The sequence below is a fragment of the Syngnathoides biaculeatus genome, chromosome 19, assembly GCF_019802595.1.
Source record: "Syngnathoides biaculeatus isolate LvHL_M chromosome 19, ASM1980259v1, whole genome shotgun sequence".
NCBI lineage: Eukaryota > Metazoa > Chordata > Actinopteri > Syngnathiformes > Syngnathidae > Syngnathoides > Syngnathoides biaculeatus.
The window spans coordinates 8,052,648-8,187,662 of record NC_084658.1 but is presented as its reverse complement, the minus strand read 5'-3'; the positions used below and the strand labels follow the sequence as shown (position 1 = coordinate 8,187,662).

Here is a 135,015-nt window from a genome sequence, read left to right as displayed (position 1 = left end):
TATACCAGCTTTGCTAGACTTTGAAGAAGGTGGTTACACCCCGGAGCATGCCTCAGGTGACTTCGGACAGGATTGTGGCTCCACTAACTCTTCTCAATACCATGAATACTGAGCGATAGATGAGTTGCCATGGCCCATATAAGAGGCAAACCTGGAGACCTGATTTAACACCGTGTGAATTTTTGTTGGGTGAAAGGAGAAAGTGTACTGCAGCAATCCAAATCCATGGTAAGACTTGAATGGTAAATACATCTTCCATCCATCAACTGGTCCTGGTAAAATGATTTGATACAGAATGAATGAAATGTGATCTGAAAAAAATGATTAATGCTAACTTTCCAATCTCACGAATTTTTTGTTAAAAAAATAATATAGCATACATTCAAGAACAAAACTTTTGAAATAAAAAAATACTTCTAAAATGTAAAGTTTTTTTCAATCCTAAAATGGAGGTGTTTGCCTTTCCTAATTCTGCCAACTGAATTCACCACTGATATCAGCTGAGCTCAAGTTTGAGCTGTAGTGCTCTTGTCAGGTAATTCACAGCATTGCAAGTGGAGTCACAGTACAGTAAGACTTAAGCATGCTAAACTGATGCGTCCAGCTATGCAGCCAGTATTTCATTGCAATGCCAGCAGGAAAGGATCTGACATTGTGGCAGGAGGTGACTAACATTAAACTCTGGGATCAGAGAGTTTAACGCGACTGTACCTGACGTTGGAGATACACTAAATTTTACATTCACAATACGTTAAGCAATAAAAATCTGTGATCCAAATTATGCCTCCTCATTCGTCACTATTAATATGCTCGGAATTACTGAGCGAGCACATGATTGGGGAGAGGTTTTTCAGTTTGTCAGTAAAATCTACAAATAGAGGACCCAGCAGCAACGCTAGCGATGGTCTTGGAAGAAACAGAAACTTGCACAAGCGTGGCGGTTGGAGCCAGAAATGAAGATAAACACGAGACAGAGCGCAAAGTGGTGCTGACATGGGATTCCAAGAACGGACTCCACATTAAAGTGGTGCTGAGTTTTGCTCCTCTCTGTACGTTTCATGTTTTATGGCATCAAATTTAAAACTGCCAGTCGATAGCGATTCTTGGAAAATGTCATCATCGTCTGTTTAATTTCACATAGCTATGGCAAGTTTCAATAGTTACTCTCTACTATTCATGAAGTCCCAAGAACTCCACCCAGCACGCCGAGTCTTTTCTTCAATAACATATGGGTGTAAAAGGACAGGCAGGCATCGCTGCTTAGTTCATCTTTGTAAGAAAACGTCAGAAACAAATGAGAACATACCATGTGGCACATCTGCTTTGGTAGTTGTAGCTGCACACTGCTTACTTAGAAACTGTGGAATTTATCTGGTGTTCAATGAGCAAACCCACCATTTGAATTACTTTTATTTACAGTTCAGGACATTTTCCAAGAGTGGGTCCATGGTGTAGTAATGCACTTTTAATTTATTTCTTCTCTTTTTGCATAAAAAGTTCTTTGTGCTTTAGGTGAGCAAAGTAGTGCTCCTGGAACGTATACAGTAGCAGAAGTGGCCTTGTGGAACTAAAATTAAACGAGAAAAAAAAGACTGCATGCAATCATGAGCCCCGGCCAGGGAGTGCTCAGTCCTAAATCAGACCGTGACTTCAGAAGGCATGACCATATCAAAAACTGGAATGCTCTCAATTAAAAAAAAAAAAATGCCCGTTTTAAGGATTTGAGGGCAAAAGAATTTGCAAAAAAACAATGTACAAGAGCATGTATGAATATGGAACTTTTGCTGAGTCGGGGGGGAAACCATGCTTACAACAAAGAAGCAGTGTGTGTTCTGTCGCCACAAGGCCTCCGTGTGCGTTATGCTTGCTTCCAGAAATACCCTACAGGCATAAAATACAAACAACACTGTGAGGAAATATGTGAAAAACATCACTAACATGGGTAAAGACTGCGAAAAAAAATTTGAAAGGACAGAAAGATAAACACAACATCCATCTTAATCCTCTTCAGACACAACTAATAAGAATCACACTGAAAGCTGCTAGGGTACAAGTGCTCGCTAAATACACTCACGAAATTCAAACGGTGTTTGATTGTGTTTGGTGAGCAAAGAAAAAAAGTAGTAACAATGAGAAGAATGAAAGCTCTTTGATTAAGGAGAAGAAAAAGTAATCCACACAAATCTAGATGCACATGAGGAAGCACAATCTGGCAAAGAGCGAAGGAGAGTGTGCGCTAGTGACTAAACACTTGATAGATGGAGAGGTGTCCTGATGTGGGGGAGAATGGATGGTTTGGATATCACAAGGTAGGATCGTGTTTCTGTGTCTGACTCCTTTCAGGAGGCTTGAGGCATCTGCTCGCCGTCCACCACCCAGAAAACTTCACCTCAAATGAGTTACAGTATGTCTGTTGCTGCTTTGTCTACCCGCTGCATCAGATCCAGTGTCAGAGTTTGGTCCATCCATCCGGGTGAACACTGTCTCATGGTCTAAGCCTATAAAACTTGTAAAAATGTTGTAGACTGACAGAGGGGAAAGCATTTTAATTTAGTTGTATTTACTTTCTGTATTTTAAAACTAAGTCGGTTCACCATTTGTCAGAGCTCTAGCATTTTCATGGCTCCTATCCTAGTTAAACAAAATTTATTGTGTAGATCCACTTTAGTTTTGGCCCTTTATCTGATCTGAATTGTCAATTCAGTAGCATCTAAAGGCTTTTGGAGTAGCCTCGGATGTTATGACCTTTCAAACAAATAAGTCAGTTGGATTTGCCCGACTGGACTTCGGCTGTCTTTGGTTTCTACTTCCTCCCTCAGGGGTCGGCCAACACTCAGTTGGACATGCTTCCTTTCTGCTTTTGGTAGATCTGCATTTTGGGGTTTCCTGTGGGTCCGGTGTCCTGCAGACTCTGGCTGGATATCTTGGGCTGTTGAATCTAGCATGATCATACATGGAAGTTTCTTTCTCCCAGTTCTGGTTGTGCTGCATAATCCAGGACAAATGCATCTGCAAACTTGATGAACCTTAGAGTCAGTCGGACTCAGTAGCCAGTGTTGGAGCCAATGTTTCACACTGACTCATCTGGCTGACGGGGGCTTCAAGCATGAACTACACAATCAATCGATTGACCAATTATGCACGTTTTATTACTGCCTATCCCTTTTTTGCCTCAACTTGTCTGATGTTCCACAAAAGGTGCATCACACACGTTGGACAAGATCCTTGAATGAAATAAAATCGAAGTTCAAAGAGGGCTGGTGGAGGTCACGGACAAATGTTCGCATTGACTGAAATAACAGGAAAGAATAAAAGTCCCCAAAAAAAACACACACAGATATCTTCAAGATGTTTAGACCTAAACCATACTACAACAGCATGATAAGGCTTAAAAAATCATTTTACTACAGTACCCTGTGGAGGAGGAGGATAAATGTCTAAACAGTTGCTGTGATTCAAAAACCGAGAATTCTACATAGACTTCGATGCAGTTTTTCAGACAAGTTTAGTACACAGCGAATGTCGGCCAGTTTGTCCAAAAATGAACTCATTCATTAAATACGTTCCATTAAAGCACAAGTGTTGGATGGAGCACCTTTAGATGTAGTCGTACGAATTGGCAAGCACGCGTCGTAATTGCAGTGTAACTACGGAGTGCCAAGCCTATTAGCCGCTAACAGGAGCAGACAGGAAAACTGAGTAACCGCAAAATGAGTGATCTTGGGGACTGGGTAAAGGCCTGCTGACAGAAACTTGGTCTTCAAGCACAGTCCCACCTGAGGCAGGTGGAAATTGAATATTGGATTCAATTTCCTGCGGCTTTTTTTAGCACAGGAAATTGGCTGGGTAACACTGACAGCAGTGGAAGTTACATAAAGAACGCCTGAACAAATGTCTTTAGTTTAATAGAGAGTAATTTTTGCGTTTAAACTCTGACGGGGCTGAGATGGCTTCCCAGTACCTGCTGAAAGAATATATTTGAACCTATTTGCTTCATCACCGCGACATAATCGCATTACGAGAAGTGAACGTCTGCTAACGTTGCAATGAATTCAGATGATCAGAGACAGACAGAGAACAAGTCTGGTTTGAATCTTCAAGCAAGTCTTTCCCTTTTGTCTGTCATTCAGTCGCGGACACCTCTATTGCGGTTCCTGTCAGATTAGCAAGATATTTGTGCTTGATGTGTCTATTTTCGCTGGGACATATCCTGTGGAATGGTATGGTCTGTCTATTAAAACAGATTCCATTGGGGATTTGTGGTGAGACATTGGAGGAAGGAGACGACACACGTTTTAATAATGATGTGCCACTGATGGTAGCCATGTTTGTCTGAATGTGCATGCACATTGCTTTGCAGTAAGGTGAGATGGTTGTTGTATACTCTTGTGGATTTGCCAGTCGCTCCATTTGGCTCACAGTGCTACAGCCTGCCTCGTGTCTCCGTATCAAGTAAAAACTCGAGGAAACGTTGTTCTGGTTGTTTGGAGCAAGGCACCCTATTAATGGCAATAGTAATAACAGACACTCAAGAAACTAATAGGATGATATAATACATTAAGATGACTTGCATACAAATCTGGGCAACCAAAAAAAAAAAATTAGAAGGTTTCTCTGAGATTAAGTTATTGACATTTTAAGTGAGACACATGATGAGAGTTTGAAATCCAAGCTTGGTTTTACTGTGGAGGCATAGTTTTCCAATTCAATTTGACTGAACTCCAAATTGTATGACTGCTAAGCCATTTTATTTTTGGTTTCACTGTCGTTAAAAAAAATCTGCAGTCGTGCGTGCAGCCACCGCGACACGATTCATAAATATTCAGAGCCTTAGTGATTTAAATAAAAGTATCTATCCCTCTATCCATCACCACTAAGTCCCCACTGTTACAAAACAGTGGGGAGAATTAACACAATAACGATATTAAGACACCAAGGAATTGTCTTTGGTTCCTCTCCTTTAAAGGGATAAATTATGTTGCAGGTTCAAGTGCCCGAAGCGATTTAATGCCTTATCTATTTTGCATGAACATGAATGTAGATTGTAAGTTAGACGTCTGATATGGTATGAGTAGGCCTTTGCTGTAGTTTATACTTATAGGTGGGTGTTTTTTTAATGTTTTTTTGTGTCGGTTGGACAGGAGTCGTGTGTAAACATCACATCTGTGTATTTCAATAATGCCAAGCTCTAAGTGATGCTGTACAGCATGTGTGGTTCTATCCAATTTTTGGTGCTCAAGCACCCCTAAATTTAAACTGACACCCTTAAATTTGACAGGTTATTCATTTATTTTTTTATCTTCTCTATGTCCTTTTTTTAAATAGTTGGAAAATTACACAAGAATACAGTACTTGGTTCAAACAATACTGTAACAACAAAATACAAATAAAAATGCCCCAGAAAATACACAAAAGGTCCACTTTCTTTTTAGTACTCACTGTATGTTGCTGGTTTGCACAAGTTAAGAAATTATACTGTTAATGTATGTTGAGGTAATGCTGCATAAAATGTGTTGCCCTTTCACAGAAATTAGCTAGGGTAAAATAGTTTGTGTTATAAATCCATCCTGTTTTACTGTTGCTCAGCATTTAAATACCTCTTCAGATTTGATGGTTACGTCACAGACATTCCCAAAAAGTGTTATGCTACCCTTTTGTAACAATTGCGCTAAAATATACATAACAGTGAAATTTAACTTGCCTTGCTGGGAGCTCGACAGTCTCTGATCTTAGAATCAACCCTCGGATATTTTGTTTGTGCCTTAGTGCGGGGATACTGATGTTTCGGAGGAGACAAAGTCTGATTTTGTGATATCTGATTACATATTTTCTTAATGACAAGCCACATATCTGAATTGTGCAACTTTAGAGCTAAGAAATTTGAATTGTGACAACAGAACCATGCTTACACATTTTGAAATGGTCCATGTTCCAGACACATTTTTTCCACATCTACACCCTATAAGTACATCAGTAAAGACGGGAGTGAACAGCAAATCCACACACTCCACTTAAAGATTAGTTAGGTGCAATTAGGCTGGTGCACAGAAAAAGCCTGAGGATCTCTCTAAAATGGTTTTCTGTGCAGTATAGAAACACGATGCCACCATCATTACTATTATTTTATCTTTTCCCATGCTACGTGCAGTTTTCTTTATGGGGCCGACAAGAACACGAGCCTGAACACGCACAAACCCTGGACATCATTATCCATGTTAAAAATGTTTCCTTGGCCTTTCATAACATCCCAAGCAGCAAATGAAAGCTGTCAGGTTTCCCGAGTCCCAGCAGTCAGGTTTTACCTCAGCATCTGAAGTATACCATCATTCAAACACTTGCACAAAACACACCTGATCCTGAACAAACACAAGTATGCAGGCACTATTACCGTAAAGGGAGAGGTTGAAAATTACAATATTTATTTTCTCTCGGTCCCAATCACTTCAGTGATACATGGATTTTGTCAAAAAAAGACCACCAAAGGAGCAGATACATTAGGAAAAACACACACAAGAACGTAGTTGGGTAAGTTTTTTTCTTTTTGCGTTTAGTAACTTGATTAATTAACCATTTTTTTTCACACAATCAATAACTAACTTCACCAGTCTTTATACAGTATAGTATAAATGATGAGCAAACAATCTGATTTACATCAGGAAGTGGGGGAAGTTGGCTATATATTGCGGAGATTCCCTTGCGAAGACGAGGCCAGACAGACAGACAGAATGTGTTTTCTCCATTATCTCTGTCTGTAAACAAATAAAAATATCAGGTGTGTTCATCCCAGCATTCAGTCTGCCTTGGCGTGGATTGTCAAAGACTCTTGGACCCTAACGGAGAGATGGAATACCTTTGAGAAATCACAGAAAATGTCTCTCAGGTGCTAGATTAAATAAAGATACGGTGAGATTGAGAGCAACAATTCTCATTATTTCCATGAATCATGAACATTAAGTGACCCCTTGTGCCTTATTTTTGACAAAATTTGAAATGCACAATTTACATCACATTCCTATCTGTTTTCCTGTATCGGTTAAAAAGCTTGCAATCTCTGCGGTTGAATTTTTGCATTTTTGATTTTTTTTTTTTTCGTAGATTTTAAATTATTGGGGTCAATAGCGCGAATTGAGCAGGACACATTGGGATGTTTGAAATATAAAGACTCGGAGAAAAACACCACAACAAGAATAAACATTTTAACTTCAATACCTATAAAAATTAGGAGGGAGCATACTAGCATATCTCTGGATTTACCGGTATGTTACAATATATCCACTGTGCACACTGGCCAAAAATCAAGGTCTGATTGTCATATGTGGTAAAAGCAGTGGTCTCTAACTGCCGACCTCCGGGCCATTTGCGGCCTGCTAGATAATATTTTATGGCCCCCTCCTTAATATGAAAGTTTAATGTTAGTGCTGCCTTTGAGTTTTACATGAATGGCTTTTTTTGCAGTGTTGTGTGCAAAGGCAACCAACCATGGTGGCATATATGGCTCTCGGGCACGTGCAAGCAGAGAAATACTTTTCTGAGTGAAAATTACAGCAGCATTGCCATGTAGCATTTTACGACTAGTTTTGTTGTTTTGTTTTGTTGACACAAGCATCTTTGTTTGTCTTTTTTCATTCATTCATTTTCTGAGCCGCTTATTCTCACCAGAGTCGTCGTGGTGCTGGCGCTAATCCCAGGTATCATCGGGCAAGAGATGGGGTACACTCTAAACTGGTTGCCACCCATTCGCAGGGCGCATACAGACAGACAAAAGTGCCCCTCAAAATCACACCTAAGGCCAATTTAGAGTCCCTAATTAATGCATGTATTTGGGGATGTGGGAGGAAACCGGAGTGCCTGGAGAAAACCTACACAGGCACGGGGAGAACATGCAAACTCCACACAAGCGGGATTTGAATCACGGACCTCAGAACTGTGAGGCCACGAGTGCATGTCGCCGAGGCTGCGACCCAGCCTGAGCCGGACGCTGCCTCCAGTGGCACCGAGGTAAATTGTGTTTGAGACCACTGGTCAAAAGGATTGTCATGGACAATTGACCCCTCCGTAGAAATTGCGCAATCCAATCAGAGGCCAGAGATCTGCATAATCTCAGACTCAGATCTCAGACAACGCTGGATGGTCCGGTATAGCTCTGTTGGCGTTTTATCGCGTATTTGGGTTCTTTAACAATAGATATGGTTAAGAGGTGGAGTCACGGACTTTATAATAGTGACGACAGGTATCCTGAAAGGCTAGTTGGTGGAGTTCAATTCGTACCTTTTCCAAAACCGAGGACCCAGTACGAAAAATGTCTTTGATGGATCAAACTTTGTGGAAGAACGCATCATCAACTGAATCCATCTAAAATCAACCGGAACAGAAGACTGACTATGAAAAATGTCTTTGATGGATAAAACTTTGTGGAAGACCGCATGATCAACTGAATCCATCAACCGGAACAGATATGTTTGCACGAAGGTAAGTCCTATATTTGATTTTCAATACATGTCTCATATAAATGATTTAGCAGTTCTTCGCTTGCATAATATAGCTACGTGTGAATGATTGACACACTTGATCTGTGTTGAGCGATATTTTGCGATGATCTGACTGCACAAACGTGTCCCTTTGTTGCCGACTAGGGAGCTACGCTAAACCGGACTATGTTTGCACGAAGGTATGCCCTATATTTGATTTTCAATACATGTCTCATGTAAATGAATTAGCAGTTTTTCGCTTGCATAATATAGCTACGTGTGAATGATTGTCACACTTGATCTGTGTTGAGCGATATTTTGCGATGATCTGACTGCACAAACGTGTCTCTGTTCGGCGGTGAGCTAAGCTAAACCGGACTAGCAGTCCTAAAAGCCTTCGACATGCACCGAGACACCAAGACTGAAGGAAGGATGTTTGAGGACACTAAAGTAGTGGTTGTCGCACTCGGTCGGGACTTACGTAGGTTCGGCACTAATTCAAGAATAATTATTGAGGGGAGCGCGTGACGTTACACAAAGAAAACGAGAGAAACAACTCGTAAATCAAGCCCCACCTTCTTTTCCTTCATACGGCGGTTCACAAACGGCTATACAGATACATATACAGATTCTGCACACAAGTGTGATATGTAACACGAAAATAGGAAACTGTCAATGACGAATTTGTCTTTGGGTTATAATATATTATATTATGTGGGTTCTTGGTCTTCCTCTGATTTTGGAAAGATCTTGCGGTAATATCAATGGTTTCGCCGTCGATATGCATGTAAATACCATTGAAATACCGCTCGCTGAAATACTTGAAGCCCTGCTGTCTGCTTTTCAATGATATTTCACTGTTAGCTAAGAATGCGAGTGAGAAATCAGCCGGAAAATTAGACAGTTTCGCTCTATTCTTTTCTTGCTGCGCCGATATTTTTGCTAATTGTTTGTCTGACGTCAGCGCACATGGGGTGACGTCACTTCAGGAGGCGTGGTTAAGTGCCCTGTACGGAGGGGTCAATTATCGTGTGACTGGCACGACAATCCTTAACATTGCACAATGCAAATATTTATTTGGGTGGTCAACACCAAACCTGGACTAAGCATGAACTCAGTGATCGTAACGTGAAACATAACAAAAGCCAATTCGCTAACAACTGGTTGCTTGGAGTTGGTTGCAAAAGCTGCGTCCCACGTCATTCACCACCGTAAATATGACGAGAACAATAGTTTGCAACCGCAGTTCTACCTACTAGATTAGATAACAGTCAGCTTTGCCTTCTTCTATTTGTTCTTCTAAACCTCACTGTATTTTTGGGCCATCTGTGTGTCCTGTGGCACCAGGATTACAGCACTCAGCACACACACAATGACTACCATCGTTTTGTGTGTTGCACAGTGCTGGTCATCTTGACTGCACTACACAAATAAGAGCAATAAGCACACACTGCGATATTTTTTTTCCCCCCTTGACATGCATGAGCTCTCATATTTTGCAAATCCCTCAAAAAAAAAAACCACTCTATACCCAATGTAGTAGTCTTCAATTCATTTCTATATTAAGCTTGGTGACAGCATTCCTCTGCATCCACATTTATTTTCTGCTGGTTTTAATTTAAAATGTCTGTTGTGATACATTTGCATAGTAGGTTTAACTAAAAGTACATGCTGGTTGAAGAAGATTTTCTTAGTACATACGTATGAAAATGCACTTTTCAAATGGTAGGATGAAAAGTGAAAGAAAGTGATGGAGGATTCTAGTAAAGGTCTGACGAGCAAGCGAGGCACTTTGTAGTAAGCCTATTTTTTTAAATAAAATACAATAAAATAAGGGTTTCCTTTTTTATCCCCTGAATAGAAAATTTCTTGCCACCAAAGCAGGAGAGTGGTTTTCCACAGAATACAAGTGCCAGTCTTATTACATCAAGCTCTGTGGTTTTATTTGAGCATAGTGATGATCTTGTCCCCATTATGTGATTATCCAGCAACTGAATCTGGGATCCTCATTACTTTAAAACTGATTTTCTGGCTTACCCGAGCCTGCCTGAGGTCACCTGGTCCCCTCGGTCGTGAACAGATTGCAACTCCCTATAGAACACCTCCAGAAATGTATTAATAAAAGATTTAAAGAAGCATAGGATACGGCTAATGTATATAGGAAGTGAGGGGGAAGATACAGTACAAGGTAATGTCATTACCATTGGGAGTGCTAATATGCTTCCAAGAGGGGTAAGAAAAAAGATCCCTGTTGGTTCTCTTGGGCTTTCGGGGGTCTTTGTGATGTCAGTTCCTCTCACTTTTGTGCTGGAAAAAGCTAAATAACTTTGTCCATTACAGAAAGCTTATCGACAACAATAATTTCTAAGCGGGAAAGTGACATTGGAGGTCATACAGTTTCAAATAACAGAAAAGGCTGTCGGGGAACCAATGGCTAATCAAGGACTACTCCGAGTTGAAATTTAAGATAAGAATGTTTATGCAACCAAGCGAGAAAAAGAAATTCAGAGGATCTGAGAATGAGCCAAGCAAATAACCATGCGGTAGTGACCATTCTGTGAGCACATTTTATATAGTGGACGGAGAAATAAATCCAGGTTGAGATGAAGGGAAACATGTATGGATCTGTAACATCAGAAACCATGTCCAATACAGAAATAAAAAATACAAAGGGGAAAAGGGAAAGGAAAGACAGGCCTGGGCCAAATTCTCACCACGAAGAAGAGGGCCAACTTGTTTCGTGCTGGGTTGCTCCACGATTCAGTTGATTTGTTTTGCCTGGACTATTCTGGATCCATCGTGTGGAGGCCGTGTGAAGCGGATGGGCTGGCTTGCAGTGGACCACGATGTTTTGTTGTGGCTACAAGTGGACTGGCTCAACCCAGAGTTCCCCATGACCATGGCAATGTTCTACATAAAAATCTTGAGAGAACTGGAAAAAAAAAAAAAATAACTTCCTGCACAGAGCAAGTAACCGCTTTAAATGCCAGGCAGCCCTTCTCCTTTCATGCCCAATCAGTCTGAGAAAATAAGTGCTTTCCAAAGATTTTTTTTTTTGTACATAAAACACACACACAATGAAATACAGTACTTTAAACATGATTCTAATTGCTAGTTGCGCAGATCAACAACCTCTCAGGCTTTCCTGGAGGACAGAAAGATGAACAAATTACAGGGACTAATGTCCCAAAAACAAATTTACAATGCAAAATTTGACCAGTGTGATGATTCATCAGCAATTTTAGCTTACGCACCACATCAAGGGTAGATAGACTGGCTGGGAGATAGACTTGTCAATCTGATGCCTAATTCTATGTGCTGAATTGTACTTCACGAGCATACACTGTTAAAATCTGAATAATTGGTCCTGAAAAATATTTTTCCAGCCACAAAGCCTATCAGGAATAATCCCAGGGTGTAACGTGTGTTTTTGTGTGAGTATTTGGAGAGTATGAGTATGATAATGGAGACTCAACTGGCCATAACATTGGGTGCATCTGTATAATCGAATAACATCCGATAAAAGAGCTCTTTATATTTTTTTTAAAAACATAATATCGCAATTTTAATATTAATCACATTTAATATCTGTTCATTGTAATGTACATGGGAAGAATGGGGTCGAAACAAAAAAACTGAGAAACACCATGACAATAACAGAGAATCATGGTTCGAACATTTCCGGTCAAATTGATTCCCACACATATGCCGAAACAGTTTTGTCAGTCTCCACAGACTGTGGGTGGGACAGATGGGATTTAACATCACCCAGGTGAAGCACACAGAACAGAGGAACAGAGTTCATGACAGAATATCCGATCAGTCTCTGGTCTGTGTGGGAGATCAAGTGAAGAAAAAAAAAAACCTCTATGTTTTGTGCATTGGACTGCACGTTTACCGGCCCGGATTTTCTGCAGCTTCCGCCATCATCGGTGTGCTCTCAAGAACTCAACAGGTGGTGACAATGTATGGCTTGAAACACAGGAAACTTTTCCCTGCTATTACCTCGTCAATTACTGACGTAAGGTAAAATGTCAATTAAAACAGAATATTTTCTATAATTGACTGGTGCAAAAAACAGACTATATATACCCTGAGCTAGTCACAAAACAATCACAGGGCACATAGAGAAGGGCAATTATTTAGATTGCATGAGAACTGAGGATGCACGAGATAGACTTAAATGGAAAAAGATGACACGCTGTGGCGACCCCGAATGGGACAAGCTGAAAGAAGAAGAAGAAGAAGAGAACTGAATCCACGCTGTATGCACAAGAGTGAGGAGAATGAACCATAACATCATAAGGGACACTAGTCATTGTAATATCAATAGTAATACCTCTATTTTGGATTTACATGTCACATGATCTGTATTTGTAAATCAATCAGCACTACACATATACTGTACATTTTTAGACTGCTAAATTAAAGATTGCAAAATATTAACCTCAGTATTTTATTTTGGTGGCATCATCATTGCTAGGAGCATACTTGCAAATGCAAATCACAGTTCCTAAAAAACACTTGAAAATTGGGCATCAGTGTGTACTGACACTAGTTATAGGTATTAGGCCTTATTTTGACTTCAAGTAAGTCCTCCTCGCCAGTAGTTGGCGCAACACTGTGGCAGTTTAACACAAGCTAGAATCATCACGTGTCAGAAAAAAAAACCTTTTGTTCATAATTATCTGTCATTAAAATTTTAATGTACCAAACGTGCCTATGGTATTGGTACTCCCTACTCAAGGTTGAATACTCATAATGGTATCGGTCAGGAAAAAAAAAGTGCTATCAAACATCCTTAATGAAAACAAGGCAAGACTATAATACTATTTTTTTATGACACACTCTATGTAATACATTACATTTGACAAATGATGAACTACGTACTTGAACCCACCGCTGAGAAAGTTAACATTCCAGTCAATGTTGGACAATAAATGACTGGACTGTGGATGAATTCGTTGATATCCAACAAATAAAAGTCATAATTTGTCTCTCAGTCACATATACTGGTCCTTCCATTTTTTTTATACCTACCCCAAAAAAATCCAGTGGAAATTTTATTCGTGAAGTTAAGTGAAAATGCGCAGATCTTCCAATGGCAACAAATCCTTGGCTTTTTGTTCTCTATCAATGTGTCCAATACGGAGACTGCTGGCAGCAGCGTCCTCCAGGCTTCCCTTGAGCCTCCGACAAAACTCCAAAACATCTGGGTAAAGATGCTCGAGATTCTTGAAATTAGGATGGAAAAAAAAGTCACTCTGACACAACTGAAAGATAAAAATACAGATGTACTCAGTATGTGTTCGGGCATGAATGTGATCAAAAAAATATTTTGAAAAATGTATGTGCAGTATACAGTATGCACGTCTAATAGAATATTGATTGTCGTACCATAGCATCTCCATCTCATTAGTTGGTGTCATTGCATACTCAATCCAACAGGAAATGGTCGTGCTTCGATAAAATGGCATAAATCCTTCGTGTTCGGTTAATGCACAAACATGCAGCCAGGAAGTTATTAGCAGATCTGGTGAAATCATTGTCCGATCAAAAGGGATCCATGCGTAGTGTTTCGTGTGAGCGTGGCTCATCTCCTCCGCAGCTGTGCATGGCTGAAACACTCTCCAATTTTAAGTGCTGTGCAGGGGCTGTTAACTTTGATAGAACATGCAGGTCCCGCTTGGAAAAACAATGTCGCTTTAAGGGGGTGACTGTAAGGGCATAGATTATTATACAAGTTTGAGGAGACCGAAGTTGGACTCCGTGGAAGTCGGTACAGTATACCAAAACCCCAACAGTTCATACATTAACTTGGTGATTCTCAACCAGTGTGCTGTTGCTGTGCCATGAGGGATCATCAGGAATGCCACAAAAAATTATCCAGTTTCACTCAATAGGTCTGAAAATGAAGATTTATATAAAAGTAATGTATCTTCGTTTAGTTCTCTATTCCGACAGGTAGAGCGATTAAATGCTACATCGCAGCCATGATGGCACATAAAAACAAAACAATCATTTAAGCTCACAATCTAACCAATGAATAGTTTTCGTCTTCGGTGAAGCACGGGGAGAATGGGGAGGCCCAGGATGAGATTCAAAGCTTAAACCTCCTGATCCGGACTTGCAAACCGCTACTTCACAGTTCTGTCTAGTACAAACACGCCCGTCTTTAAACTTTAGAAGAATGGAAGCCTATTGTCAAATGTCTGTTTTATAATTCGTGGTCCTACTTTACAGAAAGGGAGATTCAAGCCCAGAACCTTTAAATAAGTCAGCTGTGCTATCCGCTGTCAACCCCAGCCCCACCAGACCATTTGTCAAAATGGAAATGATCTTTGCACCTGCACACAGAGCTTCACATCACCATCAAGAAAGACACACAACTCTTAACATGTTTTGTTTGGAAACGCGAGCCCTCGAAGTAATTGCCCGAAAATCACTCCAATCGTAATTGGTGGTCTGGCATTTTACTTTGGTCTCTACTCAATTTCCAGGCTTCAATAAATAGGGCTCAAATTCACGCATAGAAACAAACACACTCTAATTCATCAATCTCTGCCCTCTCCTTTGTATTCATGCTATCATGAGCTCTCTGCGTGTGTGCACCATGATGTATGTATGCAGTCCTGTGACCTCACTCTGATTTGGATCGTGTTTATCCCGAGGGGTGAGTTGGTCATTTCTGGCAGTTGCCGTAATGTTCTAAAGGTTGACGGGTTCTTCTTTCTGACATTACACGTACATCGGCAGGCACACAAAACATACAGATTGGTCTGCTGGTCGTATTCTGCACTTCTACATTGGAAATAAACACTGCTGTGGTTGAATTTTAAACTTCAACTCAAATAAAATGTAGTCGATGCAACATTGTAGATCATAAAGAAAAAAAAACTTTTTCCTGCTTTGGTTTGGTTCGCAGGGCCAATATGACATCGGTTAGCTGCTGACACACAAAGAAAGTAACTCCAAAAACAACACTTCAGTGGAATATTCATGATTCACTATGTATTAATTCACTTTTGCATATTTTGGGGTGGAATCTATCTTCAGTTTTTGCTGAAAAACTCACCGATAAGTTGTTATTGTGTTTAGGCTGACGCTTTGTCTAAGATAAAAGTACGGCCTTTGCTGGCCTAAAAACTATGAGCGGCACGGACTCACATTTAAAACCCAAATTGATTTTTATGAATTTATTTCCAACTGATTTTTCTCTTCAGTTTGTAGCATTTCTCTTGGGTTCCCTGCTATCAATGCTGTATTAAGATTTTTTTTTTTTTGTCCAGTTTTATTTCAGCCTCGGTGTGAGGCCATGTCAAAGTGCTATGGCCCGGGTCTTTAGAATCTATAGTTCTACCAGATTAATCTTAAACTATATTAACAATGAGACTGTTACTTTAATCAATCAGACCTCAAATTTGTCCTCAAAGTGCAGTGGCATTTTGTGATATTATTAGATAAATATTGGTTCTAAACTTCTCCAGATGGTATATGTGGCATAGTTGTGTGCTATTATATATATTTTTTTCATCTATGCATCCTGTTTGTGGTGGAATTAAAAGGTAGATGAAGTTGGGTAAATCCGCACTGAAGGATAGTACAGAAGTATTGTCGCAATCTTTTATGAATGCTAAGCGCAAGGCTGTTGCAGTGTAAAATGAGTTATGGATACCTTTTGCTGGATCCAAAAAGGAATCCCGGTGTACTGCCCAGTATGATAAATGGTCTTTTTCCACTCTGGAAGCTTCCCAATGTCCAGCGATGAACACCTGGGACATTTTACAAGGCCGAAAGGGATCATAAAGGACAAACCTAAAGAAACTCAAGGTTCTGTAAAAAAAATAAAATAAAATAAATCTTCTGCCATTTCAAATTCGGATTAAACAATATAGTCATGGGTCAGTGGGGACCCTTTGCCAGGTGGCAACAATTCACAGTAGTTGCCTGAGTGGAAATCTGATTATTTAAAAATACACTGCTTCCATCTAGTGGTAACGTTTAATAGAGCACGGAGAAGGAGATAGAAAACAATAAAAAAGTTTTTTGTTCGTTTTTTTTTCTCTCCGTTATTAACTGTGACAACCGTATGAATCAATGTTATATTATGAATAAATGCCAACTGTCACAACTAATACTTACCGTGCCTTTGATGTATACTGCATTTTGTTTGTAAATTCTTTGTCCTTTCATACCATAGTCATCCATATAGTACATTTCAAAAGCAACCAAAGTTTGTGGTTATTTCATGACATAAATGTAATTCGCATAATTATTCCAACGTACAATACGTTAAGTGACGACTCAAAATGTCCCGTTACTGTAAATAGTTGTTTAAATGTTTTATATCATTGACTATCATTGAGTCCTTGTATCGTCAGGCACAAAATCATGTCAACAGTAGTGAATCTAAAATAAATGTTTACAATCAGACGGAATGACACATATACAATCACACCCATAAGAATATAATTACACTGTATTAAAGTGTGGTAAAGGGGAATATTAATTTGCGCATAAGCAAACAGCGGACCTCCATTTCAGCAGTCTGTGCATAATTGCAGCGTTTTAAAACTGTGGCCGAGGCCACTGTTCATCAACATGACATTTTTGAAATGGAAATACAAGCTTCAAGGAAAGAGAAAATTAAATATCCCCCCTAATGCCGGCCATTTTTGGGGGTTTCTCCTGTGGAAAAACACATTGTTGAATAATGTCTTCCTCCTGCCTCAACACGCTACTGCCAAAAATGTCACCGCGTCCATTCCTATTAAATGGAAGGCTGCAGCGACAGGGTTGTGTTTTCAGGCGCGTGCCGTGCAGCTTCTCACTAACAGATGTCTGTATGATGATTTACGGGGGAATAGGCTGCTTCACTCAAATCCAGTCTCCCATGGCGAAGGTGGGACTGGATGATGACAAGGAGGAAGAGGCTCAATGATAGAATTTGTTGACGAGGCAAAAAATAAAATAAAGACGGTACAAGCAAGCCCCCCCCCCCACACACAAAAAAAAAGACAATGGAAACAGATAAGGGGAGCAATGTAGAATAGGAATTGGTTATAAACAGATGTGAATTAGTCAGCTACACAAAAAATAAAAGTAGTAATTTTCCGCCATCTTCTAGCAAACCAATTTTAGAGGGCCTCAGTTGGCCTCCCCTGCAATGGTGGGGGAACATTGTAGTTGGAATGGAGGGCAAAGCCTACACTCACCATGGTAATAAAACCTGGACCAGCTATTGGCCCGGCTGCACATGGAGTTGGAGCAAGTCACTCATCAAAATGGGTAATTTCAGCAAGAGAAGAAAATAGTGTGCGTGAGGGATCCTATAATTTTTAATCCTGTGAATATCAAGCATGCCACAGACATTGAATTTAAACAGTTGTGATGTTTAAAACCGGTTCTAATTTGCATTATAAGTCTCCTTCAATGGAGCTAATTTTGTATACATTTTAATGTCATGTCATTATCCAAGCCGCTTATCCTCATAAGGTTGCAAGAAAGCCGGAGCCTATCCCAGCTAGCTTCGGGTGAAAGGCGGACTACACCCTGAACTGGTCGCCAGTCAGTCGCAGGGTAGATAGACACCATCACTGAGCAGGAATCTATGCACCGCACCAAAGGCAAGCGTGTGTACCACTACACCATACATTACCTTACATCACCTAACATTCGAATTATTTAGAAAATATTGTTCATGGAAATTTCCATTCTCTTAGTGGATTAACACGGTCAAACTGAGAACTGCTGCAAAGAAAACTGTAGACGACTCCAGAAAAGAGCATCTTATTCTGTTACACCAGTACTATGCCACAAGTCAAACAAGAAGGGTTGAATAGTTGCATATTCTTTTAATATAAAATGTCACCATTACCCAACAGAATGAGCAATCTATGTACAGCGAGAAATGTTTTCTGGTTTGTGTACAGTTTTGATTACGACTGCAGATATGAAGTGACCCACATTTAACAGTGCAACATGAAAATGGGATTACATCATGTTCCTTTAGTTTTAAAAGTGTGGCTATTACTAAACAGCAGAAATAAAACTTACAAAAATAAATAAGTTAAAAAAAAAATCCCTTCCACCGCCCTTGTGGGGATACTATGTATTTTGTCCTACATCTGAGGCTGTTAAGAAACCTCGGATAATGTCCAGTTAATACAAATCTACTATCAAAAGCAAGCTATTTTAGCACAAAGAATGTAAACAATTTGCAACACGATTTCGTCAAAGTTGAAAATATGAGGTGATATATAAAACACATTGGATTCCCCCCCCCCTCAAATAAATAAGTGAACATAAAACCTGGTTAGACTTTGGAGGGAAAGAAAATATATATATATATATATATATATATATATATATAGGCAAAACCTAAACATTTTATTATTTTCGTCATTAAGCCTATCCCAGTTGACTTTGAACAAACATGCATGTTTTGGGGATTGTGGGAGGAAGTCAGAGTACCAGCAAAGAAAAAATAAAATATGTAAACACGGCCTCTCTGCTTAGAAAACTGGCTGATGACTACATAGTCAGGCACAAAAGTGGTACTTATTAAAATATCATCTTTGTAAGACAACATTCAATTTTGCCTGAAGGAACTGTGTCGATTTCTCTTACAAGCATGAGGTTGATATTCCACATCTTGTGCTGGGTAAAATACATAAGGCATTTGAAGAAAGGGGTCACTTCGGCGATGAAGAAAAGGAAAATTAGCAGTAAACTCTAAATGCAGTCAGGAGTGGCAACAATCCCTGAAAAAAATGGATGGTGGGAAAACAAGGCAAATAAAACTTTGATAACCATAATAGTAAAAGAACAATTGAGATCAAGTTGCTTGAAAAATGTTATTTAAACGTTAAAAAAGAACCTGGAAGGTATTCAAAAATATATTACTTTTTTCATAAAAATTCAACATCGACTGCCTGTTAGGAGAATGTACCAAAAAAGTTTTGAAACAGAAATAATTTCAGAGGCATAAAAATATAATAAGACAGAAAAGCAAAAATTTTGACTTCCCTGTTTCCCTCCCTTTTGCATTTTTTTTAAAGAGATATGCATGTAGTTGTCAAACCAAGAAGAACATGTGACAGTCCCTTTGGTTTCTAATATTCTCATCTTGTACAGACACTCAAGAAAGGCTTCTGGTTGGCGGTGCTGCCGATGCACTGGCGAGGTTGCTGGTACTGTGACGGTCCAGACTCATTCAACATTCTGGTTTGGAACGAAGCACTTCATCTTGCCTCCAAGAATCTAGATAAGTACTCACATCCTGGAAAGACTCCTATATCCTCAATACAAAGTGCAATCCTCTTAGACGTCAATAGATCCAAATAGAGAGTTTACTGGAAGTTGAAATTAGTACAGATTGCACAAATTTCAAGATAGCACAGGAGCCTGCTGTCTTATATTCCCACACTAAATACTTGCTACAGCAGAGATATACCAAAAGCCTTCATGTTTCTTTTTCTTGTTTTAGAGTCCGTGTAGCTCTCAAGAGTGAGTCCAGCTCACTGGAACCCACTGTGTGTCCATCTCCACTCTCTTCAATGCTCCACGCAATTCACCAAAGGCCTCTGAAAGATTATCATTGACTATGACCTTCTCAAATAGATGTCCGTACTGTTTCTCCATTGTCTGGGAAGTTGCCACCATCTCCTGAAAGTCCTCCTCCTGGCGTAGTTGTGAAAACAATGAGCAGATTAAACAAAAGCACAGATCAGTGTATTCTAACAATCGGGGCGAATTTGCACACTTTCCCCCTTCCCAATCAAATTCAGCAAAAATATGATTGTTGAGTGTTGCTAAATGTTTATCATGATGATCCTGTAGTGTATTGTGTGTCCTGAGTGTTTTGTTACTTGGAAAACAGCCAAGACTGACAATTAAAAATGGTAAATATGTTTAATATTTATGATCCCAAATCTTCATGTGTGTTCAACACCAAGTTCAGCCGAGCAACGAACTCCGTGGCTGCGGCATGAAACGGGACGATCGCTAATCAGGAAAATACCTAAAGCTGTGATTGATGACAGTCTTACTTCTGTCCCTCATGTCACACCCCACTATAAAATGTAAATGAAACAAAATCGCTCCTCCATTCTGTCCATGGATACTGCACTCACCGTAAATGGCTTAGCGGATCCCTTATCGTCTTTGCCTGAAATGAGTTTAGCATTCTTTCTTGTCTCCCTCAGTCTCTCGATCGTAGGAGGCTTCACGAAAACTACAAATGGTTTAAACTCTGCCGTCCGCAGGTGCTTTAAAGTCTGCAGGGAAAGAAAAGATATTCAAACTGCATGAAGAAAAGATGGGTAGAATGCAGAAAACTGAGAGGATTTTTGGGTGGACGGTGGGGGACACTCACATGAGGCTGAACGTCCAGTAGGCACACTTTGTTCTTGGAAAGGACTGACCGTATCGAGTCTAAACTTGTCCCATAGTAATTCCCTTTGTACTCACCAAACTCAATGAACCTAAGAGGTGAGACAGAAAGAAGAAAGATAAGTATATCGCTAGAAATATTTCTGTAATAATAAACAGGAATGGCCTTGATTTACTATGGAGATCTAATCCTACAGCAGAGACACAAACTAAATTTGCATGCAAGGCAGAGCAAAATAAGTTGGGAACTACCACTATATACATTTTTTGTTTATTAATTCAATTGTATACATGTTTCGTATATGCTTCCATTGTGCAGTGAGGTCAGCTACAGGTTTTTGTTTACTTGTTGTTGTGAATATCCGTCTCAAAGAGATTTTTCGAGATGAAATGGTATTCTACACCATCATTCTCCAGGTTCTTCTTGGCTCGACTTGTGTCTAAGAGAAACAAAGCGAGACAGAGGGGGTGAGAAAGAGGGTTGATGACCTCAATCTCAGACTCTGACTCACTGTTGGGCAAGAAATCGTGTGACGTAAGCCACTATTAACGTTGCTGGAAGTCTTAGGAAGACTAAAGTCTGGTTGTCCAAGTAATGCCTTGTGTATTACTGTCCAAAACAAGTGCAAACAGACTTTGACTTTCTTGGTTTTGTCTCTGCATGTAATGCAGTTACACAAGTCAGTGTGTAGTCAGGTAACAGATCAATTTTCACTCTTTTAAAGTACAGTTAAGATTTTCAAGCTTTTTTTTTCTCTACACTGTACTTAAAGAGAAGTACAACAGTACAAGCAAAACACATGGATGGGAAGAAAAACAAATTTTCTTCAGTAAATCAGGAGAGTTTGCAATTATTAGTTAATTTGTGACAGTAATTGTTTACTTTGAGATTACAGAAGATGTTTTTAAGTGTTTACTCTTCTACAATAATATTTGGCGAGACAATTGCTATAGTTAAGCAACTGTAGCAACTCCAGTGTAACTGAGTGTAACTACACATACATACATACTACATCTTGAACAATTAAAAAAGCATATCTATCAATTAAACCATTTTAACAATAGTCGATTTTCAACAATATTTGTGCACCTTTTCTGATAAAAATAAAGTAGAATAATTCTAATACCATTTACAAAAGTGCAATATGGTATGAAAATATTTGTTTTGCTTTGGCACAGGAAAGGAAATTTGAACAAAGGGTTTAGGAGCAGGTATGTGTTGTTTCAAAATGTGCCACGAGTCTGATCATCCCACTTCTGGAAGAGGTTTTTAATGAACTCTGAGGAGCAGTATCAACAAACCTAAATTTCAACACTGGCCTCTTGCAATGATTCACAAAATTTGAAATGTTCATATTGTTTATAGAAGAAAAAAAAAAGTCAACTTTACGTGGGATGGTCACACTGAAGTGCTCTGGATCAGAAATCAAAAGTTTCCTCTTCAGCTCATTCAAGCCAACCCCAGTCGGTCCTACAGAAAGGCCCAAAAACATAGATGACCACCTTCTCATGCTCTATCACTAATGATCTTCAATTCAACTAATGCCGTCTATGCCACCACACTACTCACCAACTAGGACAACCAGCCGGTGCTTCGCTCTACTCTGCCTCTGGTATTTAGTGACCTCTTCATAAGTGGGCACGTCAGCTGTGTCATAAATTTCACTCTTCTTACACTCGTACATGGACTTGTTGGTCTTCTTGTCTTTCCTGCTGAGGCGGAAGCTTCTTCTGAACCCAACTGGCATCAACAAAAATGAGATAAAAAAAAAAAAACAATTTTAATTATCTGGCCTACATGTACTAAATAGACATCTGTAAGGTACAGAGAACAAACTCAGTGTCTCCATCCCTATTAATGTGCCAAAACATACAACCACACAGAAGCCTGAAGCTAAGTGGTTTCAATGTTCTGGCCAATGCCTCTATGATTTAATGTCTGATACCACAAATTGTACTAAAAAGCTCAGCTCATGATTGTTATCTTTGGCTTCATCGTGGGTGACCAATACCATCTAAAAGTGGATAAAAGCATGAACAGTGCTTTTTGGAGTATCAAATGAAAACACCTTGGCTTGATAGAATAAACAAATAGTTTGATTGGTCATAAAATTGGATGGTTATAGAGGAAATAGAAATTAGTTGAGGTTCAATTGGGGGAGGAATCTGCTGATGAGAGAAAAGATATTCAGACGTAAGGGAATAATTTCAGGACAGACAGAAATGCATCCTTTGAATGGAATCCATTCATTTTCGACTGTTCCCTTCTGTTCATGGCTACGGTGATTCCAGCTGACTGGGGTCCTGGTAGCCTACACATTGGTTACACATCCACTAACAGTGTGCATATGAACCACACACTGTGAATACTGTATAACTATAGAATACTGCAATTAAATCCATCACTGGTCATCAAAGGTTGAGTTAAGAATTGATTGTATTTGCAGTTTATGATAAACATGAAATCTCTGTTACCTGTGTACTTTCCACTCTCGTCACTGATTTTAGAAAGTGGTTCCTAACCCAAGTTAAGACCTGTGTTTTTTTTGCCACTTTGTGTTATTATACAGCAATTAAGGATAAGGACTGTCTTGTCCCAAAACAATGGTTGCAACATGCTTGGCCCAAAAAAATTCAATCACACCAACCAACCATCCATCTTCCCTTAGAGGTTGTTCGTTGACGCTTCCTCAAAATACGAACAGAAACCACTTAATGCCAACCACATTACTTTCATCAACAATCTTATGATGAGAACAGTATAAAAGTCAATTTGGACAATACATATCCAATAGCGTTGATAATATCAAATTCTAAATTTTGCACATGCACAGGATTTCCACTTTGAGCTTAAAACAGACTAGCTTTAGTGTCTTCTAGAGTAAAAGAATACCATTTAGAAAATTAAAATGGGGAAAGGAGACAAAAATGAACATGGTCTTCGCTGCAACTTTCAAAGTTGAAGGAAAAAAATGAAAAGGAGTACAGGAAGAGAGGAGAAAAGAACAAATCTCTCACCTAGACGGGATCCGCTAATAAAGTCAGCATCCTCTGGTGGTGAGAAAAGGAAAAAAGGAGGGCCCAGAAGAGAGGCATATTACAATGTTGGAAGAGAAGAGTCAGAAGTGACAGAAAAGGGGGACCAGCAATCCAAACTTAACATAGGGTTATTGAAAGAAAAGTGTACACATTCCACTTTCAAGGAATGCACATGACTGCAGCAAGGAAAACCGGGCCGAATATTTTAAATTTATTCATCAAAGTGTATCAGCCACCCCATTTGGAAAAGCAACATTTGAATTTTTCATCTGGTTCCAAGGTTCAAGTCAACACTACCATATCCATGTCCAGTGCCTTGGGGGATCTGACCTGACATGAATACACAAGAGCCAGCAGCTTTGATTGCTTAAAAAAAAACAAAAAAACAATACAACACAATCTTAATTACAAAAGCTAATAATAATACTTGTAATATTTGACTACAGTACATTTTAGTAGATGTTAAAGAGATAGGTTAGCCAATTAGTTTCTGATTTATCTTTAAAACACATTACAATTCAAAGAGAATATGTCTTAGTTAAGTGATGAAAATTGCACAGCGCATGTGAAGGAAATCTCCAGATTACTGTAAGTATAAAGATTTGGCCAAAGTGGCACACAGTGTCATTCAATAAATAACGTCCAGTAAAAAATATATATTCATGAAATATGACAGTTTGCACAACACAAGGGGGAACATTTATGTGATCCAGTCATAGAGACTCTCTCTGTTAATGAATAATACAATGATAAATAATTAGTTCTAGAAATACATATAGGGCAAAGATAACGTGATTTATTTCTTATTGCATAATTATTATCATGGTTAATAATTAAAACCCTATTCAGTGAGAGGTATTAGACTGGTTGTACCTTCAATTTCCTCAACTGTGAGAATGAGTGCAGAAAGCAAAAAAATTAATTGAGTATGTTAGAGAGAAGGATGGATTAAAAAGAAAAAAGATAAGAATTAAGAGGAAAGGAAAACAAGAGGAAAACACCTACCAAACTCTACAGCCACATCATCTTAAAAAAGCAAAACAATCTATTATTAGCCTGTATAAATCGTCATTTCACCAACAAAAAAAAGGTTTATATGACTATCTAATCCCTATATAGTTACTTCTACAAAATGACTTCTATATAATAACAGTATCAGTCTATGCTGCACACACAAGAACAAAGAGACTCACAGTCCAACACGCATGGCAGCAAGAAATGTGAGATGGGAAAAATAAGTGAGTAAATATGAACAAATTTGGTCAGTTGTGTGCACTATTTTGCTGCAACCAGAAACTACTAGTACATTCACACAGACCTCAGTTATGGCAATTGTTTCATTTGTCACTATTCTGCTCTATTCAATACAAATATTGAAACACAAGTTCAGAACATTCATAGCAAGATCATGAAGAATAATTCTGGGGGCACTTCTATGTATACAAAAATCATTTTAAACAAATCTGATGCTTTATATTTTACATAATCACTGAGAAATGTTTCTAAAAAAAAAAAAAAAAGCCCCGAGCACATGAAAGCCCTTTAATTATTTAATGTAACAAAATTGATCATTGTAACTGCATGATGTGTGTGTATGAAACACCAAAAAAATGCATTCCATCTTTCCATGGGTTTTTGTGTTTGCATGAGCCATACGACAACAGTTATTTTCTTTCTCCCAAGTTATACATTTTCTGATCTCTTTTAATAAAAACTTACTCGATCGTCGAATAGAAGACCTCTGGATTGGTTGAATTGCAATAGGAGTTCTCAACGCTAATCTCCTGTAAAATAGACAATCACATGGTCAGATAGGCTTCATAAACAGTTTTTTGCAACAAGAGATGTGAAGAGTTCAGAGCAATGATGGGGGAAATTGGATAAAGCAGTAATGTATTAGTGAAACTTGAAAAAAAAAAAGTATTTCTACTTTGAATGTGATTTTTTTTTTCACATTACGCTCGGCTAGGCCACCTGAGGACACGCTGTTGTGAAATTTTCCAAAGAGTTATCAAAAATAGGTCACTGATCATTTCAGGGCAGAGGTGTGGAGATTTTTTTTTTAAATTATTATTCTCACCTCTCTTGAAACTGTTTGGAGGGGATTAAGCCGGCACGGGGGTTAGCATCCCCTTCATGTTTGGCTTGCCACCAGGTTGCATCATCTTGGCTCATGATCTGAAGAATGGAACCCTTTTTGAAGGCGAGTCCGGCCTCTTTACATGGGATGGCTTTGTCATCTTTTGGGTCATAGTCAAAGAGTGCCTTCACAAACATCTGAACGTTGTAGTACAGATAGCAAGGCAAAGAGGGAACAACAGGAAAAAAAAAATTCAAAGTCTTTCTAAAAAAATATAATATATTTATGTACACAAGGAATAAAGTCATGTATAACAACATAAAAATAATTCGAACGTGAGTCAATTTACAGCAACAACGTCACCATTTATGCCTCACCTTTGGCTCCTTGGTTAATGCGTCCTCCTTGACCCCAGGGACAACTTTAAAGGTAATGGCACCTTGTGACTGGGCCTGAATATGAGGAGAGAAAAGATAGGGACTGTGGGTTATGTAACTAATAGATATCTAATTTGAACACCGCTCTACTTGGAAAACCTACAAGACATAGCGTCACTTTCCAGAGGCATGCAAGCAGTCAAAGCGCCAAGAAAGATTACTTATTGGGAGGCAAGTGTTTAGTTTTAGAATGGATATGGAAGTCACAGATTCCTGGATGAGTTAAAGGAAGTATAATGGCTCACAAATGAGAAGTGCTATTTTGGCAAAGGAAACGGAGAAGTCACAATAAGACAAGTCGTACCAGAATACGAATAATTTCCTCGGGTTTCTTGTCATCCACAGGGATTCCATTGACCTCCTTCAGTTCATCTCCAACATGAATGAGGCCTGTCACACAAAATAAATCCCAGTCCCTACATTGAAACTTGAGTTCATTAACTTATATATATTGTACTTTTCAAATATACAAAATCAGATTTTTTGACATTTACTACTCTCTTGTCTTATTAGCCATACAACTGTTTTAGCAAAATACACTTGACACAGTACACAGTAGTTATCCATATCAACTATTTCCACAACATACACGGGAAAAAATGTTGTTTGTATTAATGTCGATAGCTGATCACAATCCATAAAACCAAACACAGTTTTGAAATGTAACGAAAAAAATAACATTATTTGACAAACCACTTCTGTCTGCTGCCCCTCCTTTCATGATTCGGGCCACAAGGATGGCTCCTGTGAGATCATCTTGTTTTATTGTAGCTCCCTATATAAAGTTAATGAGGAGAATTAACATTTCGCTAACGAACACCATATCACAGCATTTTTGTTACTTCTGTATTATTACGGGTATATTCCAGTCGTCAAAACGGTTCAAGTTGGACTGTTGCAAAAGCCGTACCAATTTTAAAATAATGAGGAAAAATAATAGTACTAATAAGTATCTTACGAGGGGCTCCTTGTTTTTAACTAGTCTGATGATCTTCACAGAATCCTCATCATCGTTGATGTCATCAGGCATTGGAGGTAGTTCGGGTTCATAGCTTTTCTGTGCAACGATATCATGGACTGACAGAAGGCTCTAAACGAGGTGGAGAAATAGCACAGTACAAAGAATTCATCGAAGAGTACATGTGTCTTTATGGAAAAATCCCCTCATCATGCAGATGCTGAAACTGTGTATTAAATGGGGCATTAAGTCAGCCAGTTTAAAACCCCAATTCTTGAAACTTAGATTCATGAAAATTGAGACCGTGCTCGGGATGGACTTTGATTTCAGTATAACTTGTTTTTCAAACAACCAATTCAAATTAGTAGTTTGGAGTATAATACAGGTACATCACGATCATGGACATATTAATGATGCAAATAAATATTTAATTTAAAAAAATCGATGCACGTTTGACATAGTGTGAGTAATAATTTGTAAATTTTTTGTGTTTTGATAACGATAACGATAGGTTTTGATAACGCCAAAGTGTCGTGAGAGGGTAACGTTGCAGCAAGTTGTGGAAGTATATTTCATGTAGTTGTGACAATGGAGTGAAAATTGGGTAAAAGAGAATGTCAAGCTATTGATGGTATAAATCCTCACCTTCAAGTGGGGTTTGGACAAAAGCTTGAGAAGTTCATTCATTTCTGTATTTCCTGATTTCTCTTGAAACTCTTCAGACAACTGTAAATAGAATGTTTCTTAATTTATAGCCATTTGAGAACATAAATTCAACATTCATCTACAGTATTAAATTTTCATTTTGCAGATCTCCCTATAGCTACACTATATTACAATTGTATTTGCTCAACTGGATTGACTCGTATATTAAGTAATATTCCATTGTAAATCCTTATGGTGTAATATGATTTTGGTCAACTCTTTGCAACTAGAACTGCTTCAAGTCTTGTGGGAAGGCTTTCAAGAAGGATTAGGATTGTGTTTATTGCATTGTTTCCCCATTCTTCCAGGAGCATCTTTATGAGGTCACACAGTGATGTTGCACGAGAAGGCCTGGCTCAACGTCCACTCCAAATCAACCCGAAGGTGTCTGATCAGGTTGAGGTCAGGACTCTGGTACAAGCCAGTCAAGTTAATCCGTACAAATTCTCTCATCTATGTCTTTATTGAAATTTCTTTTTGTGCACTGGTATGCAGACTTTTTGGAGAAGGAAGGGGTTGTTAATACAGTGTAGTGTACCTACACAACACACAAGAAAACCTACACAAGAAATAAGTAGAGGAGCTTTTTGGAGAAGCATGGACACACATTTTAAAGGCTTGCACTTGCATATCATGTTACATGCATCCTTTTGTGTTGTGCCTTCTTGCTCGTTGTTCAACCACTTACTTGACTGCACAGACTTGCAGCATTGTTCAAGACGGGAGTAGGTTTGCTCTCTTCATAATGCTGCAGTCGCTCATGGATCTGAAAGATCGTGTTTTTATTAGTCAGTGAGAATGAAAGGGATGAAGAGTGTTTCATGACTAGAAACAACAAGGTTCTACCACAAAGTTCCAAATGGCGGCAATGCACGTCAGGTAAATGGAGTAATACAAATTTTAACGTAACAATTGGCAATGACTTTATTAGGCATAATTTTTTGGCACAACAGAATTATTTTTAAAAACAAGCTCATGGAAACAGCCAAGAGAAAAATCATGATATACTTATTTTGAAATCAAATGATGCATCAATGAGCCTAATGCTCCTGCCAGCAGATATTTTGGCCCATTACCAATGAGAAAACTACTCCAGCTGCCTAGTCCAGACTGAATGTTTCAAGTACTTCCACAAATGTTCAGTCCAATTTAGAACAGACCTCAATCAAAGGCTACTTCAGACTAGTCTAATACAATATTTTGTTTTTATCTATTCTTGGGTGATAGAGATTATTTGGTATATAGCATCGAATCTCAGGCATAGGTGTCAAACTCAAGGACTGGCCAGATATGGACTGTCACATCATTTTATGTGGCCCACGAAAGCAAATCATAAGCGTACATTTCCGTGATTATTGCCCAAAGCTGTGCTTGAATCCAGGTCCTCAGAACTGTGAGGCAGAATTTCACCAGTTTTCCACTGTGCCCCATCAAAAAATCCTATCCCTCAATTTGTTGTGTATTTTATAATATGAATAAGCAAACATTTATATGGTTTTATTGTCATAAAGGCCCTCTGAGATAAATTGTAGCGACACAAATAAGTTTGACACCCCTGATCTACAGGTTATTTAAGAGAGAAACTAAATATTTAATGGGTTGTTTTACCATGAAGAGTGAATGGAGGCTTTTCTCCCCAAACATCCCCTGGAGAAAAGTGCTCTCCTCAGGGTGGGTGGCATGGGTCTTCAGTTTTGAAGGCAATGCTGCTAACAACTCATACAGCCCTATAAATAAGAGGAATTGGGATGAGTCTTATATACACTTGAGCTCCAATGGAACAACAGTAGATTACTACTTTAAACAAATGAACTTTCAATCATTTCAGATCAAGCAAATTTATGTGACATTACAGGCAGCCAAAAAGACATGCATCGGAATAGTTGGTACCTGGTTCGTGGCCCATTCCAGTGGTCAGGGCAGGCATGGCTTCTGCCAATTACCTCCCCTTGGGCTTTCGAAAATGGCAATGAGGCAACAGGATTGTGAGTTCCTCAGCAGCTTTCCCCAAAGACTAACAGCACTTGCGGATAGGTTTTATCCCATGAAAACCTGCAAGAGGAGATTTTAAAGTATAATTACAGGCTGCAATAGCTGCTAACACATTTTAAATGTCTAAAGTGTTTCGTTTGGGTGTTTGAGTCAGGGTTATTGGCTCTTACAACTATTTCCAGCCCTGTAATTGACTGGCAATATGTCCAGGGTCCTCCCCAAGACATCTACACCCTTGGTATTTGTATCATTGGTATTTCTATCAGTGGCTAGGTTATGTTGGCCACATTCTTTACATGCATTCCAAGTTTCCTGTAGTCTTGCCCAATGTGTGTACAAAGATGTACTACTACTATTACTACTCCGCTATACTTCGCTTTATTGAAGTCAGCCAGTGTGACAGCACACAAATGTCGAAACATGTCTAGCAGATGCACAAGGTTAAAAAAGGTGTTTAGGATAAAAGATCTGAGGCGTAAACCCCAAACTAATTAGTGTTTCAGGGAGAAGGCCATGGGCAAGGTCTTTTGCTGTACATAGTACTTTGTAACCTGAATAACAGACAATTGAAGAGGGCTAGGCATGCTCTATCTCGTCTAAAGGTACACTGCACAGCAATATGAGCAGTGTCCCTTTTGTTGTGTAGACAAAAAAATTATTCTATACTGTTCAATATTATAAAAGGTCTTTGTCCATCGGAGAAGCTTTCAAATTCCCAGTGATACTGCAGAGTAAGAACATCTGCAAAATTTGAAAAGGCCGCAAAGGGTCGCAAAATACATACATAAAGAAGCATGGCTCAGTAAAATAAATAAATAAATAAATCTTTGGCAATGTCAGTACGGATTACAGTATACCGTATACGGGCACTTTCTCCACTAATGAGAGATTTTATAAAAGCTCTACCACCATCTAGTGGATTTACTGCAACAGCGCCACTGCGGGGACAGCGGCTTGATAAATCTTGATATCCCCATTGTTACTTTCGAATATTTACATTTTTGCAAACCTTAAAAAAACCATTAGGAGAGGTTGTAATGCCACGAGGATCATATGTAAACATCTGCCGGTTAGCAGAGAATTTTGTGTTTATTCAGCCCACAGGTTAATACAGGTTGGCCAATAAAAAGCACACAGCACTGATAGTGCCAGTCCTACCACCGATATGCCAAATGCTAGAATACACACTATGAAAGTAACAATATTTCCACTAAAAGTCAAGGAAGTGAAAAGGATTGGATGCTTTATCATGCAGTGTCTTTTATTTTGAGGTTTAAAAAGAATGTTACTAATCAAGTGTGAATTTAAAAATTGAACTGAGTATGCCAAAACATCGCAGGTCAATGTAAGGTTGAATGGGCAAAATAGGGAAGAAAAAAGATGGATGGTAATGATGATGTAGAAAAAGGACTGGATCGGGAATTCAGTGGTAGAAGTTAACACCAGATTATCTGGTAACGGTTAGCTAATTATTTGCCAACCATTATTAAACCAAGGCCCCGATTTTACATGAGAAAAAAAAATCTCACGGCACATCACCAAACAAAAATATCACAAAGATTATGAATACTGAATTAGAGATTATGTATTTCCAAGAGTATTGTAACTTAGTCTCTTGCATAAATTGCAGTACGTTTATTGTACCTTCTACCATCTAATGGAAGAGCATTTAAATTTTTTGCCTCTCACTCTATAATCACTGGCATAGACAAAAATATATTATTAATTATAACGGGGAATTCTGGACAAATTAAAATCTCACACAGCAAACTAAGGTTCCCTGGGTTGGGAATCAATGATCTAGCTGCTCAACATCGGTTAGTTTGTGCCAAACTGAAGCTTAAGAGTCGTAAAATAAAATGGCTAAAAGTCAAAATATGGCTAATAGGAAAGGAGTAATGAATATATTTCTATAGGTTGCAGAGCTGCAACATATAGGCTAGCGCCATTGATCCCAGACCCCCATTGTGGGAGGTTCATTATACACCCTGGAAACATTTAAACACATGTAAAGCAGTCAAACTAGTATCACCACAGGCATTGTCAGTTACCAAAGTCAAGGAAGAGTGTACTTCTTTTTTACGTTACAGTAATTAACTTCTTTTCACACGTTACAAACCAAATTAAAGTGCTTTTGTGACGCAAAGCACCTTTACTAAAATAGCTCTTCAGAAGTAAGATTTTCATGTTGGCTGAACACAATAAAATCATCCAAAGTCGAACATAACACACTGTAATGAATAATCAATGGCACACTGGTGTAACGAGTTTCTGTGGTCACAGAAAGAGGTGTGTTGCAATAATGCATTGGAAGATCAATCAGCTCCATTGTGGGAACAAAACCAAGAAAGTTGGGGTGTAACCAGTCATAAACAGATGCTCTCAAATATTAGATTGGGAAAATGCACAAATCCAGATATGATAACAATCGGGAAATCAAAATTGGGAGGCACAAAAGAACACCAACCTGAACACGTCCTTCCTGCAACTGAGACGCAGCTTGACACGCATGTGCGGGCACTCCCACTACACTTTGAGTACATGAAAATAAAATCCTCCCATACAGGAAGCGGCCTGCCCACCAGGTATATCTGCTCACCTGATCAGACCTGAAACTCAAGTCTCTCTTACAAAAGGTCTGGAGAGCCTTCTATTTACTCTCATTAGAATTTCATGATGACCACAAATATAAACTGCTAACTACTAAACAACTAGCGACTTTGTTCATTGGTCATCAATCAAATGTAAGTTTCTGTTGTTTTTCTTTAACAATTTGTGTTGGTAGGGGAAGACTTTTCAGATGAGTTCCCTTAAGCTGGATAACAAAATTTAAATCCAAACAATGACTAAGTTTGTCTGTTAAATATTTGGCAAACACTATGTTTGTGTACATACCCAATGACTAAGTTTGTCTGTTAAATATTTGACAAACACCGTTTGTGCACCTACCCATAGTGTTTAGTATGAAATACCTATCATGGCCACTAGATAACGCTATCACAATACGGAAAGCAGATGAAGCACTTGTACAATGAAAGGTGCTCAGCAGCTTTGTGTACGTGCTTAAAGTATAAACCAATATTTTGAATGGAAATTGTATGAAAATTTGCACATCATGTATAGTATATAAAATCTCAAGTCAAATGATAAAGAGGAAAATGTTATTTGTCACTTTATTGAAAAGGTGGGAAGGATGTACCTGAGGAGGGAAACGCAAACAGTGTGGCAGGCAACCAATGTGCAATTCAAAAAGAAATGTATTTATGATCTGCAGCATCCTTGTTGAACACCTACTCTCCTAGCCCCAATCCTTCTGGATTTCATACAAGAACAGCAGCTCATTGTCTCTCACTGACCCATTAACAAGGAGAGAAGGTCACAGTCAGTGTCAGTCACCACTCACACATTCCTCTCTCAAGCATGTTCATTAGCATGACGGGTAGTAGTCATGAATTAAAACTATTTGCTGCTTTTTTTTTTTAAGAGCTCCACACCAATGATTCCCAACCAAATGTGCCGTGACAGGTCTTCCAGTGAGCCGGGGGAAATTATCAAATTTCACTTAATTGGTCACAATATTATTTATTTACAACAAATAATGTATCTTTGTTCATCTATCTATGGCAGTGTCATATAAAGACAGACAGAACAAAAAATGCTCTTCTATTAGATGGCAGAAACTGTATACTGTAATTAATGTGTATTCATTTTTTGTGGCATTTTTGTTTGGTGGTCTGTGAGATTTTTCAAATGTCAGATATGTGCCTCATCGCAATAAAGGTTGGATATCGCTGGTCTACACGTATACTGGGCATATTCTGACATTAATCTGGGGATAGTGGATTTGTGCAGCAATGCAAGACAGGGAGAGAAGAGCAGGTAGACATAAGCCTCACTAATCTGTAGGTCTATAAAATGTCAGTGTTGCGTGGTAACCTTCATGCCGTCGAGCTATTAATAGAGTGAATTATACTACTTGTGGAATGTACAGGTAGGGGTGGGCTATAATATACTGCACATAAATACATAGAGTGTGTATGTACGGGAGATACATATTGATACACAGGGCTAACTCAAGCCTAATGTACAAGGTCCATGTTTCTGCACACATGTAACAAGAACGTGTGCCTCATACTGTATGTGTGTTAACAGCAAGCCTTTATGGAACTTGGCTCATTAACAGAAGCCAAATCAATAGAGTTGAGAAAATAGAGAGGTGCTACAGGAAAAAAAGCGCAAAGAAAGTAGGAGAGAATTTTAGCTATAATGGCCAGAGAAGTTTTTTCTTCTCAGTATTTGAAAAAATTTATTTCATCATGACGTTATTTTTAATAATTCTCTATATTTTTTCTAGATACTACTTAATTGTCTTTGTCCCACGTGGAATAAATCCACAGTAAAATAAAAATTAATGTTCAACTTTTTCATTCTGCCTCCATTTTACAAGCCACATTCTCTTGTCAGATGACAGTAAATGTTATTCTTTTGAGGTCATACTTGAAATGTTTGGCAGCTTTATCTTGGAATGCTCTGTGGTCCTAAACTAAACCTAAACTCCATCTTAAAGTTTAACCTTACAGATCCCTTCTGATCTCCAGACAGTCTGTGTGGAAGCATTCCAAACTGATGATGATCCTCAATACAACTTTGTTTTCACTCATCCTCCTTTCCAAAACCCAAAGCCATGAAGGGTCTCTGATGAAGAGGTGGGTGTAACCGATGTCTTAAATCAGATTAACGGCATAATACAATAGAAATCTGCAAGAAATAGAGCTACATCTTGCCTCAAAGTAGAACCTTGGAATCCAATTTATTATTTAGGCGTGACAAGTAAATTCCAACCAGGGTGCCAAACTTTTCTAGTGTTTACAAATGAAAAAAGATCATTTTGAAAAAAAAATCAAGAAACATACAAGTACTTGGAACATACTAAAATTGTGGTTTCTGGGTCAGGAACAAATGCCCTCTGCATTCTTAAACCGCCACCACTTTGGTCCCCCGACGTGGATCCTCACGGGAGTTATAAGTCATAATGACCCAGACCTCCCCTTCCAATATACTGGGCTGCAGCAGAGGGCAGCGTACATGTACAGTACAGGGAATAGGGCATACGTGTAGCATACAGTATATGAAGCAATTATACTGTATGTCCATGACAACACACGTCATATTGTTTCAATAAATACACTCATACTCTGATATAACAGTCGGACATGTGTAATGTTAATGGGACATATGAAGACAACCAAGTAATCTATTACTGAATTAGAGAGGTGAAGTGAAATTGAACAGCAATCGAGGTCAGTGTTACTACTTGCAACATCTGGGGGAAATCGGAGTACTCTGACAAGGAAATCAACAATGACTGCATCCGCCGTGAATCGTCAATGAAAATAATGCAATTTTATAAATTATAGAAATATTTATTGGTTTAACAGATACCAGCTAGAAAAGACTCAGGAGTTGGACTCCCGAGTGGTTAGGAAGCTGCACCATTGAGGTCTGCAAAATAATTAGCAATACATTGTGTGGTAACAGACAGAGTAAAATAAACTATTCCGCCTCACCTTTGGTTTGCACAAAAGCCATGATTGTGACATATCACATAAATCTGACAATCGGATAATATCTGATACAATTATGAGCGAGTCCTTCCAAAAATATTCCCCACTGTAAGGGATCCCTGGAACTAAATAAAAGGTTTGATAACACCTAAACAAGAGTAGTTCTTTGTACATGTGGAAGTTGATGTGACGATAGTTTATTGAAATAAATAAAGTAGTTCGGTGAACTGTAACGGTGTTAGATGGTTGCCAAAAAAAAAGAGCTTTCAGTACGACCGACTACATTGTAATGCTATTTATTATATGCATGTGTACTGCATACATGCAGTATTACAAACTTATCTCCAATTATTATTGGCATTCATATTACAAAATGTAATGTCATTTTTACAGGTCCATGTAAACGGATTGTTTGAAAAATTGAATAGAATTGAATAGCACATTTTTGTCACTATCACAGAATTAATAACAATAACGAATGTAGTCATTGTGAAAACCAAAAGGAAAAAAGGTCTTGTTTCTCGGTTGTTGTGTTAATGTACACACAAAGTATTGTCACCCTTCACAACACTGGCATTAAACTCGCAAGATTTATGAGGCAAGCATATTCTTTTATTGTGCTTGGAGTTCATGGTTGTTGAACTTTCAACCTTACTATAACCTAACCCGCATGGAACAGGTCAAAACATGATACAGTATCAGTGAATTACTAAAGCTTCCAGGGGAAATGGGTAGTGAAGAATAAAAAAAACAGGATGAACCAGTGGCATAAAAGGCAGGAAAGGGAACATTTATCTGCCCAATGTCACCAAAAGAAGGCCTCTGTCTTTGCTCATCAATTAACACATTCCACCATCTTTCCATGATGTGGACATGATAAACTGAAAACAAGGTTGTGCACGTGTGTGTGTGTGTGTGTGTGTTGTGTGTGTGTGTGTGTGTGTGTGTGTGTGTGTGTGTCCGTGCATTTGTGTGTCCATAACCCCATTTCCTGGTATCCTTGATCATTTGCATTTACATGGGTTGCTCGGTAATTGAAAACTGGCACAAAGAGGGGGCAGGAAAAACAATGCAGTAATTGTGCATCCCTGAATTAGGCCCCCCCCAAAATTCTAAATTAGTAACATTACCTAAATACCATGAGTCTTTGGGTGAGTCAGGTCAAACAATGAGCTGGAAAGTGTCATCAGGGGACTCAACTGCAAACAGTCACCCACTTAAATTCATCCGATGTTGGTGGAAGCCCATTTGTCTCTATTGTCTCCGTACACTCACATACTTTAGCCAGCCAATTGCAACTCACCTCTCCGTCTGGCTCCATTTTACATTGCTTATTTAAAATAGAACCACTCTTTTCTTCACCACATTTTTACATGTAGGAGGAAAGAATATTGGCATCACAACACATTGAATCATGATCTCTCAAAGTATAGAATGAAAGCTCTCCCTGACATTGATACTTTCCGTAAGTTAAGTATGTGCAGTTCTGCATTGCAAGTCTGACTTTGTCATGTCACTGGAATCAATTCCATACGGCACTTTTGTCCGTGCATCTGTGAACGCTGAGTACCGTATTATTTATTTTTTTCAAAAGCCGACGGTGCGCATTATAATCCGGTGCGCCTTATATATGGATCAATATTGATCCTTTAGTGCAGCTCCATCTAATGGATGCATAACGTAACCCCAGCCTCTATTGTAGCGAGGATTCTATGCACCTTATAATGCGGTGCGCCGTATATATGAAAATAGTTTTAAAATAGGCCATTCATTGAAGGTGCGCCTTATAATGCAGTGCGGCTTATAGTGCAGAAAATATGGCACCTAAAAGAGGAATGGAAACGTGTTGTATTATCTTTTGTTACCCTGTTTGTTATTGTTAAAAACTGAGAAAACAACTTGGCTTGCCCATTTTGAATTTGTTTAAAAAAATACAAAATTACTGTACACATCCAACATACACCGATGACTATGAAATAATGTTCTACATATTCAATGCTAAGTCTGTTTGCATATGCTGTTAGCAGGGGTGTTGCGCATCATCTACTATAGGTTTGTGTATTCCAAAATCGGTGCAAGTTGACTGCACACACAAACAGATGTGAATCCACTTAACTGCTAACCAGGCATCGGCCATACAGAAAAAATTGTGAGGCGTTCCTTTTGCTTGTTGTGGGGGTTGAAAGGCTGGTACAAACCAGGCGTGAGGTTTATCAGAGTACCACAAACAACTTGATAGGCAGAAGGGAGAATGTTTCTAGTCATGTAACCCATTTTTGAAACGCCAAAAAATGTGTGCTTCACCAATTTTCAAATGGAATGTTGCACATGATATACCATGGCTGTAACGTGGTTCCAGCCAGACCTCAGTGATAAGTGTAGTGTATCATCCAATCGTTTTAGAGTTTTGCAACTTCATGTCAAGATGGCGTTGTAATTAGTCCCCATCATTCTCCTGACTCCCTGTCCTCGCTTTGCAATAATCATCCACGTCAGAAATACAGCTTATTTGCTGCCATGGAGGTGAAGATCAGTAACAACAGCGGCGGTCTTATCAATGGACACAAAGCAAACGTTCGCCTCTGTGGCTCAGATTTAGTCAAATTAGCTGTAGCTTGATAGGTTGAGGCCCCGTAGCTCAATGGTTAGAGCACTGGTTTGGTAAACCAGGGGTTGTGGGTTCGTATCCCACTGGGGCCTCCACTCCCAGAGAATGGTTGCGTCAGGAAGGGCATCCGGCCTAAAAAAAAAATTGTGCCAAACATATATAATGCGTTCATCTGAGATGACACGCTGTGGCGACCCCGAAAGGGACAAGCCGAAAGAAACACACACACAGCTGTAGCTTGATAGGTTAATAAGCTTAGGTAGCCTAATATACATGATAGTGTTTAATAGGCATTCTCCTTAGTATCCATGCAGCCTTTGTGAGTTGAAAAAATATTCTATGGTGGAGTTCATTTCATCATGTGAGGTAGAGCAAAAATAAACATATTTTTACACACACTTTACTGTGACCTCATTTGACCCAGACTCTCACTGACAGGAAAATTACTAAGGGTAAGGCAGCACTACCGTGGATACTTGTTTATTTCTGTGAATGACAGTAACACCGAGCCACTGAATACTTCATTACACAACAACTTATTCACGGGTGAAGTTTATGGCAGCAGCTGGCTGCATCACTCTTAACTACAGATACATTTTCCACATTCCATTAAACCCACTTGACCTAAAAGCAACCTTTGGTGGTGATGGAAATGTTTCAAAAGTTCAGCGGTAACACACTGTTTGACCCATAGACACACACAAAAAGTAAAAGGTGAGCACAGCACCTCACCATCACCATTAATGACATTTGTTTGTTTCTACCATAGTCGAAATGTGAGCAAGCCTGCAAATAGTATATTTAATATAGTAATAACAAATGAACCATCACAAACTGTTTTCTGGCAAAAAAAAAATGAAAAATCCAATCTACTGTACTTAAGAGACACGATGATTTACATTTATTTCTGATTTCTCTAAAAAGTAGTGGTCAACCAAGACATAACTAACCTCTGCTAAGGTAGTATGTCTTGCGGGAAAAAAATACCCCTGTGATTTTAGTTATACACTACTCGACACTCCAAAACGGGGCTTGAAAGAGATTGGTCCAAACAAGACGAGACAACAAAGACCTTGTCAAAATAATTTTGCAAGAGCTTTTCGAGTGAGCATGTAAAAAAAAAAAAAAAAAAAAGGAAAATACTGGAACTGTTATGTTCTTGTGGTGGAAAACGCCTTTAAAGTTCTACAGCCTAGTGACATTCCAGGTCAAATATTTTAATTCCAAACCAACTGTTTCTGAATTTTTTTTTAGCATCGGAAACCAACACTTTTTCTTATTCTAAACAGAGTGTCTGGTCCCTAAACATTCACTGTCTGTGACTTACTGTATGCTGGTGTTCAAAGGTCTGTGCAAGTATCATGACAAAAAGGAGATACACCATGAGATACTGCACAGAAAACTGCAATAAAAAATATGAACACTTGGGAATTACTTTAATTTTTCCATAAAATGGTCATACAATTTTAATCTAATCATCTATTCACATTTCCATGTTTTCAGTGTGTGAAGCCAATGTTGAATGTTCAGTGTCCATGTTCTCCCTGTGCCTTGCATAGGTTTCCTCTGGTAACTGTGGCTTCATCCCACATTCAAAACATGCACAGTAGGTTTACTGAAGACTTTCAATGGATGGCTGGATGGACAATTTAATTTGCTCTAATTGCATTCAATGAGAAGCAAAGGATAAGACAAAAGGGGAGGCCGTGAGGTAAATGGTTGACTGTCCATTAAAAGGCGTGTCCAATGTATGCAAATGTTACTACGCACAATACACACAAATGTTCAGTTTCAAATAAAAGTGTATTATTTATATTCATCGCAATGTAAAGCATTTCCAATTTAGCTTTTTGATAAAGGCAGAGAGTATCAACGGAATGGTCAATAGACCACACTACAGAGTCTACACACAGAATGACCGATATTATTGTTTTGCTTTTATAAATGATTTTTTTTTCATTATAATTAATTTGTGATATGGATCCCCCTGGGTCTAAAATAAAATAGTTAATTATAGAATGAAGTAACATTATCAGATGATCTTCATTCATACAAAGGTCAGAGAGCACCACAAGTCTAGACAGTATCAAATGATCAACAGACGAATCAGAGATTTTCCACATCATAACAGGAGATTCAGTGGTGAAGGCCTGCAGACAGTATTAGGTCTAGAAACTAATGTCTGAAACAGTACTAGAGGGTCCTGACAGATGGTCTGCATGTGCTACAAGATGCTCTACAGGAGAGGTATTACACTAATTTTATTTTATTTTATGGGGAGGCAACATTGTAGTTATTGTTAGTTATCACATTTTATTCCTCCGCCCTCGGAGAGTTGTTATGACTATAAACCATATGATTGCCTTATAGGTGGAGGCCCCGAAGCTCAGTGGTTAGAGCACGGGTTTGGTAAACCAGGGGTTGTGGGTTCGTATCCCACTGCTGCCTCTACTCCCTGAGAAGGGTTGCATCAGGAAGGGCATCCGTCGTAAAAATTGTGCCAAACATATATGTGCGTCTCATCTGAGATGACATGCTGTGGCGACCCCGAAAGGGACAAGCCGAAAGAAACCATCCATATGGGTGCCTTATATACAGCTGTGGCGACCCCTAACAGGACAAGCTGAAAGGAAATGAAGAAGACAGCACACAAAAAACTAAGATACTTATTTTACAAGTGGGATTGGTTTAAAAAAATGCTTGAAATATATTGTGATTAAAAGCGAAGATAATTTTGGTGTTTTGGCAAGAAACATGAACGTGATGCAGATGATCTGCTTTCCCAGGCAACATAAAATGATGTGGTGGGCCAGATTAGGCCCCGGGGCCATTTGCTGGACACTTGTAGTAAGCAGGCAATATCGGAAGAGCAAATACCACTACATCTCCAAAAAGTGTCTGAGGTCAGATATTATCGAAATGGTCTTTGACCATTAGAAAGTGTACATGAAGACATGATCTACAGACAGATCACGGAGGAAAGATAGTACTGGAGGGTGTAGAGACAGAATCCATTTCAAAGAAAGACTTAAGGGGTACATAGATAGTAATAAAGTGTCTTCAATTTAAAATGAGACAAAACGTTGTACAGTACTGAATGTGCAAAGACAGTATCAAAGAATCAAAGAGCCTCGATACAGGAGGTGACACAACACAGTAAAAGTGTAAAGAGCAATACAAGACACTCCTTGAGATGCCACACGTACACTATGGAATTTACCCCATGAAGGAGTTTCTGCTGACTGACAAAAAGCAGGCCGCTAATGAAAACCTCCTCAAACAAATGGGCACTGTTTCAAAGGACCCTTGGCCTCCATGAATGAATCATAAAGCTCCAAACATACAGAGATTGTCTCTTTTGTTCTGTTAGCTTGAGCTAAGCTCTATGCTGTAGGCCGATGGACCACGTTTGTTCCATGCATTTCACTTAAAAACATACAAGGTTAACTGCATTATTAATATTTAAATTTGAAACATGCCTCTTCTGACCATAAAATGTGATTCATTTCAGTACAACTTTTCAGAATCAAGCAATTGGATTGACTAAATGAAGAGAATCAATTGGCTTGCACCCACAAATGCTTCAAAAATAATCAAAACAGGATCAAATGGCATTAAGCAAATAACACAACTTTGCCCTTCAGTTAACTACAGTCAATATCTTATCTGGAATGGACATTTTACTGTTACTAAAATTGATTCATAAGGAAGTCACAAAAACATAAGCCAAAATTCAGAGTTTAGGACCAGGTTTCTTTTTTATTCCAGGTTTTTCTAGGCAGTCAGGATCAAAATATCATAGTCTATACTGATTGGAAAATTTGCATTTTACAGAGCGACTGAATGAAATTAGAGACTCTGGTAAAGAGGTAAGAAAAATCGATTCTTTGTTCAGCCTTCCACCTAGATACAGCCAAAGTTTTACAAGAGCGATTATAGAATCCTCACCCAACACACAAAGACTTGAAGGGTTCCTGTGATTTGATCGATAACTAAATATCAGTAATTAGACGTGATTTCATTACCTTGTTTTTTTTTTTCTTCACAGAAGCTTCCAAAAACATATCAATGACAAAAATTAACAAAGTGCCATAGTTCACATTGGACTGCAGCTATTCATAGTAGAGATACTTGTTATTAGCCAAATGGATAACATTTAAATCTGGATTAAAGTTGTTTTAAATACATTAAAAAATTATATCTATGCTACTGATTAGTCTGAGGATACAACACTGATTAGCTATTCCATACCCCACTGATACAAAATATCTTCATTCTTATATTGACAAGCATCAGGCACGACATATTTGCAAAAAATAACGCAAAAAGAATGTTGCCGTATTCTCAGTGAGGCATAGTGAGTACTGAGAGAATCCCTCCACCTCTTTGGGGCTGGCATTGGCATTACTACCAGTGTTGTTCATTCACTGTGACCCCCAGCAAGAACATTACATTAATCTCTCTGTCCCACAGTGGGAGTTAGGCTCACAGTTTCATTGTGGACTCGCATCGGGGATTAGTGATATTGTGGAGTCATACAGTGATTAAGCGGGATGGGTAAATTGAAAGAGATGGATGAACAGACATGAAACACATTTACACAGGGAGATAGTGAATGATGGAATGAATTCACGAAATGTTGATGAATGGGACAGTGTGTGGTTTAACATCATTCTACCACATCCATCTTATGTGTGCTGCTCTCATCATTTAGTAATGATAGTAATCAAAACAATAATGATAATCCATTTTGCTTTGCCTTCCCTGGCAGAATGGAAAAAAGCAATTAGCGAGGTCTAGGTTAGAAATAGAGCTATGATACTGTATTCTTTAACTATCCATCCATCCATTTTCTTACCCGCGTATCTTCACAAGGGTCACGGGAGTGCTGGAGCCTATCCCAGCTATCAACGGGCAGGAGGCAGGGTACACCCGGAACTGGTTGCCAGCCAATCGCAGGGCACATTGAGACAAACAGCCGCCCTCACAATCACACCTAGGGGAAATTTAGAGTGTCCAATTAATGTTGCATGTTTTTTGGGATGTGGGAGGAGAAACCCCACGCAGGCACAGGGAGAAAACGCAAACTCCACACAGGCGGGTCCGGGATCGAACCTGCGACTTCAGAAATGTGAGGCTAACGCTCTCCAGCTGATCCACAGTGCCGCCTATTCTTTAACTAGTATTACTGAATTGACCTGCTGCATATTAGCACAGTATTTAGCTGACATATGTTGCCTAATTTAGATGGAATTAAAACTCGGTCAACTTAATGTATCTGATAACTCAGATGTGTGAAACCCATCAGATGTTGTGAGCCAACTACAAGCTTATATTCTTGAACATAAAGCACATAAAGTGGAGCCTTGTTTCCACAAGGTTAATCACTTTTCAGTATTGATTAGTAAAGGCTGGTCTGGCTTGTGTTTCCACGACACTCTATGCAAGTAAGGAGGATTGTAATTTTATAGCTGCATCAGTCCATCCATTATGAACAAAAGTGTCCCAAACCATTCAATCAACAGACAGACGTGTCATTGTGACTGGTATAAAAACAGCAAAGGGGTACTGACAATCCATGTAAAAGTTTGCAATGGAAATGAAATAAAATGCTTTCTGTACAGCTTGTTGCAAATATGGCTCATGTAGAGAAGCCAAAGCTACCATCTGACGAACCCACATAACAATCTTCATGTAGTCTTTTACCTCACTTCTGTACCTAAACGACTGCATTCCTACAGAAGCTGAAAGCTCGTAGAATTCAACATTCCCACACATTGCTTGGCCAAGTTAGTGACCCTCGAAGCCAGGAATAAAACCTTTGGAATGTGAACAATGTAGGGAGCTTTGGAGACACCTGTAGAGACGGCCAAAACATGAGGCATCATCTGAGCCATTATATGACTGCCTCTCTAAGATTCTGTCTAGTGTTCTACACTAATTTGGATGAGACAACAACACTCCTTCCTGTCAGATATCCAAAACAGCAAACCGAGAGAGAATAGTCGCTCGGACCGTGTAGACTTGACTTGGAAACAGGAGAATGGACTGTTCAAGCCCACCGACCAAAGAATGGAAATGGAAAATGGAAAGCTGGGTGATCCCATATTGCACCATCAGACAAAAGTGTAAAAATGGTGAAAGACAAACCCACATGGATCCCACCTAATTATTACATACGAACTGAAAGTATGTAAATGACTGAGTTGGGATGTGGGGGAGGCTGACCAAGTGCTGAGTTTTCAGCACTTGTGGTTTGGCGTGTCATGCTCCAGTCACTACACTTGACTTGACTGGGCAAAGTTACTTTTTTTAAGGTCTGCATTCCTTCCACAATTTATAGTTGGTCATTGTAGACAAATGTGAGTTAAGTATTATGTTACAATGTAGTGTGCTTGCAGTTTTGGTCACACAGATTAAACCATTCACCTGACTTTAGAATGTAAAACGAGTAATTCCGTATTGAACGATGATATACATAAATGCACAAATGCGTTAAAGGGGAAGTTTGTCTTGTAACCTTACTAATCAATTAACTTGAAATCAATAGAATGATGGCATGAAGGCAAGCATGAAGGGTTATTTCCCCTGTATTCAACATAAAACAACCCCAGCCGCGTCAAATGATTGCATTTAAAAAACGAAACCATGGCGAAATTATTCTCTCATCGACTTTGGTAATTAATAAGATGTTGGGGGGGGGGGGGAAATCATCATACAATGTACAATACTGGTACTTACTTTGTATTTGAGCTCGGAGTCGAATGGGTTCTCGCCAGCCTCGCTATGCGTTTGTCGTCCAACCATTCTTTTGATAATAAATCTTTACAAAGTTTTTAGTTTCTTTTTTCCTTTTTTTTTTTTTTAAGGCGCTTTGGTCCTTCAGAAATCCTTTTCCCCACAACAGTTCAACGCGGGTATCTGCTAAAATTATCTTCCAAAACGTTCTGTCTTGGCAGTGGGACTCGCCAGGGATACAATTATCGTTCGTTTACTGATTTGAAAGCAGATTGTTTATTTAGATACAACGGTCTGTGTTCAAAATGGGAAACACAATGCTGATCTGCGGTCTGCATCGTAAGAACGCAGGCAACGGGGACCGCCATCTGTTCGTTCATTGGCCTGTCTCTTCAAGAGGCGGGTTGTTTACTTAAATTCTTCATTTTCATTGGTGGTCTTGTATTAACCAATCCCAGTGAAGCATTTATGACATATGTTGAATGTCATCACGTTTAAGTGTACATTTTGTTTTCGTGCATCATTCATAAAAATATTTTATAACATGAATATGACCTTATTCGGTTATGCTCATGCAGTATAAAATTACTGCTCCCATGGTCAATTATTTATTTGATGATATTACTTGTGCTCATATGGTAATACGTATAGTGTTGTTTCAGTTTCCTAGGTGTGAAGCCAGTTAGATAGCTCCCCCTAAAGGCCATGTAAAGAAAGGACGACATTATGAGGGGGGAGAATGAAGGTGCAGACAGAAATCCAAAGACGAAGAGGTCTCCTATATCCTGAATATTTTTACATTTTAATACAAATATTCGACGTTTTCCACAATAAATTAATAGATAAATGTCATAACTAGCTAAATAAATGGAATGATTAGCGATATCTATGGACTCTGGCAGCAATAGCAAATATTGGCCACGAGATGGCAGTAGACAACAACTCACTGCCCACCATGAAAACGAAATGAGTTATATCACATGTCTATAAATTGACACCCCGAAATTATTTTAATAATTTAACAATACTTCCGCCGAGGTGGTCAAGGCTCTCATACGTAGAGTTATAAGTTTTTCATAGGGAGTTTGACTCGAGTCTGTGAGTCATGTCGCTTCGAGAGGGGGTGGGACTCTTCCGGGTAGGGTTGCCAGGTTAGGAGATTTGTACTCATTGAACCCTTTCAATTTTTCCAAAATATCAATTGGTTTACTGCAGACAAAAGGGTTTACTGGATTGTTTTGATCGTTTTCAGCAAATTTACATATATGTCTGATTTTTAGAGGAATCCATGTCAAACATCATTAAAAAAAAAATCCCAAACCTTAACATTTATGGACTTAATAGAATAAAAACAAATTGTGAATATTACGTCATACAAATAAAAATAACTTTGGGAATTAGTTTTAATACATAAAAATAGAAGAAAAATAATTTTTATTTTATTTTTGGAACGTGTACGTTTAGCAGTAATGTTGGAAGATATGTTTCTGTAGTTAACAATTTTAAATGTTTTTTGTTCAATTTCTCAGTTAACGTTTCCACTAATTTGTATGCAGAGATGAGTTAGTTGATGTTGTCAACATTTCCACACGGGTGTGGTATTTTTTGTAAATTTAAAATAATTTCTAGACCTCAACAAGTCATTTCATTAAAGGTTTAGATAATCCACTATGATCTGAAAGCCGCCTTTGCACGCGTGTCAATGAAAACACTTTTTTATAATGTTGATTTTAAAAATCGCATTCGTTTTTTGGACTTACGATTTGCACCATCCCCATGGAGAAATTTGGAAATTGTCATTATTTATAGGTGGAGTGACTGTCGCCCCAGAAATAAAGTGAGATTCACGCCCCATGTATCTGCTGGTGAAAGTTCCCGATGTGGCAACCCGACTGGCACCGCACTGCTCCGTTTTTGTCGTGTGACCCGGAGAAACGTCGCTCGGCTGTGCGGGAGATGGACTGAGTGAGGGAGGGCGCTCTTCCCACCACTGCTGTCTATAGCATCGAAATACCTACCAGCTAGCCTCCAATTGACGATTTCAGGTCGCCGTATTCTCAAGAATTTAAAAAAAAAAAAAAAAAAAAAGACAGTTCCGTCATTAGTCTTTCACATCCCAGTCCAAACACAATAACACGGCATTGATGGTAATGTATGCGAGGAAACAACCGAGACTCGGCGATGGGTAAACATATTTTCCCATTACTTCTTCATATTTGCCTTTCGCCTATAGCTACGCTTGACAATCCGCCATTTTTTTTATTATTTTTTTTTTTTTACTGAAACCAAAATAAGTGTGGAAAGTTGCGCGTTGACTTTGATCCATTTCCCCAACGTCGACACTTAAGGATTCTACTCACGTCTTGTTTGTTTCTTATTGCAGGTGCGACCGAAGAGATTCTCAGCCCTATCAGGTACTTGGAAGCTAGATGTAGCTTGCTAGCACCAAATCAGATTAAAATGGAAACTCCGGTTGAGGCTTCTGGGCAGCTCAACAGGCCCCACTCAGTGCGGAAAACTCAAAAGTATATATTTGTTTCAAATTGCCCTCCAACATTACTCTCTAGAGACTGCCAACCGATAAACATAGTGTAAAACGAATGTAATAATCGGATACCGTCGTTGAGGGGAAGATTCAAGCGAATTTTACAGTTGTTCGTGCTATTAGCGCGTTACTGTTAGCTCGCTTGCTAGCCAGTCTGATTAGGGCCTGACCGTAATTTTGAATCCAGCAAACGATTTGAAACGTTCAAATCACAATTCACGTGGGAATAAACCTTAAATTGCGAGTGGCACCATTGAAACCTAGCATTAGTTTAAACCAAACTCGTGCACCGAATTATTTTTGTCCTGTGACGTTATCAAGATGTATAATAGAATACAACATTGAACATAAATAATTTGTCTTTACAGGATTAGCCAGGCATATCTTAAGTATTGAATTTAAAAACCAAAAAATCACTAACCTGGGCTACTGAGAAAATTGAGGCATGTAAATGTAATGATGTGTTCGGTGTTTGTTTTATTCCAGACTCTCAAATATTCATCCAAGAGCCATCCAGGAGGGGATAACCGTCATGAAAAGATGCGAGACCACACAGATGTCACTCCTCCCTGCAAAGTGCTTCGGAGGTCTGACAGCCCAGAAAACAAACACAGTGACAGCACAGGGCACACCAAAGCAAAGGCTGCCCATGCACAAAGGGCCAGAGATCGTGACGGAGGTGAGAAATTAAGAATTTGTTCACATTTTATACATCATGTCAAGCGTAATTTGATTGCAATTGTAATATTTAAACTATTGATAAAGTGAATCTGGTCGCTGCCTGTGTTGCTCAGCGTCTTTATGCAGTCATTTATGACAAAGTTCACACACAATTGTCATGATTGATGAGTATATTTATGCTTGATTCAGTTCCCTAAATTAACTTACATGTACAAATCTTATCTCGTAATGATAGTCATTGTGGTTACTTTTGAAGAGTACAAAATGTGCATAGCGTATGTATAATGCTGAAAATGAAGAAATGACAGTTGTAATGCTCGAGAGGCCTGGTTCTGCAATATATGGTGGCAAAAAGTACTTTTGCTTGGGCTTATACGGGTTTTCCCTCCTTAATAAAAGTTTATTTCCATGGAAAAAAAATCACTACATCAATAGGTTAAAAAGAGTTACACATTTGCACTGTCCATAATAAATATAGTAAATATAACCTTAGCAACAGCTGGAATATATGCATTATAATAAAGATCTATGTTGGTTGATGTGGGGGTTGCAGATACAAGTGGGATTTTTGTTCAAGCAATGCTTTAAAAAATGACTACATATTGTAGACAGCTTGACTACAAAATGTCTTGAAGTTCACCAAGAAGATTGGTTACATTGATGCCAAGTGGTTTATCGTCACCACAACATATTTTTAGTTAAGGCTTTTTTTAGAATGGAATATTTGCTTTTAACAATGCAGTACAATGAAATGTTTGTATACTTGGTGGAAGGGATTTGGAATTTACAGGGTCGGTTTAATTTAAAAATCTTTAATTGCAATGACAGTGACACGGGTTATCGTCTTAATCATACAAAAACAAATAATTACCTGAACAGATGGTATTAAGGAAAGGTTTTGATTTAAAAGATGAAAACAGCAGGGCACCTGCAACTTAATTTGGCTGTCTTTTTTGGAGGGGGTTAACATTCTTAATAGTCACAATTCTATAGCTCAAGGTAATTTAGGGGGATGAGGATTTCTCAGTTTGAATCAAACTTATGACTGCAGTTCCTTGGTTTACAACGGTCTTGGGTTGGGATATTATGCACGACACGCAATTAACTAGTTTGGAAAGCGGCATAATGATACCTTGTGAGCCGTCACACGAAGAAGGCACACCCAGTTACTTCTGAGGTGCATTGTATTTATTTTATTTTTATGACCAAGAAGTGTTTTTCATACATTCATAGTTAACATGACTTTCCTGATGCATTACCATAGCTTATTGATAGACTGCGGTATGGTGGGTTTCATTTTGGTTATGCGATTGTAAACCGAGGACCACTCATCGTTTCTTTCCCTCTTTGAAATATCTGGTATGATTCCAAAGGAACTCTTGCTGTCAAAGTTCGATTCTTTGTAATGAGCAAATCAGCGCATCACATTTAAAGAACTTGCACTGCCTCTGCATTCTGAGACGTGCCATACCTGCAGCAGCACACCAATAGGGGATGGCTTTGGTTGCTAACAGGATGACCCGATATGAGTGTGTGAGTCGAAATGTATCTGGAAAAGTAAGAAAGTGAATAATATAATTTGAAAGTATAGTAGTAATGGGGATTTAAGAGTGGGGGGTTGTAAACAGGACACAACTTTGGTGCATGATATTTTAGTTTGTCTATTCACACAGTGTTTTGTTTAGATGTCTGATAGCACCATGTCTCCATCATGTGAATGAGGATCATTTGTTCGTACTGGTGTAATGTAGGCTGGTACTCTGCCAGTTTTGTCCATTTTGTTATAAAAGTGTTTCCTTATTCACATAATCTCTGCATCTAATCGTCTTGTTTGCATTTTTGGGGAAAATAAGAGAACAGAAGACATCACATTGGTTGTTGCGCTGCATTTTGATACAATTGGAATGTACTCTCTGAACCATAACTGAATCAGGAAACAGGACAGATTTTGTGTACGAACACATAACCAGATTGGGATCAATGACAGAAACTCTCAACGTTAAAGCACCCAAAGACGCTTAATTGTTTATGTCCCTCAATTTGCCAACTGTATCGGTTAATCACAGTTACTGCAAGAGTCTGCCAGCACTAACACACACACACTTAAGCAAGATGGGCATCCCTGATAGCTATTAAATGTTACACATAGTCATTTTACATATTAATTTCGCACAAGCTTTTGGTGCATGGTGAGTCAGCCCACCTCGGCAGAGATGGATGCTCGGGGGTCTGTGGTGATGATTAACAGCTCTGTTCACAGATATCTTTACCGTCATTTAATAAACAAAGTCACACTTTGCTTAATAATATCAACAAAAACTAATAACCCCCATTTTTACTTGTGTATATACAAAAATGGTTTAGAATGGCCAAATGTAATGTTTTGGTGCTCACTTTGTAGGGAATGAATTTCCCCAATTATAATGGTTTTTGTAGCACATTTGTTTGTATATTGTAACTGGATCTTTTGGGCACTGTTGATGCACTCGTTTTCTTGTGCATCCCACAGATGTTTTACAGTCAGTGCCAAGTGACTTTTATCTTCTCTTTAACCAAGTGTTTTACATGCATTCATTTGTGTATGGTTGCTCACAAAGTCAGAAAAATAGGACATTTTGGCATTTTTATGTCATTAATTGCCCATCAGCAAGTGAACTGAAATACAGTGGCTTCCTTGAGCCACCGGGGAGCATGTCTTAAATAATGAGCTTTTGGGGGTGTTTATTTGCATTTTCCATGTTCCATTGAAATTGCTGCCATAAGTGCAGAGTTTATCTTGATAGAACGAGAGCAAATTTTGTCAAAAACCAGCTGAGGCATTCATGGAAGAATATTGACGCATTATCCAGGTTGATTGTCTGTATCAAAAACTAAAGAGAGCTGCATGCAAACCTTTGAAACACTCTCATTTAGAAAGTATAAATGCTTGGATTAGGGTTGCCATAGTGTATAAAATTTTAATGGTGATCACAAATTTGGCTGTCACGATTGAACAAGCACGATCGTTTGCAAATTCTTTTATTTTTTTTAACATGCAGAATACAGATGCTGCGAAAGTGCTTCATTTAAAGCATTGTCCACCACTTAGTCAGCCAGCCACTTGGGCACAAATGTATGGTTAAGCCCTGCTGTACCAACTACAGAATAAAACATAAAATAGCATTGATTTCCTGTGTAGTAATGTATGAAGCTTTTATTTTGAAGATGATCTCTCAGCATGTTGATGTCGAGGTGACTTATCACGCCAAGACACAGTTAACAGTCGTCATTGCTGCCTTAGCTTGAGCTTATCATCTTGTCTGGCTGCAATGAAAACTCCTGGGAGTTAATAGAGAGGGTAATCACAACTGTTGTTTTTTGCAGTTTGTGACCCTGCATGACTGACAAATGGTCAAAGCAGAGTAACGGAGAGACGTACTGACCTTGACAAATCATTATTTTGACAATAGGCATTTTCAAATTAAATATACGTGCTTACAGACTTTGCCTTTTATGCATAAGATGTATGTTTTCATTTAGTTGCAATTTGTGATTAGACTTTGTAGTAACAGTTCCTCAGTGAGTCCTTGATAACGTCGATTTTTGTGGGAGGAGGTACATTGTTAATTTTTTTTTTTTTAAATGCTCAGTTCTTATTTAATCTGAGTCTTGTTTGTTATAAAAAATGTTCCCTAACGTGAGGACTAGGGATCGCAAAACGCTTACTTTCATACCCGGTTTTAACCGAACAGCTGTAGCAAAAAAACGATTAACCGGTTTTAAAACCGGTACCATTGTGGTGTTTACATAATTCACCCGCAGGACCACGATTTGGGGTGTGGGGTTCCGCACGGACTGTTTTTGTTGTTGATCTTCCGGAGTGACGAGTTCACAGAGTTCCCCCCCTTATGCGAGTAGTGTTTTTATTTCTGCCAATAAAACAAGTTGTGTTCCTGTGTCCGACATTCCGCCTCCAAGTCCTTTTCTCCGGCGCTACACCATCAATCGTTAATTTACTCCGCAGTAATGGGGTAGTTTATATACAATATTGACAAACAAGCTTGTTGAATGTGGCTTTCAACAACGCACTCGTGTCAGTTAAATTTAAAATTTTTTTGTAAAAATGTTTTTAATGTTAACATTCTTCTTTCAGACTTTCAGAAAGGGCATGAAAGTATACCGAGCGTTTCCTCGATGCCATGTTTGATGTTTCTTTGATTTAACTGAATGTTCTTTTGAGTCCAACTTTACTCTAACAGCGAAACTTGAAAAAAATGGAAATGATGTTGAAAAAATAGCGCAATGTGGAGTACCGGAACCGGAAGAAATGATTGGAAATTTTAACCGATTTCGAAAGTCCCATTACGGTTTCGGTTTTAAAAAAACGAAAACCGGTTATAACCGTTTATTTGTACCCGGTTGCGATCCCTGGTGAGGACTAATTGTGATTGTAAAAGGGATCAAAATAATCCAATTATTTTTACCCAAATCTTCCAGATCTTACTTGTATATTTGGTTTCAGACGAAATTGGTGTTTAACCAAATATTGTCTTTTTTTAGTTTTGATGAGCATTCTCCATCAGTCAAATAAGTTCAACAAACTAAAAGCAGTCATTACTTGAGGAATGTGGAATTTTTTTTTTTGACGAAAAATTTGTGTTGCAGGGACCAGTTATTCGCCACATGAAAATTCTCACAACCACAGTACCCTTCAAAGCTCCAACTCCCATTCAAACCCCAGCAAAACCTCAGACACAGTAAGATGCCTCATGTAACTGAAACAAAATGTCACTGAATTGTTTCTTGACGACTACTGTTGTCTGTGCCATTGTCAGTCTTGTCTTTTTTTACTTGGTGGTGAATAGCTCAATCTGATCGTTTCCTTGATTCTTGTTTTTCATTGACTTGTGAAGTCAGTGCTACGTACAGTAAACACATTACTCTTTGTTGTGCAATTGTTGCTCTTGTTTTGATGATAATTTCTGTCAATTCCAACTTGAAGGTGGACACAAGTTGAACATTTAAGATGGGATAAAATGTGTTTTCTGGGTAAATACAATGAAAGAAATAAGTATTTGAACACCCTGCTATATTCAGTGATGAAAGTCCTCTGGATTTTTACATTTTCATGAAAATTGAGGAAAAATTGCCAAAAATTGATCCGGGTATTAGTTGAAAACATTGAACGAACATGCGTTTGAGTTTGTTGTTTTTCTTTCACGAGCGTAGCCATGTTGAGGCACTAACACTAGTAAAGTAACACCCCTCCCCTCGCATTCTCTTAAGACGTCGCTTATTTTGTGTGGTCTTGACATTAATTTACGTGTTTATTTCATAAACGTTGTTAACTAAACAAGTCTGCTCCGAAACAACCGGTATTCACCTGGAAACAGGAAATGCAAGTTAACTGTACTGAGCATGTGCGGAGCAAGTACGAAAGCGCATGTTCAGAACTGCTTCACGTAATGCAAGCGCATTTACGTCAACAGTCATCAACATCATGAGGCATGTCAAAGGAAATTCAGTTACACCAGGGGTGCTCATTGCGTCCATCGCGAGGCAGTGTGACAGCGTAAAAAAAAAAAAAAGCACAGAAAAAAAACACTATCATCCACCGCGTCGCTTGATTCAGGTGTGGCCAATATGTCGAGCGCATGCACATTAAGGCGCATTGGAGCAAGCCGGCCTCCTATTTACGTCACTCACGTGGTGCGTGCTCCCCCCCACCAACAATATGTTACGATTGCCCGCAGGAATGTTTGTTCCAGTATCGCTAGCTTGTTGCCACGAACGCCGATTGTTGAACTAAACTTTCAGTATTTTCAAAACATTGCGAGTATAGACCGTTCGTGTTTATTCCCTGACAGGCCAGTGCATTTAAAAATTTTAAATACCGTTTAATATCATGTTCTACTAATATCAGGTGAAATTGGAAATTATCATTTCTGAGTTTTACGTTTTAGTTTTCTATTTTAGTTATGTATTTGTTTATTTTGTTTTTAATTTACAGTTAGGTTATATTAATCCAGTAAGTTATTTTAAGGCCATCCCTAATCACACCCGCAACTTTATCTGCGAGCATGACTGACCACACCCGTACATTTTTTCAAATGTGAGTGGGTGTGTGTGTGTGTGTATATATATATATATATAATATACATATATATCTCAAAATATTAAAGGCAGCTCATTATACTATTAGTATTACTAGATCTATAAGACAGTGAGCAATGTGGTCGAGTGTATCAGTACAATGCAACGTCACAAGTTTGAGACGTTAATAGTAATTACTACAGATCAACTTCTTAAGCATGTTTTGGTGTACGGGTGTAGAAATTCTAGGATATATTTTCGTGTATATTATATCTATGTCTCTCTCTCTCTCTCTCTATCTATCTATATATATATATATATATATATATATATATATAATTTTTTTTTTGTTCTTTTTGGGTCAGGACTTAGAAATTTTACTTTCAATTTTTGTCTGAATTTTGTTCACGGATATCGCCACAACGCACCGCAGCCATCCATTTAAAAAAAAAAAAAAAAATTCCCCGGCGGGGCATGCCCCCGGACCCCTTTGTATTTTCAGGAATTTTGACGAAAGTCCACTTTAATCTCTATATATTGCAGGTTCTCCCACTTAGAAATCATGGAGGGGGCTGAAATTTTCACCGTAGGTGCATCTCTGCTGTGGGAGAGATAATCTAAAAACAAAAATCCAGAAATCACAATGTATGATTTTAATGATTTACAGTATTTGTCTGATACAGCTGCAAATAAGTCTTTGAATACCTGAGAAAAACAATGTTAATATTTGGAACAGAAGCCTTTGTTTGCAACTACAGAGGTCAAATGTTTCCTGTAGTTGTTCACCAGGTTTGCACACACTGCAGGAGAGATATTGGCCCACTCCTCCACACAGATCTTCTCTAGATCAGACAGGTTTCTGGGCTGTCGCTGAGAAACACAAGAGTCTCCCTCCAAAGATTTTCTATTGGGTTTAGGTCTGGAGACTGGCTAGGCCACACCGGAACCTTGATGTGCTTCTTACGGATCCACTCCTTGGTTTTCCTGGCTGTGTGCTTCAGGTCATTGTCATGTTGAAAGGCCCAGCCACGACCCATCTCCAATGCTCTGACTGAAGGAAAGAGGTTGTTCCCCAGAATCTCACAATACATGGCCGCGGTCATCCTCTCCTTAATACAGTGCAGACGTCCTGTCCCATGTGCATAAAAACACCCCCAAAGCATGATGGTACCACCCCCATGCCTCACAGTAGGGATGGTGTTCTTTGGATGGAACTCATCATGTGTCTTTCGCCAAACACGGTTAGTGGAATTATGATCAAAAAGTTCCATTTTGGTCTCATCTGACCACAAAACTTTCTCCCATGACTCCTCTGTATCATCCAAATGCTCATTGGAAAACTTGAGATGGGGCTTGACATGTGCTGGTTTAAGCAGGGGAACCTTCTGTGCCATGAATGCTTTCAAACCATGACGTCTTGGTGTATTACCAACAGTCACCTTGGAAATGGTGGTCCCAGCTCTTTTCAGGTGATTGACCAAGTTCTGTCGTGTTTTCCTGAGCTGCTTCCTCACCTTTTTCTAAGGATCATTGAGACCCTACGAGGTGATATCTTGCATGGGGGTCCAGTCCGATTGAGATTGAGTCATGTTTAGCTTCTTCCATTTTTCAAATGATTGCTTCAACAGTGGACCTTTTTTCACCAAGCTGCTTGGAAATTTCTCTGTAGTCCTTTCCAGCCGTGTGGAGTTGTACAATTTTATTTCTGGTGTCGTTGGATAGCTCTTTGGTCTTGGCCATGTTACAAGTTTGAGTCTTACTGATTGTATAGTGTGGACAAGTGTCCTTATGCAGATAACGACCTCACACGGGTGCATCTGATTCAGGATAATACATGGAGTGGAGGTTGACTTTTAAATGTGGACTAACGGGTCTTTGAGGGTCAGAATTCTAGCTGATAGACAGGTGTTCAAATATTTATTTGCAGCTGTATCACAAAAATAAATTGTTAAAAAATCTTACATTGTGATTTCTGGATTTTTCTTTTTGGTTTCTCTCTCACAGTGGACATGCACCTATGATGAAAATTTCCGCCCCCTCCATAATTTGTAAGTGGAAGAACTTGCAATAAAGCAGGGTGTTCAAATACTTATTTTCTTCACTGTAGTTGCTTTAAAAAAAAGGAAAACTGCTTGTATTTTTCATTTATTCTCAACAATTGGTGAGCCTTTAATTAAAAAATCCCAAAAGTACCCATCTTTGCCTCTATTATAAATATTACAAGCTCTTGCATCAGAGACTTTATCATCATTAATTGCACTCACTTTTGCTGCATGACTCTGTTTCTTAATTCTCTTCTTTTTCTCAGACTCATGACCCAGGTGATGACTGGTCAGAGCACATCAGCTCATCTGGAAAGAAATACTATTACAACTGCCGAACAGAGGTGTCCCAGTGGGAGAAACCCAAAGAGTGGCTTGAGAGGTAGCAATTATCCAGTCACCAATATGCTTGATTGTGTACGTTTTATTTTTTCATAATGGGCTCTCTTATCCGTAACATTATGAATGTATGCACTCTTTATTTCGCAGAGAACAGCGGCAAAAAGAGGGAACAAAACAGACTGCAGTTGTCAACAGTTTCCCCAAGGACAGGGACTATCGAAGGGAGGCTATGCAGACATCAGTGCCCCCTGGGTTTTCAGCAACAAGTAAGAACTACATAAACTATTCTATTTTTCCTCAATTTGTCTGCTGCCATTTGTCATGGTGATGTCGGCATTATGGTGGACTTTTCATTCTATGTCCTCATCAAGTAGCACTTGTTCTTGGAGAATGCATTCACACAAAAATGATTTTTTGTTGCCTCAAATAAACCATTTAACTTTTCGCACTGGATAGTCATTCACACACTGACCGGTAAATGCTGAATCCGGTTGATAATCTATTCAGGGTTCGCACGCGTCCCTAAAAGGCCCTAAAAACCCCTAAATTTTCAAAGGTGCATTTAGGGGCTCCTAAAAGTCCTTAAAATCCGCGAAAACCGGTCAAGCCCCTAAAAAGGCCTTAAATTATAAAAAAATCAAAGGGCGGACCTCTACCGCCAAAATTCTCCCGAGGAAAAAAAAAAATTCTTTTATTTAAAAAAAAAAAAAAAAATTAGCGATCCCGCTGGCGTCTAAAACAGCCGGAAATTGTCAACGGAAGTCACCGTGTTGACAACGAGTCGCCATCTTGTCGTTGATATTCCATTGTTCGTTTCTGTGAGTCGGCATTTCACTTCGTCTTCGTTACGTCTTTCATCGATCCAACTTGTATCATGGGGAAGTGCATTTTTCAAGATGCTTGGGTTGAAAGTAAGGAGTTTGAAAGCTGGGTTTGTCAAGATGCAAAAGATCGGCACATGTTTTACTGCCATCTGTGCAAGCAGAGCTACCAGCTAGGAAAGATGGGCGTCAAAGCGCTGGAGTCGGACCGGAAAAAAAGGAGACGCGCTGATTTGGCGAAGACTCTCTCATCTTCCGTTGGTATGAATCTGTTTCTAAAATATAAAAATAGTGAAGCATCAACTTCAGATAGTGGTACTAGCAGTGCATGTGCACCTACAGTTGTTCAGCCATCGACTTCAACCAGCCAGAAGTCAGGCTCTTTGAACGTAGTTCAATACACGAAGGCGGACTCGTTAAAGGCAGAGATCGTGTGGACTTTAAAAGTGATCTGCAGCCATTACAGTTACAAATCTTGTGAAAATAATTCCAAAGTGTTTGCAGTCATGTTCCCAGACAGTGACATTGCTAAAAACTACCACTGTGGGGAAAGTAAGACTTTGTACCTGGCTACATTTGGCATCGCTGCCCACTTTTCATCTCTACTGCCTCAAAGCCAAAAAAAGCCAGAATAGAGACTGATATATCTACGCTTATTGAGAAGGCTGACAGGCTATGTGAGGAGGGAGAAGAAAAGAGGAAGCTGAGGTTTATCACTGAGCCCAATGCACTCAGAGGCAGAGCAAAGGACAAGAGAGCCTCTTTGGCACCTCTGCAGCAGCAAATAGAGGAGGCACTGGGTAGGCTCAAGGAGCTAGAGTAGGGGTGCTGAGACAGACATCAGTAGAAGACATTTCTGTATATAGTTGCAATTGTAGTTAGAATCAGTTTTTCCTGTATACTGTTATGTGAAGACGTTGACAATGGTCATATCAATGAGAACTACCACAAGGGGCGACAGGTGATCACTGTCACAGGTACTGAGGTACTGGCACCATTGTGTGAGTCTTTTTTCCCTACTCTTGATTTCCCACGATGGCCCTAAATTTTTCGTGTGGGCCCTAAATTTTTTCTGTGTCAGCCCTAAATTTTTCGTGTCAGCCCCTAAGAATGGACCTAAAAAGCCCTTCAATTTTTTGGGCCCGACTGAGTATGAACCCTGTCTATTGCTAATCCAGACCGCAGCACCTCCGGAGGCACATAAACCTATTGGTTTCCACTTATCCTCACTTGGGTTGCGGGGGTGCTGGAGCCGATCCCAGCTATCTTCAGGCGAAAAGCAGGGCAACCTGAACTGGCTGCCATTCAATTGCAGGGCATAAAAACAACCATTCGAACTCACACTCACATATGGGAGATTCAGAGTATTCAATTAACCTAACCTGCATGATTTTTAAATCTGGGATGAAACAGGAGTGCCATGCAGTCACAGGGAGAACATGCAAAGCCCCCCCGATACCACACACACACACACGGGGGGTCTGATTAGAACCCTGGTCCTCAGAACTGTGAGTCAGATTTGATAACCAGTCATCCATCGTGCCAACAGTAAACAGTCTCACAGTCTTAGTGTATTCTTGGATCATCTTCCCAACGGGTTTAATGAATATTATTAGGATATTGCGTTACCTTGAGATCTCTCTTCTGGTGATTTGATGTAGTCTCATATTTATGTCCCAGTTAGCTACAGTCCTTATAACACAGTGTTCCAAATCATGCATGTAGAATCATAGGTTAAAAAAAATGGAAAGTTGAGCTTTTTTTTCGTGGAAGATATTGCATAGAACACTTTGCCAGTGTGTGTGGATCACTGATATCAAATAGGTTTTATAATTTTTCTCACTGATCCTTATTAACCAGAAATTATTTAAGTTTGTTACACACGATTAACTCTAGGGTTACAGTTATTGAATATTCTTATCTTTTTACCTGTTATTCAATTTATGTATTTCATTAAAAAAAATCAATGGAAAACTGCCTGAGAAGTGCAGGTATTTTATTCATTTTGCGTCACCATCCTAGCATCTTTGAATATATATGGCTTTATAAGGCGGGTCTTGGGCTCGCTAGCAGATTAGTGAAGTACAGCTTTTTTGTGAGTTTTTTGTTTTTTTTCCGACTTAATCTTTATTCACCATGGGCCCCCAAGAAACTTTAGTGGTATTAAGTGGTGGGTGTCCATTCATTCGTACGTATGTTATCTCTCAGCTGTCATATGTTTGCGCCTCCTCTGTCCCCCACGATGCCATTTGCTTTTCACTCCACCTTCTCTTCGCATAGTCACTCAACGCCAAAGGTAAACATAAACATAATGGCTGTTATTCTTTACGTTTTGTACATTGAATGCTTATTTTTGGTGGAGATCTCAGGGGTTAGGATTAAGCTTTTTACATGTAATATTCGCTTCTACTTACAAAAAATTAACATTATGAAACGACTTTCAAAAGAGTATTTTTAATTTATAAATTAGGATTATAATTATAAAACTCCCCTGCTTGTTTTGTGGCGTTATTGATGGGCGGGGGAGGTTATTGTTTGGTGATATTTCCATCTGTTATAAAAATGCATTTCTCTGTCCTAAAGAAGGGCTTACTTTTTTCCACTGTCTTGGCTCTGCTTTCATTAGTTGTAGCAAGCAACTGGTAGCCATGAACACTTGGCGGCCGAGCGGGACGGAAGAGGAGATGGGCAAAAACCGACAGGAATGCACCCGCAAGTTCCAACCTACTGGTTGTCATTTTAACAAAAGCTTGCGTGCTTGCCATTGTCCCAGCAGTATATGGGACAGGATGAGGGGTGACTCATTGCACGAAACAGCACCACCCCGTAAAACAAGCTGATTTCACCATGCCACAAAATATGCTGTGAGCATTATTAAAAACAAGTATTAATATTAAAGGAGGACTTTTTTCAAAATTCATATGTACAATAAACCCTCCAATGTAAAGTAATATTACATATTATTATTTTGGACATTAATTGGGGAAAAAAAATTGCGATTGAAGAACATTTTTTAAATCCAAGCAAAATCTGGATATGTGCCAATTTTCACACCCAAAACCGGAAAAAACATCCTTGCCCCTGCACCTGACGTCGGCGGTACTTAGCATTACAGACCATTCCTTCTAGCTAAGCCAAGATGCAGACGTGTTCTGGACCAAACTGGGAAAACGCACCCAAATTTCTCATTCTTTAACCTCCTATAGGGTCAACCCGGTAGGATAAAGCTGTGGCTGTCACAGTTGAGGCTCGTTCATCAGCGGAGAAATTTGCACGCATCTAATTCATTACTGGTTATTAGCCGCTTAGTTATAGCTTCATGTGCTGGTACTGTATAAGCAACATACTTTATGAGGCAGCATGGTGATGCAGCTGCTCAATCCCGGACCTCCGTGTGTGGAGTTTCTCCCCGTGTTTGTGCGTGTGTCTAACCTGCCTCCTACCCGTTTACAGCTGGGATAGGCTCCAGCACTCCTGCGACCATCGTGCGGCAAAGAAAATGGATGGATGGATATATACGTGTAAGCACACAACACTTGTCGGTTACTATTTACGGCGATGCGCGCGTAAATACTTAAACATTGTACGTCATGCTATTTTAGTATAGTTTGTAATTATTTTCCACAAAAATCGGCCAGAAAATGGCAAAGGGTGGAGGTTCTCTTTTTGGTGGAACATATCCATGAACAATGGGGGGGGGGGGGGGGGGTCAAAACAGGAAGCAGTGCATGCGTGGCAAACGCTGATTGGCTGTCAGTTTTCCAGCCTGGTTCATTGGAATGTCTGAGCAAGAGAGTAATTTTGATAATACTTTTACAATTTTTTAGAGATGTTTCTTGGTGAAATCTGTGGATAACTCTGGCATTAAAAGAAACACTACTGAACCCTCATCTACTAACTTTTGTGTGCTCCCATTCCTATTAGTTTTGACAAACTGTTCCTTTAAGCAACAATATTTAAATCAAGTATTGCTATAAAGCAATGTATGATGGTTTATATACTATTTGTATCGCTTGTGTTGGTATGGTGCCACGATTAAAAAAAAAAAACATATATTTCCAACGTGATGTAATGCTTCTGTGGTTTTAAATGTAACCTGTTGGTTGGTGTCCAGCATCCTTTAGCTCGCGGGAGGGTAGCAATAGACCTCGTGCACGTGACGTCACCATTTCCACGGCGCCATATTTCCGGTCAAAAAGAGCTGCTCGACAGTGTGGGAGACATTGAACTGGAGCAGAATATTCACAATGCCCGAGACGTGCTGGTGGTTTTTAAACGGATGAGACAGAGATTCAGAGGGATCATTCTATGGAATACTAGCTGAAAAGGCAATAAAAGATCGATTTGATTTTGGCAATTAAACGTGATGGATGGTACCCAAACAAATACACATGACTGTGTAGCGATCACTTCACAATTTACAATATATGCCAGTAATTAAACATTTAATGTGAGAGTGGGACCCAAATATGGTGGGAAACAGCAACCATTGTAAGTCATCACTCCCAGAATGCTTCGCACACAAAAACGATAGCTACAAACAAAAAAAAGTTATATTTTTGCATAATTGAATTTTAACACTATTTTAAAAAAAGGAGGTCGGTTGGGTGTTTAAGAAGTATTTGTGATTACAGTAAGGATTTCCTTTAAGCGAGTCACAGATGTCATGCAGTATGGGGGGGGGGTGAAATAGTCCAATGCCTTGTGAAAGGAATTAAAAAGTTGGACATTTCAAGAAAACTGCAAGGTGGTCGTTCTAAAATGTGCTTCTACTTAGGAAAAATTAATGTTACAAAATTACTTCCAGAACAGATTTCATAGGCAGAAGTACCATTGTACTTTAATTTCTGTATGTACTTACTGCCATGTAATACAAGGTCATTTATTTTGTCTGTGAGTACACAAGGATATACAGAAATTAACGAGTTGTATAAAGAGACTCATTGCTCCATCTTGTGATAAATTGTTTTGTTTTTGTTTTACACTCGCTGATCGATGAGCAGTTCAAAAATCCTGATTGTCTAAAGTCTAATCATTAAACGCATCATCTGGCCACCTAGTTCCATTTGTCCTAGTGAGCACTGCTCCACGGTCGCCGTTGTTGTTGCAGAAAGTAAAAACGGCTACTAGAATTAGCTATAAAATGCAGGTGAAACTCCACCTTGTGGTGTCAGAGCCAATACCAGCCATAGCGACACCTTTGACTTGGACGAAAACTGCAAGGCATTTTCAAAGCAGCACATGTGGGTTGCGCTTGAGTATATAGGCAAACTGAGAAGAGGATAGTCACAGTGACGTCAGTGCAGTCCCCACCCGTGCAGTATAAAGAGCTTTATACACATCCTCCTCTGTTTTCCTTCATTGACATCCATGCACTGGTTTGGTTGTTTTCTTCTAGAGACGAAATGAATATTCTCCAATGTAAAATTGTAAACCGGTAAAGCAATGTCCATGATTGTATTGCCCGTGATATATATTGCCCACTTCTTTTCTGTGTGAGTAACCACAATTTTGCCTTTGGTATCACTGGTATTAGAATCAGAACAAAAAATACACAAAAGTAGGAAAACAAGCTTACCTGCTGACTGAAGTATCACAAGATATCTCTGACAAGATTTGCTGAGGTCTTTTAACATCTATTATGGTAGTTCAAGCATTTGAATTGAGAGGTTTCATTGCATATTCTGAATTGATAGTTGGCAGTGCTGGAAGGGTAGTTAAAGAGACGGGCACCAAACCTTTACAATGCTGACCATCTTTCTGTTTCCTTCAGAGTCTACTCAGGCGGAGAAGCCCACGACGACGCCAGCGACGCAGTCTTCTTCTTCTGGCTCAGGCAGCTTGAACCCTTCATCAGGCACCCCAGGGACATCATCCTCTTCCACAGTCCCTGTCTCCCCAGTCCTACAGTCCCCCGCACCTCCCCTCCTCCAAGATCCTACTTTGTTACGGCAACTTCTTCCTGCCCTCCAGACTGCCCTGCAGCTCAATCATGCCAGCGTGGATATGGCAAAAATTAATGAAGGTACGTCCACTCTATTTATGCTGGTTTGCAATCACAACATGTGCATAATCTCTCCATCTCCACTAAAGTATATTGACAGTATTCACTCACCTGGAATGACTCTCATATGGACTTCATTCATAATCCCTTTTTTAATCCATAAAGTTTAATGAGACCTCAGTCCACTACTTGCACCTATAAAATCTTGACCTCTTTTTGGAAGGCTTTCAAAAATGTTTAGGAGTCCATTTATTCTCTCATAATTTGGTAGCATTCTTCCCAAAGCACATTTGTATGTTCACACATCGGCGTTGAATGAGAAGATTTGGCTCTCATTCAATTCAGGGTCCGCTCTATCTACTGTTCAATTGGGTTAAGGTCAGGACTTTAGAAGCCAGGGAGCTTCATCTACCCCAGGTGTATTCATATTGGAACAGGAAGGGGGCATCCTCAAACTGTTCCACAAAGTTCGGAGCATGAAATTGACTGGGATGATGGAGGATTCTTTTTCTTTTACTGGAAAAAAAAATCCAGTATTTTGGACAGTTCCATTGGTGCCACTGTGATAGAGCACCTATGCAAAAAGCAAGATCCATAAAGACAGACTTCCAGACTTTGGTGTAGATGGACTTGACTGACCTACTTACAGTCCTGCAGTCACAACCTGATTGAACACCCTTGGGATGGATTAGAGGAAAGACTGAGAGGCAAGCCTACTTCCCCAACATCATTGTGTGACCTCTCAAATGAATTTTGGGAAGAATGGTCAAAGTTTCCCATAAATTCACTCATGAACCTTGTGGAAAGCCTTCCCAGAAGAATGGTGTTTGTGAATAGGCTGTCCCCTTAACTCACTCAAGGTAGGTGAATGAATACTATTGGCAATGTCGTGTGCCTCTCTTTATGCAACCTCACAATGTCACTGTGTTGGGTCTTTATTGGCTTTGGCTTCAAATTCTTCAGGCCATCAGAATTTGAAATACTGTATATTTTCATGAGTGTCCTTGTTTGTGATTACTTTTACACACGCATTTGGTTTACTAAATAAACACTGAAGTCCTCTAACTCAAAGTCAAGGAAATATCAGGGGAGGGGTATATATATTTTTTCATACAGAGGTTGATTGGTTTTCTTAACTAAAAGTGTATTTCGTATTTACTTGGGTTTGTATTTACTTAGGTTGGGTTTTCTTCATTAGTTAAATTTAGTTTGATCGGAAACAATTCTGTGATAACTAAGCAAAGAAATCAATGCAGCTATCTCATCTCGGGCATGCTCAATTTTTACAGTATTTTCTTGTATTTCATTGACTTTTTTTACTTTTATACTGTTTTTTCTGAGAAATACTTACTGTACTGTGTCACACCTGTTTGTGTGATGGACACAGCATGTTTTGACTTGGGTACAAATTTGTTACATTGGCCCTGTAGAAATCCAACTATTTTATAAGCAGATGACTCCCATGCACTTTTTTTTCTTCTTCTTTTCAGTAGTCAATTGCACATAGACAAATTCTGGACGTGAAGCAGTGTAGGTCCTATTTTTTTCTGGTCTAGATGTAACTTACGTTGTTGTTGATGTTGCTTATTTTCCATTTAGTTTTGACAGCTGCCGTCACACAAGCTTCATTACAGTCAATGCTGCATAAGATTCTTACTGCTGGACCATCAGCTTTCAATATTACTACTATTCTGTCTCAAGCAGCTCAACTCTCCAGCCACGGTAAGAGAAACCTGGGGAAAGTTGGGCAATATTATGTAGATATTTATAAGCATTAAGGCTAGCATGTTGCTTCAGCAAAGACCAAAATAACACATTTTCTGCTGATTGATAAATTTTATGTTGTACTTGGTCTTCATATGCTTGTATTTTTTTGTTTTGTCATTAGCAGCTCAGCAGTCAAACCAGTCACCAATGTCGTTAACGTCAGATGCATCATCACCCAGATCTTATGTTTCTCCCCGTATCAGCACACCACAAACCAATGCTGGTCCCCTCAAGCCCCTACTCAGCACACAGTCGGTCATCTCACTATCAAAGGTAGTTGGCAAATAAGATATAACTGTTCAAGATTTCAGATTTCTATGTCATAATGAATACCAACAACTCCATTAGTTAACTACTTTTACATTTAAAAAAATCTGCCTGCCCAAAGCATGGATTTGACTTGAGTTGAGCCTTGTAGCCCGTCTATGATTAACTCTTCGTTCAGTCCCCACTGATCAGTAACTTCCCACAGGCCTTGTTTTAATTGTCTTATCTGGTGTTTGCTCTTTTGGGAAGTACTTATGTCTGGTTATTATATCAACTATATCCTACTTATTTACCCGAGCATTTCTTGCTGAAATACAATAGAACTGCAGTACAATTTTCACAGATGAGATAGGTATCGGCCTATAATTAACATTTTATGCTGATCGGCTTTAATGCTATAATTCGCCGGTCATTCATCGGCTCTGCAAAAGACATTTTTTTCTGTCTCTCCATCGTGTACAGTATCCAAAACTAGTTTATTTTTAGCCTTATCGCGTGTCTTTTGATGTAGTACTGTAAATGTCTGACAACCAATAGTTATTTTTTTTAAAAATACATTGGCGGTGTGGCACAGACTACACGAAAAAAATTGGTCGTTCACGAGTTTATGTCAGACTACAAGAAAATCTTGTATTCTGATACCAGCGTGTCCTGTTTTTCATAATAATTGCGCTTTATCTTGTCAACGCAAACGTGACCGCATACACTCAATTTCATGGCAATGACAACAATAATGGATCACCTGGTGTGTTTATTAGAACAAAATGGGGAACAGCATGCGTTGGGGGTCACAGTTTACAGCTTGCTTGAGGTATGTTCATGTACTTGTAATACGATGCCACTTGCAAGTGGGTAAAAAAAATGTTCCTTAGCCTAGCACTAATGGTTGTAAGTGAACATGCAGGTGTTCTGTCGAATCATGAAAAGTAATTTAATTACCATGACATTTAATTACAGTAAGTTAGTTTCCATTATTTCCCTCATATTGTAATGTTGGTTTGACCTGACTGATTAGATAGAATACATGATCTGATTAGAGCAGTGATTTCCAACCTGTATGGAGCCATGGTACATATTTAACAACTGAAAAATCTCATGGCACACAACAAACAAAATTGTCACAAAAAGTAGAAACATCACATGCATACTGTATGTACCTCATGCCCTCTCATAGAAGATTATTCAGGTGTTCTGTCAGTCCCTATGCGTCACTGGAATAAATAGATGGAAAAAAAATATATTTTTTTAACAATTAAGTACATAAGTGTATGCCATAACACATTGTAATACACATTGCTCCATCTTTTGAGCAGATTGATTCTTTTTTTTTTTAATCTGCTGATTGGTGATCAGCCCCAAAAATCCTGATTATGTAAAGCCTAGAGTACAGTTGTTTGTTTTACTGGTCCCCATTGCCATAGCAACCTCATCTTTCTTTTTAAAGTGATGAAAAACTCAAAACAATTTAGTTTCTTTAATTGATTTTTTGTTGTTGTTGTTGTTGTTTCCTGATGGCACACTTAGTCTAATAGTGCCAAAGTCTAAAGGTTATTCTAGGCCTTGTATTATGAAGACCGAAGTGGTTTCCCTATGTGCTGCCCTAAAAAAAAATAGTTTCTGCTAGTATCCTGCCTTCTACTCAGGTACAGAAGAAATGTCACGATTCTTCTTGATGTGAAAAGCCACAGACTTGCGGAGAACCACACAGCGAATGAGCGCTGTCATGGAACGGAAATGCTGTCTTCACTCCGAAATTAAACACTTCTCTCGACTCACCTTTCATTCCAACTACACGTTTAAAATGACAGAAAAAAAAGCATGAAAGTGCTTAAAAGCTTGTTTAAGCACTTAAGGAGTTTCACCATTTTTCCCCTTTGCCTTTAAGTGCCGACGTAACCACAAGAGTTAGGTGAGATCTCGTTCATGGGAAAACAAAAGTTTCACACCGACAAAATGAGCAGATCTGAAAGGTTTTACCTTTTGCTACTCGTACCAGTTAGAAAGTGAACCCAAGCTACTTTTTAGGCATTAAATCAGAATTGAGCAGTGAAATCCAGTCTAACATCATATTGCATGTTGGGTGATTGTTGTATAGGTGAGCACACTAGCAGTCAAGCAGTCATCTCATCCTCAGCAGACATCCCAGCAGCCCCTTCCCAGTGATAAGCAGCACACTCATGATGCTACCACAGCATCACCACGCACCCTCCAGCGCCAAAGGTAAGAGCACATTGCAGAAGCCGTTCAGAATAATTGAGGTCTTGTTCCCTATGCTTGGAAGAAGCATGTGTGTCATCGGTTTACAACAGAAACAACAAATCTTTGTCATGTCCATTTTGTAAGATGCTTATCCTCACAAAGGTCGCGGGAGTGCCGGCACCTATCCCAGCGAACATTCTAACTAACCATTGTAAGGAAATGGCCTTTTTTTTTTTCCCATTTATGAATTCTGTTGGCTCACAAGACGGCTGTAGTCACTGTTGTCTCGCCATCTGCTGGTCATTAATGGAAACAAAGTTGACTCATTTCATTCATTTGGCAGTAAGCACGCCCAAAAAAGTGGCATGAATACACACCACAGAGAAGAGTAATGATAGAATCATAAGGAACATTCACACGGCATAAAAGATGCTTAAGCTATATCAAAACAATTCAGCACTACACATATATTTAGCGTTTCAAACATAATTAATATATTCAGAAAGAAAACACTGACATGCTCTGAGCTCCTGTCAATGTTTTTGTGGCACAGTTTCTTTGCAGGTAAAATGATAAAACCAAGTCCTGGATGCACTTTGGCTTATTTCTATGGGGAGTTTGTATAGATATTAAATCAATGAAAATGGTTGTGAGCAGCTAATGTAAGTTACCAAAAGGTACATAATAGTGTATGGGTAATGGACAACTGGAACTGAGCCATCTTTCTTGGTTCAAGGGCACTTACTTCCGGACGCAGATATTAAGAAATGTTTTGATCTAATATAGCATGCACAATATCAAGATGCTCTTAAAGGCGGCAATGCCAAAGGTCAATGATAAATTAGACAACATCAAGCACAATCTAAAAATGTTAACTCAGTATTACATGGTCACCCAGTTCCATACAATTGTATTTTTTTCAACATATAAATCTTGAAGTCACCTGATAACAACCTATTTTAGTTTTAAATAGCGTAACAAATTTGTATTAAAATGTTTCAGGCAGTTTCAAAAGTCATTGTACCACAGAGAATCTTAGTGTGTGCACCTTGTGTGAGACCGATTTAAACTAAACACGCTTTAATACGCTACTATTATCGACCACAGCAGTCAGAGGAGTCCCTCTCCTGGTCCCAACCATGTCGCACATGGCAGCAGCAGCAACCCCCCTACATCGGTCTCTGCCACGCCCACCTCCTCCGCAACCCGGCCGTCCTCATCTTTCACACCCACCCTTGCTGCTCACTTCAACGAGAATCTTATCAAGCATGTCCAAGGTTGGCCTGCTGAACACGCAGAGAAACAGGTTTGTACCAGCTGCTCAAATTTAATTTCTTGTGAAATTCATGCGATGGAACCCTGTGGAAGAATGTACTGGTGCATGTATGAATTAGGACACAACAAAGGGCTATGGCAAGTATAAAGTAATGAGGTGGGATAGCAATCACTTCTAGCTGTTCAGGTCCTGAAGGACCAAAGCAAACTATCATACTACTACCATCATGTTTGACTATTGGTATGATGTTCTCTTTATGAAATGCTGTGCTACATTTACACCAAATGTAGAGACACAAACCCTCCAAAAAGCTTATTATAACTCTGTAATATTCTCCCAAGAGTCTTGGGAATCATTGAGATAATTCTTTGCAAAAGCAAGACCTTTATATTTTGATTGGTCAGCAGTTGTTATGAACTTGGAACTCTGCCATGATGCCACTTTACCGAGTGTCTTCCTTATTGTTGTCAAGAACACTGACCTTAACTGAGGCAAGGGAGGCTTGCTTGTCTTTAGAAGTTGTCTTGAGTTCCTTTGTTGCCTCCTGAGTGAGTCTTTCCTGTTTTCTTGGGGAAATCTTTAAAGCCTGGACACTTCTTTGATCAATTGCTTCATCGCTTCACGTGGCATGGCAACCTATTTGACAGAAGGTTAACCAGTGTTTCATGTTTTCTCCATGTGAGGATCATAGTTCTCTTGCTTTTGAAAAGGTTTTTGTAACCCTTTCCAGACTGATGGATGTCAGTTACTCTATTTCTCAACTGTTCTGGAAATTTTTTGGGACCCTGTCATTTTGATGCATCTTTTTAAGATTTTTTTTTTTTTTTTCCCCCAAGACTGTTTACATTATTTCTCATTTTAACAGGTTTAGAGGTAATAAGCCTTGGGTCTGATCAGTGAAAATTAATTTTAATTTCATTTACCATTTTAAGTTCACTTGGCTATTTTTCTGTTTTTATTCTTATTTTTGTATTTCTTTTTGGTACATCTTGATGTGGCAGTATTTGGTCACTCTTCTTTGGGGATAGGGAAAGACACTCAGAAGTTCATATTTCATGGGAATCTCTTGTGCACAGTCCTCTTCAGATGACGCCACAGATGTTCAATTGGATTCAGGTCTTGGGTTTGGATGGGGCATTCCAAAATGTTCATAGTTTTCTTGGTGAAGCCATTCTTTGATTTGGATAAGTGCTTTGTCTGGGGCACTGTCATTCTGAAAGGTTTTCACTACGACTAACTACAGTTTGATATTGCTCATATTTCCTTCTACTTAAAACTAAGGCCCTCATAGTCCCAGTTTTAGAAAAACTGCTCCAAAGAATGTTGCTGCCTTCACCATACTTCACCATAGGTACAGTGTTCTTTTGGTAATATGCAGTGTTCTTTGTGTCAAACCAGTCATTTGAACAAAGGATTTTAGCGTTATTTCTCTTCATTCTGTTTATCTTATGCGAGATAGACTATTACTAAATTGTATGCATTTGTCAAACCATTTGTGGTACAGGCATCAAGATTACGTGAAGAGGCTCACACGATGGGTAGCATCTGCATGTCTGAGAACTGCACTGAGCTTAAAAACCTGCGTTCCTTGGTCCGAGTCAGTGAAATACAAGCCACATTGCGCGAGCAAAGGTAAGAAGGCTTTAGCACAAAAGCCCTTGAGACTGTCGTAATCCAAAAAGACTGACAACTAATTTCTCTTCTTGGTTTCCTTCTCCCACAGGATACTGTTTCTAAGACAGCAAATCAAAGAACTTGAAAAGCTGAAGAACCAGAATTCTTTCATGGTCTGAGAACTTCTTGTCACAAGTCGAAGCGGGCGTCCAAGGAGGGTTAAAAAAAAAAGGGGGGGGTATAGGAGGAGGGAGACCCATTGCACATAGCTGGAAACCCAGAGACAGAGCGGTTTTTTTAGTTCTCAAGGCTCATCTTAACACATGCACACAGGAGCTGTTGTTGGTTTATCTTTGGAACGTTTGGGCGGCGAAGAACCAAGAGAAAAGAGGAATGGAAGAGCTGGTTGGAGAGGAGGGGTAATTTACAAGTCTGCTTTATTAGAAAAAGAAAAATGAAAAAATGTAGATTTCCTGTAGATGTTATCTGTTGTAAATATGTTTTGTAGAACGAAGCCATGGAAAGCCATGTCTATCAAAGCTTTTGACATCCAAACTAATCAGCGCCTTGGCGGCTACATTCTTTAGCTAGCCTTTCCTTCATGTTAACCCGTCTGCAGCTTCCTGTTATCGGTTACTAGATCACACAAAATTTTGAGTCATTAATTTACACCGAGGCCTAGCGATACAGAGGAACACTGTTTTCTTTCCTCCTCAACCCTCGATGAACTGATGACTCTTCCCTCCTCTGCCCTCTTGGAGTGAAGTCCACTCAGGCATGGTGAAACATCTCCTTCCAGCAAAGTTCAACACAGTTGCTCCTAATAGTTGGGTGGTGTATTTGCAGATTTTTGGTGGCCCTGCATCTCCCAGTCTCGACAAAATAGTGCCTGGTGGTTTGGTTGTGTGTGAGTCTGGGGGGGGGAGAAAGAAAAGTTGGGATGTTGCTTTGAATCATTCCCACACCTCTTGACTGGCGTCAGCTTGGTCCTGCCATGTCCTCCCACGTTCCATTGTTTTGTTTTTGTTTTTTAAATGTGTTCCCTTTCAAGATGCGGGTTCATTCCATTGTACAGTCAAAGTGGACACCATTTAAAGGGTTTATTTATAGAGTTGAGGAGAGCTGCACTTTGATTTGCACTCGGTGTGGGAAGGGACAAGAAGCAAACGGGCAGGTTTGGACAGGTGTGTGTGGTGTCACAAGGTTAAAATGTGAATTATGTAAGATAGTAAACGTTAAGCTCAAGAGAACCCTGATTATTTTATTGAAGTGTTGGCTTTGGTTTGATATGATGCTAGTGCCTTGTTGAAAGTCTCATTCACCTACACACCCCTCTCCTGTTGGCTTTCGTTGACCTTCTGTTTGATGAAATAAAATGTACAAAAATAAAACAAAATCTTCAAAAAGCATGTCCCATCCTTATTGTTTGCCCTCCATCTTTGAATCACAGGGTCCCTAAGATGTTTTTTTCCCTACCATGCAGTCATCTTCAAGGCTAAAAAAATCGACTCCACCACACGTTCAATAAAAGTGACCACACCCTTGCTTTGTATATTGTTTCCTGAAGTACTGTATATGACAGATGTAATAAAATTGCTCTCCAGGGTTGTGTCTTTTTGCATTCTTGAACTTCATTTGTGAATACCCCTAATTAGCTGGTTTTAACTTGATTGACTTTTTCCCCCACATGCAAGTGCAGAGCTCATTCTACTAAATGCTTTGCGATATTCTGAGATTTGGTACTGATAGAATTCATTCATTGCACTGTCATGGAAACCTTACATGTCAATCCATCCTCTTTAGCATCCTCCAGGTTGAGTCGTGAATGTAGTAACTTAAGCAGGGAAGCCCAGACTCCCATCTACCCTGGCTGCTTAGTCCAGTTCTTCCAGAGTTTGCCAGGACATTTCATGGTCAGCTGAGACAGACAAGCATCTCCTGGGTGTCCCCCATGGCTACCCCTTGATGGGATGTGCCTAAAACAGCTTGGCAGAGGGATGTCTCAGCCAACTCCTCTGGCTCATCACAGGTGACTGAGCTTCTCATTTTCTCTTAAGAGGGATTTGGGTCACTGCGGAGCTAATTCTTTTTGTCCACTTGGATCTGTGATCTTTCGGTAATGATTCACAGCTCCTGACCATATGTGAGGGTGGCGATAAAGATCTTCACCACCTCTTAGACAGTCTTGGGTAGAAAACTTTGGAAATGAAGTTGGTTACAATAAAAGCTTACATACAATCGCCCAAATCATTTCAAAATCATGACATTCATTTGACCCGTAATGCCGGAGTGGTTCCACCGGGTTCTCCTGTAATGCCAATGGGTTCCACTAGGTAGCGCAGTAGGTAAAGCAATACATTAAACTGACTTTCGCTGTTCTGTTTTTAATTCTGCTACCAGTCTGAACCCTTCTTCAACCATGAGTGAAAAAAGTGAGAAAAAAGTTGACAGTGAGTGCCAAGTGTGGACAACTAAATACATTTTCATGGAAGTCCAGTCAAGCGCCATAGGGTGTGTCTAAATTTGTCAAAAATTGATTGTGGTTTTAGAGGAATATAAAATCAGCTGTCACTTTTGTATCAAGCATGCTGATTATGTTAAAAATCAATTCAGAAGCTGACGGCCACAGCTCAGATGTTAAAATCAAGCTTGCACTCTGCAAACTGATCAACTGCCGTGCACTTGATTCAGTCACACAAAATTCTGAAATAGCACCATGGGAGCTGCAGTTGGAACTGATTGATCTCTAATGTGATGGTGTCTTAAAACCGAAATTGAACTCACAACCTGGATGAATTTTTTGCTTCATTAAGCGCAAACAAATTTCCATAAATCTGGAAGACGGTACAGAGGATGCTACTAGTGTTTGTCTCTACACGTTTGTGTGCGTGGAGAGACTTTTAGTGCGATGAAAACCAACAAAGCATCCGAGAAGGACACGTCGGAGTGATGATCCCCTCAGATGTGTTCTAATAATTGCCACAACTAAACTAACACTAGACTTTGATGCACTGGCCAAAAAAAGGTGATCAACAAAACAACACTGTTCCCATTACAAGCAAATCAGACTGTGAACAGAACAAAAATTACATATAAAAATAAAAACATGAGAGATGGTTGTACACTTGGTGGGGGAGCTTATATTGTGGACATCATGGAATGCTTTTCTTGTTGTCTCCAGGTTGATTCATTGGATACTGGTGGTGCAGTGGCACATGGAGGTGGTGGCTGGTGCCCCACCCAACAAAGGCCAGTCCTAAACCTGGAATTAAAAAAAAAAAACATTCGTGGGTTGTGCGAGGAAATCTAAGCATAAAAACAGTGTCTAACAAATCATGTAGTTGAGTCACTTGTGGCAACTGCAAGGAAATCAACTTAAAGTCACTGTACTGTAGGTTCAGTGTACACTTAACTTTACAAAACTCTCAGTTTCATTCCAGTTCAGTTTAAGATGGAAAGCACAAATTCCATCTTGATATACTGTGTCACCTTCACAGTACAATCGCTCCTGACAATCAAACGCAGATGACCTACAAAAGCCTCACTTCATCACAAAACTGGAAACACGGGAGCGGATGCCGTCAGTTTACCTCAATCTCCAAGCACTCCAAAGATAAAGACAGCTTGACGGCTTTGGGATGCAAGAACCTTAAAGTCAGTCTTTATCATCAAAGCAAACCATCCTCCTTCACCTCGAACTGTTTGCATGCACAATAGCGCGGGCTCTAATGGAGGGAATATTCAGTCCATTATCACGAGAAGCATGGAGACAGTCTGCCTGTCTCTTGTTCCATCCTTGATATAGCTCACATCAAAGTGAGGAGTGGAAGCCAAGGAGGTGTTGGAGGAAGTTTGTCTGCCTTGGTGTAACTCCAAGCGAAGGCCACAACTTCAAAGTGGAGATAGCTATCAACATGTAGCCACTTTGGCTCTATTATGAAATATATAAAGGCTTTTTTTTTATTTTGTAGAGGCTTGTTTTGGCTTGCTCATAATCTTTGGTAGATATTACCTGCAGACCCTGACCCTCCTCAACCATCATGTGAACAGATACAAAGTAGCGGGGGGGCTTTTGTAGCACAAAGCCCTCACGTCTGTAAGAGGTCACACCTACAAGTGTTTCCTAATGTGTGAAACCAGACACAGCAAAGGTAATTTGCATCACGATCCACCCACTGATGAAAGCTTGTTAACGCTCATCCGCTCAGCAGGAAAACACACACACATTTCTTTTCATTCACTGATCAAATATTTGAGCAGACTTGCTTTTCTAAAGTGCTACAACAGTAGTGATGTCAGCCAAATAAATGTACATCATTTAGATGCTGAAACAATAAAATGAGCAGACAAGAAGAATGTTATACATACACAGGTCCGTATCAGTACATTAAAATGTAATTTATTTAGTTGTTTGATTGCAAAAGTAAAACTTGTAATTTTCCTAGAGTTGAAAAATAGAAACTCTAATTCTCATATCCATCGATCCATTTTCTTAGCCGCTTATCCTCACAAGGGTCGCGGAGAGTGCTGGAGCCTATCCCAGCTATCATCGGCCAGGAGGCGGAGTACACCCTGAACTGGTTGCCAGGCAATCGCAGGGCACATCGAGACAAACAGCCACACTCACAATCACACTGACGGGGCAATTTAGAGAGTCCAATTAATGTTGCATGTTTTTGGGATGTGGGAAGAAACCAGAGTGCCCGCAGGAAACCCACGCAGGCACAGGCAGAACATGCAAACTCCACACAGGCGGGGCCGGGATAGAACCCGGGTCCTCAGAACTGTGAGGCCAATACTTTCCAGCTGATCCACCGTGCCGCCTCGTTTTCATATATTTGATGTAAAAAAAACAAACATCACAATTGCTGTAAACACCACACAAGAAGGCCGCAGCAGAGATTCGAACTCTGTGAGGCACATGTGCTAACCACTTTATACCTTGCCGCCTACACCACTGAATACTATAACCATAATTAAATACTATTAATGAAGCAGTTGTACCTGTATGGTAGTTAAACTCGGTGGTTCACGCACTGCGATGGTGCTGTTACCAACTCCTACCACTAGATGGGAGAATTCAACTACCAACGAAAATCGATTGCAATTACAAGTAAAACCAACGTTGCACGAATATCCCCGTTCTATTGCTTTAAGGTCTACATGTAACACGTGCTAAGAAGGAATGCTATTTACGAAGGTGTAGTTTTAAGACATAAAGCCGTATTTGGTTGACTCCAGACACTTCTATCTGCAGCAGTCGTCTTGCATAGCTGACACAGCTCCGGACTGGCGCCTCTGTGAATTGCAGATAATTGCTGTAATTGTCATGTGTCTTTATTTTTTCCCTTCACTAAAGCTGTATACTTATTTTCATTTGGTTGTTGGCCTCATGTAGAACGCGTAAAGCCTAACCTTTTTTTTTATATATAGTGCATTTAAATCCGTTTTATAACACTTCCATTAAGTTAAATAAACATTTTGAAGAAATTAGAAATGTTCTATTTATTTATTTATTCTAGTGCTGCATCAATGTCTTCGACTTTTGAATTGCAGATTATGACATGGAATTGTGTGCGTGCGCTCCCGCGCGTGCGCGTGCGCGTGCCGTCGTCTCAGTGGCGCCGTGAGCCTTTTTGGATTGCTAATTTCATTTAACGACTGTCCGCTCCTCCCTTAAGGTGGCAATGGCGGCCTCGGTCGCCTGAAGGCTCGAAGGTTGAGCCCAGCCTCAACTTGGCTGCCAAAGCAGGCGGGGGGATGACGTTGCAGGTAGATACACTGGCCACACTTAAGTGACAATAGCTCAGCCATGCAGTAAAATGACTCAGTCTTGCGCTGACCTCAAACATCCAGCCAACGTTTGACTGCGCAATTAAATAAGTGCACCCATGGTGACACATTCTTTATGGGAAAGTACTGTTTTTCTTTCCCAGATATGCATAATAGAGGCTCATATAGGGGATTTTACTGTGCACGCTGTGAAGCAGGACTTGGACCGTTGGTGGTGCATAAACACTGGCAGAGAATTACATGTCATGCATAATTCTAACATTTTTTTGTATTTACACAAAATAGCACTTAAGTTACATCATTTTCTAGAAATAAAGTAGTATACAGATCATTAACCGGATTTCCCATCCATGCTATTCAAGAAACTGCAACTTTTGGTTTAAACAACCTCCTACCCTATAAAAAAAAAAAAACATGCTAACATGCAATATATGAATAAAATATCCCAAAACAAAAACATAAATTGAAATTACATTTTTTATTATCATTGCTTTTCTAAAATTAAAGTAAATATAAATCCAGTGAATGCATCCATTGAACACATACATAAAGACAGAAAGCCATTTACACCCACGTTCGTGGCAATGGACAATTTACAGTCTTCAATTAATTTAAAAAGCAATTTTTTTATGGAATGAATAAATCCCACATCCCAAAAACAAACATTAATTCGGCACTCTTAATTACCCCTATAAATGTGATTTTGAGTGACCTGTCTGTGTCCATGTGCCCTGCAATTGTCTGGCAACCAGCTCAGGGTACCCTGCCTCATGCCGTATGACAACAGAGATTGGCTTCAGCACTCCCGCGACCCCCGTGAGGATAAGCGGCTCAGAAAATGCATGGATAGATACTACTGTACTGCAGTTATAACTTTTTGAAACAAATGAACTCCCAGGGTTTTATTTTGCAAGGAATGCACTGGGTCCGAGATAAAAAAAAATAATAAAAAAAACTTTCATGGCACTGTAGACTGGCTCTAGGTGTTTTTGTCGCTGGAAAAATGTGATTTAAAATGTAGATTTTCTTTGGTGGGGAGGGGGGGGGGTGTCATTTAGCAGTCAAGATGAACGTCCGTATACTCAAAATGTACTACACGAGCACATAGGTTTTATTTTGAAAGGAAGTACACCGGGGTAGAATATTGTCATGAACTTTCCTGATAGATTGACCAATCATCGGGAGCGGGGCGGAGTTCTGTGGCCCACAGCTATTTCTTCTGTTATATCTTGACTACGTCGAGGTCGCTCGTTGCTGTCTGATAAAACCGGATTGTCCGTCACTTTCAACAAATTCTCAATCCAGGAATCTAAGGTGATGCTTCACCATCATCGGTTAGGGGGGAAAGAAAGCGTAAAGGACGGAACCAGGCTTTCAGTTTCCTAATTTGAGACTCTTTCCAGCAGGACAATGTCCTCTCTTTTTTCTTCTTTTTTGGACTTGAAGTAGATGAAGTCCTCCGAGTCTCATGTAATTTGGAACCGTTTATAAAAAGCAACTTTTATGTTTCCACCGATGAAAGAAAGCGTCTCGGAGCCCTTTTCCACTTCTGGCGGAACTTCGAGCTGACTTTTTTTTTTTTTTTTTAATGAATAGGCATGGCCACTTTTTCTCCTTAGCTCTATGTAAAGCGTGATATATAAATATACAGTATATATATTTTTCCCCACGTCCATCTCTTGGCTTCCAGTGGTGCAAGTTGTGGGACACACGAGCGCGCGTTTGCGCATCGACTTTGGCGTCAATGGATCGTCACTTCAGTTTGATTTCGATTTGGCTCCAACTGGAACTCTGTGCCATGGCCGTTCTTCTCACGAAAGGTATATATATTTTGCTCTGTGTCCCTGACACGTTGAAATGTGTGAAATTAGTGGTAAAACGCTCCAATTGTGACCCGTGACAACATTTTCCCGAATGCATGATATGCTAAAACAATGTGGCGTGAAGCCTTTCAGTCATAAAGTGTAATTTTTCGATATTTTATACATATTTTTGCTTCAGTTGGTCTGTGGAGTGTGAGCTGTGGGGACAACAATAAAAGATGCTAAAATGTAACTCCGTCGAAAAGTGTCTTAATATGCATTAACTACTATTAATAATTACACCTAGTCCCGCTAAATGACATTTGTTACGCTCAACTAAATGCAGTTCTCTACGTTCAAGCATCCGTTTGTATAAAGAAAGCGTCAACTAGCATTTAGTTGTATGTCTGTTCAGGGTTGCCTTCAGTGTAACTCCGTTTTAAAGCTGCCATTCATAGAAAAAAGTGAACTGGGCCAAAAAAGCTTCCGTGCTCAGGTCGACCCCCCCGCCGCCCCGCTTCTCGCCACCCCCTTCAGCCCACAAAGGGGCCTCTCCTCTCTAATGAAATATTCTCCAAATGACCTGCAGAGCCCTGCTGCTCCAATCATTCCCAGGCAAAACACTGATCTAATGAATGTGCTCCTCCACTGAAACGTGTTGCATTCAAAGACGGAGAACTGGCACTGAGATACACTGAATTACCATTTTTTCCCCCCTTGTTCACAGAAGATCACGACCTGCAACATTTTTATTAAAAATGTAAAAACATATTCATGTATTACATTTATTGGCATTTTTTTTAGTTTGCATAAATGTAAAACCTCTGCAACATACAGAGTAGTTGATATTGTGCCTTAAAAGGGTGGCTTTAACATTAGAAGTTCCTCTTACTATGTTTTAGTCTAGTGGTATATCCTCCATCCATCCAATTATTTTTTTTTGCCGCTTATCCTCACGAGGGTCACGGGGAGCGCTGGAACCTATCTCAGCTATCAACGGGCAGGAGGCGGGGTACACCCTGGACTGGTTGAAGGAAACTGGAATGCCCGTAGAAAACCCACGCAGGCACGGGGAGAACATGCAAACTCCACACAAGTGGGTCTGGGATTGAACCCAGGACCTCAGAACTGTGAGGCCAACGCTTTAGCAGCTGATCCACCGTGCCGTGCCACCTGTGGCAAGATAAATTGTATTTCTTTAAATGCTATATGTTTGTAATTTCAAACTAATGTGTCATCAGCAATCATCAAGTGTGCAGTGAAAAATATTCAAGTTCACATAATTGGTCCAAATATTAATCACTCACAAAGACAGCGTGTCTTTGATCATCGATCTATGCCAACAAGGTATAGTGACCGGCAGATGGTCCATTAAATGTTAGCACACGAGATGGCAGATGGTACATTAACTATCTCTCCACCTTTTGTGACCTTTTTGGTGTTTTTTTGTTCATTGGCTCAGGAAGCTTTGTGAAACAGTGGTGGAGGTATACCTTAATGTGGCCTATGAGTGGATGCTGTGAAAGACAAGAGGTCACGGATGAACTAATGACTGGGGTCAGGTTGAGAAGCAGCATGCAATCGTAATGATAAGGTAGCTGCACACTTTTAAATCGGGACCTCGGCGTGTCAGCCCCACGTCAAGGAAGCCACAAGTGAAGCTCAGTTGCGTGCAAATGGGAAAAGGAGGATCCGCCCCCGCTCAGCCCCCCCCCCTCCAACCTTTTTCTTCAAAAGTTTCCATTTGAGTTAAAAGAAATTGATTTTAGTGGGCAAACCACTAATTATACCTTCCTGTGGAGTAAAAATGGCACATGGCGCTTAATTGATGCAGAAATGTAATATTAGTGCTCGAGTGATGTCAGTAGAGTCCTATTGGGGTAGTGTGTTCCCAACAGTTATTGTGCCAAGTTACATGTTTTACATTCGAGGAAATCTCATGTTGCGTGACCAAACAAAAATGTCACCGAAAGCAGATACACAAGTTAAGGATGTGTTTTCTGCCAGTGAGTGGAACTTATTTCACTGTGATTTTTCTCCCTGTATAGACATCAGCGGCTTGAAACAAAGAGGTGGATGTTAGTACTCACTAAATAATTTTCAGCATAATAGTTCTATGACAGTTTATTTTTTTCCCCACATCCAAAAAACATGCAACATTATTTGGACACTCTAAATTGCCCCTAATTGTGAGTGTCAGTGCGGTTGTTTGTCTATACATGCCCTGCGATTGGCTGGCAACCAGTTCAGGGTGTACCCCGCCTCCTGCCTGTTGACAGCTGGGATAGGCTCCGGCACTCTCCGCGACCCTCGTGAGGATGAGCGGCAAAAGAAAATGGATGGATGGGTGTATGTATTGGTGAATACTGGTGATACTCGTTTTGTAACGGTAGTTAATGTAACCTTAAAAAATAATGTTCAGTGAATTGCTATTTTGGGTAACATTCAGAACTGTCATACAAAAAGAAAGAGCGAGGTCAACAACTCTAAAATAAAATAAAAATAAAGTAAAACTACTTAGCATTTTAAGACTCCTGACCTGCACGTAATACGGAAGAAGCAGGATAGATTGTGGCACTTTTGGAGCCGAAGACGTTTTGATTCATTGAACAACTCCAGAATTAGAGGTTCTTCTGTATTTTTTATGTATGGGGGGGGGGGGGGGTTGCAAAAGGCTAAAAACACTGAGAAATGTTACGTTGTTTTTAAGTCTCAACTCTCAACTGACAATCATCTCAAATTTCTGCCACCGCCAGGAGAAATAAGGTGTTACTGTGATGCGCCGCACTGCGTGGCCACAGGCTACATGTGCAAGTCTGAGCTGAACGCCTGCTTCACCAAGCTGTTGGACCCTCTCAGCTCAAACTCTCCCCTCACACATGGGTGTTTGGACCCCATCGCCAACGCCGACGACATCTGCAGCAACCAGAGGGGCTCAGACGCCCTCTCCGGTGCCGCCACGTTGGACTGTTGCCACGACGACATGTGTAACTACAGAGGCCTGCATGACCTGGCGCACACAAGGGACTCCACAGGTAAGAGGAGGAGAAATGCTCACTGTTGGAAAATGTTTGTTTATTTGCCTTTTGGGGGAGTTAAACATAAAAAGCCCTCTAAGTGAATTAAAATGATCTCTCTGGGGGAGTTTTATGATTCCCTCCAAGTAAATATTAATTTTTTTTCCTTCCTTCCTTTCCCTGAAGTGAAGCTGTAGGTTTCTTCAAACAACTTTTTTTTTTTTGTTTATGGTCTCACTGCCCAGCCTTATCCTCCCCCTTTGCTTTTTTTTTTCTGCTTCCCAGAGTTACAGAACTTCCCTTTAACATTTAATAGGCTAAAACCTCTGCATCAGAGAGAAAGGGGAATGCTCAGTTTACCTTAAGCAAGTGGATCTTTGAACTCATGTTCACGTTGTAATATTCCCACTGAGAAGGACTGCATATTCCCTGGCAAGTCGCCATGCAGTACGCTTAATGAGCCAGAGACGGGAGGGACTTTTTTTTTCTCCCCCCCCCCCCCCAGTCTTGGACAGAACCAATTTTTATTAAGTCAAATGAATTTTGGCTCTTATTAGGAACAAGGTGACTCATTTGTTTTTGTCCCCATTCCTGGTTTACTTTTTCATTTGAGGGGTGGGAGCCTGCGGCCTGTCGAGGGCATGTGATCCAGCCCACCATGCAAATCCAAAAAAAAATACTTGCAAATATATAAAGTAGCACCTGACCGACATTTTTTTTTCTTTTTTTTTTTTAAGATGAGGCAAATTCCAATATTTGTCAGAATAAAATTTACATAGCCGGCGGGTCAGCCGATTTTTAATTGAATAGCTGTCCATTTTCTGTACCGCTTGTCCTCACCAGGGTCGCGAGCAAGCTGGAGCCTCACTCAGCTAATTCTAGCCGAGAGGCAGGTTACACCCTGAACTGGTTCTCCAGCCAATCGCGGGGCACATAGAAACAAACATTCACACCTATGGGTGATTAGAGTCTTCATATAACCTGCTGTAGATGTTTTTGGAATGAGGGAGGAAAACTGAGTACCTGAGGGGAACATGCAAACTCCACACAGATGAGGCCAGTGTGACGGTCTGAGTGCTCCCCTGTGCTGAAAAGTCTCCTTGTGATGAATGCCTATGCGTTACTAACAGGGGAACTCTGGGTACATAGCAGAAGCTTACTGGGAAATCTCCCGGTCTCAAAGTTCCCCTTATTCTATATAGCGGGAGCTAACATACGTTATAACCCACCCTTAACCTAAACTTAAAACAAAAGTTGATAAAAAAAGATATACACATATTTGTATTCATCTTTCTGAGACATCCATAGTGATTATGAACACTCAGCGACAATTTGGCGAATGGCACGTTGAAACACAGAATAGGATGTTTCAGAATGGGCCTAAGTTTACAAAATGTACGCGCTTGCGCATTACTCACAGAGACTTTGCAGCACCAGGAGTGCTCAGACCGTCACACCGGATTTCCTTAGAACTGTGAGGCAGATGTGCTAACCAGTCTCCACTGTGCCACTGAAAAAAAATTAATGAGGAATACAAGGAATTTTTTAATGCTTAATGCTACTTTAAATCTTTCCATCAGGTAATAAAAACGTGTTTACCTTATCCATTTTTATTCTCCATGTCCAGATCATAGCCGGTACCAGCCGGAGATCAACAACAGAAACTTGGTGACGCGGGTGCAGGAGCTAGCCTCAGCCAAGGAGGTGTGGTTCCGAGCGGCGGTGATCGCCGTGCCCATTGCGGGTGGCCTCATACTGGTGCTGCTCATCATGTTGGCGCTGCGTATGCTGCGCAGCGAGAACAAGCGGCTGCAGGACCAGCGGCAACAGATGCTGTCGCGGCTTCACTACAGCTTCCACGGCCACCACACCAAGAAAGGCCACGTGGCCAAGCTTGACCTGGAGTGCATGGTGCCCGTCACGGGTCACGAGAACTGCTGTCTGACTTGTGATAAGATGAGGCAGACGGACCTCAGCAACGATAAGATACTGTCCCTTGTCCACTGGGGGATGTACAGCGGCCACGGCAAGCTGGAGTTTGTATGACTTCCTGTCCAGGCGCACCCCTCAAGTGTTGCAAACTTGTTTTTTTTTTGGACTCTGGAAAAAAAACATTCCCATATTTTTCTCCCGTTGGACCGTTGGGTCTGTGTTTTCATTTATTTTTACCAGTGGCAAAAAAATACGAGACTGATCTCATGCCGTGTGGTTTTTGCTTGAGGAGCACTTTACTTGAAAAATGAAAAGGCAAAGCAGCGAGGAGCCGTGTTTAAAACCCAAGAGGGCGGGACCGTGAGGTGGAGTGAGAGCACCCAAACATCTTGGACTTGTACACTGAGCGCTGAAGGATTCCACACCGAATTTTGCACATTTGGATAAAGGAAAAAAAAAAAAAAGCTGTTGCTTAAAAAACGAAAAAAACAACTTTTACACTGACACCAGGGTACAAGGACTTGTTTGAGGAGTTAAATTGACTGCAGGTGTGCATACTCCTCTGTGTACATTCAAGCTTATTGTAAAGATTTTTGCAGAGGAAAAAAAATATATATATATATTTTTTTCTTTGTCTGATTAAAAACTGACCAGTGTGTCTTGTTTTAGAAGAATGTTCGGCATCGCTCTGTGTGATCAGACTTTAAGCTTGATTGTGAGCGTGAAAGACTTCATTAAAAGTTATTTTTTATTTATTCGACTTAGTGGATTTTTTTTGTCTTGTTGCTTATGCCTTTAAACATTGTTGATTGCGGTCATATTTTGAACAGGTCAAGATGTGTACGAAGCAGGATGTAAAGGTATGCCTAGCAGGATGAAGTGTGGGGTGTGTGTGTGTGAGGGGGTGGGCGAGTGGTTGCTAAACAGTAAGGCCTTGTTTTTTGTAGTTGAGCTGCTCCTACTCAATCTCTTTGCTTCACCTCTGAGGTTTTTTTTTCCTTCTGCACTGCTTATAGTTCTCCTGGTGTTGGTAGATATATGTTAGGCTCGGACTACTAGCCAGACAGCACCGTCCCTGCTGTCGCATAAATATGTTTCTGACCTCACATATGAGAAATGTATTTATTTATCCTCTCTTAAAAAGTCCCTTGTCTTAAGTGAAAACATTGTGCTTGGCTTAGGATTGTAGATTTTTCAGCAGAAGGTTCACAGTTGTGCCTTTAAACTTGTCACACACTTTTATGTCCTTTTTTTGGGGCGGGGGGCCAAGAAAAAATACATCCTGCCATCTAACAATCAGCTCTATACAGTACATACTGTATGGGTACATTGTACCATGAGGAAAAGGCAATGGAGTATACAAGGTAGATTAATAAATTTGGATAAAAAAGAAAACACCCTCAGGATTTGTCAGTCACAACTGTAAGTTGGTCAGTTAGTGTTGATCTGTGTCACACTGAATAGTTTTGAGCTGGGAACTGACCCTTGTTTCTTTCCATTAGGACAGGAAAACTCTATTAGCAAGCTAACCACTTAACGGCAGCTTGCATTAGCGGGGGCTCAGCCTATAGTCGGGGCCTCCCCCAGGACTATTACACATGTAATCATAACAATGTCCTCTGCTCAGCCTGCCTAATGTGACTGCTGTTTGCTTTAGCCTCGGTCCACGTTGCTGGCTCAACCTTTGGTGTCAGGTGGCAGTGAAACCAGACAATGAGCGTGTCCACCTTAAACTGGGGGTATGTTAACATGACAACAACTAAATAAAACAAACTTATTTGTCCCTTTGTGATTTTGATAAGTGACACAACAATGTTGAAAAGTAGCTCTTCAGTAAATTGCTGGAGAAAATCATTGTGCTACTTTGTGTGGGATTCCTGTAAAGGGCTTTGTTCTGATCAAATTGTTTTAAGGAAAGTTTATGTGTGGCAAATTCATCATTTTAAGTGAAAAGCTGTGAAAATGGTATTGAGCAACAAGCTAATATTTGAAGCTGGCAATGTCTCTAGAGTCTGGAGACCTCCTCATTTTTGGATCCTTTTAGCCATGCGAACATTTGTATTTCCCAACATCCTTAATCAATCTCCCAAGGAGAAACATTTGCATTGGGTTAAAAATGCATAAAAGCTCATTTTCCTTCTTCTATTCTCTGTTACTTTGGATGTTTGGTTTCCATCTCCTACCGAGGCTTTTTGACATCTGAAACGCATCATTCATTCATTTTTCGTAGTGCTTATGCTCACTAGTGTTGCAGGTGTGCTGAGGATGCACATACTGTACAAACTACCATTCACACATATGGGCAATTTAGAGGGTTTTTTTTTGTTTTTTTTTAACCTACCATGTATGTTTTTGGAATGTGGGAGGAAATCGGAGTAGCCGGAGAAAACCCGACCCGTAACGATTTATATTACGGTCTGTAATAATGGGGGTGTAGATAGTAGGCCTGAAGGTTTCCAAATCAACTTAGCAAAATGTGTGGTGTTTCTAATTGGCTATTTCCTGTCGTGGTAAAAGTAGAACTGCGCCTTTTGCAGTAAAATGATTCCCATGCAAGACAACAAGCTAAGTAACCCTGCAGAAAATACCAGTGACGCTGTGGCTGGTAAACCTATAAAGAGGGGGACGGGGGGGCGTCACAGTGTGGCTACCGTCATTCTTTGACCTTAGCGCTTTGGAGTGTCATTAATGTACTCTACCTGACATTATGAATATTCTGTGGTCTGCTATTATTTTTATAACCGTGACAGACTCACGCATGTCCTCAATTTTTTACTTGCTTCTATGTTTAGTGCAGATGAGACATTACTGGCGTTATTTCAACATATTAGGTACTCATGGAAGCTGCGACCGATAGTTAAAGGAAGACCCTCCCCAAATTTCATATGTACAATAAACCCTCCAATGTGAAGTCATATTTTTATTATATATATTTTGGACATTAATTGAAAAAAAAAAAGTTAAAATAAAACCAAGAAAAACCTGGATATATGCTTTCACAGCAAGAGAAGAAACGTCCTTGGCCTCACCCCTGACGTCGCCGGTGCTCAGAATTACAGACCATTTGTTCTAACTAGGCCAAGATGCCAGCATGTTGTGTACCGAACTTCAACAAAACTGAGAAAACGCACCCACATTTGTCCTTCTTTAATCTCCCATGGGGTCAACCTTACAGGATTAAGGTGTGGCTGTCACAGGTGACGCTCCTTCATCAGCCGGGGAAATTTGCACGCATCTAACCATTACTGGTTATTAGCCGCTTTGCGATAGCCTCTCGTGCCGGTATGGTATTAGGAACAACATCCCTTATGAGGTGGCACGGTGGCGCAACTGTAAAGCATTAGCCTCACAGTTATGAGGACCCGGGTTCAATCAACCTACGTGTGTGGAGCTTGTATGTTCTCCCCGTGTCTGCGTGTGAGTAACCTGCCTCCTACCTGTTGACAGCTGGGATAGTCTCCGGCACTCCTGCAACACTCCTATATATACGTGTAATCACTTTAGGGAAATCCCAATTTTTACTTTTTTGCATTTTATATTCCAGAATATAAAATAAACCATTAGATAGTCCTACGCCGTACTCAGAAAATAATCTTGCATTTTTGATAAACTTTGGACATAGCCCATAGCATTCATATAGCTCACATGGCATTCACATAGGATTCCAAGACCGTTAAAAATGTGTAATCACCAATTTTCCACTGAATGTACAAGTGCTGCTTTCATCAAACTGTCATGGATCATAAGTAAATTGATATGGAACATGTCTTCGTCCAAACACACAACTTTGTATTATTAACTAGTATCCAGCATCTATGTTATACAGACATGTTGATCTTGATCCAAGTTCATTGCGGTACGCTCCATTTTTTGTTCAACCTTTTCAAACTCACAACAACATTGGCATTCCGCCACAAAGAGAACACGAACACCAGTCTTTCGAAACGAGCCTGTCTGGAACATCTCTGGGGTCCATGTTATGTGATTGTTGTTCTCCTCCGTCAGCGCCACGCCCCATCTCCAACACGTTAAGTTCCGCCTGTGTGTATTCTGGCTCCAATGCATAGGCTTGGACATATTACATTGTTATTTTTGTTTTGTTTGCTCATCGGCGGGAGTAGTAATAACACAGAGCTGTTATACTCACTTTATTGGCTCTTGGCACACAACACTTACCGGTCGCCATTAATGAAACTTCCTTTTCTCTCACACTCGCCTCTCACCAAAACCCATGAGCAGTCCGTCTCACCCACACATCAACACACGCTCACCTGCACCGAGCCCGCAATATATGGCTTCGTGATATCCGTCATAAACACCATCTTCTTCAGGGAACTTTTTTGAATGCTATTCACCAAACAATATGTAACATACACTGTATATCAGGGGGGCTCAATGCGTCGAAAGGGCGCTTGTAGCAAGCTGGCCTCGTATTTACGGCAGTCACCCCACCCCAGTCGATCGTGAGACGCTGGCTGCTTGAAAAGTGGATCTTGGGGTAAAAAAAAGTCTGGTCACCCCTGCTGTATATTCTCTACATCTAAACCAACTCCTCAAAAAAGCATCAGACAAATATCCACGATCCTCATAATGGGATTATTGTTTGTCCTCAGCAACTCTCCAACACGTCAGGTTCTGCCTGTGTGTATTCTGGCTCAACTGCATAGGCTTGAACATTGTACATTGTGCTATTTTTGTTTTGTTTGTTTGCTATTATTTTTCACACAAATCAGCCACAAAATACCAGACAGTGGATTTTCTCTGTTCGATGAAACGTATCCACGAGCAATGGGGAGGAGGCAGAGCAGGAATCACTGCAGGCATGGCAAACACTGATTGGCTGTCAGTTTTCCAGCCAGGCTCATTGGAATGTCTGAGCGAGAGAGGAATTTCTATAACACTTTTCCAATTTAGAGATGTCTCTTGGTGACATCTGTGGATAACTCTGTCATGAAAAGAAATACTAAACCATCATCTACTAACTTTTAATGTGTGCTCCCATTCCTATTACTTTCGACAAAGTCTTCCTTAAAGGCAAAAAAAAAAAAAAAAAAATGACAGAGTGTAAGTCCTCCATGACAGTACTTGGTGCTCATGGTTTTATACTTTGGTGAATTATCATTAGCGTCGGAAAGAAAGTTATTTTTTCACACGTTACGTCCTTGTCATTGTGTATCTGAGGATGTTAACAAACGTAACACACACCACCTACTGTATACCACCAGACACATGCACACACACACTCACACACACATACACACACACAGACTCCTCTCACTGACTTCCAGCTGTCACTTGGGTCGTGACTTTTGCCCAATCCAGCAGCCACGGCAAGGTCATTAGGATCGGTCATTTATGCAACACGAGGCAGTCAAGCTCTTTGTATTCACATGCAAATTTAATGAGGGAACCGACCGGCTGCGGTCAAGAGGGACCCAATTGACCCCTCCGTACAGGGCACTTAACCACGCCTCCTGAAGTGACGTCACGCCACGTGCGCTGACGTAAGACAAACAGTAAAAATGGCAAATACAATACAATACATTCTGAACTGAGACAGACTCCATGCTTCTGATTTCATTCAAATCAACGATATATTATAGATTCTAAATACAATACATTCTTAACTGAGAGAGACGCCATGCTTCTGATTTCATTCAATCATTCACACGTAGCAATGTTATGCTAGCGGAGAACGTCTCATTCATTTATACGAGACGTGTATTAAAAATCAAATTTAGGGCATATCTTCGTGCAAACACAGTCTGGTTAAGCTTCTGCCCGCGAGCCAGCAAGAAATCAATACGTTTGTGCAGTCCGATCATCGCTAAATATCGCTCAACAAAGAATAAGTGTGTCAATCGTTCACACGCAGCAATGTTATGCTCGCGGAGAACGTCTCATTCATTTATACGAGACGTGTATTAAAAATCAAATTTAGGGCATATCTTCGTCCAAACACAGTCTGGTTAAGCTTCTGGCCGCGAGCCAGCAAGAAATCAATACGTTTGTGCAGTCCGATCATCGCTAAATATCGCTCAACAAAGAATAAGTGTGTCAATCGTTCACACGTAGCGGTGTTATGCTAGCAGAGAACGTCTCATTCATTTATACGAGACGTGTATTAAAAATCAAATTTAGGGCATATCTTCGTGCAAACACAGTCTGGTTAAGCTTCTGGCCGCGAGCCAGCAAGAAATCAATACGTTTGTGCAGTCTGATCATCGCTAAATATCGCTCAACAAAGAATAAGTGTGTCAATCGTTCACACGCAGCAGTGTTATGCTAGCGAAGAACTTCGAATTCATTTATACGAGACATGTATTGAAAATCAAATATTGGGCATACCTTCGTGCAAACATGTGTTCCGGTTGATATTAGATGGATTTAGTTGATGATGCGGTCTTGCACAAAGTTTGACCCATCAAAGGCATTTTTCGTACTGGGTCTTCGGTTTTGGAAAGGGTACGAATCGAATTCCACCAACTAGCCTTTCAGGATACCTGTCGTCACTATTACAAAGTCCGTGACTACACCTCTTAACCATATTTTTTGTTAAATAACCCAAATACGCGATAAAACGCTAACAAAACCTATACTGGACCATTCAATGTTGTCTGAGAAAATGGCGGGAGCAAAAACGGGCTTTGGTTTATGCAGATCTCTGGCCTCTGATTGGTCAGTGACGCGGATTGCGCAATATCCATGGAGGGGTCAATTTGTAAAGAAACTGTGCTGCACCCGACCACAAGCAGCAGCAAGACACTTCGCTACTGGATTTACATTGATGGAGATATTCTACCCTGAAGTCCCCCACTCACCGAGAAACTGACTGTGACAACGGAACTTTTCTCATTTTGCAGGAGAGTGATTCTAATTATTATGGTTATCTTGCTGATTTATTGACAATGATTACTTATTACTTTTTTTCAGAAATAGTGGTTTTCCTCCGATACTTTTTTTCAAAATATCCCTCAAATCTTTCAATATTTGACTAAAGACGATAAATAACATTCCTTTATACTAACATGCAAATGGACACAAGATCAAGCGCTACTTTTTGAATCTTCTACCAATCTCTTAATTTCCCTTTCTGAGATGTTTTTGTGGGAGAGGAAGCCCGGTTTCATAGGTTCAGCCATTTTAAAAATGGGAGTTGACCCAGTTGTTGCACTGACAATTCAGGAAAATTGTCTTTCAAATTTAAAAATAACCTTAATCCGTACCATCTTTGTTCGATTTATTTTGGCACGTAAAAAAACAACAACAAAAAGACGAAAATGTTGCTAGCCCAGTTTAGCTGTAAGTGGCTCAACTAGTCCTCCTCCGTTTGGGGGGAGGGGGGGGGTGTTCTTTTAAGTCACAAGGGAGAAATTTATTGAATGTTGCATTTTAGCAGTAGTCGCCCAAGAGACGCCTCATATGCTGCAACGCCATGTTGGAGGAGTATATGAGGTGTAAACACACATGGAAACTGTTAACACTTACATATGGGTGTACACCTCCCACCTTATGTGCAGCCATTTTTCTTTTGACCTGACCTGAATGTAACTGAAAGATACAGTTACATTAGAGGCTAGTACTGGGGTACTCTCTTCTTTCTCGTAAAACAGAAAATTACATCTTGTGTAACCTTAGTCCAAAACTGTGTTGGCCTGATTTTCATCCTCTTGCAGAGGGTTCCCTAGTTTCTTTAAAAACCTTTTCAAACTGAAAAATAAAAATGCTAATCCGTGATCACCAATGATTTTGCATCTTGGTTAAATTTTATGCAAATCTAATCATCTTCATCTAATGCAGATAAATAATTTAGTGCAAGGCTACTGACCACCATAAGGCTTCACATACGGAGATTCCTGAAGTTTTTCCACAAAATGATACAAGAAATTTTATGCTAATTTGCTTTGTTGATAATGGGTGCATCGCTCATCCTCATAGATTGATTTATTAAAATTGCAGGATTTTTGGTGGGCTAGACTAAGTCGAAGTTGTTATGTTCCTGAGTACTGTGAGTACTCATTTGTTCTTGCAATCCCCCCCCCCCACCCAGATTTCAAAACATCATTCACAAATCTCCACACTAATTTGTTACGATCGTTCGATTCTATTGAGGCCTTCGTGTGAAGTATCTGCGGCGTAAATAATATCACAAATACTCTCGGGCTGTTTACCCATTCCCGGGTACAAACAAACAAAGATTTCAGGGAAATAAACACAGCGTGTCATTCCTGGGAAAAGAAAAAGTACATATTCTTCTACGTCAAAATTGCACAACTCCAGAAACAAATCTTCCCCTGCTTAAAAAGACTACCAACAAAAGAGGATATGCTCTAAATATTTACCAAATTCACTTCCTTCCAATGGATAAAAGTGCCTCTTCAGTGAATGTTCTTATTTACCGCATCCCACTGTTAACACTGAGATATAAATTATGCAGCAAGACGTTGGGAATGTTACAGCATCACAGGGCCTCTTCAAGCAAAGGTTTTCAAATTATTTCAACACAAAGATATCTAATACAACCTGCGTGTGGCTACCTATCTCGCTAGCTAGGTAGATAGCTAGCAGCAAGTGTGCTGGCATCCATTTTAGCTGATTTCAGGTAAGAGGTGCACTCACATAGACACCACGGGCAATTTAAAGTCTTCAGTTAACCTATCATTCAGGTTTTTGGGAGGTGTGAGAAAACTGGAAGGTGTGGAGACAACCCACATAGGTACAGGGAGGTAATGAAAGCTCCACACAAGTAGGGCCAGGATTTAAGCCCCAGTCCTCAGATCTATGAGGCAGATGCTCTAACCAGTCACCCACCTTTCTACCCTTCGTAATTTACATTTTCAACACTTTTCTGTTGTTGTTACTACTACTTAGCGATTAATATCTCCCATGGCAACCGAGACACTGTACACTTGATAAACAAGGCTCGGGAGCAGGATGAAAGGCATAAGGAGGAGTGGTGACCTCCCAATGCTTGTGTGTATGTTGGAGACCAATCATAATAGCTTTCACAAAGTCATTTTGCTTGGAAAAAGGCCAGTGGCTTTCTATTGGAACGGAGATGTGCACCCTGAATTGACAGCCTACCCTTGGGACTGGATACTTGCTTCTTTACTCTGATGTGCGTTCATTGTGCCAGTAGATCCCAGGGATTACTGGGCCCGGAGCAAAAAGGCTCTCCCTGTCATACCTCAAGCAACATTTTGCGACAATTGGCATTTACACCACCATTTGTTTACGAGGATTACTTCCGAACCTTAAATGCAGTCCATTTGAAGGTAGTGTTACATCCATCCTGGTATTAATATGCTGAGGCACTTTTCTGATAACACTGCACCCCATATAAAGTATTTAAATGGGACAACATTAACAGAAATTACACATAATGATGCAAACTGAGGTTAAATTTTCACCCGGAAATTCCATAAACATAAAAGTTCATTTGCAGCAATTCTAAATTAATGTTATTGTAAATGTAAAATGTTTACAAGTGAACACACAATATACACTGTATATACTGTGTGAGGCAGTCACATTTTAAACGTAAACGCGTCTTCGGAATTTGTCCGTTTTTGCGACGGAACAGATTAGTTGCGTTCATTTCAAAAAGAGCAGTTTGACTAAACGGAGCGGAAAACACTAAGAATACAAGTTTTCATTGAAAGCTTTGAGGAGGTTGAGTATGGTTTGAGTTAAAATTGCTGTGATTCATTGCCACATGTATTTTTATGCCATGGTCCTGCCTTGCTAATTTTTCATCTAAAGAGGTCAGAGGTTCGCAACAGATCCTATTTCCAAGAGCAGGGATGATGACAGCCGAGTATTTACGAGTCCCCGTTATCTCCTGCAGTGCAACTCGGATCAATTTGACTTAAAGTACTGCACAGACTAAATAGTAAGGCCCGACTGTGTTTCTACATATTTTACAACCCCCTCTTCATCTGGTGTTTATTCTGGCTTTGTCAAGTGAAGCCATACTACATGTTGACGTGTTTTGCCAGAGAAGACACATTACTTTATGCTGTCAAAGGAGTTTAGATGTGATAAAAGCAAACAACACACTAAAATTCCCTTCTCCTGACAAACTGAATGGATCTATTTGTTTACGTTCAAGCCTCCGCATAGTGCCACAGCAACCACAAGCACAGTAAAATGCCTGGGGGCATGTAAAATCACATCTATAGGAACTCCTGTATGTAAGGGAATGTTGGGTAATTACTCTTTTGCTGGAGTTGTTTATGACATTTCCTTGGGAATGTTTTGGGGAAAATGTCTCTGCAGCCATGAGAAATTGGGAAGGGTACTCGATATTACACTGTCTAGTGACAGATAACTAGAGCAAAATGCGTGGAAAATAAACACAAATTAGACATGTTTTATTAGTCGAAGTTAAAGTTTGTATGGTACATGTGGACTTGTGGTGAATGTGTATTTCCCTGGGAAATTACAAAGAAGACAGATAACGGCATCATTTAAATCTCTGTCAGGACAAGCCTGGCTCCCTGCGGGAACTACCGGATACGTGTTAACGTGATCCACTGATCCTACAAGCACAGCACGCCACAAGTCATGATGTCATATACACAAGTTACTCCCACTCACTGTACTGTATTCCTGCAATTGACATACTGTACATGCACATTTTTATTTATTCTCCTATAGACTGTGGATGTATCTACATTCACGATGCAAATTCCGTTCGTACAATTTACAAATAGGTATGACATGCTTTGCATGAATCAATAATATGACAGGTTGTGGTAAAGAATAACACCATTGCAAAATTGACGGACATTATCAAGGCTTAACAGTATGATTCATGGTGTTGACCCCTGATGGGGAAAGCTGAAAATCGAAATCACGTTTATTATATTGTGCGTCTACATTTCAAGAGACACGTACTATGTATGCGTTTAGTAACATATATGCGACATACTGAACACATACTGAATGACCACGTGTACTTTTTCAAAATGGGAAACATTTGTTTTTATGTTAAGCACAATTTGTGCTCAGAACAATGAGTTGTGCAGCCTTGTTAGCGCAGTAGGCAGCGTGTCAGTCTCATAATCTGAAGGTCGTGAGGTCGATCCTCACACGGGGCAGCTACAACTATGGAGAATAGCAGAATCTCATCTTTATGGACCAGAGGATCCAGTCCTGTTGCTGGTGAAGAAAAAATTCCAACTACATGCTAGTGTGTTTCCTCACGACTCCTGATTTATGTATTTTAATCATCATTGTGTGCTTTCATTTAAAAAGTGTGCCAACCGTTTATAATAATTTACATTTATTGGCAAGAAACATGAATCAGTCAATTTCCAATCCTACATGTCCTCATAAGGATCATGATTGAGCTGGAGCCTATCCCAGCTGACTTTAAGAGAGGTACTATTTACCCTGGTCTGGTCGCCAGGTAATAGCAGGGCAGCTAAGATCTCCTCGCAAATATAAATGTAAAAACGTAAAACTAACCCAAAAAGAGGTAAGAAGAGGAATGGAGAGGTTGGGTCTGATAGAGGCTGACAGGCTAAGAGGCCCATCAAATACAAATCCTTTTTAATCAAATCCCCAGAAAGCCTCTTCTCCTTCCCTCAGAGGGGAGGAAGTTGACTTCCAGACGTAAATATGTTAAGGCAAAGACTTGTCTCAGAGGATTTCATCTGAGCAGGTCAAGCAAAAACAGAGTGCTTCCTCTCCCCTGCTCTTTGCTGTGATTGAACTGGAAATGGCAACGTGAGCTTAACAAACAACGAGTGTACTGTACGACAGGTCAAATTAGATAGTGAACGATGTGACAGCAATACATCATTTCTGACTATAGTTTCAGATAAACAAACAAACTAACTAGTAGACAACAACATGGGTCCAGCCACCCACACTGTACCTACAAATGGGACATGTTATTAATGGAGTATTCATCATTTAGCAGATCCATTGAACTCTTGGACACCGTGGAGTCAGAAGCCCAGGAGAAATAGATCCAAGCGTGGGCCCTGATCTGCTATTCATCATCAGGTGGAAACATTGTTTACCGCTGGGGTCAAGGTCTAGGCACATGGTTCCAGCCGTTCTGAGAAGATCCATTGTTGTTCCGACGCACTATGTGCATGCCACAGCTTCAGCGAAGATCATTTTTAACAGGGGCCCTCTGTCCTCGTGCTAAAAAAAAAGCCCATCTTTATCAGATTGAGAAGTTCAAGCCACAAAAGTACATTTAAAGCCCTTTAGAATTTCAGATAAGACATTCTCCATGCTTTGTTATCGATCTCCTGTAGCTGTTTGTGTTCTTAGGCCTTACTTATTCAGAGTGTCCCCTAAATGTCACTTCATTGCCCCTAGATATGATCGAGTAAACATCCTATCATGCGTCTGTGACTGTTTTGTACCATTCTTTAACATGTGAGCTGGGAGAGACACTTTTGGATTTGATTTGTTGTTCTTTTCCCCCAAATGTGTGTGTGTGTGTGTGTGTGTGTGTGGTGTGTGTGTGTGTGGCGGGGGGGTGCGCGGTATGTGGCTTCTCTGACCGCCTTTTTTCCTGATTCCCCGTGTGCCCCCGTTAAAAAGATCTTTGTGATAATTCCCCTAAGCTCTCTACTCATTTGACTCCCCTGTGTACAAGAAAATGCTTTTACTGCGGCCCCCACTTAGTTTCTCAACTCGTCACTTTTCTCCTCTCAACATTGGCAAAAGTTTTTCTCGGCCAGACCTGCTCATTCCGGGAGCCACGAACGTCCCGTGTGGTTAAGGCGACTGTGGCATCCTTCATCTGCAGCGCATTAGAACAAGAAGCAAATTAAGGCTGTCTCCACAACACTGGGCAGACCTCTGTTGTCTGCAAGTCCAGACCAGAGGGGGATGAAAAACTGCATCTACATTCCTCACTTAAACCAGGATATTTTTATTTATTTATTGACTTATATTTGCAGTTGACATACTCTATTACAAAAAAAAAAAAAAAAAAATCTGCCCTGAGTTTTGCACCCATGCATTTTAAAACAACCGAATTTAGCTTAGGCCTACTGTTTATTCACACCTTTATCAGAAATAAAAACATCAAGATTATGTTAACACACAGCAAATCATTTTTATTTTCAACATAGGCCATGAACATGTTGATGTTTTGGAAAATTAGGGTATTAGTTTAGCATAATCTGAAATCTACAGTTTGAACAACAGGAGAATAAAAAATAAATAAATGCATATGAACACTGTATATGTATAACGCAATGGAACACAATGTAATGTCACATAACATAAATTTGTAAATTATTTGAAAAGGAAGATTATTATTTTGCTGTCCATTTACTTCCACTGTGGGAATTTATCCCAGGTGTTTCAGTATCTGAGAGAGTATGGTATCTGGTACTCTGTAGGGGCATTGTGATAGGATGGGGATGAAGGCAACTTTGGAAAGGGGGCGGGGGGTTGAGTGAGGGTGAGGGTTGCTGTGGCAGTCTGGGACAGACAGACATAATTTGGACCAGAGGTGGAACCTGAGAGCCCTGCAGTCTGACAGGAAGCACTGGCTTAACTCCCGTCCCATTTAGATGACAGGAGGCCCGCATGGCCCGGCCTGGAATGGCGTTCCTTGCAGCTCAGACCTAATGGAACTTAACTCCTCACTAATATTTGTGTTCCTAGAGATATTGTTCTATTTTCTGAGTTCATGCAAGCCCAGATATTTTTATTTAAACTTGAGTTGCGGAGGGCGACACGATCAGTGATGTTCTTGTTCAACCACGAAGTCCACGTGATCTGGACGTCGAACAGGCAAGAGTCTCTAAAGGGATTTAGTCTGATTCTGCATAAAGCCTGTTAAACCACCTCTGTGTTTAATATGCCGTGGAAGGGAGAATGCAGTCCCACTAAATTAAAATGCTGCTATTACAACTTGAGTTGAATCCGATCCAAAGACTCAAGAGTGAGTTTGGCTTCAGGGACATGGGGGTTGTATAAAACCTGGTTTGTGAATGTAAGTGGAGCTTTGTTAATGTTAGAAATTCGTATAAATGCTTCCCCAGCGACAGCCTTGAGCGTTATGTGATGTTTCCTCTTTCGTAACTTCCTTGCTTAGTGAGTTTATGTTCATCAATGGAAGTATAGAAATGCATCTTGGGGCGAAATGGTGTAGAAGAACAATTCATCATCCAGTCACATCAGTCAGTGCGTGTTTGAGGATTTTTTACGTTTGCATGGGAGATCTGTTGCGTTTACACACTACATAGGCGCATTACATTTCATATATACGGCAGGTTCTAAGGGCAACAACGCCCACATTTCGAATCACCCGCTTCTCTGTTGCTAGCAGATTGTGTTTATGTATGGACACTGATATTTGCTGTCCATATGTCGGCTAATGCTATCCAATATCAGCGCTGTCATAAATTCCTTTGTGTATTAATAATTACATTTGTACTTGGTTGAGCTTCTGCCAAGAGCAAAAGTACAACAACAAAAAATTCCTACTCGCCTGGCTCATTTGATGGCTAAATGGCTATAATATAACTTATCGGCTCATTATTAATAATGCTTACTATTTATTGGAAGTCCCAACAACAACTTCGCACCTGAGCTGTGTGTGATTAAGAGGGTCTGGCCAATTGCATGACCAGAGTTTTGGCTTACTGTAGATCTTTGGCAGAGTTCTCATTTTTGTATTGGCGTGTTTGACAGTTTGAATTTTAATAAACTGCCAAATGTTGACAACTGATGCTCTCCTTCACTCGAGAGGTGGCATATACTGTATGAAGATCGATTGTAATTAACATTTTGGCTTGCACTAGAAAGCAAATATTTGACCAAGCAATGCTTCATAGTTGGAAAACTCACAAGTCGGGGCCCTCTTAAGTCAAGCTACCGTTGTACAATGGATGGAGAGAAATGATGAAGAAACAACAAGGTTTTTTTTTTTTTTTTGCTCCGTACCGTAGATATGTGTAATGAACTCCATAATTAACATCATTAGCATTTCATCTGTTTGCATTTGAACTCAATGAAGACCACATTGTCTCTATGCGCGTTTGCTTTGGCTGCAAGATGGCGGAAGGTTTAACTGCATGACGGCCCCATATCCTCTTGTGGTGTTTTAATGAGAGTGTATGTTTGTGCAGGCAAATTAATGTGCATATGTGTGTGTGGGGGGGGGGGGTGTAGGAGGAACAGTGTGTGGGACACTGCGGCGGCCCTATGAAGCTGCAAACAAGAACCAGATGAGGTGCGATTAACGGACAGGCTGACAGACAGGCTTCCTTCTGCGTTTCTAAGGAGAGACGAGGTGCTATGTGGTCTGACCACAGACCCGAAACCACCCCCTTAAAGGACTTAATTTAGATCCGATATCCACAATGAGGATCACAGTCGTTGAAGTGAGGAAGTCTTTAGATGGGGATTGTAGTATATGTAATCAAGTAGTATCCCGAAGCCAACGGTGTTTCCCTTCGTTTGGGCTCACCAAAATGAAGCATTGAATTCATAACCACAATCTGGATCGATTTCCACTTTTTTCCCCCTCTCAGTTCCCATGACCTTGTTACAGTAAGGTTGCTGCATTCTCTGAATGGTGCAGCAGTTTCACAAAGAAGAGAGCAGGAGTGTGGTCCAAAGTGCTTTGGCTGGTTGGTCCAAAAAGTGGGAGCTCCCGCACAGCCAACTTCCAATTCATTAGATAGTTGCAAGCGCAGACCCGGCCAGTATATGATGACTCTCATGACCTGCCGCTCAGATCTTCTCATGCGTAATCAGAAAAGTTGTTTGCTGATTGAAGATCTAATGAATGTCAATGGTGGTTCGGGTGAAAAATGGACTCTCAAAGGACAGAAGACTATCTGTCTAATGCACTCCATGACGTTCCTTGACAAGTCTTCCTTCTGAAGTGGCCGAAAGTGGTGAATGTGCACACTGACTTTGAAGCTTGTTTTTCTTGCCGTGTTGTTGATTAGGCTCCTTCATATTTGTCTGCTCCATCTCGTTCGGCTCCAGTAGCAGAGTAACTGACAGGGGCCTGCTGAGTGCTCAGCTAATGAAAGTCATTCCCCTGCATGTCTGTCTCCACGGTAGCATGACCCCCACCAATCCAACAGCGTGCCCCCACCCCCCAACTCCCCAACCAGACTAAACCCCCAAGTCAGCCGCCAAACGGCACATATCATAGCTCCAATCAGCTTTGACCGGCTTCCCATGCAGCTGTATATTATTTTCGGAGAATTGAGGTTAAGCAAATTCAAACATCTGAAATTGGGTTACAAAGTGTGTGAATATGACACCAACAACGTCTCTGTGAAAACAAATGAGATACATGAAGTGTTAATTTTTTTTCCAATGACATTTATTATTTCCATTACAGACATTACATTGGGTGGCACGGTGGCGCAGCGAGTGAAGTGTTGGCCTCACAGTGCTGAGGTTCCGGGTTCAATCCCGGACCCCTGACCCACCTGTGTGGAGTTTGCATGTTCTCCCCGTGCCTGCGTGGGTTTCCTCCAGGCATTCTGGTTTCCTCCCACATCCCAAAAACATGCGACATTAATTGGACGCTCTAAATTGCCCCTAGGTGTTGTTGTGAGTGCGGCTGTTTGTCTCGATGTACCCTGCGATTGGCTGGGAACCAGTTCAGGGTGTACCCCGCGTCCTGCTCGTTGATGGCTGGGATAGGCTCCAGCACTCCCGGCGATCTTTGTGAGGATAAGCGGCAAAGAAAATGAATGGATGGATTGCACATTTTTACTTGATCTGAGTTTAATAAAAAAGATATGGGTGGGACATTTGCAGGAACTGCTTAGAGTGTCAGCCTCACAGTTCTGAAAACTGGGGTTCAAATCCCGGCCCCACCTGTGTGGAGTCTGCATGTTCTCCTCGTGCCTGCGTGGGTTTTCCACCCACATCCCCAAAACATGCGTGAATTAGAGAGACTAAATTTCCTCTAGGTGTGATTGTGAGTGCGACTGTTGTCTATCTGCCTTGCAATTGGCTGGCAACCAGTTCAGGGTGTACCCTGCCGCCTGCCCGATGACAGCTGGGTTTGGCTCCACCACTGCCGTGACCCTCATGAGGATAAGTAGCTCAACAAATGGATGGATATATCAGTCCAATCTGGTACGTTCGTGTATATTACAGCTTGAGGAAGACAAATGTATCTTTGTAATTATAACATCTTTGGGTCAAGCTTCTTTTTTTTTTTTACACAATGTAAAGTGTGTATTCACTGAAATAAAATCAAGAAAATGAATGACATACCAAAGAAAATATTGATATGAAGAGGAAGGCAAACAAAGTTCTTGTGGTAGCCTCTTTGAGGCAGAGCAGAGACAGGAAGAGACGCCCAGTGGGAGGTCGCACTCATTATGCTATCCTGTTACCGCCCGAAGCAGCCTACCACTTACAGTTTAGTTAACATTACAATCTCTCTCCTTTGCTCTCCCTTCCCTTCCCTCTTCAAGACGCACGTCGGGCCTGGACATTCAAAGAAAAATGGCATCCATCCATTTTCCAAGCTTGATGAGAAACAGATTAAAAGTTTAAAGGGTATGTTTTTCTTTTTGCTTTTTTTCTCCCCCCCGCATGATGATTCAACAGCACAGTCGGAGCCTGACCTGTTCATTTCCTCGCAACTCAGTAATTCTCATCAAAGGATGGGCACGGGAGGAAGGGCGGACTTGGGGGCAGATGTATTGGTTTGGTTACAGTTTGCTCAACTTCCTGCTGCAGAGGAAGAGAGCCACAGGAAAGCTGATGTTTTTTTTTTTCCTCCTCCAACCAAATGATAAAAGACAATGTTCCCCAGACATGACATGCAAAATGATTGGTCAAAGAATGCAGTAAAAGTCCAAACCAGATGCAGACAGTTTTTTTCTTTTAAAATCAGCAGACACATCATCTTTTTTAGTGCCCCCCCCCCCAAAAAAATGACAAAAAAACAAACAAACATTCTGTTTGGACCAAAACATACACAAACAAATTAGAAGATGTATTTGGTTTCGTCCTACTATGACTTTAAGTGGACACTTGCATATTAATGGCTATTCTCTCAATGTAAATCGTCAATGACTGAAAGAAAGCATCAGGCTTTCTGCTCCGTCTAAACAACTTTAACCAAGAGCTGCTGAAAGGCTAAAAACGTGACAACTTTATGACTTGATGATGTACCACACATTGAGAAGGCGGGGGACTTTTATAGGATGTGTTGATTTGTGCATTTATTTGGAATGAATATAAATTCTACAACCCCCCCCCCCCACTGCCCCCCATCACTTGTTACCACAGACGCCATACTGAAGTGTAATTGCGTTCAAGTTTATGAGGTATTTGGCACAGTGGGCGATTTTCCGATGGGAGTATAAACGAGTCTTCTTATCACAAATAAATTATTACATACACACAAAAGCCACATGCATAAAATGAAGGACTTCCACTCTTTTACTTTCGAATGATATTTCAGTAAAGGCACGGAGGCAAAATTATTGCTCCCCCATTTGTGTTTTTTTCTCATTTGTTCCAAAATTCTGTGTAATAATAACTAATATATAATAATAACTAATAACTTAACAACTTAGACAGAATGACACAGATTTTCTGCATCATTTACTTTAATTCAAAATAGAAAATTGAATACACCACATAACTATTGTTATTTAATTTAGAAATGTGTTTTTTTTCCTCCTCTAATACAGTAATAATGTTTTCAGGCATATCTGGGATGATTTATTAATTGCCTTTGAGTGCCACTTACAAAAACAGAGCTCGTTTTCAAAATAATTCATTGGAACTTTTAAACAAATCAGTCAAATAGTGATTTGCAAAGCATGTTTGCTTTCTGTCTGAACATCTAGACTAGATCATCTAGGTCATGGTATGTGATGAGGTACTTGGAGTGAAATGAAAACTAAACAAATTCAACATGTTGCTTATTGACACAGCAACGGTAAAAAAAAAGATACACATTTCAGTAAAGAATAACAATTACGGTCTATCTTGACACTGTAATAATCCTTTTTCTCCTTGCTGTCTGAGTCTTGTCATTATGAGAACATCAACATCCTGATGTCGTGACACCAACATTTGGGCACATTGTTATCACTTGTGTTGTCTTGTGTGGTGTACTGCCCTGAAATAAAATGGCTGACTACTGCCATTAGTCTTTTGTCTAAGTACCTCTGAAGAAATAAAAAGCACCCTGTGCATTTATATGCTTGCTCAACGTGAGCGAGGAGCAGCTGCCTTTCAGCACTGAGTTCAAAGTTATGGTTACATTGTTCCCCGGCCTTTCCTCCCTTTCTACAAACACACCGACTATGTTTATGTGCATGGATGTGTGTGTTTACATGGGTTTTCATTCATTTAGCGTGGTAGTTCAATTATGACAACTATACTGACTGAGGTGTGAGAACAGTGACTTGTTTGGATTGGGATTTTTCTGTATGGAGCTCACTGTGCAACCCCTTCCAAAAAATAGAGGGCATTTTCTTAAAATAAAGCGCGTTCTTGGTGTGATATTCTCCAAATAAAAGAAGTGTCTTAACCATACTGTATAATTCCTGCAGCCTCAGACCAGTCATTTAACTCTCAAAGCTGGTTTCAACTCAAAGCCAGCTTTTCTTTTTTTGTCTGCAGTCAATGTTTGCAAGTTATTAAATAGTACATTCCCAAATCTTTGACCAGATTTTCACAATCAAGAAAGACCCAATACAACAACTAACCAATGCAACTGTTTTTATTCAGTCCCTCTCATTATTCTGTTGAAGGGGGAAACATTTCTTTAAGCGACTGCTGTACTGGCTCAATTTGTGACATCAACTCAAATCTGGAGCCAATTGGCACTGCTCCACAACTGTGAAAGAATCTGACGAAGAAATGAAAATGAAAATTCACTTTTCACCAAGCATCAGCCCCCTTGTGTTGTGAATGAAAACATTTCTGTGGAAAACCAAAGGGAAATATTTTTTTTCCATTACCAAACTTGAAAAAAATCTGGATAAAAGGTCTAACATTCGTCCTCTGCCACAACTTGCAGACTTGGAGCGTGTCAGGGTGAGCATTTGCATGGCGCGTCACCCTGTCATTTGTGCTTCTACCTCTGCAACCATCTGATCTTATTTCCTTTTGCGGCGTTCATTCTTTCCAAGCTACACCCCAAAGTCCTTATGTGCCCCTAGCAATGGATTATTGATACTGAAAGTGAAGAGATAAAAGCATATTCGGACAATGATGAGTCTTGATGGTGGGACTTGATAAATTGAATGGATGTCATACTTTCACATGACTTTTGCTGTTCAGGAATTACAGTTACATTACTTTTTCTGGAACTTTGTTGAAGCTAATTTGTCTCACCAATTAGGTATAGATCTCAGTGTTTTTAGTTTAATATTCAATAAGTAAAAAGCATACTCAGTTGCGTTGAGATCAGGGCACTAAGTGGAACATTCAAAAAGTCACAAGCTGCTTTATGTTAATTATCCTTATTTCTTGCTCCACACATTTCTCTTCTCTTCACTCAGAGACAACTTGACATTGGAGGCAGGTTTTTTTTTGTTTTTGTTGATCATAAAAACCATCATTGTCCAAATACTTCTGGCCCTCACTACCAATGGTTCTGATAATGCACAGAGAGTATGGGCTATGTTGAACCTCTGATTCCTTCAGGCACAAAGCTCTGTTTTCCCGATTAGCAAAGCCACAATTCCACTGCACAAATGACATGCAAGTGTAGATGCCATTTATTCACTCCGTGGGTCATGTTGGTGTGTAGCGGCCAGTGACGCGTGCGCCCATATAAACTCAGTATTTCCACTCCGGCAGAGTAGGATGATGTCACCCCGAGGTGCCAAACATAAGCAATAAATCTCTCAAATCAACTATACCCCCTGAAGCAGATGTTGGCCCTGACACTCAAATAAGGAGTCACATTAACACTTCTGATGGGTGACATGTGACCGGCAGACTTAATGTATATATTGAAGTAATTCATGTTTGTTTCATATTACAGACAATGAAGAAAATGTGCAATAAAAATATTGTGTTGGTTTTCAGTTCCTGACCGCCTAACTGATTTCTGATCACCGATTTCTTTCATACTGATGAATGGAAAGGAAAGCAAAATCTCTCTTCTAAAATGAGTGTTGATACGTGTGTTTAGTACACGTCACTTCTTTTATGGTCTCGTGATTTTAACCACATGATTAGGACAGAGTAAATACAAATAACATCACCTCCATGGTTCCTCTTTTATTAACACCCTTGTTGATGCTGATATTACTATTGGAATTATTGCAAAAAAAAAAAAAAGAAAAAAAAAAGGAACCAATAGCTGAAATTTGTTCTTAGCAGGTCTTGCTTGATATCACGCAATGGCGGACCTGATTTATTTATTTTTTTTTGTAAAACTTTGGCTGAAATTGCAAACAGAACAAGATCGTGGGCATTACACTTTAGAGGCTGATAGAGACAGTACGGCAAAAGTCCATTTGATAAAACTGTGTCCTGTTCGGGGTTAATAGACTTTGAGCTATTACTGACATGTCACCAATGCAGCTATTTGGTGTCAACAGCAATGACGTAGATCACAGAAAAGATGTACAAACAAACCAAAAGGAAGTATTTGAACGTCAAGTCAAAAGAATGACACATTTAAACAATCAATGTTAACCAATAATTTTAATAAGGATGTTACTTGATTTTGAGCATCATTTGTATGTTTTAACTATGATAGATGAATGTTTTTGATCGTTTGGTCTTTAGAAGCCTGAGTCAGACAATAAGTGCACGTTTTTATGTCAAAACAAATGTAGCGCAGCTGCTTTGTTGACAATGCTTAGTTTGTGCGTACGTGCGCACTTGTGTTTGTTGTGTGTGGATGTGTGGGTGTGTGGGTGTCATTGACAGTACATTTGTGTGCGTGACATCTATGTAAGCTTAACAAGCTGCTCTTTAAATGTTTACCTACGCGTTTTGTTTGTCCATGCCGCTTCCTCGCTTTCATTCTCTGTTTGTAGAAGAAGGGAATGAAGAAGAAACAGATGGAGATGGGATGGGACTGGAACCGTTTTGGCTGGTGGAGAAGAGGCGGGGTGGCGGAGGGCTACTTTTGAATACCAGCGTCAGCTTGTTAGAAGACACAAGGCGATAAGGAACAAATATTTACCACTGTTGTCCGGTCGACTCCCCAGGAAGTGCGCTTAATGAAAGGTGAGGGCTGTTTGGAGAAGGGTGAGGCTGTTCAATTAGCAGACAGTAGCTTGTGTACAAACACTCAGTTACTGAGGCGGGGGGTGGGTGGGGCACTTGTTGGGTGGGTGGTGGTGATGTGTGCATATCTAAGAGAAAGATCAACTTTCATATTATTGTGACTGGTGTTTTAAATGGAATTATGAGTGGTGAGATCGTAAGATTGTTTTTCACAAAAACAAAATGGGACTCGTGTTGTCAATTTAGAGCACAGTTTTAGGCCTTGGTCATCATTGATATAACTTGAGATTAAAAAACACAACTGGGAACATCACAAAACTAGGGAAACGTGACTTACAGCAATGATCCAGCACAGACTGAAAGAAACCAGGAACTAGATAATAGATAAAGCCAAACTAAGGAGACAATGAGGCAAACCTGGAAAAGACCCGAGTGGCTCAAAGAAACCGATTGGTAGACACAAGGAACATGGCTGATGAGAACAGATCTAAATGAAAACCTAATGAACAAACAAACAAAGACGTGATGGAAAATGACACCAACCATGCAACAAAACTAACTTGAATCCAAAAAATGTGAACAAAAACAATTAGTATTATTGCATGAAAGTAAAATGGTTCATATTTGATCACAAATCCTTATGGGTGTGGTGTCCAGTGAGGACAGCTGATCCTCAGAATCTGAATCAAACAAATTTCAATACCTGTGTCTTTATTAGTGCTGAAGGTAACTGGAGCTTATCCCACCTGAATTTACCGGTATAGCAGAAAAAAACCCTCTGAATTCAATTATGAAACAACAACGATCAAACCTAAGCGATATAGGCTGATCTTGGAGTATAGCTCTTGCGTAAGCTCTCATAAATTGTTTGGGTGTAACGAGCCGTTGGGGCTCGCGGCGCTCTGTGCTCCTACTCCACTTACACTTGTCAAGTTCAAGTTAACAAAAAAAAAATGCGACAACCTAGCAATTGACACAAGAAGACGCACAATGTACATACAGCATGTAATCAAAGGCACCCTATAGCCGGAAGCAGTAAATGAATGAGTGAACGGGAGCCAACGTTTGAGATAGAACAGGAACAAAGAGACTGAGCCAGGCATGTCATGGCCTCAGGGCGCATTTTGACATCACAGTGCAGCTTCACCTCTTTGTCCACCGCGGTTATAATTTTAGTGATGGTTGCTCCTGTTGTTGGCACTCTTGACAAAAAGTTCGCGTTGAGCTGCTGCCATAGAGAATAGAGCCGGGGGGGAACTCGTGATTTGTTGCCGAGACTTATTGACGACTTGCTTTAAGAAGAAACACTCCAAGAGATCGTTGAGTCATCAAGCTATCTTTATTGTAAACTGCGCCGTCAGTGTTTAAAAAAAGTTACATCACAGCAACAAAGTTCTTTGTCATTATTTGACACAATAGAGTCCAACAACAATACAGAGTACGAACACCTTAATGTGATTCTGTGAACGGAGACCGAATCACATTAGGTTGCGCTGACTGAAATCGGTGCTTTTGTCGGGTTTTAAACGTTTTACACCAAGTACCTTTTTTTAAAAAAAAGTAGTTAGGTCTCCAAATACCACCGTAATGACAACATTAAAACAAAACTACGTTCGTCTCAAATGAGACAGAGGTTTTAATCATAAAAAGTATATTTAACATTTATTGTAAGCTAATGCAACATTATACAGTGTGATTATTAGCATGTTGCTGAAATATAGGATAATGGAAATAGCGCTATAGAAATTGAATAAGCACAGGAGAACATTTAAACACAATTCAGACATGAAATTACTTACTTATGTATCGTACTACCATCAGGAACTCTTCTCCTTTCCTTCTTGAATCTAAGGGTGCATCATGTTTACAGTTTTCTTTTTCCTCTTTTTTTTTAAAGCTAGTGACTCACCGACACACAAACACGTAAATGCACATTGAAAAGCGCAGTCTGAAGCCCTCAGGTACTCTAAACACACACATGCGGCATGTTGCGTGCTCTCAGTGTGTTTAGTCTTAAAAAGTGCAGGAAACACCCCCTTCTTTGAAGCCTGAGTTTGCCCTCCGGCGCTTTTCCTGCTCTGACTTTACTGCTGCTGTTTCCTATATGGATCCACTTAGAGCTTCACAATTAGGATGCTCGTATCTTGTCTTTACAGCCATGTGCAACACAATATTTATGTTAAGAACGCACCACATATGGTCATAATAGATTCCCTTATTCAGTATATCTATGTACAATGAATAAAATTAAAAATTGATGTACTCATCCCTTTTCCACTAATAGAAAGTGCTGTGAGGGCTGAAAGAATCACTTAAAAACTTGAAGTGGATTACTTGTACGGAGCCCAGAGGCACATATCAGGTTCATTCAGACAGTTTCAAAGGCTAGAAAGTAGCACTCTGTCTTAAATAAAAGTTCAATTGACTCACTGTACCTACTAAAGAGATCTGAAGTCTGATTTTAACACAGGATGAAATACAATGAAGAAAATAAGTATTTGAACATCCTGCTATATTGCAAGTTCTCCCACTGAGAAATCATGGAGGGGTCAGAAATTTTCATCGTAGGTCTGTAGGTGTGTAGGTGTGAGAGAGATAATCTAAAAAAAAAAATCCAGAAATCACAATCTATGATTTTTTAATGATTTATTTGTGTGATACAGCTGGAAATAAGTATTTGAATACCTGCCCATTTCCAAGGTGACTGTTGGTAATACACTAAGACGTCATGGTTTGAAATCATGCATAGCACAGAAGGTTCCCCCACTTAAACCAACATGGAACATTTTGTTAATAATTCCACTAACCGTGTTTAGAGGAAGACGAATGATGAATTCCATCCCAAGAACACCATCCCTGCTGTGAAGCATGGGGTTGGTAGCATCATGCTTTGCGAGTGTTTTTCTGCACATGGGACAAGACGACTGCACTGTATTAAGGAGAGAATGATGGCGGCCATGTTTTGTGAGATTTTGGGGAACAACTTCTTTATCTCTGTCAGAGCATTGAAGAGTGGTCGTGGCTGGGTCTTTCAACATGACAATGACGCAAAGCACACTGCCAGGAAACCCAAGGAGTGGCTTCGTAAGAACCATATCAAGGTTCTGGCGTGGCCTATCCAGTCTCCAGATCTAAACCCAATAGAAAATCTTTGGAGGGAGCTGAAACTCCATGTTTCTCAGCAAAACCCCAGAAACCTGTCTGATCTAGAAAGCATCTGTGTGGAGGAGTGGGCCAAAATCCTTCCTGCAGTGTGTGCAAACTTGGTGAACAACTACAGGAAACGTTTGACCTCTGTAATTGCAAACAAAGGACACTGTACCAAATATTAACACTGGTTTTCTCAGGTGTTCAAATACTTATTTGCAGCTGTATCACACAAATAAATCATTAAAAAAAAATCATACATTGTGATTTGTGGATTTTTCTTTTTGGATTATCTCTCTCGCAGTGGACATGTTTCTATGATGATAATTTACAGACCCCTGCATGATTTCTAAGCGGGAGAACTTGCAATATAGCAGGGCGTTCAAATACTTATTTTCTTCACTGTATCTATATTAAGTATACGTCTGTGTTGTCTCGGACAACATAGCGGAACAATACGAGGTTTATCATCACTAACACACAAGAGAGAAGATTGAAAGAAAAAGAGCGAGGGATGCAGAGGGTGGGTGGGGCTCCAATGTGTACCCACAAGGCATCCAGTAGCCTCCAGGAGTGTGAGGCTGGGACCCTCTAAAAAAAATAAAATGAATTAGAATTAATGGTATATGGTAGGTGTATAGATAGTAATGATTTTGATGATGACGAAATATTTGAACGTTTTTAATGTTGTGTTCAGTAACAATGTTTAGATATCTGTCCATTTAAATGAAATAAAGAAAAAAACAAAGCTCTGTGCTTTCATGCTCAGGATAACCAGGATAAGATGGATGGGTGTATTATTTATGGATGTACTTAAAAAAACTGAATTTCTGGAGCTTTAATTATGTTTTTGTTTACTTTAATTCTCTCCATTTACTTTCCAGGAAATCAAAGAAACACGTTTGTTGAGCTTGATTACGTGGATTCGTCAAAGAGAGAAAGTCATTTTCAGGACTTTAGGTTCACTAATACTTAGTAAAAATAACACACCCACATGGGAACTGACCAACTGTGAATTTGTGGAATAATCTGAAATTGACAAAATCTCACCATATTTTGAATGTTTCATCTAAAATATTCCCACAACTGTGAATGGAGTGTTCCTTTGTACCCAAAAAGTACAATCACAAAATGGTACTTGAAATTAAAAAACAAAAACAAAAAAACTTTGATGAGACTTAGCTCACTTTGGTATGGTAAATTTCTTAGTTTGCTTAGCTCCAGTCTAGTGAAGCTTCTTTTAATCTTCCCACAAAATTTGTGGAACAAATTAAATGGTCTAATTAATGTAGAATTAAATGTTCTACTTCAACTCTTGATTAATCTAATCAAAAGGGTTCTCAATAAAATACAAATTGTCAATATGGAGCATTTGTTAAATTGTAGTTGCTTCAGTACATCAATGCAATTGTACATTTAGTACAGCACTTTGTTGGACCATAAATTGACAAGGAGAATTTGTATATTTGGCCATCCAAAAGCTTTGGAACGTTCCCAAAAATCAACTGTAGAAATATCCATCCATCTATTTTCTTAGCCATTTATCCTCACAAGGGTCGCGGGGAGTGCTGGAGCCTATCCCAGCTGTCAATGAGCAGGAGGCAGGGTACACCCTTAACTGGTTGCCAGCCATTCGCAGGCCACATCGAGATAAACAGCTGCACTCACAATCACACCTCGGGGCAATTTAGAGTGTCTGATTAATGTTGCATGTTTTTGGAATGTGGGAGGAAACCGGAGTGCCCGGAGAAAAGCCACGCAGGCACTGGAAGAACATGCGAACTCCATACAGGCAGGTCTGGGATTGAACTGGGACCTAAGAACTGTGAGGCCAACACTTTCCAGCTGAGCCAGCCCTATAGAAATATGTGCTATTAATAAAATAAATGTGTTTAAGGGCTACAAAACACAATTTGTTTTCTTTTCTACGCCTTGTCTGTTAGCCTGGGGGTCCTTTCAAACGATGACCTCAGACTCAACTCTCCACCGCACAACTCTGGGCCCACTCGGTCCTGATAATGAGATCATTACCAGCAGTTAATTAAAAACGATGCGTCTTCTTTAGCTTTGCTCCATATCGCTTTGTGTCCCAACAATTGCGTCCCTTGTGGGTGTCCGAGGATGAAAGGGTGAGCCAAATGGAGGAGAACGCCTATTGTCTTCCTCCTGAGAAACTGTCTTCCCTTGCTTGTTGCCTTTCAATGAATGCTTTGTTTGCATGTTGGGGTAAGGGGCGGTCCCATTAAGTTCAGATGGACTACACTGTACAGTAACAGGACTGAGCTTAACCAGGCTACAATAACCGATCTGGAACTTGGGGATGGACAGTTATGCCCCTTTTTCCGTTGTACCGTTTCTACCTCCAACCAGCCTCACTCTGCCCCTTGTGGTCACTTCTCCATTACGCTCTTTTGAGGCCGAGTGGTGACAGTGGTTCCAACTTTCAAAATCTCCTCTGACCTGGTTCTAAAATGCAGGCCAAGGACGGGTGTGACATCACTGACATCTGATTGGTAGATATATGTAGGCATTGTTTTCTAAGCTTGTTGATGCACACCGAACGGTGCCGCCAAGCCCGACTGAACCGTTGTGTAGTAGAAACTTGTAATGAAAAAGCCAAAATCAGCCTGGATAGACTTCAGCTCACCTGATTCTGAGCAAGATAAATGCACTCATCGCTCTTTGACACTTGAAGCAAACTTTTAATTTATGGTGTCTTCTGCATTTATTGTTGTGTTTCACCCATTTTTCAGATTTGGTCACTTTGACTTTGCAGCGAAGGTTGCTGAGGAAAAAGCAAAACAATGAACATGTAAGAAAAATCACGACTTTCTTACTGTTTCCATTGTCCGTGTCCATTGAATGTGGTTATGTGTCTTTGCTCTCATTCGTGCTGTACTAGATTTGATTGGCAATGGGACTAAGACCAGCCTCATCAAGCAGACTTATCTGGCTTGTCTGGTGTGCAACAAGGTTGGAATGGTAGCATTCATTTGAACTCAACTGCAATTGGAAAGATCTTAATCAAGACCCGACAAATGTGACATATTTAATTACATACTCTTTTGTAATTTTTTTTTCCTTTTAGGGTATTGCTAACACAGTATTATCAACCATTTCTAAAAACTGTCCAGTATCAGTAGACACTATTACTACTAACTTACAATAATTAATGTTCACTCGATGTTTGCATTCCAGACTTTGGACACATTCTCCACATTTATTATCTGCTGTGTGTACATTGTTGATGGCCAAAAGAACTTTGAAAGGGTAACACGCCATCTAGATATTTTTCTTTAAAAAATAACTCCTGGGCTGCCGCCGACGTGTCTGTGATATTACGTGTTTGACCTTCAAAGAACCCTGGAAGGACACGCATGCACATCTATGAAAAACGAGGCCTTCAGGAGATAAGAACTGGAAAGTATCACAAATAAGAGCGATGTACCGGTAATAGTTCTTTATTTTGGACAAACGCTTTAGTGGCTCTTTATCAAAGACTGGCATGTTGAAGTCCAAACATTATTTGAAGTTGTTTACCTTGACCCATTCTGTATTTTCCCATTGCATACTTGGTGGTTTTGGATGGAAAAACCCAACCATCAAGTTGTATTTTATTTATCTTATGCTATGCAGGGTCAAAGGGGGACTGGGTCTTAAGCCGGTTTACTCCGGGCAATAACACAATAGACCGACCACACGTCAATCAGAGGACTCGAAAGGGTAATTAGTCAACAGCTTGTCCTACAAGCAGAGGAACAACAATTTCTTGTTTGGATTCCCAAAAGAGTGTTTGTCTCATTACACAACCTGTTACTGCGTAGAACGATGAGGTTTCCTCCTTCAAAAACTCTATTGCAGACTTTTGTCATTCCTGGCATTCTTCTTCATAACATAAACGGACTGGAAACTCAGCCTGGCGCCTGTTCGCCCCAAGCAAGCCTGTCGGTTTGTAATTAACCAAGACATTAAAAAACAAAAATCACACCGATAAAGCCTGGCAACAATACAAAAACATACAATTAATTAAGCTTAACTGTCCTTTAGTTTGTGGGAAAAAAGAAAAGTTGAGGACTTTTTTTTGGTCAAACATTTCAAACAAGTTTTTTTTTTAAACATTCAACACCAATTAAAAGGAAAATATGGATTTCTGAATGAATAAGAACATCATGGAAACCTTCATTTGTTTCAGTCGTGGAATTCCAAAATTTAAGCTCATGGATTCACTTCACACAGAGCAAAATATTTCATTAGTTTTTTATAACTCAGATATATATTTCTTTCGGCTTGTCCCTTTCGGGGTCGCCACAGCGTGTCATCTCAGATGAACGCACATATATGTTTGGCACAATTTTTATGCCGGAAGCCCTTCCTGACGCAACCCTTTTCAGGGAGTGGAGGCCCCAGTGGGATACGAACCCACAACCCCTGGCTTACCAAACCAGTGCTCTAACCACTCAGATGATCTTAAGAAATGTTGCAGATAAACAAATATTACATCAGGTTATTCAAATTTCTTGATCTTAACTTCGTCACTAGCAAAGATTTCCATCTTTAATTTAGCCCCCGCGCCAGAGCTGTCAACATAACAAACACGTGGGCTCTCACAAGTGGGCAACCAATCAGAAGAAAGGGAACAGTCTTTGCCAAGTATGGCCAAAGTGGATACAAAACTGGGTCAAACAGAAGTAGCTGTCAGAGGGGCCTTTTATGGACACTCATATGACAAATCCAAGGTGTTTTTTTTTCCCAATAAAATTTACACTTTTATTGTAAATTCATGTCAGGATCACTCTATGGACGTCTAAATAGCCAAAATACTGGAGCTTTAAGTGACACACAATGGATCCAATAATTTACAATGGATTTTTTTCCTATGCGTGTTCCTTTTGGACTCTAGTTGCTTTTGAGATACATTATGATACCATGCACAGAAAGCATTTTTCCATGATTATTTTTGACGTTCGACTGATTGGTTTGTTATCACTTTTTAACAAGTTGCAGTATGTTGTGAGCATAGGGTCCTTGAGGTCCTTGTCCTGAATGCACAGCTGGCCACATTGAACAAGATTTATTAGAATACAACACATAAAACTACAGATGTAAGAATTTACAGTATGGTACTTTTGGGTCTATTTTAAGCACATATCCTCCTAGGCCCAGCAAGTTTTCAGCCCTGTAGATTTACATTTAAGATTTACTTCCAGGTGGGGAGTGACAGCAGCAAGAAACATACTTTTAATATGCCTCAAGTTAGATGATGAAAGCTAAGAGTATTCCAAATCCATATTTGGAGAAAAGAAACACAGAAGTGAACATATTTTTGATTGTATGGAACAGAAAGCTCTCTTGTTTTCTTTCATTTAATGTTGTCCCTTGTTTAGGTTAAATGTTCAATTTCAATGAAAATCCCCATTTCTTTACCTTTTTAATCAAGCTATTTTTGTTGTCATTTTTTTGTTCCCTTTCAAAAAGACGTGCATCCGATTACTTACCCTTCACAACAAAAGACAATGCGCCCTCAAGTCAGGAATATGATGTCACGTAGTAAACATGACAAGTTGGTGATAATCTCCAATCTGTCATGGTTTGAGTCTGTTGTCACACCCCATAACCATTAGAAATGAGCCATGTAAACAGACAGTGAGATCTTTTTATGAATCAGTTCACTCACATCATTCGATATTTAGCAATGACCTGGATGTAGAATAGGAGTCGTGTAAAATACTGAGATCACTTGTTAGTTATCGCTTGCCATTCAATATTTTAGTGTTCTTATAAGCAATTGACTGGGCCATTGGCAACAATATGCAGAATCGTGCGACAACATTGCAGACTGTTCTTCATTATACAGTTCAGTTTGAGTGGGAATGGCGATACATTTGCGCAGAGGGTTAATAGGTGAGCACACAACCCAACCTTTACCCTCAAGCTTAGAAAAGCTCTCTGCTGAACCCTAAATGTGTGGTTTATGTTCCAAGATAGCGACTATAGTTACAGTGTGATGACAATGATGGCAAAACAGCTCAAGTCGGCGTGATTGATCTAGAGAGGCACAGCAGACAGCTCCAGCTGGAGATCAAAGCACGGCGTCTCCTGTGCAGAAGAAGACGCAGGAGGGAGGGAGCTTGGAGGTGCGTACACCCACTCCAACCCCCGCCCCCTTCCCACTCATGCCAGATGTTCTCGTCTGTCAGTGTCCCATTAAGCTTGATAATTGCAAAGGGCACCCTCAGCTCTGTTCGTGCCCCCTTGACATTAAAGTGCAGAGACTGGCGGGATGCTCAGTCCAGCAGAGCTTTGAATTAGTGCAGCAGTTACACAACCTTCAGGAGGTTGTTGTACACATGTACTGTGTGCTACCACATCCTTACCTACAAGTTGGGCTGCAAACCCAAGAGGCACCATCCTTGGTTAATTACGAATCAGCACGGTAAGATGCTGGTGATTACATGCCACTTTTATGCACTCAAAGTCCATGTGTTCAAGCCACGTTTTTCGACACTGAGTCACCATCATGCTGGCCCCAGGGCCTGTTCCACTGACATCGTCCCTCCTCTCTGCCATCATTATAGGTATACAGTACTGCGTCCGTGAAGCCACGGCGCTGACATCAGTGCATTTGGGGACAGATAATGACAAGGTACACAGAGGATCCAGACATGACACTAGCTTTTAGTGAGGCAAACTGGCTCCATGTGTCCAGAGTCAGTCGACTGTCTGCAACATCCAACACTCCATCACCTGACCCCTTCCCAGCCTTCTTTGTTAGCGCCATTCTCTAGGATGTCTGGGCAAGTCAGGTGCCTCCTCCCATCTGTCCTCCAGAGGCCAGATGGGCGATAAGTGGCTGGAAGCGGCAGGTGGTGCACGTCTGCACACACTGGGATCCTACTATCTGCGTCAATGTGTGCGCACACATGCACACACGCACACACTTACTCATCTGTCATCAACAACCTTGGTCAAATCCAGACAGGAATCCTATTTCCCTCCCACCTTTGACCTTGACCCCAATGCACCTGTACTGCCGAAAATACAACAAGAGATGCCCATGCTATTTGTTCATTCATTCACATGTGTGTTTTCCCAGGAATGACGACTGAACAATGAGTCATGCCAAAAGTATGACCATATTCTAGATCCAGATAAAACGGCAGATTTTTGCACTTTATGCACTTTCGTAGTGCTTTAACTACACGACTACGGTATCCAAAGTGTATCACAGGTGTTGACACATTCAGTCGATTCATACACATTCGTATACCAATCGGGGTGTTCAATCCAATTACACGTAATTGGAGGAGTGGCTCCCCGGACTGCGCCACAGATGGTTGGATGGCTTCGCATCTTGCAGAACCAACGTTGTTCGACGTGGCACAACATAGCAACAATAAACAACAACAACAACAAAAATGCCACTGTACAGTAAATCCATTATCCGACTTTTTAAAGACTACTCATAATTCTGGTCAGGTTGACCAGAGCTGTTCCTGTTCCAGTGTCACATGACATGCTGCTCACCTAAAACCTGTAACCGTAATCCAACTGTGTGAGCAGGAGCCGGAAATGTGAGTTTACAGACCCTCTCTGCTGGAGTTATGTTTTCATATTTTCCACATTGCTTCACATATTGTATTCCCAAGGTCATATACCCCATTATAGCATTAACACAGGCCATAAACGCTGGCCAGAAACCTAGCGTGAACGTTTCTGACAACTCCTGGCAAGTTCCTGCTTTCCAACTCATGAATGAATGCTAATTTAATAGAAAAAGGGTACGAAACAAGCCCTCCCTTTACTCCCATCCTGTTCAGTCTATTCCTCCCCTCGGTGTGTTGCGCTGACTTGTGAATGCCAGGGGTGTGCGGGAGCTGGTGGCCTGTAGAGCTCCATAAAGCCACATCTTCTTGGGCATTTCCATTCAATATTTGATGATCTAGTGTTGATGTAGTTCTCGTTGAGTGACATTTACAAGAAAACCTGTAAATGGAGGTCTTTGTGTATGCAAGCTAAACTGCTTTTTGGATGTGTCTGATCATTTTCCCCGCAGAATCAAATGATATCGGGGAGGCAATTTGGTTATTTTATTGTATATCAAATTTTCACAAGAAAACGTAGTATATATAGGTTTACCTTTTAGAGTCTCCTTTAGATCTTTTCTGTGTTTATTATTTGACCGGGAGCTAAAAAGAAATGCTTTTAATTCAATGTTACATCAAGACACTCATTTCTTTTGTAGATTTGCCATGTCAAGTTTTAATCTCTTAATTTGAATTTGTGAGAGTGTTTCATTCCACCGTCCTTTGCATAAAAATGCACCCTTTGCCTTTGACCCAATTAGCACACCCACTATCTGTCTCGGTCGTGGCTGTCTGGATTCCATACGCCACGGCGTCTGATGCTCCGCTGGTGTGCCTCAGCATTGCATTGTGGAGCTTGTGGTGCGATGATGTTTTTGAAGCACTGGAGGGAGAGATAGGAGCTGCTCTCTGATCTCGCCATAATCACATTAGTGGTGTTTGAACTTTGTTTTTCTTCCCTTTGCAGGGAACCGCTGCAGGCAAATAAACTTGTATGAAATATATTTACAGAAGATGACAAACTGGTACATAGACGATGAAAAAACAAGATCTTTTTTCATGTCCACCACCGACCTCCGCCAACCTTTGTCTCTTTCCATTCCTCTCCTCCACCATCATCCAACTGGATCACCTCTTTCTTTGCTTTGCTTTGCTTTTTTTTTGTTCTCGATGAAGTTCATAGATGAACATTTTAGTCTACTCTTTTACAATTCTTTTTTCATCTGAAGTTTGGGACACATTTGTCATAATTGGAGGACTATCAAATATGTGTGTATCAGTAGTCATAGTCATAATAGTCATTATATATATAATACACAACTTAATTTTCAGCCTCTAAAACACTCTAGCCCCGACACTCAACCTTTCATACAAATTTCAACAAAGTTCTCATAAGATCATGTTGCAGTTCAACAGATCAACCTGGAGGGGCCCCCGCCCATAATTCCCTCCATTTAGAAAAGGCTTTCCAAATAGTGTGAGATAAAATATCAAAAGGACACTCAGCAAAGGAGAAACACATCCACACAGTTATAATTTAGCCTTCAGAACAAGCTCAGCTTTATTTACGAAGGAGAGTAAGGGGGGGGGGGGTGAGGGGAATAACAGTCAGGAAGCCAAAACCCTTTCTGAATGATTTAGAAGTCTCTCGATTTTGCTGTGGTCATAATTACGGCTGGCTGAGATTGAAGGTTAGGAGGTAGATGCCTTAGCCCAAACTAAGATTATAGTTTACCGGGACAGAGGGACCGAGGGTGAAAATGAAAGAAAGAATGGAAGGATGCGGATCACAGAGCACAAGAGCTTTAAATAACTTGATTTGCCTTAAATTAATCTGCACTCTCTCACCATTTTCTCTGTGCTCTCCCTATACTTTGGCATAAAATAGAAAAATATCCGTCCGGTCCGAGGGAGTGACTGCACATTCAGGCTGTGGCACGAGAATGCAGATGATGTCTCCACACTGGCCAGAAATGAGATGGTGTCAAGCCAGCGTTGTCAAGGATTGCTTGAATAATGTTTGCTCTGCGAGGGCACTCCGTCCCACGATCTGTACATTCCTGGTCCCCAGTAACACATAGCACTACTAACAAAATAAACAGTCTCACACTTCTTACAAGTGCTAAGACAGGTAGTAATAAGGCTCCACTTGTGGTTATGTTTTTGGACATTGTTGTGTGATTTTATTTACAAAGGAGGAGTGGCTTCCCTCTAATACGGCCTCCTAATGAGTCCAGGTTTATGAAACCCTAGGAGTGCTTTCCCCTGAATTAGCGTGTTTCTGAAATAGAAGGGAGGAATAGAGATTCTCCCTGACTTTGACAGAAGCCAGGACAGAAAGGCCTTCCGCATTGTTTAGGATTACTTTAGACAGTGCGACAGTGACTAATTATCGAGCATTCTGACACGAAAGGAAGAATTCAGGGGTCGTGGTGTACAAGAACAAGCTGAAGAAGAAGGGAGACTTGAAAAATGTGAGTTGCAATCCCAGGAGATCATTTTCAGGTGACACTTTGAAGTTCAAGCCCAGACCGTGTGTCTTTTTATTTAATTATGTAGAAATGACTAAATGTGTCATACAACCCAATGGCAAATAGAGTGTTAGATTATTATTTTTTTGTCCACTTCCCTTCCTCTTAGCAAAATTACGTTCATGGGTTATAAAATCCACTTGAATTGGACACTTTAGGAGATGGTTTTTGTGGAGACTGCAAACCATAATCATTCATGATATACACTCACTGGCCATTGTGGTAGCCTTTTGTCTTTCAAAGCAGCATTCAAAATGTTTTTCTTTCCAACTCCGACAAAACTAGGTTGAGATATCGCCTGCTGCCAGCTCTGACTCCCATGATGTAACCTTTGAAGTTTCTTTGTGATTTTGAGGCAGTTTGATGATGACTTGGTGAATGTGTGAATGTATGATCATAGTAGACTAAAGAAATAAGAACTGGAGCAGAGAATGACCCTAACACCAAACAAGACCTGACAATTTATAATGACGAATACAGTGACTATCAAAAGGCAAGGCAAGCAGCAGCAGGACAGACAATTCTGGAACAATTCTCACAACCCTGCTTTTTTTTTTTTGGCTAACATATTCGTGATTCTGTTATGAACGCCAAGTCAGCTTTACTCTGTTTTCTGGTGAAATGAATGGCAATCAGTACCAGTATTGAAGCCCGACTGTTTTGTAAGGATAAGAAAATGTTTACATTACAGACAGATAAAAAACAAGACAACAACTTTTAACAAGGCTGTACACACTTTATGCATCATCAAATGTGTTTTTGACATTACACTGACTTACTCATGTACTAGTTCTTTTTGGTAAACTGTTCTGAATACATTATGTCCACATCTGCACCATTCATAACTTTGACGGGATTACAGGTGTAATAAAACCCCACGAATTATTTGCAATAATAATTTCACACACCTGATAAATCTGTTAATTGGAAGGATCACCAGGTATCAAAAGAAGACCCAAAGGTACTGTTTCCGCATCCAAGCAATCCAGTGCTGCTGATAGACCTGCTCAACCTGAGAGAGAGTGAGAGAGGATGTAAAACCACAGGAGGGAGAGGGATGGAGAATGTTAGCAAGAAGAAGAAACTAACTCATGGAAGGGAGACGGAGGGCAAGGCCTGGGACGGGGAATTACCAGATAGCGAAAAGCTGGAGAGGCCCTGCAGGTAGTTCCATGTGTTTTTGTCGAGCATAATGGCCCATTAGTGCTGTGTGTGGCTCCAGTTTCTGGCTGAGATTAAAGTCTTAGCTGAGGGATACCTGAGCGACAGCACTAAGTCAGCATTGCATGGAAGGGAATGGGCCTGCGGGTGGGACAACATCCGTGCCAAGAGGTACAGTACAGTAACTCTTTTTCACATTACTCATCGCGATCTGAAAGTCCAATTCTAATACCAAACAAACAACATTAATCCATATTTTTATGACAATGTGCCAATGCGGAAAGCTTCCCCCAAGCGTAGTGGTACACTTGCCTGATTTCAGTGCAGGCAGCATGGCAGCAGTTCCTACATAGTGGAGGTGGTTGTCCATCTGTATATTTGTCTTGTGACTTACTGGTGACTAGTGCCGGGTGTTATCTGCATTTTCCCCCAAGTCAGATGGGATATGCTCCAGCTTCCAGGATAAGCGGCATATTGTGAAAGCTGTAATACACGTGGTGAAGGTAGAAGAGTGGTGACATCTCGGTTCAGGTCACACTATGGAGATGTAGTGGTATGGAGGATTCGGGGTACACGAGAGCCAAGTCGGCGTCAACAAAATGTAAAATGTAGTATATTTTTTTTATATTTTAAATCACGGATGAAAATGTTGGCAGCTTTTCATGGTGCCATTTATACTTGTGTGTGGATGCGTGCCCGCCCAAAGAGTTTAAATTGAAAAATGCCAAAAGCAGTCACATATATAGTAGTTACCATGCAGGAAAAAAAAACTCCATCAAAAATTACAGGGTCTACAAACGTGAATGAGTCTGTTTCCTGTAAAAAACAAACCAGCAACCAAAAATCAGAAACAAAGGCCACCAGATTCAAAACACTGTGTTGACTACTTGAAAACACACTCTTGTTTTACGTGCGCACTGCTCCACGTTATATGTGGATGTATGGACACGTACGCTCCCACAGAACAAACCCAAATAACCTTTACGTGGCAACACCAAAAGTGGCAAAAAGCGCTTGAGAAGTTCCAATCTCTGCTGTTAAGACTCAATGGCGACAAACATTTTGACAACATATGTGACATTTTTTGGGTTTTTGGCAAATGAAACATTTAATCAGGTGATTATAAAATGACAGAATTACATTAATGTCCAGTGTTCAAGTATATGGAATGACATGATGTGGACTCTCAATTGAATTTGTCGTTGTTGTAGCATCTGGTTACTGGCTAATTGACAGCTGACCAGCTCTGAGTGTCACAATTTTTCCATAATAATTTATGACATGTTTAACTGTGTTAAGATTTGCCTGATTGGTTCGTGATCATTTCTTCCCTCTCACGTTCAGTGATGGGCTTGAAAGTCCTCTTTAAGACATCGCAGAGTACTAAAACATATTCCGTGCTACACAGGCCTGCACAGAAACTCTGTTACTGCCTACTTGCTGTCATAGTTTGGCAACATTTCAGTCAGTTACTTAATATTTACAGCTCTGTGCAAAGCTTGTAAAAATACTGCCGAAGGGATCAAACAAAGTTTAATTCCAGGAACAGGTTATTAGGTGTCAAGTTGTTTGTTGTACTTGTGTACTTCTTCTTTCATTGCTGTTGATTTGTATTAACAACGGTGGCTTGAAAAGATAAAGATAGAAGTACAAAACTGTATTTTTAGGACTTGACATCATGTGACGGGGAAGAGAAGGAATCCATACTAACCTGACATTAACGCAGCAGTGTGGTGCATCGCAGAGGTGTCATTAGAGCGTCTGCTTGCACAACGACTGCAAACACTCATCTTGAGACACCATTCAAAATGTATTATTATGTGTCAGTGTGTGAAAAGGCTGCGCTATTTCCAAAATGCTTCTTTTCTTCAGCTTTTGTTTGCAACCTCTCCTAAAAGGCATTTCAGACATATTTCCCCCAGAGCGATAATCTTGATAAATCTCAGCATTTTGGGGATGTACTTTAATTGTGTCGCTTCCGTTAGTTCATACATGTGGCAAAATCCCTATCTGAACTCAACTCGTTGTGCACTTTTCCTTCAACTTTTAGCATAGCTGTAGGGGAACTTCTGTTTGTTACTTCTTTGTCTTGTGCCACCGGATGAAAGCTAACTCTTTCTGGCTCCCCCACATCCTGCTTCTGGGGAGTAATCCTCCATAATCCAGCTCCGGCAATTTTCGCCCTACAGTTTCCCAACTGCTCTTTGCCTCCACCTTTCTGATGCACCTTTTCCCCTTGAGACATCGGCTGTCTGTCTGTCCATCACTGCTTGCACTAGCCTGTTTGTAACCTTTAAAAAACAAGTGATTTTAAGAGAATTTAATATAATTTAAAGTGACCCTTGTCAATTACAAAAATACATATTCAACAGACTTTCAGTACTAATGAGATACAAGTGACACATAATAATGTCAGGGAATTTTACTACATGGCGGATTCAAAGTTATGTTGGCGTTGTTTATGTGAGTGGTCAGGATGTGGGCTTTAATGAGGAAATGCCGGAGTGGTTGTGGCAAAGATGATGATGCTACCCAGAAGTAAATCTTCTGTGGCTGCTTGAGTCTTAAAGTGACTTTGAAAGGAATTAATAACACTCCACCTTTAATGCCGCGGTCACCTCTCTTTCATTCATGGTCTCAGTTGTTTACTTGGGAGCTCAGCCACCGGGGTAGGGTCCGTTTACAGAACTACAATCGAATAAAAAAACGGCTCTTATTACAGACAGCAAAGTGCAAAAAAACAATCATACTGCAATACTATATATTTGGGCAAAATGAAAAGATTTAAGGATTATAACATCAACCCTAACCCTTGGTTTGAACAATCATGATGACGTTTGATATATTTTATCCACAGGTAAAATATCACTGACTATGTATGGAATGTGTAGGGCTGTGGTGGGCGAGAGCCAAGAGCCAGTACTGTCATTTGCTGGAAGAGGCTTTGAAACCTTTGTAATTAGCAATAGCAAATAACGCAGATACCATTAGCAGTTTCCTTGTTGTGTTAGTAAATCAGCAACATCTGTCCTCCCCCTTCCCTCCTACGTTTGAAGTGCTCCAAGCTTCACATCTCATGAAGCCAGTCCACATTCAACGCTGGCTTAACAAGCACCTCGACTCCCTGTACAGCTCTATTTTCATAAACGGTGTTTCTGCGGTGAGGCACGAATGCCGCAGGATCCTGGATTCTTGTGCAAGGGCAGGATTCGCTGCCCATGTTTGCCAATTTGTCAGACCGTTCTGCGCCAAGGTGGGTGTTTAAGCACAGCAGAGGGAATGTCCTGAGAGAGGTGACCGGATTCCAACATGTTGCACCAAAACAAATAAACATGGACCCATCTTAAAAGCACCACAATAAATATAAAATGATCTTTCTAGTGGTAATTAATTTGATTCTTAAGAGTGTTAAATGAGGGAATCAATGGAGACTGGACTAAAAGGCTTCGCTTTTTTCTTGATGAAATCCAAGCAACAGTGGAGTAACACAGCACAATCTCCCTTTCGTGTAACATGACTCCAATTTATCGAAACGATGATGCGAACGGTACGCGAATACTCACCAGGGCTACCCCCACACGCCCACTTTCTATTTCATAGCCACCATACCTTCCTGTCAATACTGGATTTCTCTCAGAATCTTCAAGGTATTCAAGCCTGCATGCTCCACATTCCCAGCTGTACGTCTGCCCGGAATGAAGCCATAACACTGCTGTCTCCAGCAGCCAGTTAGTGTTGGAAATACTGCCTGCCTTTGTGTGTGTATATGTGTGCTGTCCGTGTGTGTGTCATTCAAGTACTGTGGAGATGTATGTGCATCCCTATCCAAGTTCTGGCATGTGTGTTTGTTGATGACTTCATTCTCACTCCAGTCCCAAGAGTTAGGGCATATTTTTAAACAACATGAGAACAAGTGTGTGTCCGTGTGTGTCTGTGTGTGTGCATACCTTGTAAATTGTTGTTGGTTGGCCAATGCCGTTTTAAATTACAGGTAAACTGAGGTTAATTTCCCGCTGACGGATGAACTGGTGTGTGGATAGAAATAAGGGCAGGCCATCCAGATGTTGAAGATGCAAAACTACTGGGTGAAGTGTTGCATTCAATCTGTGTCTACAGATAGTAACAATAGTGGTTGCACACTGAAAAATGCTTTTGAATGTTCCAACAATGCTTGCAGTCGGCTGGAGAAAGATTGCATTCATTTGTAATTGTTATTAGAAATTGCAGCTCTTTCTGGAGCTGCTAAAACATGTTCTATCACAACCTTTCATAGGATGTGACTGCATTCTATGATCTGTAGCTATTCATTTTCTATATTGCTTACCCTAATTTGAATTACAGGTGAGCTGGAGGCTATTTTGAATAGGTTTTAAAGTTCGGCTACTGGTCTATAAATCACTAAATGATTTAGGTCCTGAATACATGAAAAAAATGCTTACGGAATACAAACCCAGTAGAGCTCTGAGATCGACTGACTCAGGTCAAATAGTGGTGCGCAGAGTCTAAAGCAAACAGGGTTGATCAGTATTTAGCTATTATGCTGCACACAAATGGAATAGATTGCCAACAGAGGTGGGGTCAGCCTCAAGTGTGAATGTTTTTAAATCCAGCTTGAAAACTCAGTTTTTTCCTCATGCTTTTTAGAATATATCCACTTTTTGATCATATTACTTGCCTGTATGCCGTTTTAATTGTCTTTTTTTATATTGTGTTTGTCATTTTTACTGTTTTTATCCCGTTTTAAATGTTTTATCTCTTTGTTTTCAAATGCCTTTAATCATGTAAAGCACATTGAGTTACCTCGTGTATGAAATACTGTATACAAATAAATTTGCTTTGCTGTGTTTTGCTATCCCAGCTGACTTTGGGTGAGAGGTGGAATACACTGACTGGATTCTAGCCAGTTGGAGGCCACACACAGGAAGGACAATCAATCATCTAACCTAGCATCCATGTGTTTTGTAATGTAGGAGGAAGATGGAGAACTTTGATAAAACCCACACAAGCAATAGAAGCATGCACACTCCAGAGCAGGAGCTCTGGGACTTGAAACCAGGACCTCTCGACTGTAAGGCTTGCTACTGTACAGTATGTACTAAATTGTAATTCATGATGGATGCTGTAATGCTACCATATATTACGACATATTTAATGACACTCATGACTTTAATGTGGGCCTGTGCAATATAGTGAGCAATGTTCCACAGACTGCACAGACCATTGCAGCAATTTCTTCTCAGTCTGTAGTCCGGGAGACTTAGGAAAGGAAAGAAATAAAACACGTTATTGACGTTATAATTCATTTTAAGGTAAGTTGCTACTCAGCAAAAATAATGACCCAAGTTACTCCCACTGGAGCTTTCATGTGGTTGTGTTCAAGTGTCTGAGTGTGTCTTTGTAAGACGTGTGAAGCCCCTGTCTCCATTCGACGAGCGGCGTTAACCCACAGTCTCCACCACACTTGGCCCACCGTCTTGCGTTCCCCTCTCCGTACCCTCCCTCCATTTCTTATCCATCGGCTTCCTCCACTTTTCCCACATTCCGGCATTTCTTTGCCATAAACAACGATTAACTTAATGGTTACAAAAATCGTAAAAAAAAAGACGGAACATCTGTGCAACCGTTGCGGCCAATCAAGGGAGCCAGAGGGTCGGCCGCTTGGGGGAGGAAGATTGTGGTTGGCTGCCTGAAGTGCCGGCGCCCTGTTTAGTCCATCCCACTATTATTGCATCCTCTTTATAGCTGGTATTATGGGAGGAAGAAGCAGTGGGACAGCCTGGAAAAAAAAACATAAAGTGAAGGCGGGGTGGGGGATTTAGTAAAGACACACAGACACATGGAAATGTTTAGCATCTCCATGGTGGCAGGCAGCAGCCCACTCTCTTCTCTCCCTCTGTTCTTTTGCTTTTTCATTTCCAATCTTTTTACATCTTGAAATAGGAAACAGATTGCGACTGTGGCCGCTTAATTTGGCCTCCGCCATTTAAGGATGTAACTGGTAATTGAAGTGGAAACTTTAAAGACAACGTTTAAATGGGAACAGGTATAGTGGCGGAGGAGCAGATCTCATAATTACAGGCATGAATGCTACTTTTTGAACCCAGTCCCAACTTGCAACATTACGGCTTAAGAATGACATTTGGACTACAAGATGTAAATAAAATTGTGCCAAAAGATTAAAAAAAAAAAAAGGCCTAGCTAAAAATTTTACGTAAGCTACACTTAATATCTAACTATTTATCTCATACAACATTAAACTATATGGATGGTGCATATCACATGACCAGGCCTTTGTCGACACCAAATCATCGGTAGCAATGATAACATTCTGTGACCCAAAGATCATTTATGGATTTTAAGTGCCATTTACTAACTTTTTCGAAAAGTTCCAAAGTATCGTTAATAAAGTACCATTACTAATGCTTACACTGAAGCAAAAATACAGTTCAGTTTGCAGTAATACAAAATACCAAACCTGGATTTTCACTGCTGGCTGTGCAGATGGGATGACGATTACATCAGGTTTTAAGTACATTATGTGAAAACAGAGGAGAACAAATTTAGATCTCAATGATGAATTTATCTGCACAATCCATTATATAGCATTTCCCAATATTATGCTAGTATTCAGTACTGTACTGAGACAGCACATAAATATAATGAGTTTTTTTTTGTTGTTGTTGAACTGTAGTGGTACTCTACTAATCACAGACCTTTGAAAGTTCTGTTTTCACCAATGTGTTCAACCACTCCACATTGGGAATAGGACCTTAAAGGTAAACTGAATAAAATAATTACAAAGACAGCGCTGTTACTATTCTAATGTGCTCGGGACCTGTGGCCACTGCTGCTTTCCCTCATGCTAGATTGGCCACGACATGACCTACAACTGACTTTATCGTCATCCTAAGCGTCAAACCCATGTCTGAAAGCATTTTCCAACTTGTATCATGTATGAGACAATAATACATGTAATGTGGAATTGGAGTGCTGAACCACTAGAAATGTGTGAACAAAGAGGTGATTGTGTTGTTGGTCTAGTATGCGGGCCTCAAAGCCAAATACTAAAAAGACGGACAGTTGTGTTTCTTCAGACCTGAGGTGACTGTAGAATGTGACTGTTTTAAGGGCTTGTCGGGATTGCTGGTGGAGGTGAGGCAAGCTCGGGGAGTCGTGGACTTGTGTGAGGGTTTTTGTGTTACTGTGTGACCATATCCTGAAAGTGAAGGAGTACATGTGAGTGATACAACCTTTTCTTTGGTTCATTTCAGGATTCCCACGCTGCCGGATAAAGATTTTCCTGATGTGTCCGATGGGAGAGGTTAAAGCAGGAGAATTTTATTATCCAAATCAGCTTTCCATAATACCTTAGAAAAAATGTAGACAGCGATGAATTTTAATGCAACATATGCACTTTTATTTGTGCATGACATCCTCAAACTCCTCTCTGGAACGCATACCAATGGGATTTGTCATTGCTATTTAGCTCTATGAAAAACAAATTGAAGCAAACCACAGCAAAGAGCCAAATCCACTTTGAATGACAGAATTCAGAGATGGGCAGAACCCAAAATGTAATTAAATGCGGTGAGGAAATCCACCAGGTCAGGACAACGTGAGGGCCTTCCAGGACAAATTACATCACTGAAAGAGTCATCGTCTTACACGTCACATTAGAAACTTCACTTAACATTATGCTCGGTTCCGTGTGTTTGCTGACCTGATTCGGTTCATCTTTGTAAACAAACTCCACATAAAATCTTCTCGAGTGTTTTCAACAGCGTAGCTCTGGAAGTGAAACCAATGCGGTTAGGTTTGGAGCGTTCCAATATTGACACTGGCACAGCCAGATGTAAAAGCTACGCAGTCACACTGCAGAATTTTGGGGGTTTTGTATATTTGGACCTTGTGGATGAATGTAATAAATTGACAAAAAACATCCATTTCTGGGAATAACAGCGGATATGTAAATCCGAGAGTTGTCCTGTTTTACAAATAAAATCGCTTTGCTCAGATCGATACATTAATTTCATTTGCAATAGTTTCTGTTACTGTGGTAAATGCTCAATTCCACTTCGTGATACTTGTTCATACTATAATCAATCCAGTTTTATACTGCTTTACTGCTATACTGTTGAATCGCAGCGCACATGTTCTCATGGCACTTTCGTCTGGAGCTTGTTAATACAAGAGACAAAAGAGAAACTCATAAAAAACCCCAGGGGGTGGGGGTTCAGGGATCCAAGTATGAGGACCACTGACTTAAACCTGCTGGTCAATAAATGATTGAGCAGACTATAACATGATAACATTACTTTGAAAATGTTTGTTACAATTCCAAGTTACCCTGTTGAGAATGTATTAATACCATAACTTAGGGGTGCCCAGACTTTTTTACTTCAAGATCTACTATATATATATATATATATATATATATATATATATATATATTTTGTGCACTGTGCTTTCATCCTGGATCAGGCTGTGCCAAGGTAGAATTTTAACATGACACACCATCTCACCCTGTACATTCTACTTCGGCTTGAGACCAGACCTTTGCCACTCAAAAAGAGAAAATCTCGTCCAGTGTAACCACCTTTTCTTTGATTAGTCACATACTTCGACAGTCATTGCATCTTAAAACAACAGCATTTCTTCTTTAATTTTTTCCATTAATACCAAAAGTAAACATCAACAGTATGTCTAGCTCGTCTTTGCTCCACGTTGCCCAGACTGTGTTGTTAACTAAAGCAGCAGTGGTGGACGAAGTCATTATAAAACACATTGATGGGCTGTGTAAATACTGTAACATTTGTAATTATGAGTGTACGTCTTTAAGAGAGGGGATGCGGGGTGTAAGGTAAATTAGGAAAAACAAAGTGTGGCGGAGCAGCGGTCGTTGTTAGAAAAAGTACCGTGTGCTGCCCAAAAGAAACCAGTGGCTTCTTTTCATTTTTTACAGTACATATATGAATTGTGCCATTGGATGGAACAACCAATCATCTCTCACTCAATGAATCATATTTCAAAATGCCACAAACTGAATAGCTGTATGTTATACTTTCAATTTGTGTTGGATTTTTTTTTTTGCGCACAATGGAGAATATCATGCATCAGCGGAGCACAATTGCGCATGCGCGCAGTTAAGAGGGAACATTGGCTGACGTCTTTTTTTTTTCTTTTTTTTTTTTTGGGCACGCTGTTCTGCGATCGACCAAGACTGCCTCGCAATGACCAGTCAATTGCGATCGACGCATTGAGCACCCCTGCCGTAAGTATTTAAACTGCAGTAATCTTAATGGTGCGATTGTGTGTTACATTTGCAATCATTTTGTTCTTATTCGATCTATATCGTCACCGGTCGCGAAATCCGCTTAATCGTCTCCGTGCGGCGCTAGTATGGTTGCTTGGCAACGCTGATCAACAGCTAGCTCACTCGCTTTCCTATTGGTGGTCTGACTGTTGACCTTGTTTACTCCCAAGTAGAGTATTCCGATTACATTACATTTATTGTACGGTACTATTTAATAGAAAATACAAAAACACACACCCCTTCAAAGAAGCCTGTTAGACGAGCAGCGCTCACATGTCACTGGTGACACCTAACTTTTGGATCCACTATAGGGCTTAAGTTCACATTTAATGTGTTGACATATTTTCCAAAAGGATTTCTATGGGAATCAAGTCTCAGGGAAACTCCAATTGCCAGTAATTAAAGCCTCCCTGAAACTTCAGTGAGTCACGCCTCATGGGCGGTTGCGCACATATTCGTTGCGTACACACGGGGGTGTGTCAGAGGTCATACAGGGGAAAATCGGCGTACCTTGGCAGCGCGCAAGCCAGCCGTGTTAAAAAAGAAAAAAAAAAAAAGACGAACAGGAGAATGTGATTGTGTGGTTAACGGTTATAATTGTTAGTGTAAGGCCCCTGGTCGCCATGTTCTGCCATCGTCTCTCAGAAACAAGAGAGTCGGAGGAGTCATAAAACATGATTAAGTGAATGTGCGAAGGCCATTAAGTTCATTCCAGTCACTCGTGGATGAAAAATGACAGCGAGGTAAGTTGCAGCATGAGAACGTGTCTCGAATCTTTGTAATGATTAAACTCTTGTTTTGGATAACCAGTAGCAGACAGACTCATAGATCCTAGATAACAAGGAGAACAGAAACAGCTGCTCTACACGCCTCACATAATGGCTTTCACAGTGCATGATTTAAGATATACAGTACATACACGTTGTGTATTATGAATTTGTAAGCATTTGATCTTAACAGCTGCGCAAACATATGATGGACAAAAAAAAAAAAAATAAATTGGTTGTCATATGAAAAATGTGTAGTACAGAACATGGCACAATGTGAAAAGCTGTCCCGTGAAATTTGTGATAGTATAAAAAGTGATTGTCTGGCAAACTTCAAAAGTGGTTTCACTTTTTTTTTAATTGATAAAACTAAAAAGGATCTCTTGATTTCTTAATTGTTTTCATATTCGCAAGTGATTAAGAGGTAGCTTAAATGTCATTGCTGTGGCTTCTTTTGCTTCTGACAAAATCTGTTTACAATATAACAAGTTGCATAACTTACCACTACAGACAAATAAATTAGACTTCACAACAGCCCCAGAGGGAAAAAAAAGGGAAAAAAATATATACTAACATATTCATTCAAGGTGGAAATCTCGGCAACTTGTGACACAATGTTAGCGCAGTATTTTGGACTATGATAGTGGATGTGTTGGGAAAGAAAACATCACGATAAATTAAAATATGCTTGGAACTGAAGAGAAAACATGTCAAAACATGAAAAACATGTTTTCTTGCACATACAAACAACATTAAAGTAATGCAATAAGAATTTTTTTTTCATCCATTTTCCGAGCCGCTTATCCTCACAAGGGTTGTAGGAGTGCTGGAGCCAATCCCAGCTGTCAGGGATAGGTTCCATTCACACTCTAAGCATACGCTTTGTGACAGCTTTATGATCAGAAACAGAAACATAATCAGGTTTATGAGCCGAGTATATTGGAAAACACACACGGAAGCCGTCTCTAGGTGGAGCCACACTAGTATAATAGCAAAGAGCCATTATGGCAAAAGACACATTTAAGGCAGAGAAAAGTGGCGCGTGAGCAATGAAAATGATACTGATATCATGGCAATAGTGCAAATGAAGAGTCCTCAAGCAATTTATAGCAATTTCAAATGACTAAATGTGTAAAGATCTGGTGCAGTGACGATTGCGCAAATGGTGCAGAGAATTCTCAAACACATGGCCAATGGTAGTTTACAACAGAATGCAAATAGTAAAGCCTGGTAAAACAGTAACAGTATGAATAATATAAAAATGTCCCGACAGAGGTGCAAAATTGGCAGCATTTTGCAATGAAACTAAATTTGAAATGTGGCTTTGCAGAATTGCAACATTTGTCAGAATAAAGTATTTAATATGTTATTATTTGATTCATTTTTGTTTCAAATGTGAAAATTATGATTCAGGATTTTTTTTGTTATCAAATGGACTTAAACGTGAATCAGAATCACCACTCATTCGTTCACAGTCTCTATTAATCATAAATATATATATATTAATCATTCTTTCTTTGAGCGGTATTTTAAATATTGTATAAATGCAATATTTGGTTTCTGCGACCCTCGTGATGATAAGCTAGAATGGATGGATTTAATGTTTCAAGTTTTTAATCGAATGAAAACACAACCTACACTTATTAGGATATTTCCAAAGCATTAGAGAAAAGGTATGCAATTGCAACTCCTTTTTTTGTGTGTGTGTGTGTGGGGGGGGGGGGGGCTGTGCAGACTATCCTCTCCACTTAATACCACTATTAGTACTGCTACTAGGACTACCACTACTACTATTATTCCTACTGCTAATAATAATAATAATAATAATAATAATAATAATAATCATAATAAAACTAACAAACTTGATGACGGCAAAGGATGCTTCACAATTAAAAGATAAAAAATAAATTCATAAATTCTTTGTGTGACCCATCAACTGTATTCCTTCTATCCTTACTTCTTTTTTTGGAGTCGCAATCCAGGGGTAGCAGTTAAGCAGCATAGTCAGCTGTTTGTGGAAAAGAAAACATCCAGCACATTTAATCGCATCTATGGTGGATGTGATTAAATGCCTGCCTCACACTCGCGAAGCAATTTATTCCGATCAAATCCAATTAATAGAAAGATAGGGAATAGGTCTGAAGCCAAATCAACATTCCTAAGGGATGAGACAATATTTAAAGAATAATTGTGTGTAGGTTCCCAGAATCAAGGAAGTGTAGGATATTTTGTTTGACACTGTGGGAGCAAACGAACAAAACCTGACACTGTTGAATTAATTCATTTGTTGTTTATGGCACCACAACAGTTTCTTTCCTGTCGTCTAGCTGGTGGTGTCGTTAAGAAAATGGGGAATGGTGGCATTTGTGAATGATGAATTGCTAAAACCAGAACATTGGTCACTGTTTCGGTATGTGACTGTCACGACCCATCGATACGGAGGGAGGACCCAAATGCAGGAGTTGGGAGACGCGGAGGTAATTCGGGAAAAACGTTTATTGTTCCAAGGTCGGGGGTCGGGGATCGGGCAGGCAGTCAAGTGCAGCAGCGGTAGTCAGGATGTCGGGCGTAGAGAGCAGGTCCGCGGGCAGGCAGGAGTCGGTACTCGGGAGATTGATCAAAGAAGGCAGAAGTGTCAAAGGAGTCAGGCTTACGGGGTCGGTCGGAGAACAGGCGGAGGTCGGTACAAACGGGTTCACGATCATTGATACCAGTCGTCCTCAGGGTCCTATGTATACTGGGTGTCATTAGAGTTCATGAGGCGCAGGTGTGTGTCTACTGATTGGCTGGCCACGCCCAGCCCGGGCTGGAAGCCAGGAGCATGACAGTGACGTGGATCAGGACAATGCATATACCATTACTTCAAAAATGGAATTTGCTCTGACACATCACAAATTCCCAACTGACCTGTCCCCTCACAGATAAAATCCAATGCTGATCAATAGATTTCAACAAAGTGTCAATGATTGGTGAAAGACGGTAGTTGTTTTATCCTCACGCCCATTGATTTGAATGATCATGTCATTTAATGATAAAATGCCTTCATTGATCCCTACAGCTGACGGTGGGTTCTCATTGACAAAAAGGATCAAAAGAAGCCAGACCGTCTATAAAAGCAGCCATCACATGATAGACTCAACCTCGCATTTCAGTCTTTTTTAATTATTACTTTTGAACAGATGTCCTATTTACCACCACTTTTAAGGACTTAAAAAAAAGGAATCTGTCCTTGAATGTTTAATCATCATTTCTGTACAACACTTACATTTTCGGCCGCTATTCGTGTAATCATTGGTTGATCAGATGTCAATTATTCTGAGACCATTGGTCAAAATTGGGTGACCCTCCTGCTGCAGTTAAGAATGATCAACACAACCATTAAAAATAAATTGCTGGAGTCGTGTGGTTGGAAGGTTCACTCAAACAGAATAACACAAATAAATATAAATCTCATTTCCATAGTTTTGCTGGACGCAGAAGCTCGCTAATCAGAACATTAGGTGAAATCCCTCACGGATTATGACTGCATATAAAAGCTGTCTTTTAAGTAGTAATAACAAAGCCCAGTTTTGTTATTGTTAGAGTAACATTAGCTGAGCACTATTACAGTCCTGCATTTCATAATAGTAGCAGTTTGCGGTGGAGCCGAAATCCATTGCACCTTGTGTTTTATTTTGTAATTTATTCATCATAATTATATTATAATATATTAATAATATTAAATATTTTTTTAAATACTGGGAGTGTTTTAGATGTGTTTTTGGCTATATAAATATTTATAAAACCACTTAGTGTAATGCTGTTTTAGGACAGCAAACTTAACTACTGAGCCAAAAGTCTACGCCCAAATACATTGTTTGTTTTGATGTTGAATGTTAACTAATGCTGTGTGAACTAAAAAAGAAAGAAAGAAAGAAAAATAAACAAAACAAACCAACTAACAGATAAATCATCACGTGTCCTCATCCATCCCAGATGTCAGCAAGCCAATACTGTGGGAAATGTTTTGACTTACATTCAAAAAGGGAATGTAAAAAAAAAAAAAAGGACACATCTTTCATGTCAGCCACTGAAATATTTCAAATTGATTGTTGGTGAATAGATTGTGCCAAGAGATATGTAACACTTTGACGGTCAGCTTTCATGCCTTCATGGTTATGGATCAACACAAACATGGAGGCAGACGGACAAGGAGACATCGCGGCCATCAGTGTTTGGTCTTCTGTGACCTAAACAACGAGCACACACACGCACACACACACACAGTCCTATCTGAAGCTGAAAGGTCAGTGTGTTCCGGCTGTCACCAATCAGATGTCACCAGGTCACTCTGACCTTCTTCAGCCTGTTTTGTCTTCTTCTTCTTCTTTGTCTGTCATGTTCATTTCCTTGAAAGAATAAAGCAACAGTTTGGATGCAGATGTGCATTCAGGCCCACATGCACCAAGCAGAGGTGAGCACATCTTGGACAACGTTCCCATTTATGCAGTGACATACACAGCATGTTGTGGGATTTGTAAATGACCAGTGAGGAGAAAGTACAGTCAGTCTTTTATTAACACGCCTTGTTTACTGAAGGCACGGACTGAATAATAAGACAAAAAGCGCTTTTGTTTGAAACTCCTTACCCCCCGGTCTTTGCAGCAACAGTGCACTGTCATTTGTGGTGAAGGACAGTGAAAGCAGCAATGAAAGGAGGCCTGTGAGAGCCCCATCAAAATATGGCCCGAGAAACTCGCCGTGGTGAAGACCGAAAGCTATCTTGAAACTTTTGGAGTCGTCTGTGGGAAAGAGACAGGATTCAGTGTGGGAAGCGACCTTCTCTTGATACCAAACAGCAGATCAGCACTTTGCCATTATCTGTAATGGAAAAGTTGAGCCCGGTTTGTAGAAGGTCAGATCCGAAAATCTTGTTTTTGTCTACTGCTGTTGACCCTTTGTCATCGCCATGGGCCGAGCTAATAAGTGGAGCCTTTGAGGATGCCCGATGAATTGTGCAGATAAGTGTTTTGATACAGATCTCTAGCCTTCTCATATTAAACGGGAAATCAAATTAATAAAATGAGGGCAATGTTGTGTCTCATGTCTGTCTTTTCCCACTGTCTCCATGCCTGTCTGTCTATCGTTGGCTCCGGCCTCGAGTCACATGGTTGACTGGTCAAGTCAGCGTTGTTGAGG

At 40.1% G+C, this 135,015-nt stretch overlaps 3 protein-coding genes and 1 non-coding gene across 9 annotated transcripts; 3 read left to right on the top strand and 1 right to left on the bottom strand.

The window, feature by feature from the left end:
• Positions 1-18,320: 18,320 nt before the first annotated feature.
• Positions 18,321-47,400, bottom strand: mpp7a (MAGUK p55 scaffold protein 7a). 3 transcript variants are annotated; one of them, XM_061805072.1, is made up of 17 exons: positions 47,343-47,400; positions 29,971-30,132; positions 29,689-29,807; positions 28,769-28,846; positions 28,021-28,101; positions 27,376-27,507; positions 27,111-27,192; positions 26,722-26,807; positions 26,358-26,432; positions 25,981-26,177; positions 25,620-25,684; positions 22,432-22,602; positions 22,252-22,332; positions 21,208-21,301; positions 20,845-20,953; positions 20,603-20,746; positions 18,321-20,150 (listed from the first exon to the last, which is right to left on the bottom strand). In XM_061805072.1, the coding sequence occupies exons 2-17, from the start codon at positions 30,005-30,007 to the stop codon at positions 19,971-19,973; spliced, it is 1,731 nt and encodes a 576-aa protein (XP_061661056.1). In that variant the 5' UTR covers positions 30,008-30,132; positions 47,343-47,400; the 3' UTR covers positions 18,321-19,970. The 3 variants fall into 3 exon arrangements, with proteins under 3 accessions (XP_061661056.1, XP_061661057.1, XP_061661055.1); XM_061805073.1 differs by lacking the exon at positions 47,343-47,400 and adding an exon at positions 46,743-46,783; XM_061805071.1 differs by lacking the exon at positions 47,343-47,400 and adding an exon at positions 44,986-45,283.
• On the top strand, positions 46,839-72,219 carry waca (WW domain containing adaptor with coiled-coil a). Of its 4 annotated transcripts, none has more exons than XM_061805076.1 (13): positions 46,839-47,027; positions 47,366-47,396; positions 48,014-48,206; positions 52,853-52,944; positions 56,589-56,704; positions 56,812-56,930; positions 63,259-63,510; positions 65,089-65,211; positions 65,378-65,529; positions 67,619-67,743; positions 68,830-69,028; positions 70,503-70,630; positions 70,722-72,219. In XM_061805076.1, the coding sequence occupies exons 3-13, from the start codon at positions 48,068-48,070 to the stop codon at positions 70,789-70,791; spliced, it is 1,515 nt and encodes a 504-aa protein (XP_061661060.1). In that variant the 5' UTR covers positions 46,839-47,027; positions 47,366-47,396; positions 48,014-48,067; the 3' UTR covers positions 70,792-72,219. The 4 variants fall into 4 exon arrangements, with proteins under 4 accessions (XP_061661060.1, XP_061661061.1, XP_061661059.1 ...); XM_061805077.1 differs by having other exon boundaries at positions 46,849-46,947; XM_061805075.1 differs by lacking the exon at positions 46,839-47,027 and adding an exon at positions 47,034-47,167 and having other exon boundaries at positions 65,381-65,529.
• Positions 72,220-77,601: 5,382 nt separating this feature from the next.
• On the top strand, positions 77,602-83,752 carry bambia (BMP and activin membrane-bound inhibitor (Xenopus laevis) homolog a). The gene is made up of 3 exons (XM_061805291.1): positions 77,602-78,225; positions 80,964-81,242; positions 82,852-83,752. The coding sequence occupies exons 1-3, from the start codon at positions 78,150-78,152 to the stop codon at positions 83,268-83,270; spliced, it is 774 nt and encodes a 257-aa protein (XP_061661275.1). The 5' UTR covers positions 77,602-78,149; the 3' UTR covers positions 83,271-83,752.
• A 10,433-nt stretch (positions 83,753-94,185) lies between these two features.
• On the top strand, positions 94,186-94,258 carry trnam-cau (transfer RNA methionine (anticodon CAU)). The gene has a single exon. It is a non-coding gene; the product is annotated as a tRNA-Met (tRNA).
• The last annotated feature ends 40,757 nt before the right edge of the window (positions 94,259-135,015 follow it).

What these genes read in the sequence shown, in the direction of transcription:
- bambia (XM_061805291.1), top strand. Translation starts at nt 78,150, where the DNA reads ATGGATCGTCACTTCAGTTTGATTTCGATTTGGCTCCAACTGGAACTC. An exon ending in GGCCGTTCTTCTCACGAAAG is followed by an intron (nt 78,226 to 80,963) that starts GTATATATATTT and finishes TGCCACCGCCAG; the next exon opens with GAGAAATAAGGTGTTACTGT. An exon ending in GCACACAAGGGACTCCACAG is followed by an intron (nt 81,243 to 82,851) that starts GTAAGAGGAGGA and finishes CTCCATGTCCAG; the next exon opens with ATCATAGCCGGTACCAGCCG.
- mpp7a (XM_061805072.1), bottom strand. Translation starts at nt 30,007, where the DNA reads ATGCCTGCCCTGACCACTGGAATGGGCCACGAACCAG. An exon ending in CTGCAAGTCTGTGCAGTCAA is followed by an intron (nt 28,102 to 28,768) that starts GTAAGTGGTTGA and finishes TTCTATTTACAG; the next exon opens with TTGTCTGAAGAGTTTCAAGA. An exon ending in TGTCCAAACCCCACTTGAAG is followed by an intron (nt 27,508 to 28,020) that starts GTGAGGATTTAT and finishes CACCTCGTTTAG; the next exon opens with AGCCTTCTGTCAGTCCATGA.
- waca (XM_061805074.1), top strand. Translation starts at nt 47,127, where the DNA reads ATGGTAATGTATGCGAGGAAACAACCGAGACTCGGCGATGG. An exon ending in CCCTGGGTTTTCAGCAACAA is followed by an intron (nt 56,931 to 63,258) that starts GTAAGAACTACA and finishes TGTTTCCTTCAG; the next exon opens with AGTCTACTCAGGCGGAGAAG. An exon ending in GCCACATTGCGCGAGCAAAG is followed by an intron (nt 70,631 to 70,721) that starts GTAAGAAGGCTT and finishes CTTCTCCCACAG; the next exon opens with GATACTGTTTCTAAGACAGC.